General features: G+C 32.2%; 8 protein-coding genes and 2 long non-coding RNA genes across 15 annotated transcripts; 5 read left to right on the top strand and 5 right to left on the bottom strand.

Annotated features, from left to right (window-relative positions):
- Nucleotides 1-3,375: 3,375 nt before the first annotated feature.
- Nucleotides 3,376-23,531, top strand: LOC126733866 (protein Lilipod). The gene is made up of 11 exons (XM_050437294.1): nt 3,376-3,524; nt 3,623-3,738; nt 7,925-7,994; nt 8,054-8,248; nt 11,194-11,424; nt 12,508-12,573; nt 12,630-12,782; nt 14,913-15,077; nt 15,134-15,288; nt 15,342-15,573; nt 22,361-23,531. The coding sequence occupies exons 2-11, from the start codon at nt 3,670-3,672 to the stop codon at nt 22,567-22,569; spliced, it is 1,545 nt and encodes a 514-aa protein (XP_050293251.1). The 5' UTR covers nt 3,376-3,524; nt 3,623-3,669; the 3' UTR covers nt 22,570-23,531.
- Nucleotides 23,532-32,830: 9,299 nt separating this feature from the next.
- Nucleotides 32,831-49,457, top strand: LOC126733858 (putative malate dehydrogenase 1B). Its single transcript, XM_050437281.1, has 7 exons — nt 32,831-33,155; nt 33,211-33,414; nt 33,478-33,818; nt 37,876-38,232; nt 38,325-38,448; nt 40,712-40,841; nt 49,087-49,457. The coding sequence occupies exons 1-7, from the start codon at nt 33,021-33,023 to the stop codon at nt 49,341-49,343; spliced, it is 1,548 nt and encodes a 515-aa protein (XP_050293238.1). The 5' UTR covers nt 32,831-33,020; the 3' UTR covers nt 49,344-49,457.
- On the bottom strand, nt 49,333-58,633 carry LOC126733873 (dynactin subunit 4). 4 transcript variants are annotated; one of them, XM_050437321.1, is made up of 9 exons: nt 58,525-58,633; nt 58,220-58,364; nt 55,186-55,432; nt 54,918-55,063; nt 54,641-54,815; nt 54,398-54,581; nt 54,131-54,338; nt 52,606-52,826; nt 49,333-49,851 (listed from the first exon to the last, which is right to left on the bottom strand). In XM_050437321.1, exons 2-9 carry the CDS (start codon nt 58,346-58,348, stop codon nt 49,629-49,631), a joined length of 1,533 nt encoding a protein of 510 aa, XP_050293278.1. In that variant the 5' UTR covers nt 58,349-58,364; nt 58,525-58,633; the 3' UTR covers nt 49,333-49,628. The 4 variants fall into 4 exon arrangements, with proteins under 4 accessions (XP_050293278.1, XP_050293289.1, XP_050293270.1 ...); XM_050437332.1 differs by having other exon boundaries at nt 52,606-52,823; nt 58,421-58,594; XM_050437313.1 differs by having other exon boundaries at nt 58,425-58,593.
- Nucleotides 58,634-58,915: 282 nt separating this feature from the next.
- On the top strand, nt 58,916-62,961 carry LOC126745988 (E3 SUMO-protein ligase ZBED1-like). The gene is made up of 4 exons (XM_050454075.1): nt 58,916-59,112; nt 59,821-60,248; nt 60,647-60,878; nt 61,310-62,961. Exons 2-4 carry the CDS (start codon nt 60,063-60,065, stop codon nt 62,839-62,841), a joined length of 1,950 nt encoding a protein of 649 aa, XP_050310032.1. The 5' UTR covers nt 58,916-59,112; nt 59,821-60,062; the 3' UTR covers nt 62,842-62,961.
- Nucleotides 62,962-64,546: 1,585 nt separating this feature from the next.
- Nucleotides 64,547-71,359, bottom strand: LOC126746040 (40S ribosomal protein S14a). The gene is made up of 3 exons (XM_050454126.1): nt 71,270-71,359; nt 70,816-71,059; nt 64,547-64,806 (listed from the first exon to the last, which is right to left on the bottom strand). The coding sequence occupies exons 2-3, from the start codon at nt 71,050-71,052 to the stop codon at nt 64,588-64,590; spliced, it is 456 nt and encodes a 151-aa protein (XP_050310083.1). The 5' UTR covers nt 71,053-71,059; nt 71,270-71,359; the 3' UTR covers nt 64,547-64,587.
- Nucleotides 71,360-77,978: 6,619 nt separating this feature from the next.
- Nucleotides 77,979-96,197, top strand: LOC126745996 (probable dolichyl pyrophosphate Glc1Man9GlcNAc2 alpha-1,3-glucosyltransferase). Of its 2 annotated transcripts, XM_050454086.1 has the most exons (9): nt 77,980-78,107; nt 78,913-79,146; nt 81,207-81,416; nt 81,478-81,750; nt 82,374-82,530; nt 82,591-82,827; nt 87,215-87,320; nt 87,373-87,649; nt 95,757-96,197. In XM_050454086.1, the coding sequence occupies exons 3-9, from the start codon at nt 81,358-81,360 to the stop codon at nt 96,190-96,192; spliced, it is 1,545 nt and encodes a 514-aa protein (XP_050310043.1). In that variant the 5' UTR covers nt 77,980-78,107; nt 78,913-79,146; nt 81,207-81,357; the 3' UTR covers nt 96,193-96,197. The 2 variants fall into 2 exon arrangements, with proteins under 2 accessions (XP_050310048.1, XP_050310043.1); XM_050454091.1 differs by lacking the exons at nt 87,215-87,320; nt 87,373-87,649 and having other exon boundaries at nt 77,979-78,107; nt 95,757-96,003.
- On the bottom strand, nt 83,910-86,724 carry LOC126746048 (uncharacterized). Its single transcript, XR_007663779.1, has 2 exons — nt 86,511-86,724; nt 83,910-86,450 (listed from the first exon to the last, which is right to left on the bottom strand). It is a non-coding gene; the product is annotated as an uncharacterized LOC126746048 (long non-coding RNA).
- A 4,663-nt stretch (nt 96,198-100,860) lies between the features above and the next one.
- On the top strand, nt 100,861-106,960 carry LOC126746032 (ubiquitin thioesterase OTU1). Its single transcript, XM_050454112.1, has 3 exons — nt 100,861-101,157; nt 103,475-104,001; nt 106,555-106,960. The coding sequence occupies exons 1-3, from the start codon at nt 100,962-100,964 to the stop codon at nt 106,765-106,767; spliced, it is 936 nt and encodes a 311-aa protein (XP_050310069.1). The 5' UTR covers nt 100,861-100,961; the 3' UTR covers nt 106,768-106,960.
- LOC126746054 (uncharacterized) lies at nt 100,894-103,479 on the bottom strand. The gene is made up of 2 exons (XR_007663780.1): nt 102,487-103,479; nt 100,894-102,375 (listed from the first exon to the last, which is right to left on the bottom strand). It is a non-coding gene; the product is annotated as an uncharacterized LOC126746054 (long non-coding RNA).
- On the bottom strand, nt 106,953-114,535 carry LOC126746012 (2-oxoisovalerate dehydrogenase subunit alpha, mitochondrial). Of its 2 annotated transcripts, none has more exons than XM_050454111.1 (8): nt 114,319-114,535; nt 112,625-112,860; nt 111,269-111,423; nt 110,457-110,603; nt 110,034-110,148; nt 109,613-109,813; nt 107,917-108,183; nt 106,953-107,138 (listed from the first exon to the last, which is right to left on the bottom strand). In XM_050454111.1, exons 1-8 carry the CDS (start codon nt 114,439-114,441, stop codon nt 107,093-107,095), a joined length of 1,290 nt encoding a protein of 429 aa, XP_050310068.1. In that variant the 5' UTR covers nt 114,442-114,535; the 3' UTR covers nt 106,953-107,092. The 2 variants fall into 2 exon arrangements, with proteins under 2 accessions (XP_050310068.1, XP_050310060.1); XM_050454103.1 differs by having other exon boundaries at nt 106,953-107,124; nt 114,319-114,533.
- Nucleotides 114,536-119,211: the final 4,676 nt, after the last annotated feature.

Below are 119,211 nucleotides of genomic sequence, written 5' to 3'. Positions count from 1 at the left end.
GAATGATTTACCTTTTTATCCGGATGATTATCATTAAAAGGACGTGCTCCTGCTCTTGCAGACTTGTTTTATTGATAATAAAGGCCCACTAACTCATTTTTCAACTCATTACTTTTTGCCGAGTATAAATCGTTATTATTAAAATCAACAATATCACCAGGACTAGACTAAGCAAATACTTCGTGTTCCTGTTGTTATTGCTTATTTCAGCAAAACATCGATACCAAAATAAAAATAACTATGCCAACAAAAGCGTCGAAATATGTAGGTATTTACTGACGTTTTTGCTAAATAACTTCAATTTTCGGAATATATTTTTTTTCTTGAGATGATACCTGGATAATTAAAAAAATTGAAATTTTATGCACGCATCAAAATTATAAGATTTAACCTTTTAAAGAACATCAGCCACGTTTATTCATATTTCTTGAGAACTAATTGGTAAAATAAAAAAATAAATAGGGCTATGTAGAGAATAAAATTACCTTTAACTCAAGGTATTCCTCGACCCCTATTCCTATTTAAAGAAATTGACATGGGGCTCTGATGATGAGGGGATGACATCAGACAAACTCAATTTCTGTCCATGAATGTCCTCAATATGAAATTTGGCGGATCGGCCATTTTTGGCTAAAAATTTTAGTTTTCAAGATTTTCAGTATGGATAATTTTTATTGATGCCGTAACAGTTACGGTGCATAACTTTTTATATTCATGCCCTGTTACAATTAAGTTTGTTTTACTAATCTTATTTTCAAAAAAATATACAAGGTAATCATGGGCAGCGGAAAGTCTTGATTTATTTAAGATTTAAATGGTAATTTAATTTAAATAACATACAGTAAAATAATGAAAAGGCTAGTTACATGCCATTTTGCTTTTTAAAAATAAACGTAGTTAAATGGCTTCCCCTTCTTTCAATACACCTTTGAAGCCTTTCGTAGAAATTCTCCATAACGCTATGCAACGTATTAACATGAATAATAAGAATTTCTTCAATATTTTTCTTTTGAGCTCTTAAATGATCGATAGGTAGCGCCGCAAAAGGTAGTCGCAAGCCTTTGGATCTGGCGACCTTCCAGGCCAGTCATTATCTCCTCGTCAAGAAATACCGTGTGCGCAATTTTTGCAAAGACTTTAAGGACGCTCTTGTGGTGTGTGAAGGAGCACCACTCTTTTTGAAACCACGATTGGTTGTTCTGTGGAAATCTGTTTAATGGAATTAACCGTAACAGTGTTACCATTCGCATTTTCAAAGAATTCCCATGGATGATGCATCGTACCTTCGGGCTTTGTAACGGTTATTCGTGGAACTCCTGTGGAATATCTGAACTCCAGTAATGGAAATTTTGTTTGATGGTGTAGCCGGATAAATGGAAGTGGTCCCCATCAGACATCCACAAATTGTGACGAATGTGCGATCTTATTCTCAAGCAAAGTTTCAGCAAAACGAAGACGAATTAGGATGTCTGTTAGCTTAGTGCTTGAACAATTTGGATTTTGTATCCGTGAAAATTGAGATCTTTATGCAATATTCGAATTAAAGAAGTCTTACATATGTTCAATGCCTGAGCTCGCTTTCGTTTGAAATGTGGGCTACAAATTCTCTTACCTGTCATTTTCGCACGTTCTTATACTTTTTCTTGCTTCCTTATATTAGACAGTGACAGCTGAACCGATGTTTTCAAATGTATGTGCCCATTCCTTTATAGTATGAGCCGAAGGAACTCTGACGTGCCGACCAATATAGAAATAAATTCGAAAATGTGGTGGAAATGTGCCTAGGAAAGGTGGTGACTATACAGTTATTATTTTTTTAGTAAGATTTAATTTTGAAAGTAGGTTGCTTACCGGGCCACTGGCATGCGTTGACAGATAATTTACCAAAAAAATCCACAACCATTCATAGTTGCGATATAATAACATTATTAAAACTTGTTCCCTCTCTCAAAAGCCATCTTGTATAAAACAAAAAAAGAAAATTATTTAATTGAGAAGAAATAATAGTGTGTCAAGATTCTATAGTTGATATATAATGAATTCTATTAAACGCACTAATCAGGACTTACTTCCGACCTATATTTAACACTTGTTACCATTTTTTTGCCAATGAATGTAAACACTGTTAGCTAAGTATATATTCGCATCTTAATCCTCGGTGGGCGAGAAGTATTGATTAGTACACAAGTTTTCAAAAAGAAGCAATTTATTTAACAATGGTCTATGGTGTTTCCGTGAGAATCGCCCCGTTTTGACAAGTAAGTAATTTCTAATTTTGCTTCTTTTCATAATTTTTATATTGGTGCAACCACATATATTGGCTAAAGAAATAAAATAAGGCATGGTTTTAACCTGTTCACGTTTTTTGTAGAGTAATAGCTCTGATGATGGCCTTTGGCCGAATGCGCGTATGCAGATATTAGTAAATTGGTTCTTACGCTGAATACGTGTTTTTTCATTCATTTGACTTTCCTGATTTCCCTGTCAAGGAAAACAGAAATGCAAGAATTGTTACGATTGAGAGGAATAAATTATGATGAAGTATGTTAAAGCGGCAACTTTGTAATATAATAAAAATCCATAAACCAAAAAGATATGAAATAGATATAGATTTTTAATGTGAGGTATTAGGGTTACCTCCATTGGCTCCATATCAACCTGCGTGAGTTAAAGAAATATGTGGCCAAGCAAAACGCAAACTTAAATTTCCATGAGGTTACAAGGTACAATATTGGGTCGACTTTTTCAAACAATTCCTCGAAGAAAAATTGAAGTTTTAGTGTGAGTGAGCTAAAAGGTTTAAAAAAGACAATAAGTTATAAAAAAACAATAGGCACGGTTCTAGAAGAACTAATTATTAATTTAGATGAAAAGTTTTATATTTCACTATATTATTTGTAAACATTTTTAGTGTCCTAACGGAAACCAACGCAAATCGCTTTATTAATGAGCCCTACAAAAAATTAAATAATAGTTTTATTTGTATTTCACAACAGTGAGTTGTGATGGAAGTCCTTATGTAATTTTTTTTATCAAGAAAATAAGCCTTAATAGTCAACTTATTTATTTCGCATGTAAATGCAGCACATGTACGCCGCATTTCGTTTTTAACGCACACGTACTCTCACTCTTATGTGTCTATAGTATGACAAATGGGTGTTTTCATGGTTTAGGTCAGTCTTCAAAACGAATTCAATACCGATGAAAGGTATGACTAATATTTAGACTCTGACATATGATGACGTAACGCTTAAGATATCGTAAGGCAACCGAGTAAGGCGCGTACTCGTTAAAATATGGCTTAACTCTCAGTTGTCTCTCTCACGTCAATGTCAATTGTCAGATGACAATCTCACCCTCAAATGTTGACATTAATGACTGAAGGGTAGCAGTACATATTTACATTTGATTAGATTTGAAAATTATATTATCTAAAACAACAAATATTGAATTTATTGTACTTATTGGCTAACAATAATAAAAGTACAATATATTATCTTTTATTCAACCTACGTTTTCGTGTTGTAAGTATCTACTTGTGTTAGTAATGTTCCATAAAAAAAGCTTTGAAATAAAATGAATTATTGAAGTATATGTGCTGTTATAGGTACATATTGTAGAGCTCAGAGACCTAGAAAATGTTGAAGAAACATATAAAAAATAAGAGCTATGGAAGAGGAATTTGAAGAGCCAGATATCACAGAACAGATTTTTCATAATACAGTTCGAGAGCAAATTGTAAGTATTAAAGATTTATCTTATTGAGTTATTTTAAAACACATATATATAACCATTCAACTAAAATTCTTTTAAATATTCAATTTGGCTCTACAATAAATGTACCAATAAAATATTATATGTATTAATTAATATCATACTCTTAGCAAATAGGTATGTATAATATGGGAAGCACAATGAAAACATTTGTACACATTAATAAATTAAGAAATAAGAGGAAACACTATTTTTTTGAGACAAACTTTGCCCATTTTCTTGTGTTTGTTTATATCTGAAATATTTGGCCTACATTAGTTTTCAATGATTGTCTTTTGTCAATTTTTTCAATTACATTAGGCAGTGTGTATATTGATATAAAATATTGATCAGTCATCATTAATTGGTTCAAAGGATGTAATAATTACTGTACATACTTTAGTATGTACAGTATTATTACTTTAGTATACACCCTACCATATCTATACAGTATTGTGCATAAATATAGCAACAAGAGATGTTTTCAAAAATATTATTTGCTCCTTTATTTATTCCATATTATTTCTTTACTTTTAAGTACATGCCTCTGTATTATTTATAAATATACTGAGATATCATAAGAATGCCAATGCAGAGTAAGAAACTTCATGTTTGTTTATTTAGACAATGTGCATAAATATAGCAACATTCTTGTTTTGCATTTATTTTATCAGTTAAATATCGATTTACCTGCTGTAAAGTTGTTATTTTTGAATCTCAGAATTAACGGGTCTTAATGGGTCCCTCAAAAACCGTCTCTGGTGATGTAAGAAAAATTATTGTGGAGCATTACAAAAATGGTGTTAGGCAGAGTGACATTGCAAGAAGCTTACGACTTCACAGGTCAATTATATCCAGAGTTTGCAAAAAATTTTGCCTTACTGGAACAGCTGCACCGGCGCCCATTCCTGGTAGACCCAGAAAAACAAATTTAACAATGGATAGGCAGCTGCTACGAATTTCCAAAGAAAATCCTTTTTTGTCTTCTTCCCAAATTTTGGCAAAATTAAAAGAGGGTGGAGGAGTAAACCTCAGTTCCAGTACCGTAAGGAGAAGATTACTTGATGCCAACTTACCTGCTCATCGCCCCACCAAAAAACCATTACTCTCAAAGAAGAATGTCAAGGCTCGTTTTCACTTTGCCCAATCTCATGTCCACTGGTCTGTAGCTGATTGGAAGAAAGTCGTATTTAGTGATGAATCTAAGAGGGGGAAATATTCTTGTATGGGGATGTTTCTCGGCTTGTGGCATGGGACCCATAGTAAGAATAGTGGGCAAAATGGATCGTTTCATGTACAAAGACATTCTGCAAACACATTTAGTGCCATATATGAAGTCATGCCAGTAACAGCCATATTTCAGCATGACAACGATCCAAAACATGCTTCTCAATTTGTTAAGAGGTGGCTATTCGATGAAAAAATAAATGTAATGGTCTGGCCATCTCAATCGCCAGACCTAAACCCTATAGAGAATTTATGGCATTACATTGACACCAAAATCAGGCACATAACATGCTCTAACACAAATATTCTCTTTGAAATAGTGGAAAAGGCTTGGAAAGAAGTGAACAATGACTATATTATGAAATTAATTGAGTCCGTGCCAAGACGATGTGCAGATGTTATAAAGGAGAAGGGGTACTACACGAAATATTGAATTGATTTTATTTTGGTTGGGTTATATTTTTTTTAGAATCAAAAACTATTTTTTGTTGCTATATTTTTGAATAATAAATTTGCATAAAACAATTTGGTGTTTTATTTATTATGATACAAAAAATATGATAATATGAAAATATAAACAGGCTCTAACTATTCTTGTAAATAATATATAAACCTTACTTATAAAATAGATACTAAAAGATATATAACAGGAAAGTTCAATGTTGCTATCTTTTTGCACAATACTGTATATTCAAGCCAACCCAATCCAACCAATTACTAATAAGTCATTATTACATGTACATAAATGCTTATGTGCGCATAGATATGTGGATGTTCAACTTTTAATGCATTATGTGCCTTTAATTTTATTTATTAGTTAATGCCTTTTGTTTGGATAAATAAATCAATACCTTAATACATTTATAATGGTGATGATAATGATAACAATGTTGCTCCCAGACAATTTAGTTTGTTTTAGCTAATTGTGCTGAGATTTAGAAATTGTTGACATATGTGTATTTAATTACCATTTTTTTGGTAATAGCCATTAACTAACAACATCTGTACTTAACTATTCAATATCTGGTTTTCCATCCCAGATAACTTTGATATATCTGAATTGGCTTGAAATTGAACAGGGTAGGCAATCGTAACAATAGTGGATAAGATGATTTCAAAAAACAACTGGTAAAAACCCATATTTGGATGTATTATTTGCTTAAAGATTTCCAAAATATTCAAGAGTTAAACAGAAATTTAGCATATATAGAACGAATGTATTCATTAAATGTAAAAGAAATAATTAACTAGATGGTTGGAATATTCTCGTCCTGTCTTAATATTTAATGCCTTGTGAAAATAAATAATCAATTTCACAACAACTTATTACAGTAAATATAGAATATAATGACCTAATAACTCCATAAAAATTAACATTTTAGCCAAATCTTTAAAATACTAATACTATCTTTTTTTTAAATTTATTAATGAGGTAATACACATTCTAGACCGCCAACCCCTAAAAACCTTTCCTCTATGTTTATGTTAATCATGGAAGCACACTGGTTTTATGCTAAGCCAATTTTTCAAGGGAAAATTAAAAAAATTTGAAAATTTAAAAAACACTGGTTACAAGCTAGGTCAATTTTTCCAAGGAAAAATAGCTGATTACATGCTAAGTCAATTTCTCAAGACAAAACTAATATTATACAAAGTCTTTGCTGACTTCTTATGATTGGATACTCCATGATTTTGAAAATATTTGGTTCTTAATTCTTATTAACTTTCACTCCCTAACATCATAACATTACAATCATACAGATATTCAAAATCACTTCTTGCTATTAGTCAAAACTAATTTTTATAAAAATAAAGAGATTTAATAATGAACAGTTAACCTTTTAACTTATTGATAAATTAGAGTTGTATATTCGGGATATTAAGTTGTGCTTGTCGTTTTGTTTGTACCCGCTAATAAATATTGTAAATGCATGTTTACTACAACAGCAAATATCTACAACATGGAATAAGGCCAACATTAAGCCTGTTGCAAAAGTACTAGAACGTAGACCCCTAAGTATTTTGCCGGCATTATCCAAGGTTCTTGAAAAATTTATTTGTAAGCAAATATATAAATTTACTAAATCAAGTAATGTAAATCCCACCTCTCAATATGGTTTAAAAAAAAATCTTAATACCTCTACAGCCTTAACAAAAATTTTAAATGATATAAGAATCAATGAAGACCAAAATTATTCTACTTATATGGTCTTATTCGATTTTAGTAAGGCCTTTGATACATTAAGTTATTATTTATTACTACCAAAACTACAATCCTATGATACATTACTATCGACTTTTATGCCTTATGAGAAAGGAGTACACTAGGGATTCATACTTTTGCAATCTGCTTTTTTTCATTTACATTGTAGATATGCATAAAACCGAATACTTTATTCACTTTCTAATTACCAAAAATGCTAATTATAAAGTGAGTTCTATCATTGTTTTCAGACAAGGCACAGGCAAGAAACAAAGTTTTAGGATAAAACATCCTAAAATGTCTATTTAAAAATAATGTTTAAAATCCAAGCCAAATCTCCCTATTCTTTGGGAACGCTGTATGTCACTTCCCCAAAGGTATACTCAATTAAAATTTCCCGATATTTTAGATACCATTTTAGTCACATTTTTGCAGTTATAATAAAAAATTAAAATCCTTTAGCTTAATACCTTAACATACTACCTGCTTAAGTGAATACCTGGACAAGTCTCTGAATACAGGTCACTAAGAAATTCCTAATGCATTACACTTCAAAAATTTAACAAAAAAAAGTTAGTTACTTTTATGAAAAATTATGATCTGAAAACAATATCATATTATATCCAATCAATTACAGCTATTGGACATCTGTGTATTAGGAGATACTGGTATTGCATAATTTTTATACAACTCAGATTTGAATTATATAGAAAATACTGACTTTTCCATATTTTTTTACAGATTTTTCTCCTCCTATTCGCATGTCTTTATGCGGCCAGTTTTACAACCTTAAACAAGTTTAAAAGGAGAGGTAATTCGATTAATCTATTTTTTATGAACAAAACTCTTAATTTTTGTTATATTTTTTAGGTAAAGAAGACTATTACAGTTGTGATGAAGATGAAATAACAGTATATCGGATAAGCACCTGGCTGTGCACATTCTCCCTAGCAGTTTCTATAGGATCAGTTTTGTTACTTCCTATATCTATTGTTTCTAATGAAATACTTGTAAACTGCTCAGATAGCTACTACATAAAATGGCTCAATTCATCGCTCATACAAGGTAAGTTGAGTAAGACTTAATTTATTATTTATAGAAATTATATATTTTTAGTGATTCCACAAAAATATTAATGTTAATATTAAGTATCTGCGTTGTATCTATTTATTATATTTTAAAATTAAAATAATATGGATTCTTGGTGAACCCAGTAAGCAGTTTTAGTAATTTATTTTCAATGGTTCTCCAGAATCCAGAATCTTTCAATATATTGAATTTGATCTCCATCTTAAGTTATCATTATTTTTCTCATTGCTGGAGTAGGTTCCTTTTCATCAATCCATTAAGAACTTTGGTTTTAGATGTATAAATTTCCTTGATAAAATAAATCTGTTTTTTTTTTGTTATTAGACTCATATAGCCAAATGGCCAAATTACTTCTGATATCCTTGGCGACATAGATGAAGCTAGTATTGATAAATTTTCTATTTATGTAAAAATATATCAGTAATACAACCAATCTATAACCCATGTACATTGTTTGAGGAGGATCTGCCCTTATGTGTCTAAAATTTTATATTTAGCTTTCACACAAAAATATATTTGCTTTACAATTTTAAGCAAAGGATTATATTATTATAAAACACAAACAAAACAACCGATAAAAATTTCAGACGTCTCGCCTTCGACTTGCTTGAAAATATCCTCCAAGGATATGTTTTAATAATAGATCATTTTAAAGTTGAAAATAAAATGAACTTGCTTTTAAATGTTCTACTGAGTGATTTTTCGTTTCAATTTATAACAAAGTGTGCACATTTTTGTTTAAATAAAGCCATAGTTGTTTTCTAATATTTTTTTAAATTCAATCAGAAAAATTGTGTTAACGTAATTAATATTAAAAATCTGCAAGGGAAACTTTAGCGAAAGGCGTTCGACCAAATTATAGATTTAACATAGTTTATTTCTACATTCATATTACCAAAAGTAAAATTATATTTTAATAATCTTATAGTAGACTGGCTTGTGCTAATGATTTAAATGATCTTTTGAGATTTTGATGCTGAGAAGAACTATTTATTGTTAATAGTATTTTCCATGTTTCCAGAAACATAGTTCTTTGTTCATTTTGATTGGCTTATAATTAGGTTTATTACATTTTCATGTTGAGTATGGAATTTTAATTTAATAGTTGGTAATTAGGTTGATAAGATAAAGACAATCTTTAGTATTTAGTATTAGGCAATATCGTCCCTACAATGTCCAAATGTCGAATGTGAAAATGCCTACTTTTCAGAAGAGCTAAAAAACATATTTAATTGTCATTTAAAAATTATCGCATACGCGAACTTGTTTTTTTTTTATATTACTGCTATGCAGTTTTTAATTCTTTTTGTGATAGTGCTAATACCTATAGTTTTTTTTTGTTATTATAGGCTAAAAATCTATTTTCGTCACTTTGCATCTTATTAAAAATTTGTACCAATTTACGGCTTTGTCAAAAATTTTACTTCAAAGAATCGAATGTGACATATTCGATTGTTTGTGTTATAAAAATTTAATTTTTTTGTTTTTAATAAAAGTCAAGTGATGAAACAAAAATTGACATACAAATTATTTATTATAAACACTAAACACATTAGAAAACAAAACCAAGAACAAAATAAAAATATGGTTAAGTGGAATTAAATGATAGAAGAATCATCATTCTCACGGAAATTTAAACATGAAATTAAATTACAATTAGAAATATTTTTTAAATCTCTTCGGGCTCATCTTCATCTTCATTAGCATCTGGCTCTGGTAGACATTCCCTTACTTCGCTTGAAGTTGGTAGGGAGTAGTAGTATTGGTGGTAGGGTTTTGGGATCAAATTTTGTGACAAAAGATCTCTTTTTTTACATCGGTTATGGGAAGTCTATTATTATAAGGAATAGAAGGAGTTGTTTGATAATATCCTCTTTTTTTTTGTAGCCACTAATTTCGTCGCCACAAAAGTCCTCGTTATAGTTTCGTTTCATTAAAATGTGTTTGTTTTCATTCTTTTATATTGAAACCATACATGCACCATCAATGAAAGTAAAATGATCGTCAATAACTGGTTCCATTTCATTTACTTCATTTTTTTGCTTTTACTTAGCTTTTTTTTCTTAGCTCTTTGCGTTTTGACATTTTTCTGCAATAAAGGCGGCAAACAACACGTGCTAAAGAAAATCTAAGTATAGCCACTCGTGGTTTCCTGGACAGTGCCAACTAAACTTGCTGCGGATTCAGCGCCAACTCAGAAAATATAAACAATTTCACAATAAGAAATGTGGCACATTCGATAAATTAATGAAGCCACGTTCGTATACTCTGCTAATACTTACGAACTCCAACTATCGAATATAAAATTTTGTATAAAATAACATCCGTTAATTTCAAAGAATTTGCATTTTCTCCAAAGCGTAACTATCGAATGTGCCACATTCGATATTATGCTTTGTATTAATTGCAAACCCTACATGATTTTTCCCATATTCAACTATCAAATATGGCACATTCAATACTATGATATTCAAGATTTTGAAGATTTTTTGATATTTGCAGTGTCTAACTAACAAATGTGTCATATTCGATAGTGTGTAGATTTACAAATATAACAAGTTTTATGTAATCTCGGTACAAAAAAACGAATGTGAATATTCTATTATTTAAATATTTCAATAGAAAGTAGGTTGGATTAATAGTTTTGCTGGAAAGTTGCCCAATATATTTGGGCCTGTATTTCGGATTGTGAAAAAAATTTGCCTTGGAAAATCGAAAATATATATATATAAAAAAAGCTGGTTAATTTGCCTTGCTTTTAGTCCTTTAATCACACTTATGAAAATAAGCATTCAATGATAAATAAATCATTTTTGCTAACTTGAAAGTCTATCAAAAAATAATTAATTATAGCACATAAGTTCAGTACTATTGAACTAATTAACAACCGTTCATTAAAATTGACCATTTATCTCTTGCAGGTTTATGGAATTATGTATTTCTGTTCTCCAACCTATCCATGTTCGTTTTACTCCCATTCGCGTATCTGTTCACTGAATCGGAGGGATTTTTCGGATCTCGCAAGGGATTATGGGCCAGAGTATACGAGACCTTTGTGGTTTTCAACCTTCTTGCCTTAGTGGTTTTGGGTATGACGTTCGTCTTGGCTGCGCTACTGAACAAAGACGAGTTTAACGTTATTCCTATATTTAGTAAGTATCGTAAGGACTCTGACTTTTGAACAGGTTTTACTACGGCACGAAAATACTTCCTTTAATAATCAAATCGTTAACTATGGTTAGGAATGTGTTTTAAGTCTATTAAAGGGAAATAGAATTAAAGGTCAAAGTTGTTAATTGCTAAATTTACTGTAAGAAAATAAATAGTTGCTCTTAGTAAGAGAAGAAAAGTGGTCTAGTGTTCTTCCAGAGCTAACGCAGGGCTCTTAAGCCTGTTACTATTTTTCTTACATGTCACTGATTTTCATCTGTATGACAGCACGATCTATCCTAGAAATCGTTAAAAGGGAATGACAGTTAAAGAAGAGAAGGACCTATAAAAGGATTTTTCCAATGTCCACAGTGCGAATTTTTTGGCTATAACACAAAAAATAGCTGCAACCATACCAGGAGAGTTAAGCCTTCTGTGAAGCAATTTAAGAAGAATAAAGAAAAATCGAGAATCCAAACTGTTCAGATATGAGGATACTGTTTCTTTATTCAAAAATTATAATATTGATCCCCTCATAAGCCTAATATATTTTGACGTGATACGTAGACGGGCTAAAAAGAAAAAAATACTATGAAACCTTTCATGACAAACAGCCCTTATGAAAAGCAACAATCGCTGGTCATATAAGGCATTTAAGATATATACGTCTAGAGAACGAAGCGTTTATTGACACACTAGTGGAAGTCTTCAGAAAATAAACTAATTCATTTATATATCTAGTGAATGAACACCGTTTTCAACACAATGTAACTAGATACATTTTCGATTCACATATTGATCTCTTTTTCATTAAATGAAAACAGAAAGGAACAACACACAATTTTTTTAATTGCTTTTCATTCTATTTTAAGAAAGAGCTTAAATTTTCAAATGGTCTTTCAAAATTCTGATATTTCTTGGAATTACACAAACAAAAGTACAGTCTATTAAACCATTTAGCTCATGTTTATGCATTAGTACATAAAATGCTCTAAAACACATATTTTTAGTTATTCAGAAAGTTTGTTACTTGTCATATTAATTATTACATGCTTGCATTTTACTGAATTTGTTTTTTTTTTTAGGCTTATGGATGTATCTGCCATTTTTATATTCGTGCATATCATTCTTTGGAGTTTTAATTTTATTAGGTAACTAATGTTAAATTGTCTCAATACTTCTACTCTTAAATTTCTTTCTATTATAGTATGTACTCCGCTAGGACTTGTTCGACTGTTTGATGTTGTAGGAACCGTGTTAGTTAAGCCGCAATTTCTTGTTGATTTAAATGAGGAGTACTCGACCTGTGATTTTGAAGCTGAATGTTTAATGCGAAGACTGAAAAGAGTTGAACATACAGGTACCAATTTTTTATTCACTCTGATCTGATTTTATGATTTTTTTCTGTTCAAACAAGAAGTTGGGTTTCAGGTATATAATAAAAAAAGAGACTTAAAAGAGTAACTAACAGCCTTAACTCCGATTATTGAATATTATAACGGGTAGTTCAGAAATATGTTCATTTTTTTACGCTTCATATAAAATTTGGTAGGGGGGCTAGAATCGTGCGCGCGTGCTCAATCTATAGCTTGGTTCAGGGAAATTTAGTCACCATGCAGCGCTGTACGGGAGAGCAACGCTCGTTTTGTGTACGAGAGTATTTCCGTAACAACAATTCGGCCACCATTGTGCGCCATAGATATCGGGCACATTTTGATTTGCATGACATTAACCAGTGCCCAAGCCCACAGCTGATCGTAAAATGGGTACGTAAGTTTAACGACACCGGTTCGACGTTAAATAAACGAAATTCGGGTGGGCCAAGGACAACGAGAGTTCCCGAAACGGTTGCTCGGGTGAGAGCGTCTATACTAGTGTTGTAAAAATCTGGATGAATTCAATATCCGGACGATATTGATTCGGATGAATTAAAATTCGGTTTTTTCATCCGGATTAATTCATCTGCTCGATGTCTTGCCCGTTCGGCAAATTATGCCATGTTTCGGGCTCGATGCTCGACCGTCCGATAAACGTTTTTTATAGCTGTTTTTCGAATATGAGGTATGCATTATGCCACTCATTAGACATTTCGTTTTTACGGATTTCTACATGATGCTAAAACTAAAATAGCTAATTATGTATGTAATAAATCAAGTATATTTTAAACAATGCAAAATATCAATACAAAAATGGTTTGTTTAAAAAAAAACTTCTGAAAGTCAGGCGACCCTTAAAACAACTTGGGCGTTCTTGTATTGTCTATTATGTTTCTAAATGAGTACAATAAGGATAGATAAAACAATAATTACAAAAGGCGACGCGACGATATTGCCGATATTTGTCCGGACGATTTAATTCGGATTCTCTCAGCCGGTGGAACGTGGAACTTCGTGAGCCTCGTGCAAGCTTTTATTTCATTGTCGGTCGAACGGACGACGGGCGGCGTGTATCCGGACGATTTAGATATTCGGATTGATTCGGAATAATTTGATATTCGGATTGAACGGACGATTATTCCGGACTCTTCGCATCACTAGTCTATACGCCGAGAACCGACCTTGTCTTCTCGCAAGCGCGCAGCGGCATTAAATGTCTCCAGATCGTCGGTGCTGCGAATTCTTCACAAAGATTTAAACATGCATCCTTACAAAATTCAATTAGAGCAGGAATTAAAGGAAAATTACCCTCCTGCAAGACTTTTGTTCGCCAACGAAGTAATGAATCGATTTCAGCGATTCAACAACATTTTTTTCTCCGATGAGGCTCATTTTCACCTAAATGGCCATGTGAACACCCAATCAAAGGCCCCTGCATAGCCCAAAGGTCACGGTTTGGGCTGCAATGTCGGGATCAGGAATAATCGGTCCCTATTTTTTCGAAGAAGCTCGAGGCAACGCAATTACCGTAAATTCGCAGCGTTATATAGACATGCTTCAAACATTTTTCGCTCCCGCCCTTCAGGAGTTTGAGGGATACAATCGAAACACTTGGCTTCAGCAGGACGGTGCCACCTGCCACACCTCCAACCTGTCTTCAGGCGCTTTTTCCCAATAAATTAATCTCCCGAAGAGGGGACATTCAGTGGCCCGCCCGAAGCCTAGACCTGACTCCCTGCGATTTTTTTTTGTGGGGATACCTTAAGAGTAAGGTGTACAGCAACCGACCCGCCACCCTGAATGATCTAAAGGCCAATATCCAGCAAGAAATTGAAGCGATAACTCCAGAAACTTGCCAACGCGTTATTGAAAATTTTGGGGGTCGGCTTGAGGAGTGCCAAGAAAGAAATGAGGCACATTTGGACAACGTAATTTTTAAGACATAAATTTCCCAAGTTTTCTGTAAATTTTAAGAATAAATTTGTTACAATTGATCAACGGGTTTTTTTTTATTTAATTTTATAAAATTAACAACTTTCTGGACCACCCAGTAGTGTGTTATAAATTTATTTACTAAAAAAATGGTTCTTTTCTTTAAGTTATATTTATTTTAGGTTTTTACTGTGTGGATCCAACTCCAATGTCCTTTGAAAACGGTATTTTTCTTACGACAGATGAAAGCAAACCCGTAGAGTGTGTAACCAAGCTGCGCAACGGTGAATTGCGCACAAAATTAGGCAGCGTTTTAAAACAATTGGAAGCTAAAAGATCAATTTTAGGTAGTTCCCTGTTGTTTATTTATAATTCATTAATCAATAACTATTTTATATTGTAGATAAACAGAGAAAAACTTCTTCTTTGAGAAGAAATCTCGTTTATCCAATAGCAATGCTGCTTTTAATTGGATTCACAGGAATCGCAGTGTTGCTCGTGATCCAAAATATTCTCTCAATTTTGATAGGCCTTAAAGCTTTACCAAATAGTTCCAAGGTAAAATTGCTATTATTCTTGTAAATATGAAGATTTTATTTTTAATTTTGCAGCAATTTACGTTAGGCGTAGCTTCACTGTCAAGGCTAGGTCCCGTAGGGGCGGCCTTGGAGATAATAATGATCGTATACTTCATCGTTACTTCATCCATTGGCCTGTATTCAGCCCCATTTATGAAAAAAATTAGGCCAACACCTGGTGGTACCTCTTTTACGTTGGTGATTGTCAATTGTGCCTTAGTTTTGGTTATTAGTACTGCATTACCGTTGTTGTGTAAAACTTTAGGTAAGTGTATACATCTTATGATATATTTTTTCTCCTACCGAGTATACTGACTTTATGCACGCGCCATGGTTTATTAAGGTTACCTTTTAAATGTAGGGCGCAAAATAATTAATTTCCGCTCAGTAGGCCGCGGGCTCAAAATCGCTCAATGTTATATACATATTTGTTTACAATATTAGTTAAGTTAAAAAGAAAATTTGGTTTTAAAATATTAATATCTAATATTACTTCAAATTCAAAATTAAAAAGTTTATTTGCTAATCAGAAAAAAAAACAATTCTAACTAAAAAAACTAATTGAGAGAAGAATAGTTTTCTCAGACAAAAAGGATGGTATCGCGATTCTTAAAACCGTTGACACCTGTCATTAAGTATGGCAGGACTACTACTACTATTGAAAATTTAATAAACGTAAAATAAAAACAGATTGAAAGGCTTGAAAAATATCTGGTAAAAAAGTTGTAATTAAGAAAAAAAGGAACAAAATAAAAAAATTACGTACATATATGGTGCGCAAGGTCTAAATTGGTAATTATTATCCAGTGTTTATAATTTTTTATGCCCTTATAAACCATATATAATGTAATAAAATATCCTTTTTAATAATATCAAATAAAGTACCTATATTTTTAATTTTTTCAATAAGACGTAACTTTCAAATATTTAGATAGATTTTTTACGCACTAGTGCAGTGATGGGCAAAGTACGATCCGTGAAGGTATTGAATCCCGCCCGCCAAGGGTCCATCGACATTGATATTACGTTTTGACGGTCAATCTAATTATACTAGAATCTTAGAACATTGAAAGGCTAGAAGTAGCATGCCGTGGAACTATGGACAGGTTTGTTTGCTTGCAACATCTCTGATGCAATGATGCCAAATGCTTATACAGAAATGGCAAAAATCACTTTATAATATCATAAAAATTTTCAGTTGTTTCCGAAGACTCAAAACAATACTACTGCTCCCCTTTAATAAAATATCAAGCATTTTTTTAAAATAAATTTGATAAAATACTCTATATCGAAGTCAATATTAACTTTAAATAAATGAAAATAAAGTACGAAAAAACGAGAAAACGGTAATGGCATCGCAACGCCGCTCGATCGCATTGTTGATGCCACTGATACAAGCACTCTCTACCAGTGACGTCGTTAACAAATATTTACCTGATAAATTTTTATTAATTATGATAGAGTTTAAGTATAAGTAATATTACCATTTATGAGCTATTTATGTGTTTTTTTAACGGACTTCGTTAGAGGAAGGTCCTAATAAAAGGCACCATTTTTGTCAAAGCATTTTTATGGAAATTAAATATTTTATTAATATAATATTATAGATTTCTTAATAAATCATGTTTTAAGACACAAATTATTAACATTTTGCAAAATTTTATTGTTATTATTAAATTGGACAAAACTCAGTTTTACATCACTTACATTATATCACATAATATATACTTCTATGGTGCTGACTTTTTCAAAGGGACAGTATTGATTCAGCGGAAAGAGTTAAATCTACAAGGATGTTCAAATTGTGAAGGAGTTGCAGGTTTTTTATAGGTTATAAGATATGAGTATTTAGCCTGTACAATGGTTTTGAGACATTTAACAGTGACCTATATAATACCTAATACCAAATATTATATCATATTAATTTATACTAAAAAACAAAGCTTACCTAAGAATAAAGACTATGTACAATAGATTAGATTAGATAGTTTATTAGTAGTAATATACAAACAAGTACTTTTACAAGTCAAATAAAATATGTAGTATGTTGGGCTTTTTCGAAAATCATGTTATTATTTCTTAAGCATTTTAATAATGACTTGAGACATCTAATTCAACTTCTTTGGGGCAAATTTGTTTATTGCAATCTTCGAATTTTAATTTTTTGTTCTTTATTTTTTTTTCCATAATTTGGTTACAAGTGATTTAGCTTTTGAAACGGTGGAATCATCAGTGCTTAGGTCCTCAGGATATCATTTTGATTTTACCCTAGAATAATATACATAAAAATATAGTATTACCAAAATTAAAAAGAAAAAATTAAAAAAATGTATTATGATAATCCAATTGATCAATAAAATATATGTTATTATAAAGAATCTTGGTAATATCATACATTTGATTTAATTAAACAAATATAACACAATAAAATACTATATCACTTTTAAATAAGATACATAGAATAGGATGATACATGGCATAAGACTAGTAGTCTATTTTGAGTGTATTTTTACCTTTTCCTTGGCAGAGTCAGGGAATGTGTAGCAGTTAAACAAAAACGGCTTGGATGAGAAATAGTAATTGTTGACCTAGACCCCACGGTTACTGTAGAACTATTAATCTCAGATGCAGTTATTGTTGATGATGAATGATCAGATCTGTAATTATACAAAATTTGATGTATCAAGAATATTAATCTATTTTAATTATCCATACTTGCCTATATTAGCTTCACTGTTTGTACTATATACCATTTTGGAAGCTAAAGAAGTTTTTGCACTCTTCAGGAAAGCTACCCCTGCAGCTTTAAAGGGTAAATCGCTTGGTAAATTAACTGAATTATCGGCTGCTGTTTTTAACCAGTGCATCAGAAATCCTAGTAAAAAAATAGTTTTACATACATACCTAATTTAATAAGTATTAGGTATAAATAAAGCTTATATGAGTAACACTAATCCTTTTTGTGACGATTTTTTTATACTAGAAAAATATATTTCAAAAAAAATTACCTTTGAAGTAGAGCTGATTTTTTTAATAAAGTCTGGCTACTGATCATATTATCTTCCATATATAAGAAATCACTTCTAAGGATGTGATCTGAACAAACAAATATGTTCTGTTTAATTGTGTTGATTTCCATTAATCAAATCCATTTTTAGTCAACACCAAATTTTAGGGAAAGACAAAATTAACTTTATACAATCATAGATATCAATATCTAAATAAATTTCAAAATTCTTTAAAGGCAATAAAAAATTAGTAATTTCATCTATCTACCTAATGTCTATATTAAAAAAACATAACTATACATAGATACGTACATGGGTATTAGGTATGCCTTCTTTCTGCCAAAACAACAAAAAAAAAATATAAAATCCTGTAATAAAACCAGGGACAAAATTCTAGTTTTATATTTTTTATAGCCTATTGATAGATGAATATGTTCAAAAAAATATTTAGATTTAAAAATATAAATATTTTGGTATTTTACGCACACTTTCACATTCGGGTTTTTATTAGGTTTATCTATAAGATCCCCTATTCTACGTTTATGATGATGGTTACCCCATGATGTGATGTTATGAAAGTATCGGTACTTACTTGTGAAAAGATCGGCTTGAATCACCTTTTTATCATGATGCGGCTCAAACGACACGTTTTTCCCATCCTAGCAATTAAAAAAAACACTAAAATGTGGCCTTTTTCCTTTAGAAACCGAAAATTAAAGAAAATACACGAATCCCGAAAATAAACAAAAAGCCGTTTGACAGATGACACTACGCGTATGGTTCAGGCGCTTAAGCTCCGGTGTTGTCGCTTCAAATTTTTTAGAAGCAGTTTTAGGGATAAGAATGTTAATAATTTTGTTTTTTTTTTTGCTTAACGACATTATATTTATTCTTAAAATAGGTTAATTGCAGTATTTATACTTTTTATTTTAAATTTTCCTATAAAATACAACACAAATAAGTTAAATTAACGTTATAATGGTTGTTAAAATATAGCTAAAAATTTCCTCCGTTGGAAATTTGCGTCGACTTGACAACAGAGAATCGGCAAATATGTTTGTAAACAAAACACCCCTCTTGCCCCTGTGCACATGTTGGACTCAAACAAAGTTGTTGTTTACTAATTCTAGCCTTTCAATGTTCTAAGACTAGAATAATAGGTGCATAGCCTATAGGTAAAGTTTAAGTTTACAGAATACGCTATGATTTATTCTGTAAACTTTGGTAAAGCTAATCTAGCCGCGTATTTCGGGTGTTGCATAATACTGGTGAAAAGTGTGGTGAAGTGAGTGGTGGGGGCGAACGAACTTAAGCAATAAGCACCACTTTTAAGATAATAGAGGATAAAAAAAGAAAAGTCGATTCCGAGTGTCCACTGTATGGGCAAAAAATTATGTCCAGAAAATATTGAGTCTGCTTATCGCGGAAAACAGTAACACCGCGAATTGATGTCGTTGCATCTAATTTGTCGACTCAAGGCATTCGATAAAAGGAAAAACGGGACAAATAATTTGTAACTTTTTATTATTTATTTATAATTTGAATTTTTTGAAGGTCTTTAAAATTTAATTTTTGTGATCTACTTTTAAAAAGTGGCCGCCTAGAATAAAGCAACAGGAACCGAGGGCCATAGAGGAAAGGGTGCAAAAAAAAATTAATTTACTGAAGTATAAAAGAAACAATGTTATATGTAAACACTGAATTAGGGAAACTTGTTAATTATTTTAAAGAATCTTCTGGACATATTTAACCATAATATAATAAATTTACACTCAGTCATTGAAGTTTGAATATAAAACTGAAATTAACATGAGAAGAACACTAATATAATAATGCATGTTGTAAGTAGAATACCTATTTTTTTTTATTTCCGATTTTTTTTAAATTTCTTATTTGGTGGCTTCCTTTGACCTTCATCAACGAGCAAGTGGTCTTTGTAAATAGTTTGTCTATATAGCTTAATTGTTTTTGGCATATCCAAATAATTACTCATAAAAATCAGAGTGTGGTTTAGTAATTCCATATCTTTCTCATGGTTTGAAATGTTCTGCAGGAAAGAACGGAACGAAAAACCGTATACATGTGGGAAAAAATCGTGTTAAATAGTCTGTTTTGAATTCATCTCAAATCTGACGCTCCTACAACAAACACGCTCTATATAACACTCCGCTCCCGGTAACTCAGGGTATTTAAATGTGTTAAATATCCATAGAGATATTATCAAGTATCTCTATTGGCAAGCTCTGAGATTGCTATCAGGCTATAAACTTATTAAAACTTATCATGAAGTATGATCAAGCGTTTGCTAATTTAAGAAGTACTAAACGATTTGTGGCCATTCATCGGAAAGCACGTCTAAATTCATTTCGCGCTACGATTTCCACTCGCGCGCATATTTTTTTTTGTGATTTATAGATGCCACGAAATAATGCGGAAAATTACTCATATGTATGCCGGACTAATAAGCAAAATTTTAGTGTCATTCTTGCCAGTCCTCCCTCCTATGTTCAATTTGGGTCAAATTCTAATTTGAGGCTTCATGAGCATCTTGGGTCGAGTTTCTAATATGTCAGTATTAATAGTTAAGATACCTATTTTTTTAAATACTGTTTGTAATTTAAGTTTAGTGTACCCTATCCCAAATAACGAGTTGAATATTTCAATTAGGCCTAGCAAATACTATTTGTAATAATTGAATATATATTTTGTGAAGAAATTAATTCAAAATAGGTCTGCTCCAATCCCATAGCTGATACTGCACCTTGTCTCAAAAATGTAAGTATGCCAAAGTCCAACACAATTATCAAGTGCATACTCTCACTTACAAAAAATCGCTTAATTTTTGCACCAAATTTACCCTTGAAGATTGCAATTTGATACAAAGCCAACGCAACAACATAATTAAAAAACACAAATACTCTTTAGCATCAAATAATAATTCTATTTCATTTCCCAAAGCCATGAAACTTTGTGAGACGAATTTATCAATAAAATAAAATCCAAGAAGATCTAATGGAACCACTTGAACATCTTATTCTGCTTCAGGTTTCATTTTTATTATATACTGTTATGTGTCCTAGCATTTGTCACATATTTTTGGCAGAAACAATGTGACCAGAAAGCAATGTCACTAAAAATTCTGCAAAAACTAATCAACGTTGAAGGACGTTGAAAAATCTAAGGGTGGAGGAGTAATGACCCCAAACCATTTATTACCTTAAATCTGCCGATGTTATGTTTGTATTCGTATCTAAATGATGATTAATTTTTTTAGAGCGGGAAGCACGAGAAACGCAATCGTTCTCTTTTTAACTTGTGATTTTATTACTCAAGACTTTACTTACTTCTTTTGGACGGGCTGGTATAATCCGAAAGTACAGTATCTATCATTAGGCGAAATCCTAGTGTTTGGAGTCTCAAAAACACATTTTTTTGAATGTTGCATATTGTTGAATATAGTTATCTTAAGGAAATTATATGTAATATGGTCACTACCCCTGTATAAATTTTTAAATGGATATACAGTATTTTTTCCTGATCTAAAGAAAGATACCTCAGAATGTTCTTCTGAACTTTTCAATGCGGATTACTTCTGTATTTTTTATTTCACCCTAACACTCTAAATTGATTGCATTAATGTAGAAATAGTAGCTGATATTTTACAAGAAAAAGTTATAACAGAATACTTTGTGAGATTTACTGACATTCATGTGGTGCTCAGAAAAACTAACCATAGTGCGGTATATGGCAATCGATTGGTACTTATTTTGTCAGTAATAAATTTATATTGAAATCCATACTAGAAACTGTGGCTTGAGGCCTCGCATTCAGGTGGTACATAGAATTTGTTTAAATAGTTTTTCTATTAAATTAATTAGGATTAGCTCATTAGTTGTATATCTCGTTCATTTCATCGCTGTTACCACTTTTGTTAAAAAGATTAAGTTACTTTAATGATTTTTTTATTTAAACTGTAAATTATATCTGATATTATGTTTATAACCAAATAGGAAGAAAATTGCTTAAATACGGTTTTTATTTCAGGAATTACAAACTTTGACCTCCTAGGTGAATTTGGCAGCATCGAATGGCTCGGTAACTTCAAAATCGTCTTATCATACAATATTGTATTCGCCACCGCGTCATCGCTTTGCATCGTAAATAAATTTACGGCAAAAGTTCGAAGAGATTTATACGCCCGTTTAGTAGAAAATTACGTGTACGTCACCAATTGCGTGTCGTTTATCAATTAATTTTTACGTTTTAATTTTCTCAACCCGAAAGAAAGCTGCGGTGAAAATAATTATGTTTGATTTTAAAGTTGTAGTAAGAAAAAGCAAGGCAGAGTTTATATACACCTCTTTATAGTTTAATATCAGCAGTTTAGCATACTGTATCATTAATTACCGGTATACTTATTCCCTAAAGATTTTTTATAGTTTTTTGTTGTATCGAGATCTTTTTTTATTAAAAGTATCTAGAAAATCTCACTAGCTTGAAAGTAAAAGTATGTAATTTCGTTTTCTTATTAGTTAATAATTAACCTTTTTGCTCAATCGTTTATGATCTCATATCTATTTATTAAAAAAATTAAATTAAAAAACATAACACTCACTCAAGTATGGCCTAAACTGTAGCCATGGTTCGAAATAATCGACTTTCTTCAAGCAATTTGTGCAGGTTGTAGGTCTGAGGGAAAGCACTTTAGGAAACACGCAATTCAGCATGAATAATAATTTGACCTTATAACCCAATAAGAGTTGTTCTAGATTCTTTTGATAACCAGTTATTCCTAAAAATAGTATGTTAAAATAATACAATTTCTTTAATTAGATTTAATATAATCCCACCCTGTGGACTAAGAGTAAATACGCGTACCCCATTTAAGAATTCACCTTAAAAGCTTTTGTGATATAATTTATATATAGGAGTTCCCCACCATAAACATTTGGTATGCCAGTTATCATTGATCATTCTTAGAGCCCTTAAGAAAGTCTGATTTGTCTGTAATGTATTACGCTTATACGCTATAATAAAGACATAATCCAGTTAATTTTTAAATATATTTATTTAAGAAGTCATCTTATTTGTGTTAAATTTAAGTTAGCTATAGGCATTTTTGATATACTCATATTAAACAGTCCCGAGCTAGTCTATGTAATCTTGCTAATGTAAGCAAATTTGTAAGTTTAAAAATAAAAAATAAATAATTTTGTTTTTTATTTATTATTACTGTCATCTGCTATTTTATAAAAGCGTCATCATTGTAAGAGTATTATTCTCAGTGACACTCCATTCACAAGCCTCCTCCTAGATTGGTAGGGGGAACTGCACGCAACGTTGATTAGGTGGAAGTGTGTACTATTCCAGTACGAAATCACGCTTAAATCGTTGTATAGTAGTATTTTTTCTACAGACAATACAAATACACGTGTTTTTTTTCGTGCTGATAACATGGGACGAAAAACAGCAGCAATGTAAAATTTTTCGTTAAATTATAGCGTAGCCTATATTGAAAAATCTCGTGTGCGTGTTTTTGAATGGTATAAGCGGTTTTCGGAAGACCAAGAGTGGTCCGTCCACATTTAGTTTGTGAACCTCCAAATAGTTTTTTATCTTTTATAATATTTATTTGTTTTTCTCTCCAAATTAAAACTACCATTTCCTTTTTATTTAATTTTCTCCTTTTATTATAACCAATTTAATGAATATTTTCTAAGTCTTAACAACAACAAATCTGCGCGTGTACGATAGCCTTTAAATTTTCAAATTCCTTTGGTTTGTGCTGAACGGAGACCAGAGAGAAGACCGACTTCCTTCTTAGCACTTTTACGCATCGCGCATTGATTTCAGTGTCGTGATCTATACGTTTATTTCCGCAACTGTTGTCTTAATCTTACCGCATCACAAATCGTGATTTACTTATTAAACCCGCAACCACTCTTAGTGATTAAACCCGAATTAGAAGTCCAGAGCAGGCCTGCTGAAGCCGGATACAGACACCTTAAGGTAAGGATCTGTTTTTTCGACCTTTCCACATTTACTTTTAATCACAAAAATACAGTCCACTTTAAATCTCTCACTGAATTGTCTAAATCCACCTTGTACTTAAATAAAGATATAAGTAACAATTTTAATAAAAAAAGAAAAAGTTTTTTTTTCGTACTAGAACAGCCAGAGAGTGCACCAAAAATGATCAAGGGTCAAAGATGACCAAGGTTCAAAATCAATGTCAGAAAATCTGTACGACATTGATCCCAAAGAAATTTAACCTCTGACTAAAACCTCATCAACAGATCTGCTCAGATTTTTTTGAGACGTTAGATGAAGAGCCTGCATTGGTGGAAAACAACACTTACTTACGATGAAATCTGGATATTCCAAAAAAAAAATGAAACAGGATTTTGTGATTGTGAACCCAATTTGTGTTCCCAAAAATAAAAAAGCAAGGATGTCGAAATCAAAATTTAAAGCCATGATAATTGTTTTTTCTTTTAATATCAACCGTTTCGTGATGGCTAAATGGGTTCCAGAGGCACAAACTGAAAACCAAATATATTTTTTGACAAGTTTTAATTTATTAATTAATGCTGCGAAACCGATTTCCTAAGAAACGGCCACAGAAAAAAGGATTGGATCTTGCACAAGGACAATTACGAGCCATCTGTGAAGTGCTATTTAGTGGCTGCAAAAGCAGTGTTCTCTAGTATGTCCCTGTGCATCACTGGTTACCGAGGTGGTTCAGGGGTATGGCTCCGAATGGGATTCAATCTTATTTGGTTGATTGTTCTCGGTGTTTTGATCGTTGAACTTTTACGACAAGGGGCAGTAATGGGTTCCATTTCGTTCTTAATATCCATCAATAACCTGAGCTCCATTTTGTTAATAGGTAACACCACTATATTCTGAGTATGACATCTATATATTCCGAGTCATAGACAAACATTTATGCATAAGGAGTGTAATTTCTTAAGACCTTGAAATGTTGGAGATTGATGTGACGCAAACTGACTTAAAACAAGTCTTTCCAGTATTAAAAATGACTTGTTTTCGGCTTTAAGTGTGATGTACAGGATCTTATGTTCGATGAATTATCTACTTTGAAAAACCAAAAGAGTGTCGAGATTTTAGAAATGACCTTATGGTAACCTTAACCCTCTAATGCATAAATTTATTTCTGCATTAAAGAAATTATTTTTGTATAATTTTGATATTTAAAACATAAATCTAATAATATAAACTTATTTAGACGTCTCTTTTATCCCCTAGCTGTCCGATAAAAACGGTACGCCTTGAGGCGGACCGGTGCATTACCGCTATATTGTGTTATGAAATAATATAGAAAAATGCTTTTATTTTTTATTATGAAAATCAAAGAAACAGGATTTGGTTGGAAAGTTACATAAACTTAAATTACATTTTAGACAAAATGCTTGAGTTTCTGACGTACATTTTGGAAATTTACACTGTTTTTTACCTGATCGATCACGGAATATGCACCAATGTCCTACTTGATCGAATCGAACGTCTTCTGTTGGTAGGTATGCTCGCTTTTTTGGCACAGGTGATGATCTGGGGGACGAAGAGGATGGTCGACCAACGCTTCTTTTACGTCCGATTTGTCCATAATTGCAAATCGATTCAGCCACAATCGACCTAAAAACTGGTAACTCGATTTTTTCTTTTTCAGAGTGAATGCGGTGGTACAATATGTATGAATTTACGATCGCGACGTCTATAAGATGATACAAGATGAGGTTGGACCATTTGCGAGTTTTCATCCGAATGTGATATCTCCCTATTAGTCCATCCATTAAATCCACACCTCCCATGTGTCTATTGTATTCTTTGATAATTTTCAATTTCGTAGCATCTTTTCTATCCCAGCGAGCTGACTTTAGAACTTCATTTACGTACGTAGAGGCAAAATTTTTTGTCCCAGCGTAAGAAGATATAAGTCGAACAGACTTGGTGTCATGCCACAAAACAGAGGTTATATCAATACCAAATGCACTTCCTATATATTCTTCCGAATAACCTCTTTCCACTGTTTTTTTTTGCTATTTCAGCATCACTTGATAACTTATCTACAATTGGGTACACGATTTGGGCGCACAGTGCCTAATGAGTAAATACCTCTACTTCGGAGATAAACAACTAGGCCCAGAGACGTGTAAAAATTATCAAAATAAACGATGTGGTTTACAAAATTTGTGATAAATGGACCACCACATTAGAGGATGCCCCCAGATTTGGAGAGTTTCGAGGAATTATATTATTATCTCCTGCACCAGTATATATTTCAAAAGCATACGAAAAGCCTGAATAATCACAAAGGGGAAAAAATTTAAAACCCCACTTATGAGGTTTATTAGGTAGATATTGCCTAAGAGGGCTTCCAGTCATTTTTGTTGCGCATATTTGTTCATCCACGCAAAGTGTTGGAAGCATTGGTACGGATAAAAATACATTATTAAAATGTGTTATGAGGGGCCGAACCTTATACAAACTGTCATATTCTGGTCTACCTTTGCCCGGCATCGTTAAGTTATCGTTGAAATGAAGATACCGTCGAATCTCCTTAAATCGCAACACCGGCATCGTCTGACGAATCCCTTCAAAAGAATGTCTTCCCCAATATGATCTTACATTTGGACAACGATAAACCGACATATATATAAGTATTCCAATATATTGTCGTAGTTCAGTTGCATCTGTAGTGAACCTCGTGGAAATATTTTTTTGGCGTGCATATAAATTGGTCTGTTCGGTCAGATGCTGTAAAAAATCGTCATTCAAAAAGTACCGAACGCAAAAGGGAGTGTTAAGATCCTTCAAAGCAGCTAGAAGTTGTTTTTCTCCCCGAAATACAACTTCATTTATGTGTAATTGAAGATTTTTTTTCCTCCAAATAATAGATTTGAATTCCGGCGAATTGTTAGTTATGCCAGTAATATCCCCCGAAAACGTTCCTGGGGTAGGAACTTCTGGCCCATCTTCTTCTTGAGCAGGTTCGGTCGGACACGATTAGAACGCTTATAAGTTGATTTACGCTTTGAACTACTAGCACTAGCAGGAGGTTCATCTTCTTCAGTGGGTGGTTTAGGTACATTAAAACTAGTACTTGGTTTCGTACTTGGTACTTATTGACGAATTATCAGATGATTGGGCTGGTTGCTCTGGCTCTATTTCTTCAAAGTTGTCTACAACTTCAAAAGTTGTTTCATTATGATCGAGTTTTAACTCATCTTCGGCAGTAACCAACTTGCTAAGAGGCTCATCGCTGTCGTAGCTAGCGTCACTGTCTATATCACCCTCGCTATCAGTGTCGTCAGGAAGACCCTCAATTATGTCAAACGCCTCATCTGATGATATTTTGGAAGTATCAAAATACTTGCGACATCCAGCCATAACTGAAAATATCGCAAAATTTAATATATTATGTAATAACGTTTATTTACCAATTTGTAGTAAAATTTATATTAGGCATTGCATATGTCCGCCTGTAGGCGGGTACGCTTGTAGAGGGGCTCTTGGCTGTCCTATTTAATTTTAGCAACAACTAACATAAATTTCTTAACTCAATAAGGTACAAATCACTTACCGATAATTGTCTTAACACCAAAATCCGTTTGAAAACAATTTAAAACTTTCCACCAAAATAACAATCACGTACGGACTCGCTTTTTGACCCGATTTCAAATGAAAATTAATTAAACCAGGCGTTGTTTACGTCGTTGCAAGAAGTAGGCAACCAAATATACATTAGAATATTGAGTAGAATTTGCCCAAAGGCAAGCATATTATGCAGTAGCGTTAATAAAAGACATATTTTGGTTTTAAATGGAATTTGAATGAAGTCCGCCTTAAGTCGGGCAGGTGCATTAGAGGGTTAAATTTGATGAAGACCATTTGGCATCTAAATTTTTCTCTGGCTCTTTTGCGGTGAGAAATTTCACGGTCGGGCGTATTTTAATCTGATAGGGATATGGTTATATTAGATATGGTTTAAATAATAAACAGGGTTTATTAAACATGATTTTTATAAAAATTCATTTGAGTGTATCTTTATTCAGCTGGATCGATGAATTCTTCAATAACTATTTGTGTCAGATAACAACAGACAACATCTTTGTGCAGCAAAAAGTACCTCATGTTGCTAACACAATAATAGAACACATTTAGATAGAATTAATGAGGAATTTATAACATTTCAAAGATGAGAGAGAAAAAAATATGATTTTTTTTGGCTAAAATTAACTTCGATCAATGATGGATCTCAAATTAAATTACAGCAACAGAAACCTCAACGTGCTTTTAGAGATCAAAGGCGTTAGAGAGCAATCAAAAGTGTATAATCATTAGAAACGTTCCAGCCAATTTATGTAATACTATTGCATTGGTATTGATTTCTGTCTGTTTGGAGTCTAAGATATCGCATCCAGCTGAACGTGTTATAATCTGGCTAACAAGTATTTCCCTATCAATTCGTTTATGTTCATGAGCATAAACTACCAGATTTGTTGGAGTCGATATGGATAAGCAACTATCCTGTTCTGTAAAAGAGAAACTGCATTAGAGTAAAAGTTAAGTTTTTGTCCGTTATTATTGGTGTAGTTGTACAAAGTTATTTTTATTCCTTAATGCAATTATTACTAAAATGGCCAACTCTATATGTATTGTGTAGTTGTCACCAAAGTCAAGGGATTTTAATCCTATTGATTTCCTAAATAACACGCTTGTAATTTAATTATATGAAACCTTTTGTAAATTCTTGCGAGTTTCTGTTTAGTTTTTGGTAATAGGTATTTTGATGTGCAAGTGAACTATAGACGCAATTTATGAGTAAGTATCTAGATATACTTTTGAATAATATTTTTGACACAATTATTTTATATGTATAATGTTACGTCCGGTATATGTTTACACATTTTGATAGAAAATATTGGCTCACAAAAAGAATTCCAATTTTGCAAAATTTTTTACTTTTTATTTATGTTTTTATCCTTGGCATTATAAATAACCGAGATCGGAAGGAATAAATTATACCTATACTTGTGGTTGCATGGAGAATATAGTCATCCTTGATTATCGTTACTGTGTCAGGAAAAAAATGTGCAATATACCTCTTATAAGACACATAAAGGATGTCTTATTTATATTCCAAATTTGTTGTGAAAGTTCCTAAGACTCAGTTCCTGCGTGTTTGGCAGATACTTTCATTATTTCCTGTACAATATGGCGTAATTAAAAAAAATTATTCAAAATTATTCGTGCACTAAAACTATCACTCAATGTCAATTTTTTCTTTAAATTCTTTACATTATATTATGGGTAAAGAGAGACAATTTCTTATAGTCTGATGTATAGAGAGTATCGAAATCTTTCAATAGTTTGAAGTTATTATACTTAGTTTAAGGGTTTGGGAAGTGACAATGAATTATTAGAACAATAAACTGATCAGTTCTTGAAAAAAATCGCCTTGTACCTAACTAAGTGGTTTCTGATTCATTGTTTTGTCTTTTTAAGTAAGTAACTAAGTCATCCTGTATATAAGGTAATTTTTTTAAATTATTTCAGGTTATATGAAATTTGGTGGAATGCCAACAAACCCATGCTAAACTATGCCTAAACAAAAAACACGATATTCTAATAAGTCCTCCTTAAACTTCAAGCAAGACATAACTCGTACTACAAGTGAACCACCAGCCGATAAACCTTCAGAAGAATTTCCAGAAGAAAACTTTTCGGATTGGCTGCAATCAGAAGAAGGCCTACAAAACCTAAAATTGTTTGTTGTTGGTAACGCATTAATTTGCTTTCTGGTAGCCTCATGGTCCCAAATAGAAAAAGTTTTTGACGCTGTTTACTGGATTTATGAAGACTATTATAGTAGAACCAGTTAAATTATTTTAAAAATAATGGTTTTTCCTATTATTAAGTGCGTTTTAATGTGTGTTATATTTGCGTATACATTTGCTGCTTTTAAACTTGTGGATCAGTTTTTTGGTGAGAGGTTTCGTACGTATTTACACAACGAGCATAATTCGATTAAGTTTAGGAATCTTCATGATCTGCCTTATTCTGAAGAAGTTTGTTATTCAAAAAGTAATATTAAAGATAGTACCGCTTGTTTTAAGACCCCTGAAGAATAATTTGAATTGTCAATGAAAACATGTCTTACTTTGGTTTTAACTTTCTGGAAAGATTGTAAATAATGTATTAGTGATAAAAATTATAGTAATTCTAAAATTAATGTTTCAACAATCAATGTAGTTTGTAAGAGTATCAAATAAATAATGTTAAAGTACACATATGAATAAGATTAATTATATATAATTGAATTAAAATGAAGTATAGTGCAGATACACAACAGATGGCGGAAAAATCACATTTATTTTATTCTGCAAACTTTAGGGTATTACCATACCTTTTTATTTCTAAGGCTATTCAAATTCGAACCATTTATTGTGAAAAAACCCTTGAAATTAATTATTGTTGATAAAAGTAAATAATGAAAAAGAAAAAAACAAGTAAGCCAAGAAACATACAAAACTGCTAATATATTCCGTACTATAAATGTGAACCAGTCGAGGGAAACCTGGAGCAACGACCACCCATGTGTCCTGTGACATCGACATCGAGATATATATACACATTTTTTAATTTAATAATAATTATTTTGCGCTCGGTTTTTAACTCGCATTTTTTAAGAACTTAATCACACATATAGATACACAAAGCTGAAGGTTGGGCTTACTCTTGTGATAAATTATTTACACCCTGTTGTAACCCATTTCACATTTTTATAGCAATGTAGCTGAAAGATAGTTCATATGTAGTGGTTATGTAATGGAACAACAAAACATTGATCATTTGCTAAGCGCCCAAATCCTGTCTGTATTTATAAATTTATATCCAAAATTAAACATATTATGCGGTTTTCCTATGAAACATGTTTCAGATTTGTTGTTGGTTAAGATAACTTGTTATGCTATTTCTAAAACGAATATGGAATAAAAATATCACGCTTTTGAATTTTTTGTATAGATTTGTTTGTGACCCAAGACAATGAATCGTCATAAACAACATCCCTATAACTAAATAATGACAATACTAAAATGTCGCTTAGATTTATATTATTTATATTGAATTAAATTTCTTAAAAAACCGATAGTCTCATCAGAAAAGCCTAAAAGAAAGAAACAACAAATTTCCGCAAAACAAACAATGATCCATATTCTTTAGTTCCATAATTCTCTTCTATATCCAGATCCTCACCCAACATTTCCTTTGATATAGCCCCAGCCAAAAAGATCGGCAGGCCTTGATATTGTAGAGTAACACCTCACTCATTCCATCTAGAAAACTTTTAAAACCCTAAGAAATTCTAATAAATATTCAACCTGAAAAGCATCTTTGAGGGGATGGCAATTAAGGTGCTTGAGGTGAAGGATCTAGAGGCTGAAAATCGGCTTTTGGGTGGTTCTCCTATCCGGTAGAAGAAGTCCGTCCCTGGGTGAAAGCACAAAAACCCTTAGGGCCTTAAGGCTAAGGGGTCTACCTAATCTCTAGGGACTCTAGTATGTGAAGAGGGATAATGAAGATAGTATTAATGACAGAAATAGTAAAAAAAAATCTAAATAAGGAAAAAACTAAGTCTGAACATCAAAAAGAAAGATTTTAGTGAGGAATTTACTGCCACCTTCGTTGTAAGTAATAAGTGCAGATATCGTAAGTCTGAATCTGCAAAAAATTTAATAAATAATTCATAGCCATGCTCAACATAATATAATATCTCTTATTAGTTTGAAAATTTTATAAGTTACCAGTAATTAACTTACCATCTTTACTTGAGGACCTTTCCCTACTACACCCAAAGAACTTCTCCGTTCGTCACTTTTCCATGAACAATTTTCGTTTAAAAATTATATACCGTATTATATTTTCACTACAGTTACTGGTGACAGTTAGGTGATTTGGTATATCGAGTTACCGAAAAACACCTTGAATTACATGGAGAAAACATTTTTGTGTGTACATATCTGAGTAGTACTTATCTGAGGAAAGCAAATAATCACTCATAAGTAGTTCCAGTCCTAGGAGAAGAAAAATATAAGTTAAAACAAAAGGAAGCTCCTATTCTTAAGACTTGGCAAACACATCAACCATATTAATTTGAAGAAATGTTCCTGGAATAATTCTTTTAAAATCTTTATGGGATATATCAATAGCATGTGTCCTATATCAAAATAATTCCCAAAGGTGGAGCTAAAGATAAAAACATATTCGTGAGTTTAGAATTATTATTAGCAGTTTCGACTGGGGTAATTTTTTGTAAATCTAAACGAGAATAAATTTATGTCTCAATAAAAAAGTCTAATTAGCTTTATCAGGTATTTGATGTCATTTAACAATCATAGAACAATTTTAATAGTGCTAGAACCAGTTATAACTGACAATAACTCTATTCTACTATTCACTCATTCCCTGATTACTCATGGACTGCATTTCTACTCGCTTCATAGCTATATCTTCAGGCAATATTAAACCTGACATAAAAGAGATTCAGTTTATGAAGAACAACAATATTATCGAACAAGCCAAAATCCAATAGCAACATTAAGGATTGTTGAAAAAATCAATACACGAAATGTCACATCTGACAAAGTCCGCCTGGTGTGTATGATCTCTGGTAACAAACATGGCTTTTTTTACGATATGTGGAAAACCAGATTGTAAACTTTACGCACACGCTACTTATGTTGCGCATTATCTTTACGAGCATTTGCCCAATTTTAAATATAAAAAAATTGAGAAATCTAGTTTGGAATGGCCGGTGAGTAAGAATATGTAGTTTGTTGTAAAACGTATACTGAGTTTTGACTTTGTAGGCATTTGTAAAAGGAATAAATGAGAAGAACAAGTGGTACTTGGTAAAAAGTCCGATTATTTGGAAAGAAATTAGTTCTTGGGGAGGTAAGCCTTACTTAATTGGAGGCCTAAGTGAATTTTGGGAGTATTGTTTTTGCTATTACGGTTTGGAATCTTTTATACCTAAGGAAGATTTAGAAAAACTAGCCATAAATAATTTAGCGGTACAATCTTTCAGATTCTTTTAATAATGTTATATAAGTATAATTTTTTGTTACAAATTTTAGTTCTTTCAAGAAGAAAAGGATAAAAATTCAAAGAAAAATAGAAAATATAATGCAGTAATAGGTATATTAGGTGTCAAAGATCATTCGATACCAGTTGAGCAATTAATAGAAGAATTTCTTAAAATACCCTTTTTTACCACCGGCCATGGTATATTGGTCAAGATTTATTTCTCCGAATCAACAATACTAAATCCACATTTCAAGTCGTATCTCAGTGATATTGCACACTTTTATAATTCATCAGCAATATTCGGAGATGTCCCGCTTGTGGAAATTGTTGAAACAAAAAATGAAATAGTAGAAGATTCTGATTTGTTGCTCATTATGACAAATTTATCTCGGTAAGTCAAAGTTTTCGCTTTTGCAATAAATATATATGGCTTATTATACATTGAAAGAAAAATTATAGTAAGAGAAATGAATAGGTTTTAATACGTTGAAAATATTTTAAAAAAGTAGATGTTAACTTTGTAAGAAAAGTATAATTAGTATACTTCGCTGTTTTAAGTGGAACGTCCTGTAGATAAATCGATTATGAGATCCTACAGCTTTGCAGGTAAGCAATATATGAATAAAATGTTGACACAAACGATGTTGGCACAGCCAATTATATGTAGGGGAGACCGGGTCACAGTGGCCACCCGGGCACAGTGGACACTCTTAAATAACTTTTGTTCCTTTGGCTTGTATGTTATGCCACCTAGGAGGTAGCGTGCAAACTACCATTCTAACAATCTCTCTTCCTTTGATGTCCGTCCTATTTACGATTTTTGTGTTAGTGTCAGTTTTTGTTTTGAAGAGTGCACGTCAAAAGTTAAGGTACACTTTATTTTTTGCATCATTTCTTGTCATATTATTTTTTCGTGAAGAAACCTAGTTAATTTTAAGACGGGTACATATCGTAGTATATCGGGTGGAGAAGCGAAAAATCTTAGGTTTGACTAGCAATATTTTTTGGTAGAACATGTATTTTAGGTTAGTTCGGGACACAGTGGCCAGGTTGAAAATGGGGCACAGTGGTCACTACTAATTTATGATAATTCGAGTGACCACTGTACCCCAGTTAATATTTTAATTTTTGTAGAATTCTCCGACATCTTAATATCAATAATAAAGTAATTTATTATCAATATAATTAGGCAAACAATATTCCATTTGCATTTGCTGTATTTTGCTTTCTTTCTAGCTAATATGGTATTAACACTTCACACGGTATTATTATATACACACACAACACTTCTATTTCAACAATCTCTATTTACTCTAATTTATTATATTAGTGGTTTTTTTGGAAAACAAGCTAAGAAATAAATAATATATATTGTACCTAATTGTTTCAGGTTACAAAACCCATATAAAATGCCACGTAATAGAAAACGTAAGACAAATATTGGCTTAGTTGACAAAAATGATATGAAGGCAGCTGTTACTGCAGTTTTAAATGGAGGTCTATCTACAAAAGCGGTTTCACTGCGATTTGCCATACCTCGTACCACATTGCGACGATATATTTTAAAATGCCGTGACCAAAATATTAACTGGGAAGAGCCGATATTTCCAAAAATGCGCCCTAATTGCGAATGCCGAAAAATGTTTACACATGAAGAAGAGGCAGTTTTATGCCAATATTTAATTCAGTGCGGAAAACTTCAACCTGGCTTACAACCAAAAACCGCTAGAAAGCTAGCTTATGATCTTGCAGTTGCAAATAATAAACAAATTCCGCAAAGTTGGCATACAAATGAATCTGCCGGCCCAGACTGGTTTAGTGCTTTTATGAAACGGAATCCCATTATTTCATTACGAACCCCTGAAGCGACATCTATGTCAAGATCTGTAGCATTCAATAAAATCGTAGTTCATAAATGGTACGATACTTTGTTAAAACTGTATAAAAAGTATCCTACTTTAGATGCCAGTAAAATGTATAATGTCGACGAAACTGCATTGACGACTGTGCAAGGATCAACTAAAGTTATTGCAGAGAAGGGTCAGAGACAAGTTGAGCAAGTGACTTCTGCGGAACGGGGCATTCTAGTTACTATGTGTGGAGCAATTAATGCTATTGGAAATTGTGTTCCACCACTATTAGTGTTTCCAAGAGTAAATTTTCGAGATAATATGATCAAGAATGCTCCAATAGGAAGTGGGAGCAGCCTCGCCCAATGGATGGATGACTTCGAAAATATTTGAATCTTGGTTACAGCATTTTATTAAACATGTCAAGCCCGCGAAAGAAGATCCAATATTACTAATCATGGATAACCATGAAACACACTTATCCTATAAAGTGATCTCCTTAGCTAAAAAATCAGGAATAATTCTGTTCACGCTGCCACCGCACACAAGCCATAAATTACAGCCTCTGGATAAATGTGTGTATGGACCACTAAAGACATATTATAATAATGCTTGTAAATCTTGGCTGGCTAATAATCCCGGAAAGCGTTATCACTATATACGAAATAGCCGAACTTTTAGGCGTTGCTTATCCTCTTGCCTTTTCACACAAAAATTGCATATCTGGTTTTGCTAGTACAGGAATATTTCCCCTTAACAAGTTTCTATATGGAGATGCTGAGTATGTAGCAGCAGAAGTCACAGATAAGCCAGAAAAACCAAAGGACCAAACTTCACATATAGAACCTGAAAAGACAGTAAGACCAAACACCCCATTAAATCAGGTGATCCCGACCACCAGCTCTTGTAATTCAATTCCTTTGAAAAATGATACATTAGTGAATCAAAATGAGTCTAGATTACCTTTAATATCTCCTCAAAATTTATGACCATATCCAAAAGTTAATGACATTGAAGAACGAAAAACCGGACGAAAAAAAAAGAAGCAGAGATATTGACAAGCACACCTGTAATGAACAGAATAGAACAGGAATATATGGAAAAATTTCGAAAGGAGAGTTTGAAACAAAAACAGAATAAGGAAGATAACACTGTAAAAGGTAAGAAAAATATAATGAAACTAATGCCATCCAGCAGCGAAAGTGAGGGTGAAATATCAGACTTAGCAGAGAGCCATACTTCCGACGAAGAGATTTTTGAATCAGATGAAGACATTGTTGAACTGGATGAAAATTTGGACAATATTCGTGTTAAGTGCTATGTGTTGGTTCGGTTTGCAACTAAAAAGACAATAAGGTTCTATGTGGGCCAAGTCAAAGGTATTGAACGCGACGAATATAAAGTTAGTTTCTTAAGGAAGAAAAGCAATAAGTTTGTTTTTCCTCAAGTGAAAGATGAGGCATCAGTCCCAGTTTTTGATATTGTTTCGATTTTACCAGCCCCTTTAGATTATTACTGTGGTGGTACTTCCAGATTACGTACAACTTATAAGTTCGGTGTTGACTTTAGTGGATACAATATAATGTAATCTTTCCTAAATATAAGTTTAAAACCTGTATTTCTTTGTTAGTGGCCAGTGTGCTCCAATGTCATGGCCACTCTACCTCTGGTGCGGGGTACAGTGGACAAAAATCAAGGCGGATTAAAATGTTTATTTTTTTTTAAGAATAAGTGTTTTTTTTTAAATATATTTTGCGTTATTAGTATAGACTATGTTCTTTATTTCCCTTAAAGAAAAAATCAAATACCTTAAATGGGTTGAAAAATACGCCAACAATAAGTAAAAGGTGGGCACTGTGACCCGGTCTCCCCTACCATTTTGTTTGTGGGTAGGGAAGCAGTTATGCTGTAAGTATAGATGTCAACCTCTATAGATATAAAAAAATTATTTAACGTCATCAACATATTGGGGTAAAGTGGGGGGCTACCGGCCCTTTAAGAGAAGTTTTATATATCTCAGAGATTTTAATGATTTAAAAATAAAAAAGCAAATTTAAAGAAATGTGGGAAATTTGTGAACAAAATACACATTTATTAGAAATTAACAAACAGTTACAAGAGTTCAAAAAAAAAAATAAGTTGCCGATATTACCCCTAGGACCGGTATTTCCCCACTATACACTAACAAAAAGATTTTTTAATTTTTTTTACCGAATTAGAAAAGTATGTAAAAATTATATGAACTAATGTTTCAGAGTCACATTCGTGAACACGCCTTAATCGATGGAGGCAGCATATATTGATCGAATGCCGTGACCTTAAAAGCCTATTTTTCAGCAAAAAAATTATTACATCTTAGGGTCAAAAGAAGGTTATTGAATGTCAAACGAGGGTTATCATATTGGCGAACATGTCTTAATCAGTTTCACAAATAGGTCGACGTGGTCATCCCCGATTGTAAATGAAGAATGCTTAAATATGTTACCAAATATTTTAATTTAAAAAAAGGTTGCAATTACTTAAACCAAAGTTACCAAGTAGAATACTATTCTGTAAACTTTGCTTAAACCGTTTGCAGCAAAAAACCTTCCTTTCTAGCCGTGAAAACGAAAATTCCGAAGCTTGGATGGAAAGATGCGCCTGTCGCATTGTAAAACTAGGAAACATATTACATTACAAAGCCAAACGTGGATTAAGAGTTGTTTTTTGCAATGACGGACCCTTGTGCTATTTAGCATCCATATTAGTCGAAACATGCGCTATTCTTATCCCATCTAACATCGTAGTACTGGCAGCCGATTTAGGATTACCAGTGTTAAGGGAGGTATCAAGGAAAACCGGTATCCACGTATCCAAAATGGGCGCGCCTCCAGTATGGGGTTTTATTGGCAATAACTATTACATTGATGAATCCCATATTACCTTTAAAGCGCAAATTTTTAAACCCTATAAAAGGTTTGTAGTAAATTAAGCCGTTAATTGAAAAATAGGATTTTTCAGTCAACGATTATACTAACGAAATTGGTGACTAAGTAAGTATTTTCAAGGGCTCTCACTTCCCCAGAAGACTCAAGTTTACCACTGGGTACCATGGCATCTGAATTAAGGCTAATGTCGTATTTATTACCAGACCAACACGATGATATCATGAAGGCAGTAGATGAAAGACAAGTAAATACCTTATTTTTATGTATTTGTTTGCTTGTATGGTATAATTATTCTGCTTTAAAAGTCTGTCTCAAAATGTCTTTTATGGTTAAAAACGGCGATTAAAATATTTCAGGATAAAGTGCAGGGTTATTTTATTATATTTACGATTTACCTTAGCTATTAGAAAAAAAAATTAAAACAAAAGTTGATCTATTTCTCCTCGTCTCATCTTTTAGACACGTTAAACAAAGTAATATAGAAAAGCCAATCGACTGTTATTGTAAAAGTCAGTAAACAGGTATGTAGGTTTAAGTATAGGTATAGGTACAAATATGTAATGAAATAACCCTGTACATCTTACCCACATTTTTTTTAAATTGTAAAATCTAGTTGGACGAGACAAAATTTCCAAATTTGAGCACCTTTAACAGAAAAAACCGAACATGTCTGACTAAGGTCAGATAGACAAAAATATCTAGAATTCTTTTAACGTTACTTTTTAAAAATACTTGCAAGAATTTTGTTTGAGGATGGCTACAATGGAATATCCAAATTGCTTTCTTTGGGCCACGCTTAAAAACCTTATCGATAATAAATAAAAAGACACCAACCTAAATTTTTATATACGTAAACCATTTTTAATTCGAAATTAAAAATCATCAGTTATTATGCATATTTACTGTCCAAATTAGAGATTATGCGTACTTATGTTAGTGATTAAGCATAATATCAGGTAATGTCATTAACTATAAGTAACGTGCAATTTGAAATGCAATGCAGGTGATGATAAAATAGAAATATAATACGAGTAAGTATACAATTACATAACAATCAATATATAGTTCTACATAAATATATGCTAAGCATAGATTTAGGAATCAAAACAAAACAAAAACATAACCGAAACATTTCAAACGACTACATAAAAATGATAGAATAATAGTATTTATTTATTAGAACAAGAAGAGCTTTGATGGCACTTACTATTGCTTATCTTAATTAGTACCAGAAGCAATTGCAGCTGCTTTTCTAAGGGAAGTTAAAATAGTGGGAACATCACTAATTGGAAGAAAGTCCGAATTTATGCAAGGTTCAAATTGAGAGCGCACATATAATTGCTGTAATATCCCATCCTTTGTTCCAAGTCTATAATTTCCATTATCTTCATCTACTCCCACCACAACAGCAATTACATTGCGGAGAGAGCCACGAGCATGGTCGACATCCGGAATAGGAACAGTTAGCACCTACTAAACATGGCTAATATTTTGAACTGGATGTCTTAATTTCATTTTATGTGCTTGCTGTTCAAGATTTCGTGATGATTCACTTCTTATTTCTAAAATTTGTGTATTTCGATTCGCTAGTATTTGGGGAATATAATTTAGGTTGTTTTCGTTATTATCTGTTTCCAGTTCGTCTATCTCATAGTCATAACTTTGCAAAAGAGCATCCAAATCCTTCTCAGTAACAATTTCTTGAATACTTTCCGCGGGTAGATTTTCAGTTGCAAGATCAACTTTCGGTTCACAGCCAAATAAAGCTTTATATTTGGCGACATTTTTACTCCAGCATGGAAAGACCTATTTTTCATAAATTGCACTGTAGATAAACCTTTCGACCATTCTCTAATTTTGTTGTCGGACATTCAGGTGCCTAGCATTGCCTTAATATTAGCGTTTGCTCATTCGACACTCCCTTGACTTTGGCTTTGACAGGGTTAATATCAATATTTACTAAAAATATGGCAATACTTTGCATAATTACTGATGATTTTAGTGGTTATCGATAATTTCTGATATGCGCCGTTATTTTGCATAACCACCGACGGTTTTAGTATTTACGCATAATTCCCAATATGTGTAGTTATTATGCATATTAGCGGATTTTAGATATTAGCGGTAACAAATACCTTTGTGTTCATGACATTTAAAAATACTCAAATAATCTAAAATTATTTTCAAAGATTAACTTTTTATATTTTGTATTGAGTATAAATTTATAAAGTTTTAAAAAAACGGTAAACCGATCTATTACAACATTTTGACGTGCGAGATAACCCTGAAAGGTTGGCTTTATTAAAATACCATACAGAACAAGAAATATTTTGATTCTAAAAATCCATAATTAAAAATACATCTATGCAGTAATGAAGTAACATTGCCCCATTTAACGAAAGAGACATTTGAATCAAAATCAAAGTACAAAGTTGATATAGTGATAACATCTGTTTGGCCCCAGGGTTCCTGAGCATTGCATTAACTAATTTTTCATTTAATTTTAGAAACGAATGAAAGAAGCACTTCAACGACCGCCATGTTTATCAAAACTGAGGGCTTTAATCAGCCTGTTGAAAATATGGTACTCGGATGAGACGCCGGATGAAATTATATCATTGGGAATAGTGTCAAATGGTAATAATATCAATATTGTATATAACAAATTACGCGAGTAAATAAAAAGGCCCGCAGATTCAGATTTCTGCATATAGCAGATTCTGCTCTTTAACACTGCGGTCAAGCATCAATTTGTATAAACCTACTCTTAAGTGTGACAATACTAAAATCTAAATTTATAAACATGCCTATGTAACATTTATTTGTAATCCTTTTAAATACAAATACTTTAATGATAAGTAGTCTCTAATATTTTTTTATTGTACTAACTTTTTATTAAATGAAAAGAAGCACTGAGCTAAAAAGTCACTTACCAACAAAGATTATATATAAAATTATTATAATAATCTTTTCATGCAGAAACAAAAGTATTGAGTTTATTAGATAGTAACTTAACTTTACAAACCGTATTAATAAAATTGCAATGAAAATACTAGGATTCATAATGCGAAATACTTTTATACTAGTATTTCAACGTAGAGCTTTAGATAACCGGTATGAAGCCTTGATAGTTGATTATTCCAAAGGTTCAATATGCATATTTTTTAAGAAAGTATGTAAAGTTCTTTTGAGACATTTTTATTATATCTCCAAAGTTTCATACAACAAATTTAAATAAAAGTTAAAATTACATACAACTTGAAACCATAATTTTCTCTTGGCTTTGGTGTAAGAAGGTTACCTGCTTCGGTTAAATAACAATGTCACATTTTAGTAAAATAATCGTCAACAGTTGAAAACTCCGAGTTAGTAAAGTAACCATAGTTTACTAGGGTAACTAACAATTCCTACCTACATAAGGCCGTAAATAATTGTCTCCTTCGTTTTTAAAAATCCGCCACTACCATTTCTTTTTTAATTCGTTATTGCTTTAAGATTTTATAGAAGACAATTGAGGAGTAACTTTTCAAAACGAATTATGTCCATCAAAACTTTTTTTAAGCAACAACAAAAAATGAATATTTCCTGTTTCCGTTTATTTTAAACCTGCATAGTAAGGTATTTTCATAGATACTTCTGTAAATAGTTCTCATTCAATTCAAAATTGTGAGAAAACGTCAATAAACAGTTGGACATAACGCTTTTTGATCCATTACTGTGGATATAATGCGTTTTGTTGTGGCCGATATAGGATATAGTGCTTTATGTTGTAAACATAAAATAGGGAATAAAAAAGATAAAACCCAGCTGAGTAGTTTTTTTTACTTAAATATAAAATAAAGCAAGATACGAGAAATAATTTAAATAGAAAAACTTTAATTTAAAAGTTTATGATTCACTTGGATATTATATGATTCACTTGGTGTTCTTCTAAGCATTCGCAGAAGTTTTATTCCTCTTCATCGTCTTGAGCTTCTCGAATTTGTGGCGCAATTGTTAAAGAAAGCTTAAGATGCTTTGCCTTTTGTCGCAATTTTTTCTTAGATCCTTACAGCAACAGCTAAACTTTAATGAGTAAAGATATTAAGTACCTATGGCAGAAGTTAAAAAATCAGATGATTTACACGATGTCGTCATGCAAATTTGCCGCCTCCTATTGACCAAATATCGTAATGCGTTTTGATGTATCAGATCTCGCAGACATAATGCGTTTCGATGCGAACTTCAGATTTTGCACACAAATTAGACAAGGATGTAATGCTATTTGATTTATTCTGTATTAAACGCAACAAACTGAATTTTGTCCTCGTGTGGACATAATGCGCTTTGATAAGTTGCTCCTCAATTGTAAAGTTTGCCATCCAAGTTACTTTTTATGAGATTAATGGCATTTGCTCATAGTCCTAATTGTTTAATTATTAATTTCTTATGACAAACGGTGTCAATCGCTTTTTTTTCTTTATATTTTGTTTTTATCGAAGGCATTTGTAGTAAGGCATAAAATAGCATCCTCAGTTGATTTATGATATTTAATAGTGTTGTTAATTCAACTTTTTCCTCAAAAAAAACATTTTTTCATTTAAAATCCATTTACAGCAAGTAGTATTTATTACCTTACAGTTCGTAACCTGACAGTTTTTATTTAGATGCACATGGCGAGCTCTGTCGAAAGCCTTTAAAAAGTCCGTATAAATACTGTCGAATTATTGATGCTTTTAAAGGGTATCCAAGAAATAGCGTTGCAAATTTGTGATCTGAAGAATAATATTTTATAAAGTAAAACAACTGTGTTCAAATCACACAAAAAATTATTGTACAGTGAAACCTCCCGATACGGACACCTCCAATAGACGGACAACTCCCTTGAGCGGACATTTTTTTTGGTCCCATTGAAAATACACTAAATTCCCATATGCTTTAACGGACACTCTCTCGGGCGGACGCGGACACCTAAAAGTGGTCCGAAGAATCGCTAAACCTTCTCTCGGACACAGAAAAAATTTAAACACGCAATCGGGGGTCGCATTGGCGCCAGAGCCTGGGTTTTCCCCGATACGACGGTACTCCTCGCATGGCGCCGGTTTGTCGGGATGTTTTTGTGTTTTGACTGTTTTGTTAATGCATTTGGCTTTAGTTTATTGTCGTATCTTCTAGCGTTATTAGCGTAACAGCCGATATGTCGTCGAAACGTAAAGTGCTAACTCTCTTGAAAGAAAAAGTTGACGTAATTGAGATTTTTAATAAAGACAAACTAAGCGTACGCGACTTAGCAAAACGGTTTGGATTAGGAAAAACACAGGCAGCTGAGATTATTAAAAATAAGGATGTTTTATTAAGTAAGTGCCACTCAAATATAAATGTGAATGAAAAAAGAAGCTTCCTAAAAGAAGAGGGCAGAAATATTGACAGTGTCTCTATGAGTGGTTCATTAGAGCTCGAAGCAAAAATATTCCATTATCAGCTAACATACTTCATACATTCAATACATATTACTGTATATTTTACATGTGCCTATTATCTTTTTAGGTACAATTATTGTTAAAACGAAAGCCAAAGAAATCGCTGATGGTTTGGGGCTTATAGAACTTTCAGTGCATTAGAAGGTTGGCTGCAAAAGTTTCGAACCCGGCACAACATTGCTTTTAGAACTATCAGTGGGGAGGCCGCAAGTGTGAACTCTGCCGATGTCACGACATTTTGGGAGAAAGTACCGTCTATATTTAAGAACTATGCTCCCAAAAATATCTATAATGCTGATGAGACTGGGCTATTTTTCCGAGCAGTGCCAAATAGGACTCTACATTTGAAGCGAGAAAGATGTATTGGAGGTAAATTTTCAAAAGAGAGACTGACTATACTTTTTTGTGTAAATATGGAGGGCAAAAAGAAAAACCTCTAGTGATCGGAAAAACGGCCAAACCAAGAGCATTTAAAAATATTAATGTGAAAGAATTGCCAGTTACTTATAGGTGGAATAAAAAAGCTTGGATGACCGATGAACTAATGGCCGAATGGTTAAATCAATTTGATAAAAAAATTATTAAAAAAAATTATATTTCTCGACAATGCATGTTGTCACCCAACCCAACTAGCAATAATAGTCCCTGATTCTTGTTAAAAAGTATTCGCTACTGAAATATAGTTCCTGAATCCACTTTGCTACTTAAAATGTTACTTTATAGAACATAGTTACTTTAAAGTATAATTTAGAAGTCGCTGTCTGGTTCCTGCCACTAATATTTGTGGAAGATAAGCACCCATATATTAAGTGGCAACGGTTCACTTTCAAGTAGTATCTTGGAACTACCCGAATCTTTACAAATGCCACGATAAAAGACCAGAAACTTTATAGTCACTTTTTATGGTAGCAGTTACTTATAAATGTTACTGTAATGCCTCGAAATAGTTTTTGTTACTTTGTGGTAGCCATTTAAATTCCAGGGTGGTTCCGGCTACGACAATTAGGATCTTTAAAAACATAGTCGCACATATAGTTCCAAGATAGTTATTGTCACTATGGTAGGATACTATGAAGTGGCTGCCCCATACGCCTTGCCACTAGAAATCAGTACTTTAAAGCGGCCGTTACTTAATACACCCCACTCACTAAAAGAGCAAAATAGATCAAAAAAGATCAGAACCACAAAAATATCAAAATTTTCTAATAGTGTTACACTTGTTATAAAATTTTATTATTTTAGAGTACAGTAAAATGCCAAAGGTAAATAAAAAAAAGTTTAGACATTCCAGTACCTTTTACCGGAGAGTTAAACAAAAACGGAATATGCCAGAAGGCGAATTTCAAGAACCCGAAAATCAATTTTTGCATGATCCTGTAATGCTGTTAGATCAACATAATCCCGTTGATGAAATTTTAGAATTTCCTTCAGGTGACTCTACCTGTGAAGATCAAATTAATTTAAAACCTGGAAGTAACATTAAATCAGAATTAATTCAATGGGCTTTAAAATACTCAATTCCCCACGTAGCCTTAACGGATTTGTTAATTTTATTAAAAAATTAACTTAAGCTTGAAGAACTACCTAGAGACAGTAGAACTTCAATTGGAACACCAAGCTCCTGTTCCATAGTACCAATGGGAGATGGTCAATTCTGGTATAATGAGATCCAAAAAAACTTGTATCAGCAATCATTTTTAACTGACTTAAATAAGGATAAAGATATTTCTTCTATTTCTCTTATTTTTAATATTGATCCGCCTGCCGCACTGCCTCCGTTTAATAGTTCTCCTTTACAATTTTGGCCAATATTACTCAAAGTACATGAATACCCTAAATTAAAGCCAATGGCTATTGCTATTTATTGTGGACCAACGAAACCCCCTATTCAAGAATATTTTATTTGATTCACTACATTTATTTGACTTAGGGAGAGATATTGAATATCTCTCAGAAATGTTAATATCATGTAACATCAGAAGGCCAACTGAACTTCACAGAGCAATAAGACCACTAAAGAATTTAAAATTTTGGAAAGGATCTGAATATCGGACGTGTTTACTTTACTTGGGACCAGTACTCCTTAAAGATATTTTAGCTGGTCCAGTATATCAAAATTATATTTATTTATTTTGTGCTACTACTATTTTGAGTTGTTCAGCTTATTTAAAACACATTAATGTAGCTGAGAAATTGTTATTTCAGTTTACTACAACATTTAGTAATTTATATGGCAAGGATGCTATTGGGGGCAACGTGCACAATCTGTGCCATGTTGTGAATGACGTTAAAAAGTTTGGTTCTCTAACTGATATAAGTGCATATCTTTCTTTACTTTAACTTTTATTTAGTTTAAAATCATTAGTTCGTACTGGTAAAAGGCCATTAGCACAAATTGCCAAACGGCTGACAGAAATGCAAAGCTTAAAAATAGATGCTTTTCCTGGTTTAGTAACTCATGCGACAAATGAAATTTTAAAGAAAAAACTAGAGTCTTTAGCACTTGCAGGATACAGGTTATACAAAACCATTTATGTGTCAGAAAATATTATGTTATCTAGTAATATTAAAAATAAATGGTTTATGACGAGTGATAATATTATTATTGAGTTAATGTATGTAATGCAAGATGAAGAATGATACTACGTTTACGGTGCTGGTATAAAAAATTATGCAGATTTTTTTATTTTGCTATTTAAATCGTCTAACATAAATATTTATGAATGTAAGCATAAAAGTAAAAACGATTTTAGTTTGCCTAAATCATACCGTTTAGATTCTACCGGTTAGAATTCTTGCTCTTTGGCATATAAATCAATTAAAAAAAATCACAAAGAACATTTAAAACATTTTAAATAAATAATGAAAACTAGCTGGGTAGCTAGGTGTATAATATTATATAATAAGGATGTTATAGTGGCCAAGGTATTACGCGGCGCGGCGCGTCTCCACGATATCGAGGCGAGCGCTTCTGAAAGGTGGCGTTTTGGTTGCACGGGGAACTTCATAGAAGAGTGTTACTTTATAGTCACTAAAAACCCTTGGCAATACAGTTCCAAAAGAGTTCCTATTTCGATATAGTCACTTCTGGGTAGTTACGATTGTTACTTTATTGAATTATATACTTTAAGGTTTCAAATGGGTAGTTTCGGCCTAATTATTTATAATTTGTACCACTTTATAGTAGCGTATAGAACTTTTTAGTAATTTTCATGGTATCGGCCATATTTTTTGAAAGCTTACGACGTAGTCTCCAAGATTAACTAAAAAATTATGCATTTTTTCTCAAAATATGCATTAAAACCTTATATATGTTAACCATTTTTGACCATAAAATACTTTTGCAAGATACCAAGCAATGATTAAAAAAATTTGAAAAAAATTTCGTAATATTATATAATTTTTTAACATAAATAAAAAGGTTAATTTAGATAGTTGGTGCGGCGCTTTAAATTATTTTAATATAAACCTATAGTTTTAACCAGTAAACTCAATTGCGTCGATAAATTTACTTTCATATTCCTAAGAAAAACTCAAATCAATATTATGAAAAATCATAATATAATAAGTAAAATGGCTGTTTATAATTCGTTTGTCATCATGCCATTTTAAAACAATCTTACAATTTCATAAAGGTGGCGCTGGTGAAGACGTTCGAAAAAGCATTAGTTTGCCACGAACTTGTGACCACGCACTAACTAGGCAGCCTCGTGGCATCTACGTATCTGGGACGAAATTATCTACTTTATAGTAGCACAACAGAGTAAATGCCTTAGTGGCAAAAACTACCCAAAACACTACCCAGCTACCCAAAATCATTCCCCATTTTAGTCGCAGCCTCGTAGCATCTTACAAATATGGGATGTGGCCGCCTAAGGTCACCGTCCCCTCTATAGTTTCTTTTAGAGAGGCAATATCGTTCCTGCCCACTATAAATGCTAGTTGGGAAAGGATATAAGATTGAAAAATACTAAATTGATTTTTTTGCCTCCAAACTGCACTTCTATTGTACAGCCTTTAGATCAGGGCATTATTAAGAGTTTTAAAACATTTTATAGGACCATCATTATTAAAAAACTTTTATTAGCCATAAATACTGCTGAATCAGCCTAAGAATTAGCCAGAAAAATACACGTCCTAGATGCAATTTACTTTATAAACATTGCATGGGACTAAGTGACAAAGAAAACGGTTCAAAATTGCTTTATTAAGTCTGGAATTACACACTCTAATAGTTCAGAAAATACAGCAGAAAACCTGGGAAAATGAAGACGACATTCCATCGTCACTTTTAGCTCAAATGTTGAGGAATAAGGATAATTTTGGAATGATAAACAATAATGATATCAACGAATTTTTTAATGTAGACAATGATTTATTATTGGAGCAAATTGATGACCTTCCTCTGGAGGTTTCGAATCAAGAGGAAGTAGTGGTATCATCCGATGAGTCAGAAGAGGAACACGTTGAGGAAGAAGAGGAATTGACTACCTATCAACAGGCTTTTAATATGACGCAACAGTTAAAACGCTTCACTCAGGCTAGGGGTGACCTATCTGCTCTAGATTTACTATCTAAGCTTGATCTTCATTTCCAAGATACTTTGCTCAACAAAAAAAATCGACAAACGTCTTTATTAGAATATTTTAAACATAAACAATGATCTTAATTTGTACATGTGTTCCAAAATATTTACATATTATTTCTTACAAAAATCTTTATATGTATGTATGTACTAGTTTAGTTTATTTTCGGTTTGTTATTTCATAAGTTTTTGTTTTGGTTTGTTTTTTAAGTTTATTTTTTTGCATAATTTTATTTTTGTAACGCTATATATATACTTATTGTCATTAAATAATTAATATTAAACTTGTTTAAAAAAATAACATGCTGTTTAATTTTGCTTCTGTGTGGCCTTTTTCCCTTGGACGGACACCTCCGTTGAGCGGACACTTTTTGAAGGTCCCATAAGTGTCCGCTCAAGAGAGGTTTCACTGTATATGCTTTCAGTTTTTGGTTGCCTTGTCCTGAAGAAGTCAACAAGCGGAAACACCTTTTTTTTCTGCTTCCCTAGTTGCACTGTCCTGAAGAACTTATCCTTCTGACATTTTGCTAACTGTATAACTTACCTTGTTAAATTAACTTTGTATTGTAAAAAGTATTCAGGTTGATTATGTGTTTGCTAGTATTGGGCAATGCAAAATTCAATTTTACCCAATATTAAAGGTCAGGACTGAACCAGGATGACAAGTTTCTTAGGTTATTAGCGTTTAAGACGAACATTTTTATACATGAATAAATAATATCGTCAGAGTTGCTTACACATTTAAATTTTTCGAGAGATGTAATGTTTTTAGTGAATGGATTTATGTACTTCTAATTCTGTAAATGTAATTGGTATTAAATAAATATATGTATTTCAGGTTCTTTTAATATTCCTTGTGGCCTGGTTTTCGCTCAGCCTTGCATACTGGATGGAAAACGCAGATGGAAACCGTTTTCAAATTTTCCTCTTGTTAACGACGCTGTTTTGGAAAAAATTGATGGTTTGATTGAGAAATCTGTCGAACTAATCGGGAAAATATTTTCATCACAAAAAGAAGATGTCAAAGATATAGAAAACAGCGCTGATGAGACCGAAAAAGTGAAGGAAGAAAAACTGGATGATATTCTATTTTAATTTTTTAATAGCTTAGTATAACATAGCGCCTTATTACAATGTATAAAACCATTTTATAATATTCGTTAAACTGCTATGGAAATTTTTTTAGTTGGATTAAACATATTTATTTATCTCAATAGTATATATTTAACAATAATATTAGTTAAGCATATTATGCGGTGCAAATGTATAAACTAAGCCTTAATTATTTTTTATGCTTAAATAACAAATAAATAATTTTTTTCAAATGCTGTGCAAAACATTGTAAAGCAACTTACTAACTATATTTTTATAACCTTTATTTTACTTAGATCCCACGGTTTTTCCTAATCTTAAAAACACTCGAATCCTATGATCGTACTTGCGAATCTGGGGCTGTTTATTATCCGCAGTACTGGCAATCACGTGGGTATAAAGATGTTCAAAAGTAAATCCGCATGTCACATTTTCATCGATGGATAAATCCGCTTTTGGAGTAACTTGGAGTCTTATAAATGCTTTGTTTGATTTTCGCCATTTGACCAGCCTGTCACAAAGATAAGGTAAAGTGTTATTGAGGTTAATATAAGGTAATTTATTATTTATATCTAATATAACAGAAATTACCTTATTTTAGAGTAAGCATTTGACATTCAAAAAAGCTAATTTGTTTTGAAAGATATATACACTCGCCGGCACAAAATTCCGCCACCCTGAAATATTGGCCAAGTTTGATGTTTTATAAATTTTCTATTTTTGATCAGATTCTCACGATTTTGCCATCAGTTTTTAGATACATTTGTTGTGATTTTTTAAAATCATTTTGTAATGTAGCATTTTTCGATTAGGCTATATTATACAGGAGTAAAACAAACTGTTGTTTTTTCTCGTAATTTCAAAAGACCCTGTAGGAAAATTAAGGTGGATATTCTAAACATTTCGATTTTTGATTCATTCCATTATCTCATTTCTGCTGCGAGCTGCAAATTTTTTATTAAAACGCTGATTTGAAGCGTATTTTTATTAACAAACACTAGGTATATCATAAAGTTAATTAAAAAAAAATTTTAATAGCGTTATTTCCTCCTCTCGCAGCAATAACAGGTTGCAGTCTTTGCTGCATCGAATGAATAAGGTTCCTTATTCTTTCTTGAGGAAAAGCCTCATATTCTTCGATCAGCGCTAGTCGTAAGTCTTGCAAGGTTTGTGGTTGTACAGGACGACGACGAACGGCCCTTTTAAGTTGATCCCAAAGATGTTCTATTGGGTTGAGATCCGGGCTACATGCGGGCCATTCCAATCTTGGGAGTCCAACTTCATCCAGATATTCGCTCACTACATGTGCAACGTGAGGTCTAGCATTATCATGCATTAATGTAAATTGGTTCCCAATGAATGGAGCAAATGAGACAACAACTTCTTGAAAGATTTCCTCAATGTAACGGTGGGTGGTTAGAGCTCCATTTTCAATAAATACAAGATTGGTGCGTGCTTCGGTAGAAATACCCGCCCAAATCATGACTGAACCGCCACGATATGAGATTTGTTCTGAAATGGTGCAGTCAGCATATCTTTCATTTCTACGTCTGTATACCCGCTCACGACCATCCGGCGTCCTTAAACAAACCCTGAATTCATCTGGAAATAGTACGTTTGCCCACTGTTCTAGAGTCCACTCAAAATGCGATCTTGCAAACCTCAGTCGGTGTTGTCGATGCCGAGGAAGTAATTGTGGACATCTTGCTGGCCTTCGTGAATAAAGTCCAGCTTCTGCTAATCTTCTACGTATCGTTCTTTCACTTACACTTACTCCATGAAGTTTTTTAGACACACAGCAGTAGATCTTCGATCTCTTAAAGAACTAATGGTGACAAAGTGATCATCAGCTGCAGTGGTCATTCTCCTTCTGCCAGAGCCTTGTCGTCTAGTAAAAATTCCCGTCTGTAAATACCTATTCCAGGCATCTCGAACTGTAGACCGCGGAAATCTCAGAGTACGGGCGACATAACTTTTGCTACGGCCATCCTCTATTAACGCAACAATTCTACCCACGTCTGCTGGAGTTAATACCATATTGACACACAACAAATTATAATAGTGACACTGTCAAACTTTATGTCACATTAATTGCGTCCTTAGTCAACGTCGATCATTTTTAACCGAAAACTTGACATTAATTATCTAAAAATAAGCTTCAAATCAGCGTTTTAATAAAAAATTTGCAGCTCGCAGCAGAAATGAGATAATGGAATGAATCAAATATCGAAATGTTTAGAATACATCAAAGATTACAAGGAACAGTATGTAAACAGAATTATCCACCTTAATTTTCCTACAGGGTCTTTTGAAATAACGAAAAAAATCAACAGTTTGTTTTACTCCTGTATAATATAGCCTAATCGAAAAATGCTACTTTACAAAATGATTTTAACAAATCACAACAAATGTATCTAAAAACTGATGGCAAAATCGTGAGAATCTGATAAAAAATTAAAAATTTATAAAACATGAAACTTGGCCAATATTTCGGGGTGGCGGAATTTTGTGCCGGCGAGTATATTTTTCAACTCATAATATACAAGAAATTAAAAAGTTAATAAAAGGCAACAGTTAGGATTAAGTTATGTATTTTAAATAGCCGAATAAAAGATTTTTTTTTTAAACTTATGTTCTGTGTGGGGAGATAAAAATTTCAGTACGAGGAACTAATAATTGCCTCTAAGTCTAAAGAGTAGATTTTCTATTAAATGTAATATCTCATTAAAATAAATAAAAAATGAAATAAACTCTCAAACACATCTATAAAAATTCTAATTAAAATACAAAAGCGCAAACTGCATTTTTAGTAGATATCAGATTTAGATTAAATGATTTTAACTGAGTTTATTATTTGTATATTAATATTTTTTAAATAACTTCAAACTATTTATTGCAAAGAAATATTTTAAACTATCTTTTCCAAAAATTCATTTTTGTTTCTAATAACACAATTTATTTCCACCAATATTTTCTGTGAGAAAAAATACATTAAAAATTGACTCACTGAATTGGCCAAAAACTGCCCTCTTCTTTTCTACTTTGTCCTACATAGAAACTTTAAATACATTTATGTACATAAATTATTCATTTAAGTTTTGTATCTTATTACTTTGGAAAGGATTTATTTTGAACGCAAAATTGAAAGGATGCCTAAATTTCGACCCGTTTAAATTAGTATTTCTCGAAAATTTCCATTCCAATCATTCACTATTAGACCTTCAAGGTTGGATAATTTAAATGAATATATCTCAATGAATCTTACTTGGTATCATCCTTAATGTTGTGGTTATCACCAGAATCATCATACTCAGCAGCGTCATCTCGAGGTGGTAAAATAAAATTGCTGGTTGGCAGTTCCACATCGCAGTTTACACTCTGACAGATTTTTCTTGGTTTTACCGTCACTGACGGTTGTTTAGGGGGCAAACTGGCCAAGCTGGATGGTTGGCTACTGGCTAATGACGGTAAACTCATCGGCTGCTTCTGGTATAAAAATAATTGCATCTTTAATACTCTTTAAGTAACTTAATAAAGGTCGCTTATTCACAAAAACTGCCAGAACTCCTCTCGCACCAAAATAGTTTATAATATAATTAAACAATCGAATCCAGAACAAAACAAATGCTAAAAATCTTTTCAGTAAAGAAAAAACATTTAATTAAAATGACGGTTACATGTTTCGCCTGACTAGGGCATTACCGAGATGCATTCAATAGACTACTACTTGGACTATTTTTAAGCAATAACATTTATGTCATCAATATCAGCAATGTTGAAGTTGATAGAAAAACTATTGCATATGCTCATGGCACATTGGTAATATTTTGTGCGACAACGACTAACAAATTGCTGGTTTTCCAAGAATTAAGAACTTTTTGGACAAATTTACGTTATATACGTTATATATACACATTCAATCAAATTAGACTTTAAAAGTTTATTTATTTGTTTAATGTATATGTGTAATTATTTGTTTGATTCTTATTCAGCCAAAGGTGTTCCAAAACCATACTGTTAGGATAATGTTAAAAAAAGATTTTATCCTTTCATTCAACTTATTCTTTGGAAATAAATCATTTAAAACTCTTATATATCTTAGCAACATATGGTTTATATAATAAAAAGGTGTATACAATGAAATGTACCGGGTGAATGTGGCTGCCTGATTATTGCATAATTGGATATTCTCCACATTTTATTTTTAATATTATAATACTCATATACCATGTGCAAAGCAAAGCAAAGTGCTACAAAAGTAAATATTTTGGAAAAACCTGTATGTGAAGACATTTTTTTAATTCCACATATAATTCTGTCTTTTTTATAGTAAATAGTGTAGGATAGAGGGTGTCTCTTCTGTAGGGCCAAAGTTATGTAACTTATGCCTTATTTTAAATGATACCTATATTTTTCTACTATCCTATGGGTTATATAAACACTTTCGATTTTTTTTTATGGTGAATGGTTTTTGGAATATAAAACAAATGAAAATAATATTAGATCTGTTTATTTTAAAGTTATAATTGCTAAAGTTATTTTTCACTTTTACTAGTTATAAATGTATGTTTATTTTCGTTCAAATGGTATTGCTAGGAAAACTGAGGAAGGTTTTTAAACTGATTATGGTTTTCTATTTTTAAAAACTTTTATATTTGTTGATTTTCAACTTATTGCATAAAGTGGATCATGAATCATTTCCCTTCCTAATTTTTTTAAATCTTAACATAGTAATATTGTTCAAACTAAACAATAAAAACAATATTTATTGAAAGGGTATTTGAATTTACCTTTAGGGACAAAGAATCTTCCAAAGAGTCACACAACTCAATAACCTGCTGGTCCTCAACATACTTTTCTTGTTCCTCCAAATTCAAATCTAATATGGTAATGGTGGTCTGGTGTTGATTAGGGTTTGTAAACTTTAAAATTAACTCGGAAGTTTTTCCTGGGCTCAACGGTTCGACCGTGACTATACGCACTTCCGGAATGTGATAGCTACAAATTAACATAATAATATTACACCGGAAATTGCCATTATCTCAAGTTGCACTTACTAAGCAAAAAGTTGAATCTTAAACTTAACGGAACTCGGGTTATATTCCGGTTTACTAACACTATGTTCACATTGGCGGCACCGCAAAGATTTCTTAATAGATAATTTCTTTTGTACCGGAAAAAGTTTATCAATAGTCGCAGGTTGAAGTTCTGGCTGCATTAAGCGCTGATCTATGGTAGTTACTACAAGAATAAAGAAGATTTTTACCGGATTTCTGTCTTAAAATTATAAGCCAATTTACCTTCCATTAAATCAATTGGATCAGTGAAAATACTGTCCGGAAGCTCATCAACCTCCGCTTTTGCTATTGCAGGTTCTACAGGTTCTGGCGGTTTTAGATTTTTTAGCCGAACATGAGCGGTATCTGGTAACCCAACACGCTTTCTTAGAGCTGAGGCAGTTACTCCTGTTTTGTTCTATTTTAAAGATATTATCAAAATGAAGTAAATTATTATAACTCTTTGAATGTTTATCACACAATGTATTTTATGTTATATAATATATATAAAATTACTTACCGTCAAGCTAACAAATTTGCCTCTCTGCTTCTTCTTCTCGTTTTCCTTTTTCTTCTTTTCAAAAGCCATTAGTTCCTTATTATACCTCATTAGTGAGTGAAGCCTTATAGAGTTAACATTCTCATGAGGTTTCCATCCACCAGTCGCTATAAATTAAATATTAAGTAAACAATTCAACATAATTTAAAAAGAGTTTACTTATCTGTTTATTGATAGCCCTAATATACTTTTTGCTTAATTATAAGTTAATAACTATGTGAGTACATACCAGATTGTTGATCCGGAATTCCAACATCCCTAGAGCTCCATCTGCATACATAGCAGCTTAAATAATAAGTTTTCTTAACAACTGACTTGGCTTCATCCGGATTAGCAGGCGGTTTAGATGCAACTCTGGTTGATAAGTCCTGCTGACAGCTGGGACACATAAAACAGTTATCGCACTTATTTTTCTTGTCTTTCGCTTCTTGGGAATGCTTGTTATCATTGCATTTTCCACAGAAAATAGTATCAACCTATGAAAATTTAGGCTTAAATATCTTAAATATATTTATTATGAAGTTATTATAATTGTCAGTATTAGACTGTAAGTTTTAAATAAATCATTTATTGTCGGTAGTGTAAGATTTTTTTCAAAAGTAGTGTTTTCCAACGAACCATAGTTGATAGGTATGCTGTTTAAGCATATATGCAATTTACAAAAAAGATACAATCTAAATATAGGTATAAAGATAAGATTTTTATATCTAATTTAAAATATTAAAAAGAATACATTGTGGTGGGCAAATACTTTTGAGCGGTAGTGATGTCATTTTTGTCAAGATAAAGCCTTGAAGAAAGCATAAATGCTTTTTATTGAAATAGGACTTTATAATATGCTATAGTCTCTTGGAGAAAATGGATGATATATACTAATATAGTTAGAAAAGTTTATAAAGAACCGGTGACATCAACAGGCGGCAAAATCCGCGCATCTCGTTATTCTATCGATCGGGTCCGATGACTATGTCGAGGTCTGAAGACAGTGGAGGCGGCACACTTGTTGAAATTATTAATATTTATTTGTCCTAGAGTTTAAATAGCCCTAGATTTTTAGTAGGTATAGCTAGCGATATTATAAGTGCGTTTGATTTAGTTGAAATACCAACTAAGAATGCATATATTTGAATTTAATTGCTCCAAGATTCGTTTAAAAAAATGTAGATAAATTAAAATTATATTTTTTAGCATTGTGATGTGCCCATAAAAAATAGTTTTACTTACAGGAGGATGCAGTTCGCTAATTATTTTTAAAACAGGACAAATAGGTAGCTGAAAATTATTCTTTATTCACATTTTTTTTTTAAGGATTAGGTAGGTATTTTAAAAGACTTGTGTAAAGAAACAAATTGGTATAAGCTTAAAGTTTTATTTCATTATTTTACATATTATATATTTTTATTCACTATCAGATTCATTCACTCATCACTATTACAACCTAAATCAGATTCATCCGATGAAGACCATTCGATCTCTTCATCAGATGAGCCTGTATTTACTGTAAATTTTAAAGAATCCAATGCTTCATCAAAAAGGTGATGACTTTTGAAATATTGTTTTTCTATGTTATCTATATGGTTGCAAATATTTATCCACTCATCATTCGAAATTTCCGCAAATTTATGCCTTGTAAAAGTTTCGACATCCGCCAATTTAAAAGTGGAATTTCTGTTTGCTACCCAATTCTTAACAGTTGCCTAAATTTTATCTATCGGATTAAGCTCTGGGTAGTATATGGAGACAAATGTAACACAATATGTCCATGCTTTTCCATTAGGTTGTCCAACTTGGTTTTTACAGTACAGTTACATACTTTTTTTATTTTCAGACACTATTTCATATAACTCTGTCTTGGTGAGTTTTGCATCAAATGTAAAATTACGTTCCTTAAGTCAGTCAACTATTTCCTGCTTTTTACTTCCAGATGTAACATTCTTGACTACAGGCACATTGCGATAAGCTGCATTGTCTAATACTAGGACAGAATTAGATAGTAAATTTGGAATTAACTGAAATAATCTCTCTCCCTTGGCTGTGAATTATTTGCCCCTGTTTGCCTACTTTCTTAGGTGACATCTAAAAAAAAATTAGAAAGTAAAAAAAATTAATATACACATGCACACTCTACGCTGTACATATATACCTACAAGTTAAATACCTATTATTTTGTCACTTAAAATCAAAGTATATTTTAAATAATATAATTTTTAACAGTAATTAATTTTAATTTATTTTTTTAAATTATTAGATTAGATAATTGAATAATTTAAACCAATTTTACTTACCTTTTACAATAAAAATCGGATAGTCTAACTAAAAAAACTATAGTCTATTTCACTATTATACTTACAGATTAAACACACAACAGATTTTAAATGCCTTATAACACAATTAACTTACTTTCCGTACGAGACGACACTGAGTAGGCCTTCAGGCTACGTCATAGGCATTAAATTCCCGGCAGGTACAAAGAAACAAAGTACGGCGGCTGCTTTGTTCTTGTGGTTTCTTTTCTGTTTGTGCGGTTCTGTGATTTTCTATAGATTTTGTGTTGAAAAATGGGTTTGTGCGCATATTGAGCAGCCGGTTCTTTATAAACTTTTCTACCTATAATTGTCAATATCTGAATGATCTACTATTACATGACTAGAACCTATTTATTGGGAAACATACATTTATTTTGCAGTTGCAAATTCAATACATTAAATTGTAATTGTTTTGAACTAAAAAAATTCTTAATATAGCATTCAGGAGCTGACACAGAAAACAGGTCTCAAAAATGAAATTACAGACATTTTGATGATGCTGGGCTAGAGGTGGAAAACAAGTTATTAGATGACAATACCACTTACTGGAATTCAAGGAGTGTTATTTTACTATGTTGTGTCAGAGTATCTCTTAGTCTAATGATTTAAGCTATGGATATCCATTCTAAATCATGATTTTTCATAAAGATAACAAAGCATTTTATGTTTCATAATTTGAAAACCTAAACAATACAAATGAAATATGTGCCAATTATTCATTTTATATTTATATTTTTAATTAATATAGATCATGAGATATGTAATTCGAGTTTTTCTATTTACTTCATAGATAAGTCTGGAGATTGATTTGAATATCATTCTTACTTGTATTTTAATTTAGAAAATATCTTGGGGTTGGTGATGCAGATCACTACTTATTAGTTCTTTAATATTTAAGAGGTCTAATAATTTATTTGAAGTGTTCAAAGATTTATATTTAATTAACTTTCAACATACCTCTTGACACAAGCAAAAGGTACATCTCAGCTGAAAGCAATGTCGACAAAGGTAAAGATGAGTTATTGGTTTCAGTAAGCCACAGGTACAAGCGTAGCTTACAACTTCAGGTCCTATAATGTAAGCCATCTGCCTAGGATTTGATCTTAAAATTAAGAATATTGTATATGGCTCTCTGGGATTGTTAATTTGTTTGCTGACCTACTGAGAAATTGCTAAACTATTTAGCTAATAAATTTTAAAAGTACTAGTAATGTTAACATAAGGATTTGAATGACTTTTTTAACATAGCTTTAAAGAAATACCTTAGATGAACCTAGTTTTAAATAAAAGCTTTTTTTTTAAATTACTGTTATGATCACCATCGCACATATGTTTTATGTCAATGTCATGGGTGATAAAAAAGTCAAATACTAGGGATGTTCGATACAATACGATATTTTTCTGTATCGATATATTTGTGTTCGATACCCGATATTTTGTATCGATATTTGTAAAGCGATATCTGACCCGTATCGATACAATTACCGCAGTATCGTATCAAATAAAAAACTCAGACAGCTAGTGACATCTATCAATTTTCAGTAAAATTAGTAAAAATCAATGTAATATTTACCCTTTGCAGAGTTCTATCGGTTTATTGTTTTTTGCATTGACATTTTGACATTGGACATTTACACGGCGATCCAGCACGAACTTATAACTATACATGGACTGCCAATTCAATGAAAAGTAAATGACCACTACTAGGGGGCCGCCATTGTGCGTGATTGTGTCCTTTCGATGTTGGTCACTCTGACAAATTTTAATTGTGCCAACTGTAGGGAAACAAAACATCTAAAGTTTTTGAGAGGTTATGTTTACAAAAATACAAAATAGAAAGTTACATATTGGTAAGAATTTAAGATAGTTGAGTTAGATCTGTGATTTTTCTGGTACTTCTTTAAGAATTTCATTAAAATTTATGAAAGAAAGTAATCCTCACCTAAAATGAGACAAAGTTTCAATCAACTTAGAATAGATGCGTGCCTTTAAAATATTTGTTTTATCATTCTGATAATCTTGAATCTTATAAATCCTAATACCATGAAAATCCTGATATTCATTTAACTTTTTGCTTGTATTTACTTAACAAATTCAGTTAAAAACACTTATTTTCTTTCTATTTTTACTATTACTTTTTTAAGTTTTACTTTCCTTCCATGTACAGTGTTTCCACATCCACATTAATAGGTACAACCATATATAAGAATCAAAATATAGATGATTTTATGAGGGTTTGTAATTATAAAGGGTTTATATAGAAAAAATCTATTATTCTGTCAACAACTCAATATATTATTCTATTATAAACAACGCAGACGGACAATTCACAATAATTCGGTTTTGAGAAACTGAACCAAATACCTTTAAATAAAGATGGTGATACATTATTCACGTATTAAATAAGGAGAAAGATACATCGCCTGTTCCAGACGATATACCCTAGCATCGTTTACAAATCGTCAAAAACTAGGCAATCCGCTATACTCACACGTCAAATGTCAACTTCATAACCGTTATTTAATATATTTTTTGTTGGTAACACAAAACATTTTCAGAGTGACCAACATCAAAAGGACACAACCACTATAAAAATGGCGGCCACCATGCAGTGGTCATTTTTGGGTATCGCGGCCATATGCATTAGCAGTCCAGGTATATTTTTAAGTTCGTGCGATCCAGGCCAAATACTGATTGGTGGATTGGTGATTCCCCCAATGCCCTAATTTCGTATTTCGGAGAGAGCCCAAGTTATTTGGTGTTTATTAATTTATTTTCTTTCTGGTATATTTATCTTAAAATGCCACCAGTAAGAAGTAATTTGTGGAAGTATTTTGTGAAAAATGATTCAAGTGGAAAGTGTAAAATTTGCCAAGTTGAGATAAAGACTTCAGGCAATACAACAAACCTCAAAAAACATCTCCAAAGAAGACATCCAAAAATCAAATTAACTGATGTTGAAAAAGAAGAACCATGGAATATCAAAGTAGGTACATTAATTTAATATTATTTAAAATTTCTAAAAGCCACACTGGATTGAATAAAATTTGAATTATTTATTTATTAATAAAACAATCTACATTATGCTTATTAAGAGTTGATGTTTATAAATTATAAATCCCTACTTTTGTCATATGAAATAAATGCTTATTTATGGTGTAATATGCGAAAGACTGATAGACACTGACATTTTTTGTTGCTACAGTCTTGTTCGGGGCATTTGTATATGCTATAATATGTAATACTAATACATTTATTGCTAGGGCGGTGTCAAGAAATGCATTATTTTAGCCATCAAAATATAGTTTTATTTATTTATTGTTTATTTTTCCACCTAGCTCTCAGCAATCACCTATTAAATTTATTATTTTCAAATGATTTTAGTGTAACAATGACCAGGAAAAGGAACCACAACTATCCACAAGTATGGATAACCCAAATTCAGCAATAGCTTTTTCAGATAAAGATAATTTTGAAATATTAGGGGATATTGGAACGTCTTCTACAATATCTATGGAAGAAAATAGTAGCTGTAGTAGCATTAGCAGTGCTGTCTTTCCAGTCTACCGACAATCTTCAATAAAGGAGACTTTTTCAACAATAAAGTCATTTTCTGGTAAGTTTATTTTTCTGATTTAATATAATGCATCCAGGGTCCTGGGAGTAAGCAAAATTATCAATGGTGAAAATTAAATAATGGAAAAATTATTTGCATTTTTAACATTTTTTTTTAAATCCAAGCCAAACCTAATAATAAAAGTCTCAAATATTAAAATTTCTATTCTAACTATTGTTTGTTTTGTAGATAGGTACATAAATTTGTTTGTGCTGGGCCAAGGTATAAAATTTTTTTTTGTCCTTTCCTCATGTAAAAATATCATTACACAAATATCACATCTAAATTAAAAAGTTTCAGACGAAACTATTAATTTAAAAATACAGGAAAATGTTATAAATAAGCACAAACAGTTTAACTACTAAGTATTTGGATAAATTTAAATCAGTAAAAGGTTAGGAATACCTTGCTTAGTTATTTTATATTTTTAGATGGTGGTGTAAGGGCCGGAAAAATTACTAATGCAATTACTTATATGATCGCAAAAGACAACCTGCCCTTGAACACAGTGGAAAAAGATGGATTTAAATATCTGATGAAGGTAGTTGTTCCTTTATATCGTCCACCCAGTAGGCACAAAATGTCCACTTTAATTGAGGAGAAATATAACTTTTTATCGGAAATTATTAGGTGCAGAATTCAGTCATTAGACTCTATAACGCTAACAACAGATGTATGGACAGAGACCCAAACCACAACAAGCTTTTTAGGTGTAACTGGACATTTCTTGCTAGAAAGTAAGTTAAATTCTGTCACTATAGGGGTCTACAAACTAGGAGAAAGGCATACTTCAGAGTATCTTGGACAATGCCTATCAAATATGTGTGCTGATTGGAAAATACCTCATGAAAAAATTATAGCTATAGTGACGGATAATGGAGCAAATGTTGTTAAAGCTATATCTGATTTATTTGGGAAAAATAGACATCTGCCATGTTTTGCTCACACTTTAGATTTGGTAGCTTCAAAAGTAATAGAAGAAGAGGATGTTAAAGTAATTATTAACAAAGTAAAAACCATTGTTACATATTTTAAGCAAAGTGCAGCAGATGAGCTTAGAACAATACAGCCTGCCAACAACACTTTACGACTAATTCAATCTGTGCCAACTCGATGGAATTCCACCTATTTGATGTTGGAAAGATTTCTTAGTTTATGCGAGTATATTGTTCAAATTTTATTAAAAAATTCCAAAGCTCCAACAATGTTAGGGGCATCTGACGTTGATACAATAAAGGAATTGTTACATATTTTAGGCCCTATAAAAACAGTTTCTGAAGAAGTTAGTGGTGAACAATACGTAATAGCCAGTAAAATAATTCCCATTACAAACTGCCTTTTTAAAAAAATTGATAGTCTATCCCCTTTGTCTAATGAAGTTATTGCTTTAAAAAAATCAACAAGGGATAAACTTTTGAAAAGATTTGGAGCCATTGAACAAAATTTAATTTTAGCAGTTTCGACAATCTTGGATCCACGATTTAAAAAACTGCATTTTAACAGTCCAGTGGTATGCTCTAAAACAATTTCGTTTATAAATCAGTCCATCAAAAATTTAAGAGAGCAAAATACACAAGAGAAAGAAAATATATTACAAGAAGATCAAACACCTTCAACATCAAAATCTTCGGACTTATGGTCTTACCATAAAGAGCTTGCTGCAAAACATTGTCACGAAAATACTAGTGACAGCATGGACCAAGCTTTTAAATTATATTTGGTCAATAAAACAATACCAATATCAGATGACCCAATTAAATATTGGAGTAAAGAGCCATCTAGTAATTTAAAGGAACTTGCATTAAAATATTTATCAATTGTTGGAACCTCTGTGCCATCGGAGAGACTGTTCTCAAAAGCTGGAAACATTATTAGTCTAAACCGAAATAGGCTATCTAGTGAAAAATTGCAGCAGCTTTTATTTTTATCTTCAGTTAAATATGAAGACTGGAATTTGGAATAGCTCTTTTTTTGTCTAAATTTTTATTGTACATGTTATTTATTAAAATTAGATATACATGTTACATAATATTTAATTTCTATCATTTTAGATTTATATACTTCATCATCATTTCTTTAATCTTTTATCCAAATAAAAATGTATATCTATAGTGATACATTATTTCTTCTGCTAAAAAGCAAATTTTTCTCAATATTAATGTCAATATTTTAAATATAAATTTGTTTCAAATTATCTTAAACATATTGACTTAAGGGCATTCTTTGTATTAAAAAAATAATTTATTTATATGTATAATATTGAGAAAAAAGTGTATCTTCCATTTAAATAAGCGTGAAAACACCTGTTATTTTTTTTCTCAAAGAAATTTACACTTGTAAGCCAATCTTTCTTGATACTGAGCTATCTAAAAGTAATTTCTATGTCCTGATTATTAAATTTTTGTTTCAAATCTTTGAAAATTACTATTAAAATCTTAAAAATTTTCAATTTAAGATTTGACAATTTGTCATTTGACGCGCCTAGTTAAATGAAAGGCATCTATTATAGCTCTGTTTAAAAATGTTGTATGGCTAACCGCATCGATATTTCAGATATCGATTTTTTTATAACGATATAATGTCGTATCGATACCTCTTTATACGATGCAGATCGATCCCAGATATCGATACTATCGTGAGTATCGTACATCCCTATCAAATACCCGACGGGCCGATAACTGTCAAAGTGCTTGACATCCGTTAAAATATGAAACGAAAACCGATTCCAAGCGATCTATCGGTTTTAACCGCGGTTAACCCCTTGGTTGAACTTGAACAGTCCCTTTATAACATAACCAATCGTGTCCGCTTGGACGTGTTTGGTTGAAGAAACATAAACCGATTCCAAGCGGTCTATCGGTAATTACCGTTCCTAAATGGTATTAACCAAACACGTCCAAGGGGTTATAGTTATAACCGCTTGAGATACGTGACGTCACCAATTAGCCCTTTATACGTCATCAATTTGAAACAGTAATTACCCACGTTCGGAGCTGTTTTCTAAACGTCAAAGATATTGAAATAAGTGCGGGAAAAAATAAAAACAAACAACAAATTATTTCCTTTTTAAAAATGACACAAAATTTATTAGGGCTTATAAGTTTTCCTTTTTGATATTTATGTTTAAGAATTACATATAATATTACTGGCGACTGGGGTATTATTTAAAAACAAACAAAATGATGATAGTGACAGCTGACAAATTACGAAGTTACTTCAATCAAACACGTCCAAGCGGACACGATTGGTTATGTTATAAAGTTGTTAAATCGGTTTAGATATTGTGCATGATCAGTTCTATGGATTGTTTTTACTTGAATTTCACAAATTAAGTTTTAAAAAATAGGTCGTACTTTTTGAGTCTTAAATTTTAACGCCATTTCTCATCATTGTAAAAAACTGAATATTTTTAGGGAACCAATATTTTTAAATGTTAATTAGAGTAAGAGAAACAATTTTTACCAAGCAATAAAAATTAGAGTAAAACCACCTCCCAAGAGTCTTAATCCTGACATTGTAAATTTAAGTAATTTCAATGGTTTCTGTTACTATATTAACATTGGCGAATGAAGTAAATAAAATATGTAGCAGACATACATACTAAAACAAATTGAGTAGCTTCCTAGACCAGATGCAAATTTTTCAAAAAAAAAAAAAATAAAAGACAGTACAATCAAAAAATTTATTACTTAAAAAATAAAGTCACATCTTACAACCTTCTACCACGGCGACCTCCCTTCCTACGGGTGGAGTCTGACGGAATGGGCGTAACATCTTCGATGCGACCAATTTTCATGTTGGAACGGGCCAAAGCTCTAAGAGCACTCTGGGCCCCAGGTCCTGGAGTTTTTGTTTTATTTCCTCCAGTGGCCCTAAGTTTGATGTGAAGAGCAGTAATTCCAAGAGATTTGCATTTTTCTGCCACATCCTAAAAATATTATTTTAACATTTAGATTTAGTCCTGTTCTAAATGTTTTTTTGATTAACTTTATGAGGTTAAAATTCCATTATTTATAATATAAACTACCATTATATTGTGATTCAAACTTTACATTTTACCACAAAAATAGTAGAAAATGTTTTTTTGAATGAATTTTGTTTAGAACAGTCTTACAACTTCTTCACTTTTTCCACTCAATAACTCCCTCAAAAATATTTGATTTTACATATTGCTAATTGATGGATATTTTTATTGCAGCCTTCTTGATGTGTCTGATTATCAATAGCTGAATTTATTTTTTAATACACTTACATTAGTGTTGTAAAATGCTCGTGAATTTATTTTTCGAGAACGTTCCTCGAACATGAACGAGCACGAACGAGGATTTTCAGCACATACAAGCATAAATGAAAAAAATGCAAAGGAAACATATTAGAAAAATATCTGAAATTAAAAATATTTGTGTTTATTTATGTTCTATTTATTAAGTTAAACTTTTAACAACCTTAGGAACTCTCCTCCAAACTATCCTCTCCCTCCTCGCGCTCGCTTGATTTTAAATCACTCAGAATTTCCGTTAAATCAAATTAGTTATATTTTATTTCCAATAAACCAATCTGTAAATCCCCGAAAATCAACAATGTCAGATGTCATTGCTGTCAACGATCGACGACAACCAACCTAAGCCATATTTTAGGCAGTAAGCGGTTTTAAGCGTCTTTAAGACATCTCATTCGAGCGATCAAGTCATGACGTCACCGTATAAGGCGCTTTAAGCGTTTGTTAGCGGTCTCCCGAGACCGCTAATAAACACGATATGTCAAAGTCAAAGGGAAGCTATACAAACAATAATAAACAAATATTTATATCAATTATTTGATATTTTTTTAGAGTAGAAGCATTATATTTCTTAGTATTAGTTTTATTTATTTTATATTAATGTCTCATATATATTAACAGTTAAGACATCCAAACCAAATAAAAATGCAGAAAATAATAAATAATCAAAAGAGCGAATAGATTTGCAAAAAAATACAGTGAAGAACGTAAAGGTGAGGTTGCGGGTATTTTTTTAAATTGATTTTTGATTAGTTTGGGTTTATTTCTGTGTGAAAAAAATATGAGTGAGGTTATGTTTAAGCTAGTAACTTTTTTGTTTAATGTATTTCCTCTTGATCTGATTCTTAAAATGTATGACATCGGATTTAGTTAGTTTAGTATTTAGACTAAAAACGTTTTGAAAACTTAAGACAAATGGGTGTTTTCATGGTTTAGGTCAGTCTCCAAAGCGAATGCAATACCGATGAAAGGTATAGCTAATATTTACTAATATTTAGACTCTGACAGCTGTTAGACATGACGTCATTCGAGCGCAACCATATAATGACGTAACACTTAAGACATTGTAAGGCAACCCAGTAAGACGCTTACTCGCTAAAATATGGCTCTAATGCGAGGCGATCCGGTGTTGCCACGTCTGGTTGCTAAAGGACCGTTACTGCCGAAAACCGACACCAAACGTTAACGCTATGGGAACGTTCACATTTTTGGGGAACGTTCGGATTCATGCTCATCCGTGCTCTTGAGAATAAACGTCATGAAAAAAGTCGTGAACGTTCACGAACGTTCTTCGAGAATAAACGGGAACGTTCCATTGCTCACAACACTGACTTACATTAAAATTACCATGATTATTCAAAATCTGTATTATCTAATAATGGAAAATATATGCATGAATTTAACATGTTTCCACATATTTCCACGTTTTAAACAAAATTATACCAGAATTATGCAAAATATAAGTATACACTTCCATCATCATTTCCTTTTTGACAATACTGGTCATGGCTTTAGGACTTATTTACTTTTTTAATAAGGAAAATGTTAACTTATTTAATTGCTAATTTAAAAATTATTAAAGCACAAAAGTCAGTTATGCTTTGGATTAAGCACTTTTCAATGAGTTTTAAGAGACCTAAAATAAAACAGATCCATATGTTACTTTGCAGTTAGGTTGCTTTTTTGGGTATATTTATTAAGCAGAACTAAAAAAAAAAAATTAAAAGCACTCTAATCAACAAGGGAGTGTCCTACATTTGTTTTAACTCTTATGTCAGCCTGCCATGCTTACTTGTCATCCCATAATGTCCTAAGCTTTCTTAAATTACCATTCTTCCCATCCCCCCATATATTTTATTACCTTGCCTATAGTGATGTAAATGAAGGAACGTTCCTTTCATGCTATGGCGAATATTCGCGCCCGATAAATCGTTCGTGCGCGCAAGATAGATCGTTCTCTCGTGCGCGAACGTTCGCCAGAGAATTTTCAGCACGATTCCGTATTCCGCGCTTTATTTACAAAAACTACTGTCGGCGTCGGCAACAGCATCAATCACAAAGACCAAGGGGTGGCGGTTTCCCGAATATTACGGCCGGTCTCTTTTGTAGCAATGCCGACTGTAGTTTTTGCATGTTATTTATGCATTTTTTGTTCCTTTTTTGTGTTGCCTTTAACAAAACGAGAGTTCAGAGACTGATGAGTCCGATGAGGAAGAGAGCAGGGCCTACGGTGTTCACGATTTCGATTCCAATAGTAGTATTGGGCCAGAAAGTTTCAATGGGCTTGACTACTCTTGATGATCTTGATATTGATCCACAATTAGAGTACCTGAGTTAGGTTAAAACTGTATTTTTGGTTTATTGCAGATTGCAGTTAATTTTTTTATATGAAGCTTTTTTTTGAGTTACTTTTTACTTCTTACTTCATAAAACGTTTCTCTTTACTTTACCTACTTTGTATTTGTATTCACATAGCATAGCACACAAACTATGCTCAGTTTTTAAGAATATAATATCAAACCTGATCGGTAACATAAATTCTTGTATATTCTTTAAAAACCCCTTTAGATATAATATTTGGTTATTTATGATGAATATTCTTATTCTATCTGGATTTATGAATATTATTATTTATTTATTTATTATTATTATGTTAAGGTTTTTTTAAAGTTAGAACAATAATTCAGTGTTGGTATTTTACAAAGCATTAGGAGAATATTAAGCATTTTTCTAGGCATTTTGAGAAAAAATCATGAAAAATAAGTTTTTGAATACTTTACCACATCCCAAACATAAATTCTCAGTTTTTTATTCAATTATGCTTGTTCATGCTCGTTCGTGCTCAGAGAAAATTCTTTTAAATTACATGCTCGAGAATTTTACATCACTAATCTTGCCTACATTGAAAACAATATTTTCTGTTTGCATTGTTCAAAGATAAGTGGAGACAAAATCTTAAATTGTAACTCTATTAACATACTATTTGACTTTTATAGTATATCATGTTACAAAGACAAGAACTGATAATTCAATTCTTGAATGCCATTTTGTAAGTCATTTGAGGGTACTAGGATTTCAAACAACTTAATTTGTAAACTGTGACTAGAAGATTTTTTGTTCAATTGAGACTCACCTCCAAAAGTATTTGATCAAAAATCTGTTTCTGCAATTATTTTAAACCACTTATTCTATATGTAACCCAATATATTAAGTATTAATAAATACGGCTGCATTATTATTTAAATTAGACAGGTGGTCCCTTTAAAAAGTAATTTTTTTCCAGTTTAATGAAAATAATGTTACTAAAGAATTACCGCAGGTTTTTATGTAATTATAAGAAGTCAATAAACATCAGCAGGATTACAAACTCAAAAAATAAGAATAAAACAGCTTGGTCAATCATATTCAATCAAATAAAAGTAAAAAATCGCAACCAATCAAACTAAAATCAGAATTGGGTGAATTGGTAGTTGATCCAAAAAGGATTGCGGAGGCTTTCTCTCAGCACTTTAAATTAAACCCTGATCCCGGCAACAAGGTTCGTGGGCAGATAGTGGATGATGTGGTATGTCTGGACACTTTATACCTGTTTCCTACAAGTGAACAAAAAATCTTCAATATTATTATGCATTTACCCAATAAATATTCATCAGGACTGGACGAAGTACCTGTTTTCTTACTAAAAAAAGTTACTAGCCTTATCAAAAAGCCATTAAATGTAATAATAAACTGTTGTTTTGAAACAGGCATATTCCCTGACCAACTTAAAAAGGCAAAAATAGTACCAGTACTTAAAAAGGGTAGCCCTCAAGAAATAAAAAAACTACAGACCGGTATCACTACTTCCGTCAGTGTCGAAGATCTTTGAGAGATCAATCTACGGTAGGCTTGTTGAGTTCTTAGAACAAAAGAGTTTTTTCTGTGAGTCAGCATGTGTTTAGGAAATCAAAATCTACAGAATTAGCAATCTTTAAAACAATAGAATTTATTGCAAATCAAATTGATAAAAACGAACAGGTAGCTGACCAGTATTTTGATCTTTCAAGGGCCTTTGACACTAGAAAAATATGGCATTAGAGGTCAGGGTTTACAACTTTTAAAATCTTATTTAAATAACAGAGAGCAAATTGTTGGTGTCACAGATGGGGGGAAAATGACATACTCTCTTCCAGAAAAGCTAACACAGGGAGTACCCCAGGGTTCTATTTTGGGCCCTGTGTTATGTTTGTTCCTTTTGTATGTTAATAACTTAAATGCAAATATATTAGCTGATCTAGTTAATCAGTTTGCTGATGATTCATCGGTGCTGGAAAGCGGTTCCACCCATAACATGATCTCAATAAAATGCTCTCAAGCAGCTGAATGAACAAATGAAAAAATGGTGTGAAGAAAAAAAACTTAAATTAAATACTGAAAAAACTGGCCTGCTTACATTTTCTAAATTCAAAAAAGACACATCACTCTATGTAAAATTTAATGGAAGGTCTATAGAGTGTTTGCGCAGTATTAAATTCTTGGATATACACTTGGATGGATGTCTTAGTTATGAAAAACACATAAATTACTTAACATCAAAACTGAGCAGCCTCTGTGGTCTTATTTGTAAACTCAGGGATCAACTATCAATAGAAACCATTAAGATTTTTTACTTTTCGAACATTCAGTCAGTGCTGAATTATGGCATCATGTTTTGGGGTAGTGGAAGGGATGCCCAAAATATTTTTAAGGCGCAAAAACTAATAATTCAGTGCATATTTGGACTCGCTCCCAGATCATCATGCGAGGAGTATTTTGATGGTTTCGGTGTACTTACTGCCTCATCACTTTACTTCTTATCACTTGTGATGTTCATTAAGAAGCATCCTCAGTTATTTCCAACAAATCAGGTTGGGTACTCACGAGACATGACGACCATAACAAGAAATAGAGAAGCTCCTGGAATACCTGCACACGGGTCAGCTTTCTTTGAAAGAAGCCCAACTTATCGAGCAGTAAAGGCATACCACATATTACCGGCGGGTCTGTGACAGATTCAGAGCCGTTCAAACTTAATCAGAACTATCTCTTCCTGATATCTTTTAATACTTTTTTTTATCTAATAATTTATTTTAATTATTGAAATTTAAAACTTTTTCCAACTTGCAGCTTTAAATTTGGCCCAGTTTACAAAGATTTGATTTTTTGGTACAAAAAATACTTATTTAAATTGGAACATTGATAAAATAATGATTTTATCTGCTTAGTAAAAGTTTTAATACAGAGGCACTTTCATACCTCATAAGCATTATGGATCTCTTATATGGTTGTGGTCACTTGAAAAGTGTCTTTCTGAGATATAGATTTCATAAAAGTTTTTAAAAAATCTTAACTCAAAAAATGGCTGATAGTTATTTCTAAGAAATTGTATTAAATCCACACTCAAGTTATGTAGTGAATTAAAGTTATGCTTATCTACTGAATTAAGGGTTATGATGTGTAATGCATTAGTGAAAATTCTATAAAAACTAATTAAAGGTCTAACTTCTTAATTTTTTTTTCTAGAAAACTTTTAGAATGGGTGGCCCTAAATGGCAAGGAAGAACCACTATTTTTAAATATCAAAAAAGAAACAGTTTTACTTTTTACCAGGAACTACTATCATGTAATATTGACACTAACCTGAGCAGCTAACATAGCAGCATAAGGAGAAGCTTCATCACGATCGGCTTTAACTTTCATGCCTCCCGTAACTCTGGAGATGGTTTCTCTTCCAGACAAATCTGTGACATGCACAAATGTATCATTGAAACTGGCAAAAATATGCGCCACTCCAAAAACGATTTCGCCCTCACGGACTTGGGGTCCCAGGGATACTTGGACTTCCTCTTTTTGAACTTTACCTTTCCTCGGGGCCATTTTTACCCTAAAATATAAACGAAAGTGTTCTATAGAGGCAAGTATTTATCCATCATCATCTCAATAACAACACAACAAAAACTTCAAGAAAGTAAATTTTTAACACTATTAAGGGACTGTGAAACCGGCACTGTAAGTATTTCTGATGTTTTTGGTTGTGTTTTCTTAAGAATTAATCTAAAACATTGAAAAAATCTTGAAACGGCCATAACCATACCTCTTTCTTTTACAGAAAATCAACAAAAGGAAGTGTTGACAGCAATGACAACTTCGGCCTGACAATTTTGACAGTTGTCACAAACGTCAAAAGTCTTAAGTGACAGTTTAGCTGGGGCTGAAAAACAACGCTTTTTATTAGTGCTGGCAACCGAAATCGATTTTTCGGTTAACCGATTAACCGGTTTTCGGTTATCCGCGGTTTTCGCCAAAACCGAAAATCGGATATTCGATTAATCGGTTTTCGGTTAACCACGGTTTTGGTTAATTAAAACAGAATATAAAGCAAATCGGTTTTCGAATTAATCAATTTTCGGTTAACCGATGTTTTTGAACTTTTGACCAAAACCAAAAACCGATTAGGTGGTTAATGGATTGTTGGTTGACTCTGACCGTGGTTTTAAAGGTAAACTCACCAAATAAAAAAAAACGGCCTTGTTAAGTCGAATTTCGGTTAGCAGTGAGCAGTTTGGATTGCAGGATTCTAGAATATTTACTGGAAATTGACTTTGGACAATTTAAATAAAACTCCATAAATAGATTAAATTAATACATATTTTTAATTCAAAATAAAGACATAGGTATTCAAAATAAAAACATATAATATTATTGCATTAATAATAATATGCATTTTTCAACCCTAAAAAATGCAAGTCAAGGAAAACTAATAGTTTTAGCAATTTAGAGTTTTGAATTATGGTTAAGGAAAACCAACATATTTACTGTGTTTGCTTTCAAACAGTTTCTTTTAGCTGAAACTATATTCCCTGAAAATCAGAAAAGACTCGCTTTAATTAATTATACATTTTTATTTTTAGGCTAATGAGGTTTTTTTTCGTTTTGCAATTTGAAAAACCGTTTCGGTTTTTCGGTTTTGAAAAACCATTTCTGGTTTCGAATAACCGTTCTCGGTTTTTAAACACCGTATTTATTTTTTCGGTTTTAAAACCAAGTTTTCTAATAAACAGTTTTAACCGAAACCGGTTTTTTTAAAAACCGGTTTCGATTTTGGCCGGTTTTTGCCAGCCTACTTTTTATATGCATATTAGTTTAAATGTGCTGATTTTCGTTTGTATGTTCAGTGTATAATGACTTGCACTCTGCATTGTATCTTCCGGAATTTTTTCAGCAATAATATTTGACGAAACCTTCCTTTGTAGAGGTTTGCAACCTCTATAAATTGACTAGATAGTTATAATCCTTAAGAGTTTTAGAAAAAGAAAAATTAATTTTTTACGGCTATCGTATATTTTTTCAAAAATCTGTTCTAGAAAAAAAAGCTTGCAACTATTATAATTCGATTTGTGTATTCATATTGAATTACTCCAAAAGTTTTCATTAAAATTAGTTTCGTTAAAGTCACTTTTAGCTTTTTATTACCACTCTGTTCTGTTCTTTATATTTAAATTTTACCAACAATGCACTTACAAAACAAATTATAACAAGACTACAAAATTATCCTATTAGGGAATGTTTCTAACTTTTTTTGTACTTTCTCACCCACCTCGGCTTATTGATAAGAATTTTGAGTTAAAGTTTTTTTTACCATTTACTAAGTTCCTAGAGAAATTTGAAAGATGGATTCTAAAGTTTTTCAATTTGGTAATAAGCAGAACTCAAGTTGTTTTAGTATGGGTAGGGTTGCCAACCCTCCCGATTTAGACGGGAGGCTCCCGCTTTTTTACTTAACCTCCCGACTCCCGCGACCTGAAACAAACCTCCCGCTTTTCGGTACGTTAATAGGTACGTAATTAGGTCACCTATTTTAATGTTTACCATAATTTTATTTTATTATTACATACTTTATAATCAGTCCGGCAACGCTGCCTCAGGAAATAGGTAACACACCAACACTCCTTGACAAGTTAATTTCACAATTCACAATTGTCACAAGTAGGTGCAGTTACTACTTAACTATGTCCAAGTGGCCGAGGATATTGGGATGCGCAGTGGCAAAAACCCTTTGAAGAAGGTCGTAGAAGCCTGTTAGTTTACATCGCAGTATTATATCGGAGTGGTATAATCGAGATCAATTAAATAATAGGGCCAGGTATTTTTTGTGCATTTTCGAAACTTATTAATTTTAAAATGTTTTTTAAAAGTAAAATAAAAAATGAATTATTAATCTGTCAAAATTGTAAAATAATTAGCTAGTAGTAGTGGCTGGAGAAGGCAATATTCCTCTTAACACATGTGTAAATAGAAAATCAAATACCGCAAATGGCGACTATGGAGAATCTGATTTTAAATTTAAAACCAAGAACTGTCGTTGTAATCGATAGCACCCCATACCACCATAAACCACTATAAAATGCATCGACTTTGTCATGTAGGAAAAGTAGGAAAGAGTAAATGCAAGACTGGTTACTGCTTAGAAGATATGCATACTATGATGAATCTATGTTAAAGCCACAATTATATAATATAATACATTATGATAACATTATGAAATAGGTGAACTATTTAATGCAAAAGGTCATGACGTACTCCGATTACCACTATATCATTCAGGCCTCAACCCAATTGAGCTAGTTTGGGCTAAATTTACAATTTTGTATTAAGTTTATGGTTTTTTGTTCCTGTTGCACACTGACCCTTTCGTCAGCGCATCTCATCGGCCACTTGGATTTGGTTGAGTCGTAGTATACTACAAACTAAAAAAAAAACAGGGCCCGCGTCGTTCGGTTCGGGATTTTAATTTTTTAGCGGCCAACCTACGTGAGATTTTAGAGGCTCATTAAAATTAAGAAAGGAACAACAATTTTATGAATGCTCTATGTATTAAAAAAGTACGATAATAACACGAAAGTTGTTGCAATGTTTAAACGAGAAGCAGTTGCATTTTTGGGGATAATTATAAACTACTTGGAGAAATGGTAAATATTTTTTATAAACTAAAATAGATATATGTTGAAAATATATTTAAATTAATTTGTAGGTATAACTCTGATGATGATAATAAGTTTAAATTACTTAGTGCAATGGTTTTGCAAACCAAGCTAAATATAAATAATTTTTTGAAAATTTCATAGTAACCTTTTCGACAAATTTTGATAAACTAACTGCAGATCAGCAATGGGTAGTCTATTTCAGAAGAAATACTGCCTCAATTTTTTTTAAATATGCTCGTTAGTTTTCTCCTTTCCGCATTTAAATGCTATGAGCGAAAGAATTTTTAATTTAATGGATTTGACATGGAGAAAAAAGAGAAACAAACTGGACATAAGAACCTGAGAAGCAGAATTAATAGTCAAACTTAAAAAAAGATGGTGCAAATATCATAAAAAAGGTTAAATCTAACCAACAATATTAATAAATGTTTGTGATATTTTATTTTTGCTATTACATTAAAAACATAAATGTTATTAGTTTTTAGGTGTCCCACTTTTTAAAAAGACGATTTTGTTTAATGTGTTTTTTTATAATATATAATTTTTTTTGTTTAGTTTAAGGTTTTAAAAATATTTTCTACGTTTTGATTGTTCTTGCTTAGTCGTTTTGTTTGTCTTCGAAAAATTGGTCAAAATTTGTTAAATAGTTTCAAGATTACCTTTATTTGAAGTTTTATAAAGTTATGTTTTATTACTACATTTTCATGCTTTTTATGTTAAAATGTGACATAAGTTAGGAGCTTCACCTTAAAAAAATTGCACTGCTGCGACTCTATTTATTTTCTCCTCAAAGGTCTTTAATCACCTCCCGCTTTTCAATTTTTAAAATCTGGCAACCCTAAGTGTACGGCCAGACTGAATTGAGGGCGGGCGTGAAGCGGGCGATAAGCAAGCGAGCGATTTTTTGCAAGGCGATTTTTTGGCCATACTAAAAATAGAAAATCGCAGATTAGTGGTGTTCTGTCGCTAGTAAACATGGCGCCCTTATCAAAACTAAAAAGAAATATTTTAATAGACAGTAACCCATATATGAAGTGGAAATTATTTTTGGAGAAGTCTCGTAGATATGGAATACATCCTATTGATAAAAGGAGAAAAAAATTTAGAGAATTTCACCACCTATACGTCGAATTAAGAGAATACCCGGACAAAAACTTTGAATACTTAAGAATGTCCATAAGCACATATGATTTTTTATTAAGTAAGGTTAATAGGAAGCTTACGAAAATTACGACAAATTATCGATCTCCTATATCAGCAGAAGAAAGACTGGTAGTAACATTAAGGTAAGAACATATTCTTTTTATATATAATAATTAAATGCTAGTTATAGAAATAAGTTTTTATTTAATTTTATTATAACAGGCTAATTAACCAAATTTTCTAACAAAAACTACATTATATAATATTATACGTTAAATATAAACCTGGGTCGTTACTGCAGCCTGCTTGGTTTTCCCAGCTACCACTTTTCAAAAGCGGAAGTTGTAAAATCTGCTGCTGCTACTCTGGCAGTTTTTTTTTCTTTTTCTTCAAAATTAATGACATGATATCCGACTTAATTTCTAGTTTTTCAAATTCTGTGAAATCAGTCATATGGGGCAATAGACTTTTAAAGAACAGTAAATCGGCGTTATCATTGTCTTTCGCTTCGTTTTGCCACATTTCAATTTTTTTAGTTTCTAAACTTAAAAATTCTTCTTGGATGTCTTTTTTGGTCCTTTTACGTACTTGAGAAATTGAGCTGCTTCTAGATGGTGTTCGTAGTGGCATTGATGAGGGTGAAGTAGGTTGTGAATGTAGATCGCTGGCTTCATTGTTTTCATTATTTTCAACGGAATGAAGTTCTTCGATTTCATTTGAATCTTCATTGTAAGAAAACAAATTCCCCTGTGTAGGGGAAGGAGTAACAAAATCTTTTAAAAAATATATTTGTTCAAAATACTACCACTTTGGTCTTACAGGTGGTGCACTGGCTCCCGATCTGGCAATGGGTATTTTTTTCACCTCCTTTCTGAACTGATCTTTAAAATTTTTCCACCTGTTTTTGGCATCCGTCACTAAAAAGAAAATATAATTTAATACATATTATAGCTAATTTATGATTTTTATATTTACAAACCTTTTGGTGATATATATACTTATTTATAGATTTTTTTAGGTATTTGGCAACGGGTTTATCGTTCAGATCGTTAGCATTTGCTTTTCGAATGGGAAAATCTACAGTAAGCAACATAGTTTCCGAAACCTGCCAAATTATTTGGGAAGAACTAGTGGAAGAATTTATGCCAATTCCAACTGAGAACTGTTTAAAGAAAGTTATAGCTGACTACTTTAATCGATGGAAATTTCCAAATTGTTTCCGTTCGATAGATGGAAAACACTGTCAAATAAGATGCCCACCAAATTCTGGATCTCATTATTTTAATTATCTACACTATTTCTCTGTCGTGCTACAAGCTGTAGCAGATGCGGACAAAAAATTTTTAACCATTGAAGTTGGAGGCCGTGGTAAACAAAGTGACGGTGGAACATTTGCAGGATCAACGATATTCAAATTGTTAGAAAGTAATTTGTTTAATGTCCCTCGTCCTACTAATTTACTGAACACAAATATAGAATTGCCACATTTTTTAAGCGAACCCTCTGAAATCATATTTAATGAGGCCTTAATCCCGAAACGCGGACTTAATCCCAAAAAGGAATACTTTAACAAATGCCTCTCCACTGCTAGAAAATGTATCGAGTATGCTTTTGGAATACTGTGTGCCAAATGGCGTTTTTTAAATAAAGACATAGAAACACTGCCTGACAAAGCTTGCATACTTATTAAGTGTGCTTGCATCCTGCATAATTTAGTAAGAGACAAAGATGGCGACAGTGATCTCCACTATCGTCACATATCGGAACAATATCAGGAAAATAATCAATCTGCCTTTAATGGAAGAGGGAATAATCGAGGGAGTTCAAGAGCAATTGAAATTCGAGAACTTGCTGACTACTTATTCCACTTGCTAACTTAATAACACATCTACTATGTACTAAATAAATTTGTGATTGTGTGTGTAATTAAATTGTTTGTATTGATAAGTATAATATAAACCTGTGTTCAAAAAAAGTGTTTCCTTACCATTGTTCATGTTTATTACTGCTACACATTGTATTTCTTTTTATTTACATCTGTTTTACGAGAAACACAGCAGCCAAAACAGAACTATCCAAACTCGCTCGCTAGAATTTCAAACAAGTTTAATTACTCTTTTATCGCACGCTGCACGCTCAATTTTCGCCCGCCCGCTAAGCGTCGGTTTGGCTATTTGCATCTGTGCATTAGCTTTTGAAAAAATCGCTCGCTCGCTTATCGCCCGCTTCACGCCCGCCCGCAATTCAGTCTGGCCGTACACTAAGTATGGGGCTATTTCATCTAAAGATGTACACCCATGTCAAATGTTGGCTTTATCCAAGAAATGTTGTTAGGTTGTCATTAGCTTGTCTTATTTTTCCTGGGTAGGCTGAAATTTTTCCAAACTACTTGGAGATGTAGGGCCTTAAGACCAAGAAACTTTCATATACCAAGTTTATTATACAGAGCACCTTAAAGTGGTTTAGTGGAAATCGGTTTAAGATAATTCGCATGTATAAACACCCGTAAACCGCTTTAACGATCGTAAACCGACTTAGCTTAAATCGATTTAAATAAGTGGATTGAAAGATCAATCGCGTGTTATCGAAAGGTCGATATTTTATTAACATCTCTATTACCGCTAGTGTAACAAAGGGTAAACGTTATTATTCAGCTGATTTTAATTTCAGTACTAACAAATTTTTCAAACAAGTTTTAGGTTAACCTTATAATATATTTTTTAATTTCTCTTTAAATAATAACAATATAATGATTGTGTATTTAGGTTTGGTCTCTCCATGTTAAATTAACCATCAAACAAATATGTGAGTACATATCATTGATTTTTATTAAAAAAAACTAGTTAAAAGATGTAACATCAGGACATACACTAAAGCAGTTTGTTTTTTTCCCAGTGGGAAAGAATCAAGGAAAAAAAATCTATACTCTTCTTACCTTTTGAAAGTAAGACCAAAATAGGAAATTATAGAGGGATCTCTTTTTTGTTACCTGAAGCTATAAAAAATTATTTGGTTATAAAAAATTAAATTATTGGGTTGTAAAGACTTAGTGGACTCTTTTGTTCAAAACAAAACAATCTTTGATGGACACACTCATATAAGTGTAGATTGGTAGGCACTATGAGATGAGAGAGATTTCTTAGTACCAACAAATATGCAAATTTTTGTTTACTTTTGTTTGTACAGGGATCAATTGACTTATTTATTTTTGGAACTAACAATTGATATTTATTAGTTGTAGTTACTTCTACTTTAACTTGTTGAGAATAAAGTAAATACAAATATACCTCATAATGATTTTGATTTTTCTAATGATACAATTATATAATATAAGTGGACTATAAAATAGAAGTATACTAAACAAATCTTCTTGCATGACATATTATAATAAAAGTAATATTTAATTTTGCTTTGGAAAAACTAAATAATTTAGTATTTTTAAAGTACAAAGTCCAGCAGGCTTTATTTATAATATGCAGGATGCCTAAGTCTTTGCATTCAGTCTTGTAGATGAGCAATTTATTTCATTATTATTAACATTTATTAAAGCACATTTTAAAATATATATCGATGGCTAAATTCTAACAGGTCGTAAATCACACTTTTTCAGGTTTTGGTGTTTTACGTGGGTTTAAACCAATACAACGTTTTCCACCTAATTCTAAAAGCTCATAAACCACTAACCAATAGGAATTGAGGAATTCAAATTTTAAATATTGTTGTATCATCATTGGTTGAATAGGTAAAAGCAACTTGTCTTATCCTGCAATATCCTCGTGGGAGAACTGGTGCATAAACGTGTAGTGATGTTTCTGTGATTTTTTGGTTGAAAAACTCTTAAAATGTAAGTTTTTTGCCTCAAAACTGTGCAATTTATGTCTAAAAATAATTAGTTATCTTGAAAATAATTAAATATAAATGATTTAATAATAAAAACTTATGAAATAAAGGTAATGTTTGCAGCTTTGTTTATACAAAATATTAGAATTATTTGGTCTTGAATGCAATGGCGACAATTGGCAGCCGTTTTTGGAAACTCTAGGCTTAAAGGAAAAAATGGTACAGAACTGGGTACTTACAAGTGAAAATCATGACTTAGTAGAAAGAGAAGATATTGGGAATCAAAGAAAAAGTGTTAAACGAAGTCGCTCTGATTTTTTTGAGAAAACTGGTGAACAAGTAAATCATCTAAAATCATTCTTTGACCTTCTACCAAAATGAGAATCACACTATTGCCGCAAGGATTCTAAAAAGCTGTATTTTGACAAAAATGGAAGTCTATGAAGTTTATAAACAGAAATGTAAAGATGATGAAAAAAAACCAGTTTCCATTACGACTTTTAATATAGTTTTTGAGAGTAAAAATTTAGCTCTACACAAACCAAAAAAAGATTAGTGTGACACTTGTCTACAATACAAATCTAAGCAACAAACTGAAGAGGAATACCAAAATCATTTGAAAAAGAAGACTCTTGCTCAGGAAGAAAAAACTAATGATAAAAAAGAAGCTGTCAATGGGATGCATTATGTCTTTACCATGGATGTACAGTCCATTAAGTTATGCCCTGTTATTCAGGCCAGCAAAGTGTATTACAAGACCAGATTACAAGTACACATATTTACAATTTACAACTTAGCGACGCATCAGTGCACCATTTATGTATGGAATGAGTCTGAAGCGGACTTACAAGCATCTGTATTCACTTCCTGCTTATACACCATCTTGAAGAACATTGTTTGGCTGAAAAAAAGAAGCCATCGCAGTATGCACAAATTATAAAAGAAGCTATAAGCTCGAAAAAACCTTTTCCCACTTAACGAAAAGTATCTCTCGCGAGATTTTTTTTTAAATGTGACAATAAGAATCTCATTCGATTTGACTCTATACGCCCAGGAAAAATCAAAAGCGACCCAACTGTGTCAGATTTAAGGTGTCTTAAATATTTACCGGACGGAAGTATTCACTATAAAATAAACTACGAAGACGAATACAAAATTTTGCCTCAACGTGCTAAATTTCCTCCACTACCCAAAGATCATATATTTAAACCCTTGTTTCCTGAACGTCTCCCAATCAAACACACCAAATGGAAGCATTTACAAGAACTAAAAACTGTGTTAAATTTAGATGTCCATAGTTTTTACGACAACTTGCCATACACTGCTCATTAATAAAGCTTAAAAGATACCTGCAATAATAATTATTTATAGTTTGATTTATATCCTAATCCACACAATCATGAAAACCACAAAAGTGAAAAAGTCGTAAACCACTCCAAATGAAACACAAAAAGACGTAACCCACAAATCGAAAGTTCTAATCTATCGTATCCCACCCTGTAAAATACCAAGTTGCTCAAAAAATAATAAAATGATCTGAATATCTCTGAACAGATTAGGGATAATTTCTATTCATACAATTTCGATATTTTTTACGAAATTCCTGAGGAATGTCATTTTTTGCGTCTCCTGTAAAATTAGCTAACCTGGGGATACGACTTGTTAGAGTTTAACCATCGATATATACATTTATATCTATAACAGTTTTACTTTTATTGGACCAATTGGATATTTTTTAAGTAACACAGGTAATCAATTATTAATGAAGAATTAAATTTCTAATTGTATTCAGTACTTTTATGATGCTTGGATTTATAAGGAATTATTGATTCATAACTACTGTTTTGAAGTTTAATCCATAGAACAGAACAGGTACAGAAAAAAAAACTAATTAAATAAATCTGTACTAATTAGATATCATTTCCTGTGTGAACACATTGCTTGTGAGGCAACTAAAATTCCTAGAACATGTACATTTCTATTTTTTCCATATATGTACTTTGTTTTGTTTTACATCTGTAGTTTTCATAATACTATTAGTTTATCATACATATACCATTTTAGTTGAACTAAACTTAGTGTGAATTTGAAATAAACAGACTCATTCACATAAGCATCTGAGACTGACAGAATACCAGAGACAAGTATAGTTAATCACCAGAACCTGCTGATATAGTAATAAAGGATATTTTTGTATATTCAAAGTAAGCAAAAGATGATAATTGCTACTACCCTTCTTATGACTTGTGTGAAGCTGTTATTAATTCCTGCTTAGTAAGTATTTCAAGTTCTACATGCTACACCCAAATAACCCTTTATATTCTTTGATTTGCAGCAGATCAACAGATTTTGATGTCCATAGGAATTGGTTGGCAATTACCCATTCTTTACCCATAGACAAATGGTATCTAGATGAAACATCTGAATGGACTTTAGATTATCCACCATTTTTTGCCTGGTTTGAGTATATATTGTCATTTTTTGCCACATATTTTGACTCTAACATGTTGAAGGTCGAAAACATAAATTATGATTCTGATAGGACTATTTTATTTCAAAGATTGTCTGTGATAACAACTGATTTGGTTTATGTATATGGGGTTTATAAGTAAGTTAAATAGGTTAATAATGTTCTGTTTCTAATTTTTTAAGTTTTTTTAAGAGTGGAGGATGTGATTAGTGTATAAGAAATTTTATAATCAGCAATATAACAATACTCACACTATCAACATTTGCTTTATAGCCATAGATGACACTTTTCTCCAGTGAGCTTTCACTTACTAGTGTTTAAGTTCACTTATATTCCTTATATTCATATATATCAATTAACATAAAAAAATTCCAATAACCCCAAAAATTTAGCTTTAACTCTTGACAAGATTTTGTTGATATTGACTATGGTCACTAATGTGAGTTTATTAGGCTCAAATATATTTTATGTTGGCAGTCAATGCAGTAGAACTTTGTTAGTCAGATGACTGAACTCATATTCTTCATTTTAATCATTTAAAAGACTAATAATCTAAAAAATATGTATCGAGAGTTTCTATTTTTTGCTACCTCTAAAAGAGTGTTTGGAAATGTAAAATATGCAAACCTCACAAAAATCATTAGAAGGCCCTTAGATCTAATTTCAATACTGATCACTAACTAATAATATTACTCTCCCAATATCTTATATTTTTGTGATTTTTAAACAATTGTCAAAGAATGATAAAATACTGATTTTAGAGTATGCGAAACATTACCAGCCAGTTGGAAAAAGGATGTTGTACTACCACTTTTACTGTTAACAAATTGTGGCCTAATTATGTTGGATCATATTCATTTTCAATATAATGGAATGTTGTATGGAATAATGCTGCTTTCAATTGCATTTATGTTGCAGGTATTAGGAGTTGAAAACTAATTTCTAACATTTCTTTGCTAAAATATATGTATATTTCAGGAAAAATATAAGTGGTCGTCTTTCTGGTTTGCTTATTTAATAAACATGAAGCATATTTATATATATCTAGCCCCAGCATACCTTATTTTTCTCTTAAGGCATTACTGTATGAGGGATAAACCTGATTTAAAAACTCTTTTTTCGAGTTTAACGCTAAAAAGAGTTTTTGAGCTGGGAAGTATTGTCATTGGTGTCACTGCTGTGAGTTTTTTACCCTTTGCTCATCAACTTGAACAGGTAACTAACTTCTCAGCATTTGTGTATAAAATAAAATAAAGTATACTTTTAATGTATTCTTTTTTAAAGATTTTATATGAAAAATATATTTTGACAAAAAGATGATATTTTCATCTCATAGATTATGGAAGATACAGATATATTTTACACTATATGCGATCAATTTTATGCAAAAATGTGCTAAAAATTGTTGATTTCTGTGTATATATAGGAGGTGTATAAAAAATATTATGAAAGATTGCATTTTTTTATCTAATCTGAAATTATTGAATATAATTATCTAACATAATATTAAAGGTAGATAGAATGAATACAGAATTTTTAATTATATATAATCGTTCCATTAAAATACATATAGAACTGATGAATTAAAAAAAAAGAACATAATTATACTATGATATCACATCAGAGTTTTCTTGTCATAAAGCCTCTGATATCCTCGGTAAAAGTTCTACATTAATTAAAATAAACTGGCCCCAATTTTTCAAATGTAATATATATGCAAAATATCGTGTGTCTGTTAAGGTGTCTCAATATAATTCTTATATTTTAGTTTCTGTGATATATTAAATATGAGTTTGTCTTAAATTATATAAGTACCGATTCACAAATATCAACATGAACCTGCAGAATAGTGTTACAGAGCAGATATTATTTTTGCTTCTTTTTTCTTTATGTAATTGCGATGGGTTGTAACGTTAAATATTATGAGGTTAGAGGCCTAATTTTTCAATATCTGTTACACATTTTTCACTTATAATTAACTGGGAAAATATAATTGTCTTGATTATGCTAGATGTAAAAAAATCGCTTCTCTAAGAAAACTTATAGTTAATCGACTACAAATAATCAAGTGATTAATCCCTAGGATTAAAAACAATACGTTTAAAATTAACCATTTTTAACAAATCGCGAGTTTTTGGCAGCAAAAAAATGGTTACAACTGTAAGTCTCATAACGATTAGCATCAGGTTTTCTACCGTTAGTCTTTTGGCCCAAATTCTTATTGACTACTAGCTGACCCGGCGAACTTCGTACCGCCGTAGTTAATACCTAACAATTTAATAAAAAAATCAAAACAATATTACAAAAAGCTAGTAAATATTTATTGTAACGCTTTTTGATACACAACATTGTTAGTTTTCTTTCCTGGAGCGAAAATAAATAATGTGGAAGGTTTTCCAAGACGGGAGCAGGCCACATACAATTGACCATGTGAAAAACATGGATTTTCTAAATTTATGCCACAAACATTCAATGACTGCCCTTGCGCTTTATTTATCGTCATTGCAAATGCAAGTCGCACAGGAAATTGCATCCACTTAAAATCGAATGGCATGTCGTTCGGAATCATGGGGATGCGTGGAATTAAAACGTCTTCGCCTTTGTACTTCCCTTTCAAAATGGTTGCTTCGATGACTGCAACGCACATTTGCGAAACATTATTATGTTCCGCAACATAATAATAACCGATCCGACTCTTAATTGCAGATTATGAGGTGGAAGTCCGGGTATTTCCAGCGAATTTAAAAATTCGGTTGGATAGTTAACGACGTCATCTTGGTTGGTAACGGAATCAATGGATTTATAAGTCATAAGATCGCCTGCAATCTTATTTTGAATTTCAAAATTTATTTCGTTGACATCAATGTTTTTCGCAGCCAATATAACTCGTTCGCTTAACCAATCGTGGTTTTTATAATTTTGAACAATATTTGGGAACACCTCCTCGATAAGTTCGGTTTTTGATTCAACAAAGTTACAAAAATTGGGAGGGAAGTTAATGTATCCCGACGATGTGTCTACTGGAATTTTGCCATTACCAATATCAAGCAATTGTTTTGAAAAAGCTTCTCCAGATTGATCGTTCTGCAATTCGACTCGCATGTTTATATTTAATTTAAGTGTTTTGACATACTTCCATAAATTTGACGACTTCAAACATGCAGGCTGGTGTTGATCGTGGCATTACCGGCAATGTTTTTCGAAAATCACCTGCCAATAGAATCATCGCACCACCAAACCGGTTCTGGTTGTGTCGTAAATCTTGCATTGTGCGGTCTAATGCATCCAGAATTTTTTTTTGTTTGCCATTGTGCACTCATCCCAAACGATTAATTTGCTTTGGTGTAAGACTTTGGCCATCGCACAATTCCTCGAAATGTTGCAAGTTGGAGTTTCGATAATTTGCATGTTTAACGGCAACTTGAGTCCTGAATGAGCTGTTCGACCGCCTTCTAACAACGTAGCTGCAATACCTGATGAAGCGAGTGCAATTCCATTTTGCGATCGAATCGCTGCCAAAATTAATGAGATTAAAAACGTTTTTCCAGTTCCACCAGGAGCATCTAAGAAAAACAGTCCCCCAGTTTCATCGTTGACTACTCTCATCAGCGTATAATAGGCATGTTTTTGTTGTTGATTTAATAAGGGAACGTTTCGTTGAACTATTTCCATCAATGCCTCAGAAACATATTCGGTTTCGCGTCTTAACTCTTGATTAAATGCGTCGTGCATTGGGCGATTGGGACCTATCATTCCTAATTGTATTAATCTTTTGTTGGTAAGCATCAAGCACATGTCCTCAATTAAAATGAATGCTTCATTTTTAATTTCTTCGTTCATTTGCAAATCTGCATTCGATGTCCTATCGATCGCATCTGATGCAATATATCTTCGGCCATATGATAGTTATATTTGTTCCACAGATCAATTGGCGTTGATGGGAAGCATGTAGACAAAATTATAGAAAACAATGTTCGTATTTGTTTAGCATTTGATGAAACTACAGCATCTTCCAGAGTGTGGTGCCAATGAGTATCATTTTCTAGCAATCCCATAAGTTGACAGGCTTCTCTGTATGTGCCGCATAATACACCATTAATAGTTCGCAGATGTTGGAATGATGTTGGTCCACGAACATTGATTAACAGTAAACACAAATAAAAACACTCGTCTTGGTTGGGATGAATTGTGTAAAGACGTCCTAGTGCATCGGTGGAAAATACTTGTGGGTAACCTGGAACGGGCTGACCTTGTTTTCTTCGTTGAAATTTCTTTAACGATTGATTCCAGATATAATATCTTATATACTTACCTTAAAAGTAGGCATAAAATTATCTCTACAAATTTGTGTTGCTCCAAATGACGTCATTTGAAAGCAATTATTATATTGCTGGATATTATTTAAAAAAATTTTTGAATCTGGATGATTTCCGGAAACTAATGAATATAGTGGGTCTGGAGGCGGTACCAATGGTGTCAATTTGACTTGACCACTTGCACAACACAATCCAAATGCTTCATTTTTAAAGTTCATTGACTTGCAATATAGACACACAACGTTCATTTGTCCAATAGCAACGATTTGCTGCGAACTATAATCGATTGCTGCATCGTAACTAAATGCAGCTCGATTTGGATTAAACCTGAACGGAACGTTTCTACGTTCTTGGTTATTCCTATTCCATCTATTCCTTTCAACTTCATTTCGCATCTCGCGTTGCTCGTTGGTTTGACTTGCCCGTATATGTTGTTGGCTTGCAGCATTTCGCGTTCTACGACTCAAGTTGGTTCGTCGACTTATTGGCATTTTTGAGATTTATATGTCAAATAAATAATCCCTAAAACATGTTTCTACATATAACTTATGCATAACACGTAGTCTATTAAAAGTCTAATACCTGATAAAATTTTTAATATTTTATGTCACCTACTGCCACCCTGTTTATAATTTGTCTTTAAATACTAAACAACCACTGTTGCACTCAACAAACTAAAAAGTTTCACTAAGCTGAACTAAGAAGAAAACTCACTAAAACTCGCTAAACAAACTTGAAAATAACTCGCTAAACAAATACACTTTTCTTTTGAATGACGCAAATCATTAAAAGCAACTGTCAGACGCGAAAAACTGACTTATTATGTTTCAGAATGCATGCATGCTAAATAGAAATTGCTGAAAGCGCGATCTATTTTTAATATTTTGTCACCTACTGCCACCCAAGCGCTATCTATTTTTTATTTCTTAAATTACTTTGACCGATAGATTTCTTTAGACTGTCTTATTCTAATCGAAACCGATAAATGTCGCGCAAAGCATTTTTAATTTTTTTGCAAATTTCCAATTCCTGGTGCAATTTTCCTGATGGTTTATTCTATAATATCCTTCTACAAACTAAAATACATCTTAAGAAAAAAGAATTAATAAAATCGGTAAAGTCATTTTCAAGTTATTTAATGACCAAGGAAAATATGGATTCATTTTTATATATTTAGATTAGATGTTTGCTAGTTTCTTCTCAATTATTGCAAATAAACAAAATAAATGTTTATTAATTCGTTATACACTCTTTGGTTATACTATCTTTTAACACTTTTAATATAGGTTTTAGGACGGTTGTTTCCATTTAAAAGAGGTCTCTGCCACGCCTATTGGGCTCCAAACTTTTGGGCTCTCTATAATTTTATGGATAAATTAGCTTCTGTCTTTTGTAAGTTATAAATTGTTTTGTACTATTTAAATACTTATTATCAATATTTTAGTAACCAGGCTTGCTATTATACCACCAATCATCTCTACCGGTTCAATGACAGGGGGTCTCGTGCAGGAATTTTCCCATGCAGTATTACCAAGTGTTACACCACTCGCCACTTTGATACTAACTGTATTCTTCATGATACCATGTCTTATGAAACTATTTTTTATGAACAAAAATCCGTTAAATTTTCTAAGATGTGTGGTTTTATGTGGGTTAACTTCATTCATGTTTGGGTGGCACGTCCATGAAAAAGCTATTCTTATGGCTATTTTACCCATGAGGTAAGTACTTGACCATGAGATATAACTACCAATTTATACTGTAATAAAAACTATAATAATTTAACTTTTTAATTCACGTATACTGGAGTAATACTTCCGTTAAAATAATGTTAATGATATCAATGTTTATATTTTGCTTAATTTTTACTTTTGTTGGGTATAGGTAAAAAAAAAACTTACGATCATTTATATATTTTATTATTTTGTCGACGTTTCAATGTCTATGAGATCATCCTTAGGACTCTAAAAGATACATAAACCACTAACATAATTGAATTAAAAATTATTGAATCATTTTATACAAATAAAATCACCTTGAATAAAATTTTGAAGAATTGATTTTTACGGTGTAAATCACAACTAAAATAAAATAACGACTAAAAAAAAACTATGTATGGCATGTCCGGTGTGGCAAAATATAATGTAAATCATGAATCAGTTTCCCGCGGTTTACCTGAAAAGCCGGTTTTCTGGTACACGTGGCCAGCTTTTGTCCCGCTGTTTTCACCTAGAAATACCCGGTTTTGAGAGCTGAAACTAAGTTTGTTTACCATATAGGGTCATAGCCTATAAATCCGTACCGTTTTCATAAGGAAAAACTCTATTTTCATTAAGTTTTCCCAATTGCATTTTTATCCAACGATTGGTTCCGAGGATGTTCGTGAGTCGTCGGCATCCAAATTCCTGCCATGGGTATAAAAAGGTTCCAGGTCCACCAAGGTGACACATTCGTCGTAGTAAGGTCGTACCATACCTTTTGAGCGAAGTACCAGTAATTTCAATACCGTTAAATTTTCAATATTTACGTTTAATTTTGTCTTGACCAACGTCAAGTTGAACAGTGTGAATTAGGTAAGAGCCACCTGTTGACAGTTGACCGGCCGCTTCCAAGCTCGCGTATTAAGATCTTTATCGAATCCGTTGTTTGGGCCCATCTTTCTTCGTGTTTTGTAGGGCAGGTAGTAAGCGGGATATATTGATAACATAATCGAAAAATTAATTATCCGCGTTACGGTATTTTACAGACGAAAAACAATGAAAAACACAAAGTCACGGTCTCACAACATTTACTTAAAGCTACACGTGTTTCGCTCTATTCAGAGCATCATCAGGCCTAAAACAATAATAATTACGAAAGAAAAAAAGAGGACATTAAAAAGACTAAAACCTTAAAAAGCCACTAACGTTGGCAAAACAGTAAATAAACATACATTTAAGGTTAGGATGACTATACAGTTATTTAGAACCAAAAAATAAAAAATAAAAAATTGTAAAATAATATCAGACCTATTGGGAATCGAATCCGCGACAACAAGCTTACAAGCCAGAGACTATAACCTATGAGCTACCGGAACACTGAGGAGAAGTTCAAAACATTTGTTGTTAAGCCAAGGCATTCTAACACAATATTAAACTTATTTCAGTTGGAAGAGATTATGTAAATATAAAATTGATTAAATAAGATTATTAAAAATAAGGTTGGGTTCAAAATTAAATACGTCGTTAACACAGACAAGAACAGGACTCTTCTTGGCTTTAGTAATTTCCATCCTCTCCAGAAGGTCAAGCTTTTTCCCTTTAGGGCATTCATGAAGTATTTCAGCTCCGACCTCTGGAGAAAAGTGATGTGTGGAAGCTAACAGGTGATTCGCAAACGCTGACTTTGTATCACGGACGTCTGTATTTTTAAATTTCTCAAACAACGCTACATGTTCTTTAACGCGTGTAGAAATTTTTTCTTCCAGATTAGCCAATATATACAGCGTCACAATCCCCACATTTCAAAGAGTAAACCCCTGATTTCGAAAAGACATTTGCCTTGTCTATCACGCTCGCTACTCACGGTATTTTAGTTGCCATTTTTACAAGCTTGGAAGACGGTGGTATTTTAATTTTCCGCTGTGAGTTTTTGTCTGTCATTAATTATTAGAATATTCATATTGATTCCGTTCCGCTTTATGAACTTTTAAAACTGTGGTTTGGACACTATCTTTCTTCGTGTTTTGTAGGGCAGGCAGTAGCCGCGTTTATTAATTATTACTTGGCTTCTTAAAGTGGTGAGAGACAAGTAATAACCGAGTCCGTGCATGTCATAATTACTATCCGTATAGCAACAGAGCAGAGGTAAATGTTGACCGATTGATTGAGATTGCTTTTGCTTGATTGGTGTTGAGTTTCCGGCTTTGCTTAACGAATGTCATCCGTAACCGCTTGTACAAAACATCATAACCCCGTCCCTTAAATCATACTATTTTGCGTCATTAATAGAGTGCCGAATTTTCTGGTAGATTTTCCCGAATAACTGCCTGTGCTTAATCATAGAAATTGGTAATGGGGATTGTTAGATTTTAAGGACACTTTTGTTTACTTAGTTTTAAGCAAACAAACCTGTTACTTATTAGTATTTGTAATAATAAAGATTAAGAGCAATAAGATCTCATTATAACAAGACAGTCTACTTTCAATCTCTACCTGGTTTCTCCACTGTCTAAAGGCTTACCCGAGAGGCTAGAGGGGACTCTAAGCTCCTTTAATTACTTAGAGTGGCGGCCGGGGCATTTGGTCGACTTTTTTCCTATAACTGTACAAAGAAATAGTGAGGGGGTTGACGGATACCCTGCGACGTAAAAGGTTAGAGGGTGGACATACGGCGAGTACGTAAGAACACCCGCTACAGGCTGTTTACCGTGACTATTTTTTACAAAGCTAAATCATTGGAACTCTGCTTTAAGTTCAGGAATGGAATATTTTCCAGGTCCTTTCTTTAAATAGTCATCAAAAATGTGTTGGCAGTTTTTTTTTAATAGTTGAACAAAAGTGTTTATGAAACACTTTAGCAGTCTGTCTTTTACTGTATTATTGTTAAATTTAGTCAACATAGCTTGTTGAAGATACTATTATTTTTTCGAGCTATTTTAAGAGGTTTTAGGGCATACCTATTTTAATAGCATCATACGGTAAAGGTAACGATATAATTGGCAAATTTATATTACAAATAGGAAATTAATGCATTAGAAAAGGAAGAACATAACAATGAATACTCAACTACTAAGGTATGACAAAGAAAAGACTATCCCCACCAGATATCGTTCCGACGCTCGTACTATGGCACAATTTTAGCGTGAGACACCTGATTGGTCGTGTTTTTGGTGCATGTCTAGATTACTTTTTAGGTAAAGTCGAAATTATACCCATTTGTAATGACCTCATTTTTGGTTTATCTTTGTTTAGCATATTCTAAACACCGGCGACAACAAACGTTTGAAACAAATTGGTGTCTGATGATTATTCATCTTTTATATACTAGGTTATGTGAAATATCCGTCACTGTCAATCAAAAATATTGGTTTGTCAACTTGTTCTTGAAAATTATTTCGAAAAGTGTTAGATAATGCCTAAAAAAAGATATAATAGATATAATGAACAATCGCAGCCGATGATTTTAAATATATTGGCTTTTTTTCAACTGGAAAAGGAACAAGTCCGAAACGGAATTGCACTTCTAATTGAGAATGTGATACAGCGAGCCGCAGATGCAACAAAATTGAGCACAACAACGATCGCAAATATAAAGAAGAATGGGATAAAATCAGATCAGGATTACGCAGCCCGTATATCTTCCAAGCAAAAGACAGCAAAAACCAAAATTACAACATATTTGAAACATAGAATTCGGGATACAATTTATTCTATGTACGCCAGAAAAGAATATGTAATATTGGCAACAATAAGAGAAAAGTTCAGGGACGAAATTGAATATTTTGAGTTTTCCATTGACTCCTTAAGAAGATGGATCAATAATATAGGCTTCAAGTGGAAAAAATCAAATAACAGAAAATATTTGATGGACTTGCCAAATATTGTTCAAAAAAGAATCAATTTTTTAAGGGAGTATATCAAAAATAGAAATGTAGGTCCGGAAGGTTTTACTCCAGTTTTAATTGACGAGACGTGGATTTTTAGCAAGGGATCATTTCGTAGTAGCTGGCAAGATGGCACCAAGCACACGGATTCAAGGAAAAACAGTGAAGGTAAAAATTATCTGGTTATCTTTTTAGATTTTTTTTTGAATAAAAACTATTGCCCTTGTAAGGGCCCTCTAACTTCATCATTTCATCTGTTTCATAGTTTCATATAATTTCTCTCTAAGACAATATGAGGGAATTTAACTCCATACACTACTCGTATGTGCATGGAACATTACTTATTAATTATATTAAATTTATGTTACGTAAGAATGATTTCTAAAAGAAGAGAATTGAATTATCTTTTATTTTTAAGGTCATCGTTATATCGTGGTCCACGCCGGAACCAAACATGGCTTCATCAAGAGTGGATTAAAGACGGGAGATTATCATGACAATATGAACAGGGAAAAACTTCGAAAACTGGTTTAAAACTCGGCTGGTTCCAAATATTCCCCCAAAGTAATTTATAATCATGGACAATGCAAGTTATCATTCTGGTTTATTAGAAGAAATCCCGAGAAAATCTTGGACAAAGCAGAGACTGACCGAATGGTTGAAGAAAAAGAATATTGGCTTTCCACAAAAAGCCATGAAAGATAAAATATGGAGTATTGCACGCAGAAACTGCCCTAGTGAAAAAAAGTACTTCCTTGATGAATATGTTAAACCTTTAGGTTAGGACACACAATTTTGCAACTGCCACCATATCATTGCCAGTTTAATGCAATTGACATGGTATGGTCGGAATGTAAACGAAAATATGATCAATATATTTCCCCTTTTAAGGGGTCACCTTCAGAAGTTCTGACTACATTGGAAAGGGTAGTAAACGAAATTTCTATAGATCATTGGCAAAAATATGTTTTTCATAGAGAAAAGGTAATTGAAAAGGCTTGGGAGGCAATACAAGTGTGTCATGCCTATGACATTCTGCCACTTGTGATTACGACTGACGAAGACGACGATGACGAAGACAGTATCTCTGATTTCAGTTCTGACTCTGACAATATTGACGAGATTGATTAAGCTTTTTTTGTAATTTCATTAACTTGGTAATGCAATATGGCGTGTTTTTTTTTGAGTTTGTATGTTTTATTTTTTGGAATGGTATTTTCATTTTAATGTGTTAACATATTCCTAGAAGCAGCATTTTTTTTCATGAAAAAGTAAATTAAATTGTCAGTATTTAAATTTTTCCCAGTGAGTTAAAATAATTTTATACCATTATTCACAATTTTTGTAAGCTCGGTTTTGTTACGTCTACTGCTCGTGCCGAATTCCACTTTTCAAATATGTTGTAGATTTGGTTTTTGCGGTCTTTTGCTTGGAAAATATATGAGCAGCGTAATCCTGATCTGATTTTATCCCATTCTTCTTTATATTTGCGATCGTTGTTGTGCTCAATTTTGTTGCATCTGCGGCTCGCTCTATCATATTCTCAATTTGAAGTGCAATTCCGTTTCGGACTTGTTGTTTATGTCCCATTATTTATGATTAATTATAATAATATTTGTTAATTGTTAAGTTTGTTAATAATACAATAAATACTACAAGATTTTTTTTAATTTTTAGGGAATGAAAGTATATCTACACGAATATAAAAATATAATAATATGCTGCTAAAATAAATCATTTGTTAATTTCTAAACGTATAAAAATACATAGCAGACTATTAACTTCTGAAGGCGATGGTAAAGTTTCTAACCTAATATTGATTGGCAAAAATATCGAGACGGGTGCATTCGACACAATCGTCATTCGACATAATGGACATTCGACACAATACCCGCGAAATATTTTAAACGTTCGAGTATGATCGGTTGGGTCTTTTACACGTCAGCCAATTTTTATTCGAAATAGCTGTAGTGTTGTCATCTAACACAAAATAGGGTTAGGTATAGGTATATTATTTTGTTTACATTCGAGTCGTGCTTACAATAATTAGTTTATATTTATCGATAGTTTGCCAAAAGTTATTAATTTGTGAGTTATGAGTTCTTCAGTATATTTGAAGCTTTAAGATATAACTACAAAGAACCTGGGATGATACTTCCTGATACTGATTAAGAAACACTATAACTAACTTTGTGTAATTTACTACTTGGCCTCCTATCCTGTGATTCTTCTTCTTAGAACATTAAATACCTGCATTATACTTATTGCGAAGTGAAGAGGAATTTGCCGCCAAAAAAATGTACCATCACTTGGGAAAGTGCAAGTTTTTCATCTTGTGGAAGCATGTTTTTCATTAAAAATTGTGGCAAACAAAGTTCCATTTGACTTGCATAGGTGTGGTGATAGTGTTTACATTTACTACTTTTGACTACTAAACTTGAAAAAGTGCAATTTAGGATAATATGCTGGAGAAACTGAATGATTTTGATGAAGTCATATGCCTCCGAGGATATTTGGAATATAAACTATAGTGTGTCAGCTTAAATATAACATACTGAATAACCAAAAGGACTGTAATAGACTATACAGTTTTTAATTTACTTATACACACACTTATTGCTTTCAAGTAATTTGTGACTAACATTATTTCTGAATTGGTGTCGTAAAAAAGTGCAATGAGTTATTATAATTAATAATATTTATAAGTAGGAAAAGAAACAGGTTCTTAGAGAATATCATATATTACAGCCTTATTTAGATTGAGCCAAGTTTTCACTCATAGTGTTGAGTTTTGTCAGGGCTGGAATGTATACAAATTACGGTAACAGTTTATTATTATATTATACTATCTTATCGACTCCCCATTTTCAAGAATAAAAAAAAGACAGGTACATAGGATAGTGAATGTCGTATTCATCATAATTTCATTGTCGGAGACCAAAAATTTCAATTTTTTCAATTTTATTTTTTTTTTAATCGTTTAAAAAAAAGTGACTATATTAAATAATTACCCCTGGCGTAACAGTTTACTATCCTAACGAACGCCGTTTTTTTGTACGAATTTAAAAAATTAAACAGCTACAAAAGTTAATGTATGTCGTATTTATTATAAATTCGTTGTCGGAGACTCAATCATTTTTCAATCACTTGAAAAAAGAAAATAAAAAATATTAAAATTTTACCCCTGTTCGTTTTTTTTTGCGTAATCAGTTTTTCTTATGAAAAATGATTATTCACCCAACAGGTCCTTTTTGCACCCAGCGCCTTTTTATATAAAAAAAAATCAATACCCACCGAGCTCAGCCCCAACCAACCCAACCCAGCCCAATACAACTCAACCCAACCATACCAAGCCAACCATGTCAAGAGCCAAGACTTAGAAGCATCGGTCTTAGCGCCAATTGAAAACTGCAATTTAAATAGGAAACATATACTAAAAAGAATAATAAGACAGCTATTGAAATTAGTTTTGTTTTTTTAATTATTTTTTTTAACGATTTATCGAATGGTATCACTATTCGATCACCTAAAAAAAATAGTATATTACCTGTAAAATAATAGCGCTGGTAACCCCGATAAGTCAGTGTCTCAAAAGGTTTTTTCGGTACGTATTCTGATAAGTGATTTCCGATTTGTTGTCTCTCTCGTCTCAACATAATCGAGTATTTCCGAGCGGTGTGTTATGTGTCGAGGTCACCCTGCTCGGGCGCTCGCCGAGTCGCTTCGGGGGAAGCTTCGGGAGTGTGTCGAATGTCCATTGTGTTATTTGCCTGTTTTCCAAAATATCTACGCCATACGTTTTTTCTCACCTGGATGACGGTAACTACAAATGGGTATAATTTCGACTTTAGGGGGCATACATCAGCAAAACCCATATTTTTTTGGGAAGGTATACTCTGTGCAATATGAATTATTCTATTTAATAATTACTCAAGGAAATGAGAAGTAGTTTTAATTTTATTTTAAGGAAAATAAGTCTCTTTAAGAAGGAAATGTACAGCTAGGTAAGGGTTTCGCCATTTCTTGGATACGTTTATTTCTTTCAAAAGTTATTTAATTTATTATTACATAAATTAATTTATCTTGCACAAACTATAGGTGCGGATACAGAATTCTCTTTGTCATACTTTAGTAGTTGGTATACACTGTTATTTACTTCCTTTTCTAATGCATTTCTCCGTAATAATAATCTAAAAATCAAATATATAATATAATAAGTCCTTAATATAATTTTTATTTTTTAGCATTTTGAGTATAATGGAACCAACGGATGCAAAGATATTCCTATTGCTCTCAACAGTGGGCCACTATTCACTATTTCCCTTATTGTTTGCACCATCTCTTCTCTTCATTAAATTACTTTTGCTTGTGTTAAGTTCGTCATATGCCTTTTATAGTTTGTATAAAATTCACATGTCTAGTCAATGTAAATTTACTTTACCACTTCTAAATTTAGTTGAAACTTTGTATGTGATAGGATTGGTAGTGGTCTTTTCGTATGAAAATATTATTCATAAAATTTTAGGTTTAGATAGAAAGTTACCATTTTTACCTTTGATGTTTACATCGGTCTATTGTTCCTTTGGTGTACTTTACTGTTGGGGAATGTATTATAAGCATTTTTTAAATTTAAATAGTGATATCAAATCATTCCAAATTTTAAAAAATAAAGCTGCTTGATAGAATTTGGTATGTTTTTATGTCCTTGTAAGTCCCTAAAAGTTAAATTATTAAGATTTATTTTGTTTGTACGACGTTAAATTTAAAAAAATATTGGTTAAATTGAATGAGTTAAAGGCATAAGTATGAACTTTGATATAAAATGCATCAAATTAAAATTTAAAACGTATTAATGAAATTCGAAAAATAGTGATTTTAAAAATTAAATCAAAATAAAATAGGGACTACTATAGTACAAAAAAACAACGGATAAAAATTGTTTTCACATACTAAAATAAGAAATTCAGAAATTTTTAATCTATTGGAAAATTTAATAAAGAAATTAATTTAATAGTTTTTATTAAAAAAAAAAGAACTGGGATTTTTACTAACGTATAGCAGGTTTCTAAAGATATATAAAAAGCATAACCCTTTTCTGACTTTTAAGACACTTTATTTGCGAGATATCTTAGAAGAAAAAGATAACACGTATGAATATATATGTTCCCTTGTACATATATATTCATTCATATATAATATATTCAAACCCAATGATAAATACAAGAAATTTAACATTGTTTATACAGGGTGATTTTTAAGTTGATACTTTTTTTTAACTGTGTATAGAACTCGGTAAAATAAACCTTTTTTTCAAATAACTTTATTCAAAAAACCGAAAAATAAAAAAATTGCATTGCCAAAATATTATAAAATGAGTCCAATACGGTCCTCTCTAATTTAAATAAGTTGTTCAAAGTTGTCACCATTAACTTCAACACAACGATTTGCTCGACGTAACCACTGTTCCGTAACGGCACGCAATAGAGAAATCGGTTTTTGTCTAACTGTTGCCGCAGCCTGCTCAATACGTGCTATTAGTTCTTCTTGTGTGTCGATAGGCGTCTTGAAAACTAAACTTTTCATATACCCCCCACAAAAAAAAGTCACATGGATTTAGGTCTGGCGACCTTGGTGGCCATGCAACTGGTCCATTTCGGCCAATCCACCGATTTGGGTAAGTTATACTTATAGCTCACTTCTCGTCTTAAATGGGCAGGTGCTCCATCCTGCAGGAGCCACATAGCTTGCCTGATATTCAGTGGCACGTCTTCTAACAGAACAGGCAGATTATTTTGCAAAAAGTCTAAATAAACATTGCCCGTCAAACGGTCTGGTAAGATAAATGGTCCAACAAGTATCCCATTCACAACATGCGTATTTCGAAAATTGTTAATTCCGTTTCGGGTGAATGTTGCCTCGTCCATGGCTAAAATTTGGTTCGAAAAATGTTGATCATTATCATGTTGTTGTAGGAACCATTCACAAAACTGAACTCTGCGGGAGAAGTCTTCAGGCAGTAGCGCTTGGACACAATGAACGTGAAAGGGATTAAATTGATTCTCGCGCAATATTGTCCATATTTTTGTTTGACTTAATCCGACCTGCCCTGCAACAACTCGAGTACTTGTTGTTGGATCTCCTTCGATGAGATTTAAAATTTGTTCTTCCCTATGAACATTTTCAGGTCTCCTTCCTCTTCCTGCCTGCCCTCCACGATGTTCCCGTAAATCGCCAGTATCCCTAGCCCGTTGAATAAGATTTATGAAACTTCTGGGTGTAGGATGATTCCGTAAAGGAAAGCGGTCTGCGTATAATACCGAAGCAGTAGCAGCACTTTGAAGACACTCTCCATAAATAAGCAACATATCCACAAGTTCATTGTTTTCATAACGATGTGCCATTTTTAGGATTTGCAAATTAAAAATTAACAACAATAAACCAAAAGTGTCTAATACTAACTGATTGGTACAATGCGTTATCGATAATACAAAAATTCGAGCAAAAACTAAACATAAACAGACGATGAAAAACAAACCCATATTCACTTTTTTTATTTTGTATGTCCCTTGTTTTTGAGTGTATCGAAAAAAGTTATTTGAAAAAAATGTATATTTTGCCGAGTTCTATACACAATTAAAAAAAAAGTATCAACTTAAAAATCACCCTGTATAAGCATTTACATCATGTAGTTCCATCAATGAAAAAACAAGTCCTTTTGATACTTAAAACCAAACTAGGTTTTGGCCAACCTCTGTGCAGCCATAGAACCCCTCAGTGAAGACCTCAATTCATAAACAGACACCTTCGTGTCAACGCATAAAAGTTTATTTCAATTGAAATGAACTAAATACTATTGTGTGTAATATTTTAACTCTTCTAGGAGAATTTTATGTTTTACAGAAGCTTTACCTCAATGTCGAAACAACACACATGTTAACCTGCTGGCAATGAAAGCTGATCAGCATTCTTTAAAATAAAAGTGGGACAAAGAAACATGAAAAACAAACTGTAAATTTAGTGAATTAATTCACAAATTTATAAGAACCAGAATTATGTTCAGTAAATAAATTATATTTACGCTAAATATTTTATTACGAGTAAGCATTTTTGGTGTATTTCAGCGACAAGAAATGAAGGCACACACGCGTGTGTTTCTTCAATGTTATTTATGTATTCATCTAATAAAGCCAATGACCAAAATATGCTGTTCAAGTCAAAATATAACATAGAAACACATAAAAAAATGCAATAAAAAAGTATCAATAAAATTATGTATGTCTAAAATTACTCGAAGATATCAATGGAACTAAAAATAACACACAACACACGACATATAAAACAATTAGGTTAGAGGAGGTCAGAAAAGTTAGACTGGAGGTACTGCTTAAACGAATAAAAGGCATTTTTAGTACTCCTTCATCTTGGCTTAAGTTCTTAGCAGAGAGAGGCAACACACTGGACACTGTATTTCTTAGAAAGATGTGCCATTACGGGATCTGTAATACCATGGGGCCATTCTTCCTGGTATAGGGTGAGTTAATATTTATAATGGTCATAAATTTTTCAGGAATCTTCCTAGTAGTTGGAGGCACATTTTTAAAGTATCAAGTTTAAGAAAATTCGTTAAATTTCAAAATAATTTAAAGTTGATAAAAATTTAAGAAAAAAGTAATTTAAATATTTTGCTTTTAATGTTACCTTTTAGTAAAGCCTGAAATGCTGTTCCGGGATTATTTTGGTAGATCATTGCGGGAATGTTTTGAAACTAAAACAGGATGTTCTGTGCATGTTCAAAATATCTTCGTGTTATTATGGTTGTGTCATAAGTTTTTAGTTTATGTAATTGTAAAATTTTTTCCGGAATATTTAAATAGGTTTTTTAATTAATTTTATAGTTTATAATCTACCTTTTATTTTTTATACTTTATATTTTGCCATTGATTTTGATATTAGTAATTTACTTGACTGTTTTATATCTTATACGTGTATGTGTTATAGGTTATTAGCTACTTTCTATATTTTATAATATATATTTTACCTGATTTTATTACTAAAAACTCGCTTACTGAGGTATACTTATTTTCCGTACATATCATATTATACTTTATCTTAAAAACCCTCGGTCCGAATTAGTAAAAAGCTCTATTCTATACAGAGCCAAAAAGATAAAGGCATAATCATTTGCCTTTGGAAATTAAATCAATTACTTCTTTTCCTCGATTTCATAATGCTTTGAAGGCGTACTTTCTGGAAAAAGCCTTGTACGCAGTGGAGAATTTTTTTCTAGGATAACTTTTTGGGTATCACACACACACTGGCTCTTTTTATATCTTAAAATAGAGAATATATTAGTTTTTTTTGTAGTAAATGAATTTCACTTTCATTCTGTATTTAATTAATTTACTGTTATTAACTGTTGTGTTTATTTTTATTGACATTTTATACATCATGATGACATGATGTATATTGACCATCAGGTACATTGTTTTTGTACAGTTTGCATGTATTTATTTTGTTTGTATATTTATTTTTATTTTTTTTATTTTGTATGTTTTGTTTTGTTTTTATATATTTTTTTTATTAGCTTTGTCCACAAAATTTTGTAATTTTTTGACAATAAAGCATATGATTGATTGATATCTTGTTAACCTATATTTTGAGTATAAGTGGATAAGTGTATACATCCTTTGTTGAAAAAAATTAATATTTTTTCAAACAATAAAGCTTTTTTTAACCTGACTTTTTAAGACTCTAGAAAGATTACCGTTTCTTTCAGAAGTTGCCAAATAAGTAGGAATATTATATAAATATACGGCCAAGAAGCCACTGGACCCAATAAATACAAATCAATTCTAATAATATTCTAAAGAGGTTCTTTTATTTTATTACGTTCTGAGTACTGAGAATATTCCAAAATAATGTCGCGTAATAGAGCCCATAAATTAAATAGGCTGAGAAAAGTTAATTAAAAAAAAAAAAAATAGCACTCAAATCACAACAGAAGAGAATATGTTTGTCGGGATACTCCGCAGTCGGAAAGCAAAAAATAGTAAATTAAGTGTTTCTGTTTCATTCCATCCTCAGGAGGAGGCAAACAACACTAAGAAAACTAAACTAAAAACTAAAGAAAAGAAGCAATACATAGCTAATGGAGAAAGTATATTCATGGTTTTCTAATTACAATCGTTAGATTTTAGATCATGACTCATTTACCTATAAAAATCAAGAACCGATATTCACCAAAAAAAAAAAACAAAATGTTGGCTCACCATGCATGGACTCGCGACAAGCGGTATGTACGCTCCCTAATACGAAAAGTCACTTGTGACATATGTCACTCCTGCATGACATAAGCATGAATATAAATAAACAAAACACAAAAAAGATATAAAAAATATATTTTTCATTTTTTTTTTCAAATTCTTGGCATCTATTTACATTTTAAAAAAATGGTTAAAACGTTGACTCTCAAAGTAAAAACAAAAAATGGCCAAAAAATAGTAAACAGCCTTACTACTGAAAATACAATAAAAGATCTAAAACATACTTTAAGTACAGTATCTAACATTTCTGCTGATTACCTTCAAGTACTTTATGGTTTCCCACCAACCGTTATGGATATTAGCGAGGATGATGTAAAATTAGGTAAGCATATGCAATTATCCTCCACAATCGGGCTCTTTGGGGGGACTATAAGAAATTTCCTCTTATGATTCATTATAAATGCATCACTTGCTGTTCTCAATATCTCTTAAAGTGTATCTTTTTTGATCTGTTAATTAAACCATACTCTCTAAGTTTTAAGTATTGATGAAGTATTCATTTGATTTTCGAATGATGTAACTGTCCTAAACATCAACTAATTACTGCTCACTTGTGATATAGGCCAATCATTAGAAAATGCCAAATATTTCAGATAAAATCATTAGAAGCCTTAATCAAAAAATTCTAGACACCAAAAACTTTCTTTAGTGAATTCCTGATGCCTCATTCACCCTATTATAGACATAGCATACATGTTTTTAGATGTGTTTATTTGAGAGTTGTAATGTGATCTTGGCTGTTTCAGAAATTTGTGTATTGATTGGTTTTTTCCAGATTCCTGGAATGCATAATTTCTTTCATATTGAGTTTTAGGTGCATCGTAGATCTGTTTATTCAAATTCAAAAAGTGCTTTATTGTCATAAAAAATAAATTTTGTTGACAAAGCATAATATAATAAAAACCTAAGTAGTACATACATAAATATTAAGACCACATACATAAATACATCATAAAATAGATTAAAATTTACTATACAAAACATATCTAAATCATATACTTAATGATTCATCATGGTTTTTAAAGATAAGGGAACATGTCTCCAGTATGAAAAGGGATGTAAGAGTTAAAATTCTTTGAGTCATGAACTGCTTTTTTTTGAAGAACAAAAACTAAGTTTAGTAAGCCCTGATTAGTAACACCGCAGAAGGGTATACCAGACCCAAGGTGAGACTCAAATAATGAGAAGCAAACTGTCTGGGCTAGTTGTTGACCCAATTCCTCCCTTACCACTTGCACAGCAAAACATCCTGATCAGAGCTTGCTTCCTAATGATAATATTTTATTTTACTTTTATTCAAATGTTGCATTAGGACATGTTTTCAGTGTCCAGTATGATTGACTTATACTGGCAAAAGTGCACCTGGTATTCTTCCAACATTTCTCAATGATCCAGAAGTGTTTTTGTTCTGATTATAGAGTTCTTTCTTATTCATTTAGATTGGTTGGAATGTAAAAAATTAGTTTCTGAAAGAAAATTTCCACATATAATTTGTTCTAATATTGTTTTTGCTCTTTTAAATTTTTTTGGATGTTCTGACCTACAAGAAAGAATCGAGTTTATTAGGTGATTTTTCTGGTACAATACACACTTATATATTAGTTCAAAAAAATACATGCTCCAAAGTTAAAATTACTAAGTATCATATTACCTATTAATAAAAGTTACAACAAAGCAGTTTACCATACAAATCAGTTGTTTGCTCAATTGCCACAATACAAACATCAATTGGTCACAATCAGCATTGGTTGAAGCCAACTCTTCAAAACTAGTTTTATTAAATAAATGCCTTAAAACTTTTTATTATCAACATTATTTACTTCTACAATTCAAGGATACTTAGAGTTACATTTAGCTATTTCCGTTTGCACTTCACATTTTTTTAAACAGTCACATCTGACAAATCCTTGCTCTCCAAATTAATGTTTGTTAGTGGCCATCCACATACTACATTATTCTTGTGGAACATTTTTAATGGAAAATACATTGGAGTTGCATTTAGCAATAGTATTATACTGATGCAGGATTCTACTTTCTGCTACAATTTGACAGTCATTATCTTCAGTAACATATTACAGCAATCATATTCCTTGAATCACCTTTACCTATAAGCATGAATTGATTTAACACTAATTCTTTTCCCCATGACAATAATCCTAATAAACAAAATTAATTAAAAAACTCAGTTCTGGTTAGGAATAGTAACATTTGTATCCTTTTGAAATATAGGTATTTCTTTTCACTACTCATCTTCATTCACTTTTACAGCAGTATCAACTTCTATTTTTTTATTTGGTCCTCTGGCTGGAAACTGTGGTGTGACGCTCAAATTACGAGACAGTTTTACCACTAACCAAAACTCTTTATTTTACTCTCAATACCTGTTTCACTAACAATGTTTGCATCTTCGGGAGGAGATTAAAACTGACAATCTGATTGACAGTTCTAATTGTAAATTGTCTTGTAAGTTCTTTATTTACCTGATACAAAAAATTAAATTAAATGGTTTATTGTTATGAAAGGACTTCAATATTAAAAAAGTCAAGTCTATTACTTATTTAAATACAATTAGTTTAATGATTCACATCTTGAACAGATGTGATACTTTAAGTCCCATTTTATATTTAGTTTTATTACAGAGAATAGTGGATTAGCAACAGGAGACACCCTTATATTACAAGAATTATCTACAGCTTCAAAGACACCAAACAATAAACCCACAGCTGCCTCAGAAACTGAAGCAACTACCAAAGAATCTGATGAATTACCTGGTCTATTATTAAAACAAGTTGTACCTGCTGACAACTCTTGCCTGTTCACCAGCATACACTTTGTATTAAATGGAAAAATAGATGACAGTGGAGAGGCGGCACCATCATTAAGAAAACTAGTGGCGGAATTAATTAGGAATGACAAAGTCAATTTCGATGAAGCAATTTTAGGAAAATCCGTTGATCAATACTGTACCTGGATTCAAAACGACTCGTCTTGGGGTGGCGCTATTGAATTGGCAATTTTAAGTAATTACTATGGTATTGAAATTGCTGTAGTAGACACTACTAATGCTATTGTAAATAGATTTGGGGAGGACCAGAATTACCCAGTTCGAGTTCTTCTGATGTTTGATGGAATCCATTATGATCCTTTATATTTGGAACCTGCTGATGTAAGTAAAGATTTAGACCTGAATAGGCTAGAATTAAATTAATATTTTCCTTGTAATATAAAGGTAGTTGATAGGACAAGTTGTGTGTGTATAGTCCTGTAAGTACATGTATTATAGATAGAAATTGTATGTATAGCTTTTCTAAGCTATACATTGACTATAGATATTATATTAATATAGATATTAATTATCGAAGCCGAAAATCTGGTATTATATCCATATCAACTCAGATGACATAGGAGAAGGTTCTTAAAATTACTTTAAATGCCTAAAAGGAGTAAAACATACTCCAAAAGCCTGAACAGATTAAAAATAACAAACCAAGGAACAGTTGAAGCACTTGAAATGGTTCTCAATATCTGAAGGGTATGGTATTGTAAACTGTAAAGGAGATAAAAAGTATCCTAAAATACCGGAAGAAATAAGAAATGGCTTGAAACAGAATTTACCTTCAAGTTACTGGAAAAGTAATAGTGTAAAATTAAAAATATCAAAATTAAATTTAAACAAAAATAGTGGAGGTTTTAATTTAAACATCCATGTACTTATGTTTACATTTTTAACTAATAGCGCAAACAAAACTTAAATTGATATTCATACATAGACTATGTCTGACTGAAATAAGCAAAATAAGCTAAAACCTTTACCAGATTAGGCAAATGTGGAAAATAGCTTATTAAAAAGTGCTTATTTGTCTATACTGGAATTAATGTTAAATTACTGTGTGGGATACAATAAGTAAAACGAACATTTTCAACTATTATAAAAAAGTTTTGAAGTCTCACTCCACATATATTTAAGTAAATATAAGATAAGGGAGGTTGTACATCTTCAGGGGTTGAAAGCTGGAGTACAGGAAAGGGAAAAAAAGAATTTTCTGCCTTTTTCCTAAATATGCATGAATGTAGGTTAGGTTTAATGTGAGCGGTTGAGGGATGGCTCCGCGCGACTCACTGGTTTATTTAGATTCCACCTCTTGAGAAGTTCTGATAGTCTAATGGAGGAAGCGTTTTTAATCTTTTGCTTAAGGTGAATCATTCATAAGAATGATATTCCTTTTGTAAGGTTCGATGTCCATATTAAATTTATTAGATTGGTAGGTATGATACAGGGAAATGTTACTTTCCTTTATCATGCCTATGACTAGCTCCGTCGGCTCTCTAATTTGTCGTTTGATGCCCGATACAGCCTATATGTGGTGCTCAAATCCTCTTAGATCCAAGGGAGTAAGGCCCAATAGGACCGTCGTTATTATACTAAAGACGCGTAGCTAATAGGCAGGCCAGTCTTTGAAGGCGGTCCAGTTTTGTTCCAGCAAGTTCTTGATCCATAGGTTTTAAGATTTGTATGTACAGTCAGAACATCTGTTTTGATTTTATTTTCTAGCATTTCCAGGCGGCAGTTTTTGCGTTCTTGTTAAGCGTCAAGATGCCAGTTCCAGAGTAGCGTTTTATCCAGGGAAATCCAACGATATTTCGTTCCCTCGTAAATATCCCCCACAGTCGATTCCCATGCTCGGAACCATCATAAACGACCCTTATAAAAAAATAGGCACCAAATCTCGAAAGAACACGCATCAGAAAACCGGCAAAAGCCGATGTTGCTGGGCCGGAGAAAGCCAGTACATGATATGATGTTCCCTTGTAAATACCCTTGAGATGATCTGAGCTTCTTCTAGTGAATAGCGCAATTAACATATATTTTTATATTTGTGCGGGTCCTAATTATACCCTCTGGTAACCCTGATTTTACTTCCCCTTGTAGGGAGAATAACTACCTTCTTTCCTCCAGCATTGCTTTAATCGATATCACGGATGTGTTGTCTGATACTTCTTGGCAGAGCTGATTCATAAAAACATGTTGAATATTCCCTCTCTGTCCTAAGATTGCAGCAGCCATTTCCTTGTCACGGAGCGATCTGCTGAATGATCTGGCAACAAGATTGTTGAGAGAATTTGTTGATTTATTATTCGTTGTTAAGATTGACGATTTGAAGTCGTAAAGAGAGTGTGCGAGAAATTAGGTCAGACTTGTCGGTCTGAATTATTTTGCCTCGGTTGTTGGCCTCGGCTTTGGGTATACATCTCTACTTAATAAAATGAAGCAGATGGATTGACTTGGACTGATATCCTATTTAATTTCTTTGTAAACTGTACTTCTGAAGATGAACACATATCCGTTGAAACAAAATTTTTATCTTATCTCAAAATTCTACACTATAAAAGACCGAAATGCAACCAAAAAATGTAATTTGGTTTCCGGTACAGAAAGGTATATTTTTTGGAGGGTAGGACTGCTGTTAATTTTATTGCTTACTTATTTTCTTTATCCTTATCTTGTAAAATCTAAATGATAAAGTAAATATCTCGTTTTTTAGTTAGGACATCTAAATAGGATACCTAAATTGGCTATGAAATTTCAGCATAATGTATTTTTTCAGAACTATATTTGAATTTAAATGCTAATTATAATGATTCAGGTACTTAAACTAAATAAACCGAATAAATAAACGTAATATAACTCTATTAAAAATTAATTTCCTCTTTGCGTTAGGGCGGAAAAATTCAAACAATGTTTGAATCCTCAGACGACCGAATTTTATGCGAAGCGAAAACTTTAGCCCAAGAAGCAAAATCTAGTAGACAGTTCACGGACGTCAATAAGTTTACCCTTAAGTGCCTGGTGTGTAATATTATGATGAAAGGACAGACAGAAGCTCAGTCGCACGCGCAGCAAACCGGACACGCCAATTTCGGAGAAGTTTGATAAAGAAAACAATACTATTTTGTAGAAGTAATATACTATGGTTGCCTTTTAAGTACTACTTTTAGAATGAAAGCGTTTCAATTGTTGCATGACGTTGAATAGCGGGGATGAATAGGTTATAAGATACATATTGTGGTAATTTTTATTCTTGTCTGATTAGATCGTGATTTGAAATAAATTGTGGCTTTATTTATTTGTTTTTTTTTTTCAACATTTATTAGGTTTTCAATAACAGCATACCAATCTAAAATATGATGCAGCTTGAAAGTTAAAAAGAAATGTTACTTTTGAAAACTGCCAAGGGGATAATGCTCTCGGTACTTCTTCACATGGTCTTGCATTGCCTCTCTTTGCTTCCTGTAATGGATAAACTGTATATACTTCAAGCATGTACAAACTATAGTTGCTGTCAACCTGAGTGCCATAATCCGGACGTTTAAAAATGTTTATGTGCCGTAAACATGTATCAATATAAATACAAATATCAATATTTTCTACTGAACATAGCTCACATACATAACTCAACAACAAACATTTTCTTTTCTTTAAAAAATAGATTTACTTTTTTTCTCTTTGCAATAATGCAAATGTACATATATAATTTTAATCACCACTTGTAAAAATCTTTACCGGATTAATATTCAGACTTTCGATGCAAGTGAATCTTAAGTGAAGTTAATTTAAAATCTTTGATTATTTCGGTATCAAGAATTTTATTTTATATTTAGAATTCTTTTGTTACAAATGGGTACATTCCGTAAATTTATTCTTTAAAAAAGGGAAAAACAAAACATTCAGAATATTTAATTTTTTCTGGTTATTAGTTTGGTAAAGATTTTTAAAAATTTGAAATAATTTATTTATTCAATTATTGTTAAAAGTAACTCTTAGGATTCAAGAATTTTTTTTCGTTTAAAATTAGCTTATTAGATACCTTGGGTTGTAGTCCAGAAAAAATATTAGTACATGTTAAGTTCCTATAAAAATTTAACGTCCGCATTATTCCCCACAGATCAAAGAAAATAGGTTATCGTTAACCAACTATACTATTTATGATTTACAGATATTTTAGCTCGTACAGCATATAAAAATTATAATATATTAAGTATCTGATTTGTATGTAACCCAATAGGTCCACTCAAAATTTACCTTATATGCGGCGGTAAAAACTTATAAACATCTTCATACATCTCGGTCCATTTTGGTTTAGGTTTTTTTTCTCCTGCACCAAACGCGATCATAACATCCTTTTTGGTCTGTTCAACGAGTTGCTTTTCCTTATCTTCACTCCATAACCCTTTATTCTCCAGGTAATATCTAAACTTTTTAGTTGGATAGTCGTTGGCAGCCCACTCTGCCACTTCTTTTGGTGACCGATATGCTGAGCTATCGTCTGAAGTTGAATGATCTCCTACCCTAAAATAAATGAATTTTATAAGTATTAAATATTTAGATGACATCTATCCTTTGTGAGGTGCTTTAATATTATTTGTCTTCAAGTTCATCCTATTGGTTTTATGGACAGCGTCATGCAAGCAGAAACGACGACTGCAGCAAATTAAAGGTGATTGGAACCAAATTGTTTTTTCATCCAAATACTAGAACGCATGAGCTGCAATTTTGTTATAATGGTTTCAAAGTTTAGTTGTTGATCGAACAAACTTTCAATATTATTAGTGAAAAGCTTGATGAGTGCTGACGAAAATGAGAGCCCTGAGTTTTGGGAAATTTATTTACGTTTTTTTCAAAGTGCCAAGCATCGGTACATTTTTATTCTTTTTCTCTATGATTTTATGCCTCCATCACCATTTTAAATCATCCATTAATTTAAGAGTGCGAGGATATTTTGGATAAATTGAGATCCCGGACACAGTAGAGAGAAGGAATTTATATTTAGCCGACTTTCCTTTCATGTTTACATCTTATAATACAAAAATAATAACGAAAGTACGAACAAAATCGTCCTGGAATATACGTATCCACGTAAACATAACCCGGGAATAATATGGTTTTTTTCATTTACAATTCTTGGAAAGTTTGTGTGATAATCCAGGAATATTGCAATACATTGTAACGATCTTAACAACAGCCGCTAATACCAGCTGTTCTTCGGCATTCGGAAATTCTCCCATTGTCTAGACTCGAAGGTTCTTGTAGTACCTTAGTGGTCTAGCGTTGGACTTGGACTAGACCACTAACAGTTTCTAGTGGACTGTATCCTTCGCCTCTAGGAGTTCAGTTCAAGTCTGAATATTATTGCAACTTTTAAATGGAAATAAATAAAGTATAAAAACAGTTTCTAGTAGTTTAAAGTCGTGTTTAATTTGTACATGTGTAATAATTATGCTATAAATTAGCTGACTATTTTTGTGTATCAGATATTTTGATTCATACCTAAACGAAGAGAAAAAATGCTATAATATTTTATCCAATACGCCATATTTTCCACGGATATCAGATAAGGTCTTTTGGGTGTAGTTTGAATAAAAGCAATTTTCGTACGCACGCTCTAACATACCTTAATTTTATTGATTTAAATAAGCTCTAAAATAATAGGTACTACTGAAAATAAACACATATCAATTCTAATCATACTCTTAGAAGATTTTGAGAAAGATAATGTATATCCAAAAATAATCTTGCCTTGATTTTTAATGTATAAAAAATTAAATTGGTTTAGTCTTAAAGCTATGGGATCTTTGCTGTGGTGGTTTTTTCCCAAAGATATATTATCGATTATAAACACAATTCTAATTATTTTATACGTGAAAAGTGATGTTTTAAAATATGAATATGCAAAAAATTCTATTGTCTATTCCTTACCTACTCTATTTGTAAGACTTACCTATAAGTTAATGCTTCAATTAACACAGGCTTATTTGCTTTAAGAGCATACTCCCTAGCGAATTGAGTGGCTTTATAAACGGCTAGAACATCATTCCCATCCACCCTTAGAGTATGAATTCCATAAGCCGGTCCCCTGCCGGCAATACCGTCTCCCCGGTATTGTTCATCCACTGGGGTTGATATTGCGTAACCATTGTTTCTATATTAGAAAAATATAATGTTATATAGTAAATAATAAATAATTTTAAATAAATCAGAGGTAGTATACATAAACTATTTGTTTTAATAAAGGAGACTAACTGACGATGTTAACAGGCTACTTACTTTACTACTATCATTAAGAGTTTTTTGGTACAATTTTATAAAAACGTCTCGTTTTTATTTAAAGTCTTATTACTTATTAATGGCAAGGGATTTACCGGCAAAAAAATATCACAGGACAATCTAACGTAGCGGAGAAATTGAAAGCGGCATGCGCGTCTCCTTCTGAGGCAGTTCCATCACCGAAGTAGCAAATTACGACTTTGTTACTTCCTACAATAAAAAAGATATGATGGATTAATTGAGGATTTAATGGAGTAGGTGTTTTAGAATTTTAAAAATAATGTACAAGTCTGGTCAATTGAGGTCTTGGGTGCGAAAATCAATACATTAACTTGCAACAAAAAATTTAAGTCACAAGTTAAAAAGAGAACGATAGTGTTTCTTTTAGTTCTTAAAGTTCGACCCAACAAATTGCACGTAGAGAACTTAATTTGCGTTTGCCTATGATTTTCTTTCCAATATGAATGCGTGGGTATTTCGAATTATAATTTTCAAATTGAATATAATATGAACAATACCTTTTAAAGCATAAGCTGATCCGACGGCTTGGGGCAATTGTGTGGCCAGAGGACTTGAAATGGTGACGAAATTCAGCTCCCTGCTTCCGTAGTGCACGGGCATCTGTTTGCCCCTACCCAAATCGTCAATGTTTCCGTAACATTGATCTATAAAATAATTGTATATATATAATTTTATCTTCTGGAACCTTTTGAAATGTTTCTCGCACAATATTCAAGAAACATTTGTATGTTATCACGACGTGTTTTGCAATTAACCTCTGATGTTCCTCTTTTATGTTATTATATTTTCAGCAATCGTTACGTAATCATTTTGATAGGACTTCAAGTATTACTTTCAGGCATTTATGAGAAACTATGGTTTTCGCCCCTCGATAACAAGATCGCCGGGGTGAGACGTGTCTCACTTTTTTACAAATAATATATTACATGATGCGGAAGGGCGAAGGCGGTCATTTCCACAGTCATTTTCACTCTATGGAACCTTCATTGAGCTTTCATTTTGTCAATCTCTCTGAAAGGAGCAGATAAACAAGAATGGCACAATTGATTTTCGTCTCGCGGAGTGAAATCAGCTTTCTTCTCAGCCAGCTGGTTTCCATTGTCAAGAGCCAAATTTTTCCTGCGTATTTTATGAAAAACGTTCTTTCTCGTGCTTAGTATCTTTATTACTTTGCTGGGTTGAATGTCCGCATGTTTGTTTTATAAAAAGTAGCGCGAGAAAACTGCAACTCTCTTCCCGTAACATAAAAAAACGAGGCTTTATTCGTTGAAAATCGTTTAGAAATGAAATGCCAATATTAACATCTTACCAATAAACTGAGTGAGAGTAAATCCCCTATACATAAGTACCCCTGCCTCCCTGTATTGCCCATATACCAGATCATCTAATGTTAAGGCTGCGGCGCTGCCAATATGGGTAGCCTCCTCACCATAATTGGTCATATAAAATGATATACGTCCTTGCCTACAAATAACAGAATTGAATTAAATATGTCGTCGGTTTACTGCCAAAACAAGACAAGTAAATTTTTACCATTTATGCGCTTAGTTCATTTTCGTAACCAAAATTTGTATATAAATTTACTGCATAAACCAGATAAGTGTTGACAATGAAAAGGTATTGTAATGATGTAGGCTTGTTCTGGGAATTATTAATTTTGCTCAAAAACAGGGTAAGTGCACATTTAACGCGAAATAAAAATTTTATTTGCAAAAAGGAAATTATTTCTTTTGGAAAAACAGGTTAGCGCTTTTTTACTCTATTTGGTTCAAAAAAATCCCAACTTAATGATTATACAGCAAAAGCTTCTGGAAAGTGGACAGAGCTACAGAGAAGTAGACAGCATGCACAGTGCTATTAAACGGGCTTAGACGTTTGTTCCTGTATTTACAATCCCTGATTGGTTAACAATATTTCGCAAGGCCAGAATAAGAGCATTAAAAAAGAAGCCGTTTGTTGTGCAGGAACTCAAGTTACAAAAGTTTCTTGACTTGGAAAGTCTGTCTAAACTTAAAAATAAGATAATGGAATAAGTCAAAAATGGGAAGGTAAACTGGTTGAATGTTTTCGTTACCGTTCGATTTATGATAATACCACAGAATACCAAGAAATAAACGTTCTCAAGATTTATTAAGGTTGTGCAAACCGGGAGAACTTCCAGATGAATTTCACCCATATTATCAAAATCTACCATTGTTCAACGATGTTCAAGACAATATTCCTGAACCAGCACTTGAAGATAGTGATCCTGAAGATGACATTTAAGATAAAGGTACTTGTAAGATAAGTTACCAAACCTGCCAATAAGTTCAGGCAAAATAGGTTAAGTACACATCTTTTTTTTGTATTATTAACATTTGCTAATAAATTTCTTCCTGATATCTGGCTTAAATTATGTTCGTACTACTACAATCATGTTATATTATCATTTATTTAATGTTTCCGTTTATGTAGTTGTTTTACTGTAGGTTGAAACTTTAAACCCTTATTTACACAAAACTAACAAAATGTTACTTATCTGGTTTTGGCAGTAAGCCGACGATGTATCTAACCCTTTTTTTGGATTGTGATATATGCAATGAAAATAACGTTGGCTAGACATCATGTAGAACTTATGCATTGATCCAAACGAAATCATAACCATGTAAATATACATAGCTCTTACCTTTGAGATTCGTAGAGTATTTTATCCATAACATTCAAAACAACCATAGTCTTATACATTTTGAGCAAAGTCTCTTCTCCTAACTGTGGTTCTTCATCGGGAATAATCACACATCCTTGCCGATCCATAACCCTGAATACTGGAATTGGTGCGTATGAGTCAGTTTCCGTAAACTGGAGTTTTTCGGTCCATGAGGTCTTGGCTCCTGGGAAATTTGGTTCCGTCGAAAATAACCTCTAAAATATTTCATAGATAAGGTATAAATGGTGGATGTTGCCTATTTTCCGTTTGTCCGAACCAGTGGTGGCCGCAGTTTACACGACTTGTGAACCGTGGTTTAAATTCAGTACCTACTGGATAACTGTGAGGGCTTCAGAATTTCACAATGGGAAACAACAAATGTGAATTACATAAAAGGCTTTTGAGACTTAGAAAAGACTTTTAAAAAGTGATGGGGAAAAATGTTCAACTTTCACATTCTTATCCTCATCTTAGTCTGAGTTGTAATCAAGAATAGTAACACAATTATGTTTTTTTTTAATTGAGTAAACTATGCCAGAAAAGGTAATTTCTAGAAGATTGCTCGAATAATTTAGAAATTAAATGATACCGATGTGTTATTTTTTGTCATTTGTCTAAGACAGTAATAAATAAATACCAAATTTTCCATGAATAATTCGAAAGAACATTCCAAAACATTCGAATATTGAAACAAGTTTAATGAAATGTTCTCTAAATAATCTGTGCTATTATGGCTATTGGTCTAATTTCTATAAATCCTACTTAACGACTTTTTAAAGCAAAACAACCTGATAAAATTAAGTTAAAATATGGCCCTCTAACTATAAGCTCACTATCAATGAGGATTTCAAGAGTTCAAAAAGTGTTCAAGAAAGTGCATTATTGTCATTATATGTTCTTTTCTTAATTTATATTATACAAGTATGCCTTTGTACAAGTTTTACTGTAGTTTTTGAGAAGTTATAAAGAATTGTCGGTATCATAATATTGAGATGTGGTCAGCAAAAAGAGTGAAAACTCCAGAGATTCCAAGATGAACAAGATAGAAGATTAACTTTGCACCTGGTCGTCAATACTAAAGAACTTGCTTTTCAGCATAACATTTAAGGTACAATTTGGATCAGGAATGAGCCAAACTCAAAAGGCCACAAGCTCTAATAGCAGTATACTGTAATCCACACAATTAAATTTTCTAGATACGTCACAGAACACCACTGTTGATTCTTCATCCTAACCCATTTCAAAATAAACTTAGAAATCTAGAAGCTTTTCATGTTTGAGACCCGAATTATTTATCATTTATTGGATTGAATAACAGATCCTTGACTTAATGTATATCCTAGAGAAATTTATTAAATATACCACTTTTGAATTTGGTAATCACTAACAAAGACTCGTTGACAGAAGCTGAAAGGGCTGAAGTAACTCTCTAGATTTCTTAGAGGGTAGTTTCAAAAGACTTTAACAGATATTCTCAATATTTCCTTTCAATGCTTTGTCTTTATATGAAACATCTTACACCAGAATAGGGAAAAGTGCTAATTAATGGTAATGACCATCTTACTTTTTATTTTGCTAATTTTTAACTTTCCAGCAACGATAGTTAGGTTAGTTACATTTATTATTGTTTTAAAAACTAGTAGAAAAAATATATTTTTAATATGTGTACTTACACTACTAGATTTTCTAAGTCCATTATTAAAAACGATTTTTTTAAGACCAGGCACTGTTCTTAAAACACTATTTCTAAGAGCCATTACAACACTTATCTTGCACAAATTAAACGTTTTAACCATTCATTGATAACCTACGAAAGTAAAATGTAAAAATGTCTGTCATTTAATCAGCATACAATATCGGCTGTTTGTTACAACCGATGATATGATAAGACTGATAATTCCATATTTTTAAAGTTCATTTGACCTTATTATACGAGGGATCTTTATAATGTATGTTATAATAGCAGAAGCGATGCTGGTTACAGAGAATTTAGGATAAGAATTTATTTGAAGTGATAACAGCAAAAAATAGATATAAACATTTATTTATTTTCTACAACTAAACTATATGCTACTGTACAGGCTGTAGCTCTTTTGTTTTAAACTTTTTAGACCTCACTATTCATAGGAGAGTTAAGCATATAGATTTTTAGTATTTATAGAAAGTCAATGCAGACAGGACCACGCAATTCATTGTTACTCCAACCATCCTTTTCAGCATAAAATGGCAATTTTCAACTCGTACATCCACATATTGACTAATACATCACTTTCATCGTCAGATTATAACGAAGAAGTCAACATTATCAAACCTACAATAATGGTTATGACCCAAACTTTATTGATAAAAAGATTTAAAAAGTTAAAATAAGAAATCTCAGAGAAAGTATCCATTTAACACAAAATACAGTGAGAAAATATATTTGTATCACTTTTTTAAAGAATATTTTCACTAAAAGTATTTCCCAAGCAATTAAAGAACATGTACCTAGTATAAAATTCTCTTTAAAGATAAATAATAATTTAAGCAAAATTATACTAAATTCTAAGGACAAAGTTAACGAATTAGATAAAAGTGGTGTAACGTACAAATTAAACTGTGGAATACGAAACATCATATATTGGGAGAACTTGTAGATCATTAAATATTAGGATTGAAGAACACCTAAAAAATCCTAATAAGTCCCCATTTGGACACCATATAAAATTCTCTAAACACAAACACAGATTTCTTGGAAGAAATAGAAATCAATAAAGAAATGTCCTTTAATTCATTTTAAACACACAATTTTATTGATAGCGATGTTGTTCTCTCTTTTAAACGATGGTTATTGTCTTCTATGTCTGAACTTTTAAATTGTATAAATTTTTACGTTTGTCTAAATTTGTTTTTATGTTTTGACCCCTTTAGGGAGAGAGTTTTTTGTTAAATTTTAACCCGTGATAATTCTAGTGAAGATCTATTTTTTTATTTATTTATTTATTTATTTAATAGACGGGATCAACCCAATTACAAAAAAAACAATATTACAAAGTTCAATAGTTACACCTAACCATAACTTAAAATAGCTAAAATACAAATATGTTTTTACAGGCAAACCAACATAAAATCAACAGAAGAGTTTACACAATCTCTCTAATTTGATTCCTAAAACTAGACAAGCCAATGCCCACAACTTCAATATCCTCATGGTTAATAATATTTAAGGTTCTTTCGATAGGGGAGTGAGTGGCATAGTTGGTACTGTGAAAAGGCAAAGCAAATAGTCGGTTTTGTCTCAAGAGTCTTGAGGGGACACTGAAGCTAATTCTAACGAGAAGGTCGGGGCATACAATCGGACCATTAAGAAGCTTAAATACAAAGGTTAAATCACCACGAATACGTCTTTCTCTCAATGTTGTCATAGCCAGCACTTCCCGTGCATCATCATAAACATGATCGTTCGGTATTTCCAAATTTAATTTAAATAGACAAAATCTTAAAAACTTATTCTGAATCCTTTCAAGGACAGCTGTTCATGTAATAGGGGGACCATATCATTAAGTCATACTCCAATAAAGAAACCACCAAAGACATGTACACTCTCTTACAGGTCTCGACTGATAGCTCTCTACAGTTACGCAGAACAAAACCCAGAACCCTGGAGGACCTAACCACTATATTCTTTATGTGTATATTAAAATTTAAATGATCGTCAAAATAAATGCCAAGATCCTTGATTGTATCGGAATACTGAACAGGGCTTCCCTCTATATTGTATGATGTTACAACTTTTTTACTTCTTTTGTGAAAACTAATATAATTACATTTCTTTATGTTTAAGAATAAGATATTGTTGACACACCAATCATTTAGCCTATCCAGGTCATTCTGTAACAAAATTTGGTCTTTGGGAGTCTGGATTACTCTATAAAATTTCAGGTCATCGGCAAACAATAAAAAGGCACTATTTTCAAAACATGTAGCTATATCATTAATGAAAATGTTAAAGAGCAATGGTGAGCAGTGTCCACCCTGAGGTACACCAGAACATACATTGATATTGCTGGATCTAGCACTACCCAATCTAACCTGCTGAGTCCGGCCTGGCAAGAAGCTTGTGAACCAGGCAACTATATGATTGGAGAAACCAAACACTTTAAGTTTCTCCTGCAAGATTCTGTGATCGACTCTATCAAAAGCATTGGAGAAGTCTGTATAAATCACATCCATCTGACATCCCCTCTCCAAGGCATCCAACAGATCCTGCTGATAGATCAACAAGTTGGTGATCGTAGATCTGCCCGAACTAAACCCATGCTGCTGATTGAGTAACAGCTCTTAGCAATAGAAAAAAATTTGGTCGTAGATAAGACTGTCCAACAGTTTTGGAATGACCGACTGGATGCAAACGCCCCTATAGTTGCCTATTTGGTCATTATCATCTGATTTAAATATTGGTACCACAAAACTATGCTTCCATAATGACGGAAAGAGTGCTGAGCCAAGGGATTTCTGAAAAAGGAAGAATAGAGGGCGAGAAACAGTACAGACACATTTTTGTAAAAAATAGTTTGGTATCCCATCAGGACCTGAACTAACTTTGGCCTTTAATTTTAAAATTTTATCAAAAATCAAACCAACAGACAGTTGGGGATTAGGAATTGTCATATTTTCTCCCACCTGCTGACCCATATAATAATTTTTATTTTTATTTATATTAGTATTGTAGACAGTTGAAAAAAACTGGGCAAAACCCTCCGCTATCTGTTCGCAACCAGAAAATTCATTATCACCATAATACATTGAATTTGGAATTTTATTTACTGCCTTCCTACTGTTGAGGTGATACCAAAAGCTTTTAGGGTCAGTACACAAGATCTGAAGTTATATTCTTTACACCTTTTAGGTAGCCCTGATGATGACTATTGGTTAGCCGAAATCGCTTTGCTATTAGTGGAGAAAAATATATACACGTTATACAAATCGCTTCTCACGTTTTATTATTGTCTACTATTTTTTATTTTTAAATATAAAATTTTTTAATAGTTATAGGAGTACTCAAAATTACTTAAAAAAGCTACCCCCGACAAATTCATCCCCTAAAAACCACCCAATTTTTTTTTCAAGTAGCACCAGCATTATTTCTTCTAATGTTTGGAATGCTTGTAAAATAATTCATTAAATTTCATAAAAAAATGATGTGTATCATCGTAACTGGTTAGATCAAACCATTTTCTGAGAAAATTAAAAAAAAACTTTTATTCTGAAGACCGAATGCTGTCTATCGCGCATACAAAAATTTATGGTAAATTAGCTGTACTTAAACCACTTTGAGATAGTTGGAAAAGCTGTTATGCAGCAAAGGAAAGATAATAAATCGTAAGTTGCATCTAAAAGAAGAAGCCATTAAAATATGAACAGGTAAGCAGACAAACATCCTCAGTTAAAAGAAAAAGCTCATCGTCTGTGACGCACATTAAGATCCTGATTAGGAAAAACATATACGTATATGAGAAGTTTTCTCCCATTAATCGAGGGAGCTTTTGAACACACCAAAAATATGCGAACATACGGCATAACCAAGTAGGAAGAATTTCTCAAATTTTCCAGAGAACTAAGGGACGAAGAAACAACCATCCTAGAGCAGATTCTATATATTATATTAGCAATGAGAAAATCAGTGAATCTACCAACTGTTTTGTACGTACTAGTGTAGACTTTGACGAATTGATAATACCTTGAAGTACAATGGCGCTAGAAGGATTATAATTGGTCCACTGGTAAGTTAAAATAAATATAAAAGATAAAGAAAATATTAAAATTGTAACAAGATTAGCACTAATATGCAGCCTTGAACCCTTGTTATCTAATATATTGGCCATTTATGAGTCTTTTGTGCATTGTGTTACATTGTGGATTGGCATAGAAAACTAGATGTCATTAGAATTATTAGAAAATATTTTGAAAAATTTCCAGGCGATAACTTTTTCTTTAATCGGCTACTCACCTTTAAAAGCTCTCAGAGTTGAACTTCAAGTTTCTTTCAACAAAACTATTACTGCCTCAGCCAAGTGCTATCAGAAGACTACGTTGCCTTTTAGGCTTTTGCATCTGTAACAGAAAAAATTGTAACTGAAATTCTTATTTCAAACATAAGCATTAGTCCCTGAACAAAATTTGAAAGAAATTGTATCTTTATGTTTGATAGCAGACGAGAGAAGTTCCTTTGTCTACAAATAGATCATCAATTCGTTCTGAGGATCGGCAATTCTTTACTAAAACGATTTTCAATTCAAACAAACGAAGAACAAATAATATTGGTGATATGATTATAGCAGAATACAGAAAGAGCGAACAGTATCTATGCTGATGCCTTATCCTTATGATCTTGTTGACATGTGTCTTGTGACAAGCCAGAAAATCAAACAGGAGGGAAAGATATTTGCCTGTAATTGAATTTATTCAGAGGGATTCATTCATATGATCTATATAAACGATATTGAACTCTGATATCAACGGAATGAAGAATACTTTCCTGCTAAGGAACGAAAAACCTTCGCGAGAGAAAAAATGAGCTTCAATAG

Source organism: Anthonomus grandis, chromosome 1 (assembly GCF_022605725.1).
Source record: "Anthonomus grandis grandis chromosome 1, icAntGran1.3, whole genome shotgun sequence".
Lineage (NCBI taxonomy): Eukaryota > Metazoa > Arthropoda > Insecta > Coleoptera > Curculionidae > Anthonomus > Anthonomus grandis.
This window is presented reverse-complemented; position numbering and strand designations above follow the sequence as displayed.

Bases quoted from the DNA above. Each gene is read 5' to 3' on its own strand.
- LOC126733858 (XM_050437281.1), top strand. From the start codon at position 33,021: ATGGCTTTTTTTACGATATGTGGAAAACCAGATTGTAAACTTTACGCA. The intron at 33,819-37,875 runs GTAAGTCAAAGT...CTTCCTTTCTAG, and splicing joins ATTATGACAAATTTATCTCG to CCGTGAAAACGAAAATTCCG. The intron at 38,449-40,711 runs GTAAATACCTTA...ATTTAATTTTAG, and splicing joins AGGCAGTAGATGAAAGACAA to AAACGAATGAAAGAAGCACT.
- LOC126745996 (XM_050454086.1), top strand. From the start codon at position 81,358: ATGATAATTGCTACTACCCTTCTTATGACTTGTGTGAAGCTGTTATTA. The intron at 81,417-81,477 runs GTAAGTATTTCA...TTTGATTTGCAG, and splicing joins CTGTTATTAATTCCTGCTTA to CAGATCAACAGATTTTGATG. The intron at 87,650-95,756 runs GTAAGTACTTGA...TTTATTTTTTAG, and splicing joins ATGGCTATTTTACCCATGAG to CATTTTGAGTATAATGGAAC.
- LOC126746032 (XM_050454112.1), top strand. From the start codon at position 100,962: ATGGTTAAAACGTTGACTCTCAAAGTAAAAACAAAAAATGGCCAAAAA. The intron at 101,158-103,474 runs GTAAGCATATGC...GTTTTATTACAG, and splicing joins CGAGGATGATGTAAAATTAG to AGAATAGTGGATTAGCAACA. The intron at 104,002-106,554 runs GTAAGTAAAGAT...TCTTTGCGTTAG, and splicing joins TATATTTGGAACCTGCTGAT to GGCGGAAAAATTCAAACAAT.
- LOC126733866 (XM_050437294.1), top strand. From the start codon at position 3,670: ATGGAAGAGGAATTTGAAGAGCCAGATATCACAGAACAGATTTTTCAT. The intron at 7,995-8,053 runs GTAATTCGATTA...TATATTTTTTAG, and splicing joins AAACAAGTTTAAAAGGAGAG to GTAAAGAAGACTATTACAGT. The intron at 11,425-12,507 runs GTAAGTATCGTA...TTTTTTTTTTAG, and splicing joins TAACGTTATTCCTATATTTA to GCTTATGGATGTATCTGCCA.
- LOC126745988 (XM_050454075.1), top strand. From the start codon at position 60,063: ATGCCACCAGTAAGAAGTAATTTGTGGAAGTATTTTGTGAAAAATGAT. The intron at 60,249-60,646 runs GTAGGTACATTA...AAATGATTTTAG, and splicing joins AAGAACCATGGAATATCAAA to TGTAACAATGACCAGGAAAA. The intron at 60,879-61,309 runs GTAAGTTTATTT...TTATATTTTTAG, and splicing joins AACAATAAAGTCATTTTCTG to ATGGTGGTGTAAGGGCCGGA.
- LOC126746040 (XM_050454126.1), bottom strand. From the start codon at position 71,052: ATGGCCCCGAGGAAAGGTAAAGTTCAAAAAGAGGAAGTCCAAGTATCC. The intron at 64,807-70,815 runs GTTAGTGTCAAT...TAATATTTTTAG, and splicing joins CTGCTATGTTAGCTGCTCAG to GATGTGGCAGAAAAATGCAA.
- LOC126733873 (XM_050437321.1), bottom strand. From the start codon at position 58,348: ATGGCTTACATTATAGGACCTGAAGTTGTAAGCTACGCTTGTACCTGT. The intron at 54,339-54,397 runs GTAAGTGCAACT...GTTAATTTGTAG, and splicing joins AAGATTCAACTTTTTGCTTA to CTATCACATTCCGGAAGTGC. The intron at 52,827-54,130 runs GTAAATTCAAAT...TTTTTATACCAG, and splicing joins AAGATTCTTTGTCCCTAAAG to AAGCAGCCGATGAGTTTACC.
- LOC126746012 (XM_050454103.1), bottom strand. From the start codon at position 114,441: ATGGTTAAAACGTTTAATTTGTGCAAGATAAGTGTTGTAATGGCTCTT. The intron at 110,604-111,268 runs GTAAGATGTTAA...ATTATTTTATAG, and splicing joins TACTCTCACTCAGTTTATTG to ATCAATGTTACGGAAACATT. The intron at 109,814-110,033 runs GTAAATCCCTTG...TTTCTAATATAG, and splicing joins CCTGTGATATTTTTTTGCCG to AAACAATGGTTACGCAATAT.